Source organism: Zingiber officinale, chromosome 7A (genome assembly GCF_018446385.1).
Source record: "Zingiber officinale cultivar Zhangliang chromosome 7A, Zo_v1.1, whole genome shotgun sequence".
Classification (NCBI taxonomy): Eukaryota; Viridiplantae; Streptophyta; class Magnoliopsida; order Zingiberales; family Zingiberaceae; genus Zingiber; species Zingiber officinale.
Genome location: NC_055998.1, coordinates 68355061 through 68485745, shown reverse-complemented (window position 1 = coordinate 68485745; position 130685 = coordinate 68355061). Strand labels below are relative to the sequence as shown.

The 130685-nt window shown below is 42.8% G+C and overlaps 6 protein-coding genes and 1 non-coding gene across 11 annotated transcripts; 4 read left to right on the top strand and 3 right to left on the bottom strand.

Annotated features, from left to right (window-relative positions):
• Positions 1–18160: 18160 nt before the first annotated feature.
• Positions 18161–18266, bottom strand: LOC122003190. The gene has a single exon (XR_006117852.1). It is a non-coding gene; the product is annotated as a small nucleolar RNA R71 (small nucleolar RNA).
• An 8005-nt stretch (positions 18267–26271) lies between these two features.
• On the bottom strand, positions 26272–27947 carry LOC121999416. Its single transcript, XM_042554102.1, has 4 exons — positions 27495–27947; positions 27048–27242; positions 26694–26939; positions 26272–26637 (listed from the first exon to the last, which is right to left on the bottom strand). The coding sequence occupies exons 1-4, from the start codon at positions 27945–27947 to the stop codon at positions 26272–26274; spliced, it is 1260 nt and encodes a 419-aa protein (XP_042410036.1).
• Positions 27948–29853: 1906 nt separating this feature from the next.
• LOC121999415 lies at positions 29854–30669 on the bottom strand. Its single transcript, XM_042554101.1, has one exon. It carries the CDS (start codon positions 30667–30669, stop codon positions 29854–29856), a length of 816 nt encoding a protein of 271 aa, XP_042410035.1.
• Positions 30670–33622: 2953 nt separating this feature from the next.
• Positions 33623–34606, top strand: LOC121999414 (vesicle-associated membrane protein 727-like). The gene is made up of 4 exons (XM_042554100.1): positions 33623–33812; positions 33887–34082; positions 34278–34398; positions 34577–34606. Exons 1-4 carry the CDS (start codon positions 33623–33625, stop codon positions 34604–34606), a joined length of 537 nt encoding a protein of 178 aa, XP_042410034.1.
• Positions 34607–76934: 42328 nt separating this feature from the next.
• LOC122001480 (calcium-transporting ATPase 10, plasma membrane-type-like) lies at positions 76935–101042 on the top strand. Of its 4 annotated transcripts, XM_042556244.1 has the most exons (9): positions 76935–77117; positions 77214–77410; positions 84331–84498; positions 97052–97106; positions 97218–99166; positions 99260–99418; positions 99833–100004; positions 100099–100397; positions 100540–101040. In XM_042556244.1, the coding sequence occupies exons 5-9, from the start codon at positions 97334–97336 to the stop codon at positions 100786–100788; spliced, it is 2712 nt and encodes a 903-aa protein (XP_042412178.1). In that variant the 5' UTR covers positions 76935–77117; positions 77214–77410; positions 84331–84498; positions 97052–97106; positions 97218–97333; the 3' UTR covers positions 100789–101040. The 4 variants fall into 4 exon arrangements, with proteins under 4 accessions (XP_042412178.1, XP_042412176.1, XP_042412175.1 ...); XM_042556242.1 differs by lacking the exon at positions 84331–84498 and having other exon boundaries at positions 76935–77410; positions 100540–101041; XM_042556241.1 differs by lacking the exons at positions 76935–77117; positions 77214–77410; positions 84331–84498 and adding an exon at positions 84570–85509 and having other exon boundaries at positions 100540–101042.
• Positions 101043–115169: 14127 nt separating this feature from the next.
• LOC121999413 lies at positions 115170–115973 on the top strand. The gene has a single exon (XM_042554099.1). The coding sequence runs from the start codon at positions 115170–115172 to the stop codon at positions 115971–115973; it is 804 nt and encodes a 267-aa protein (XP_042410033.1).
• Positions 115974–123907: 7934 nt separating this feature from the next.
• LOC122001479 (protein NSP-INTERACTING KINASE 1-like) lies at positions 123908–127518 on the top strand. Of its 2 annotated transcripts, none has more exons than XM_042556239.1 (11): positions 123908–124178; positions 124289–124421; positions 124569–124640; positions 124716–124859; positions 124969–125040; positions 125133–125192; positions 125289–125386; positions 125469–125618; positions 125705–126046; positions 126308–126687; positions 126909–127518. In XM_042556239.1, exons 1-11 carry the CDS (start codon positions 124097–124099, stop codon positions 127224–127226), a joined length of 1851 nt encoding a protein of 616 aa, XP_042412173.1. In that variant the 5' UTR covers positions 123908–124096; the 3' UTR covers positions 127227–127518. The 2 variants fall into 2 exon arrangements, with proteins under 2 accessions (XP_042412173.1, XP_042412174.1); XM_042556240.1 differs by having other exon boundaries at positions 123909–124183.
• Positions 127519–130685: the final 3167 nt, after the last annotated feature.

Genomic DNA, 130685 nt, shown 5'->3' with positions numbered 1-130685 from the left:
AGCATAAATACTTTTCTTTATTCGGAGATCTGCTCTTGTGTATTTTCTGTTTACAAGAGTCGAATTTGGAGAAGAAATGATGTTCATGGTCGATATAAGCAACAACCAAAGGAAAATGACATTGGCCATGTGAGCCACACGACTATGCTAAAGGAGCAGGGAGGAAAATGATCTTGGCCGTGTGGAGCAGGCAGGCCGTGTAGCTTCACCAGAGAAGGAGAATGACACAGCTGTGTAGATCGACACGACCGTGTCACCTCAGCAAGCATGCCAAAATAGGGCCGTGTAGAACTACACATCCCAAGTAACATCTCTACACAGCCGTGTAGCATTTCTAGAGAAGAGGCAAGGCCAGGCCGTGTGTGCCACATGATCGTGCAAGAGATCCAGAGGCCGAGATTGGCACGACCGTGTGAACCACACGACCGTGTGAGCAAACTAGAGAAAGAATAGTACACGGCCGTGTGAAGGCCACCCGGCCGTGTGACCTTGGCCGAGAGCAAAATAGCCGGGGCTGTGTGTGCAACACGACCGTGGCACGGGCCGTGTGGTGCCCGTGCCCTGCCCTATATAAAGAGCTTCTTCCTCTTTCAAGAGGAGGAAGGCTCTCCCTTTTGGGGAGATCAAGTTTGGGGTCATTCTTCACCTTCTCCAGCCTTGATCTAATATTCCTAAGCTATTTCCATCTCCGATTCAACTCCAGAAGCTAGGGATTGGTTCTGAAGATCACTCATCGTCGCTAGATAAGCATTATATTCTCTTTTCTTGAGTTGGATTGAAATGCTTGTGATCTCTTTATCTTCGGATCTCTATCTTTATATTATGGAGTAGATTCATTATTCTAGGACTAAGGGAGTATTTGTGGTGTGGTTTGATGTAAGAATCTCATGGATATACCAATTTCCTATCTCAATGATGTTGTTATTGTTGGAACCCCAAGGTTGTTTTGGTGTGATCAACAAGTTAAGTTAGGTCCTGTGTGTTTTTAACCTTGTATCTAAGTGTGCAGGAGCTTAGGAGCACAGGTAGTCGAGCGGAAGACGCTGCTAGCGAGAAGGATGACACGCGGTGCGTCCGAGGGACGAGGCGCTGCGGAAGAATACACTGGTTGATGAGAAGGAAGCGTGCGGTGGTTCCGAGGGACGAGAAGCCGGAGCGGAAGACTGCTCGAGGAGCAAGAGACGCAGCTAGCGAGAAGGTCGACACGAGGTGCGACCGAGGGACGAAGACTGCGGATGAGTATGCTGGCGGACGAGAAGGAAGCACGTGGCGATTCCAAGGGACAAGAAGCCTAAGCAGAAGCCTGCTCGAGAAGACCGGAAGTTGGGTTCGGGTGAGCCCTATTTCGGATGGCAGAGATCACCCAAGCAAGCGGAAGACTCGGTCTGAGGCGAACGGAGCCGGAGCAGAAGACCTGGGTTGAAAAAGTCAACGGGGTTGACTTTCCCAGCCGGGGCGCCCGGACCAGTCCGGGGCACCCGGAACAGTCTGGGGCACCCAGACCAGTCCGGGACGCCCGGACCTGAACTTTGACCAGGATCACATCAATCGTGATCTGAACATTGGGGGATAAAGTTTTATCCCCCCCATGGCTCCCCGACCAAGGCTATAAATACTGCCTTGGTCCAGAAGCTTTTAATCATTCCAAGCAATTCACTTTCAACACTTGTACACTCAATTTCTTGATTAGCTTCTCTGTTTTGCGCTTCAACGTTGTACAAGACTTCTCCGCCTAAAGGAGTATTTAGTGCTACATTCTCCTTGGATTAACAACCTCCCCGGTTGTAACCAAGTAAATCCCGGCGTGTCTCGTCTTTTCTGTTTAAGTTATAATTTATGCAAGTGTTCTGTTAAAAGATCGAGAAGGGTTATGGTTGTGTTTTTGTTTGCAGGCTATTCAACCCCCCCCTTCTTCTAGCCGACCCAGTGGTCCAACAAGTGGTATCAGAGCCAAGGCGCTTCAGGAGGACTAACCTCCAATCGAAGCAAAGATGATAGCCGGACCGAGCATCTACCCGTCGAAGTTCGAAGGGGATTTCGCTACCTGGAAAAAGCGAATGCAGGTATTTTTTACAATAGATTTTGAGTTAATTCTAATAATGGAATTTGGTTTTGTAGCTCCAGAGGGCAAATAAAAATATCAATGGATGAAAAAGGAGCAGGCCGACTATGTGGCGAACGACAAAGCAGAGTACCATCTGCTAAGCGTTCTTCCGCCACAAGAAGTCAACCGGATCGGGAACTACGACTCGACAAAGGAACTTTGGGAGAAGTTCCTTGAGCTGCATGAAGGAACGCCCAAAGACAAGCTCGCTAGACGGGATCTACTTCGTAATCAGCTCACCAGCCTGCGACTTGGGGAAGACGAGACAGTTGCGCATCGGCACTCAAGAATTAAAGAAATCATCACCGGACTAACAAATCTCGGAGAAAAGGTAAGTAACAGAGATTCGCTAAGGTATGCATTAAATTTTTTTTCGAGAAATTCAAAATGGGCATCACTAGTAGATGCCGTGTATATTTCAAAAGATTTAGAAAAAATTACATTAGAAGAATTATTCTCGACATTTGAAGCGCATGAATCAAGATGTGCAGGTTTGAAGGAGCCCAAACACAACGTCACCCTCAAAGCATCGAGAGATGAAGCCGAGTCAGAGTCTTCTCTCGATGACAAGGAAATGATAATGATGGTAAGACGGTTTAAAAAACTTTGTAAGTCTAGAACCTCTAACCATCCGCAGGGTAAAAAGAAAAGGATGATCCGCTGCTACCACTGCGATGAACAAGGGCACATCAAGGACAACTGCCCCAAGCTAAAGAACAAGGACAAGGATAAAGGTAAGAAGCCTATCCAAAAGCGCAAGGTCCTAAAGGCGACGTGGGACGATACGTCGTCCGAATCAGAAGTCGAGGCGTTCTCCGGGCTCGCATTAATGGCGAGTCATCAAGACGACGACTGCCATTCAAGCTCTTCTAAAATAAGCATCGAGAGCATCGATGAAGGGGGAGTTACGTCAGAAGAAAGCAGCAGTTCAGGGGGAGACACGAATAACAAGATCGACAAGATAAGTTAAGTACGATTTCTTCCTCCCGATAAACTCTTTAAATTCGTTAAATTGTTAACAAAATATTGCTGCAAATTAGAAAAAGAAAATAAAAATTTAAAAGTAACACTAGCTAAATCTTGCTCTCTAGAAGATTTAGACAAATCAAAATTAGAAAATGAAAAATTGAAATATGAAAATGTAATCTAAAAATTCAAGTAGAAAACTTGAAAAACCGTGCATACTCATCTAATACAAATTTTAGAAGATTTAAGAATTTAAATTGATATTTTAGATATCACCAGGCACAGGAATATTTCAAAAAGGTATGCCCCTAAGAAATTTTTAGTTAATCCAGTTGGCTGGAACTTATATTGGGTTTCAAAGTCTTGCCTGACTTGAACTTGAATTAATTAGATTTAAAGCTTTCAGTGAGAAAATTAGACATTAAAATTTCTTTATGAGGCTTTGTCTAAGGAAGTGATTGTTGCTCCAATAACTAAGAAGGCCTAGTGCCTCGCTACGACCTCGAAGCCAAAATACTGAAATAAAATATTTAATTAACTTTCTGATAAAGCATTAAGGTGGAAATTTTAATAATGCTTTAAAAAGTCTTTTAAACATTTTTTTTTAATTTTTTTTTACTTAGAATTTTTTTTGCATAAAATTTTTACTTAAAAGTTAAAAGTTTTTCTTAAATTAGAAATGTCTGCTTAAAATCTTTACTTAGAAAAATTTTCAAAAATATTTTTGCAAAATTTCCTAAGTCAGGATTTTTTTAAATTCTCTTACTTAAAGATTTACTTAGAAATTTTTTTTATACTTAGAGTTTTTCCTTAGAAAATTTTCTTACCTAAAGTCTTACTTAGAAATTGTTTAATTTAGAATATTTTTTGCTGAAAATTATTGCAAATTCTCTAACTTAGAATTTATTCAACTTAGAATTTTTGTTAAGAAAGTTAGAAATTTTTTTTAACCCTTAGATTTTTTTCGGAACCCCATTTTTTTATGTGATCAAAGGGGGAGAAGGAAAAGTATAAGTCTAGGGGGAGGTAGACCAAAATTTAAATTTTCTATCTTTTTACACTTTATTACAAAAATTAGTTAGTTTATTTTTTATGTCTATTTACCCTAGCTTAACTTGGGTTGCTCACATTAAAAAGGGGAGATTGTTGGAACCCCAAGGTTGTTTTGGTGTGATCAACAAGTTAAGTTAGGTCCTGTGTGTTTTTAACCTTGTGTCTAAGTGTGCAGGAGCTTAGGAGCACAGGTAGTCGAGCGGAAGACACAGCTAGTGATAAGGATGGTAGGCGGTGCGTCCGAGGGACGAGGCGCTGCGGAAGAATACACCGGCGGACGAGAAGGAAGCGTACAGTGGTTCCGAGGGACGAGAAGCCGGAGCGGAAGACTGCTCGAGGAGCAAGAGATGCAGCTAGCGAGAAGGTCGGCACAGGGTGCGACCGAGGGATGAAGACTGTAGATGAGTACGCTGGCGAACGAGAAGGAAGCACGCGGCGATTCCGAGGGACAAGAAGCCCGAGCGGAAGTCTGCTCGAGAAGACCAGAAGTTGGGTTCAGGTGAACCCTATTCCGGATGGCAGAGATCATCCAAGCAAGAGGAAGACTCGGTCTGAGGCGAATGGAGCCGGAGTAGAAGACCCGGGCTGAAAAAGTCAACGAGGTTGACTTTTCTAGCCGGGGCGCCCGGAACTGTCCGGGGCGCTCGGAACAGTCTGGGGCGCCCGGAATGCTTTTGAGCGCCCGGACCTGAACTTTGACCAGGATCGCATCAATCACGATTTGAACGTTGGGGGATAAAGTTTTATCCCCCCGGGAGCCCGGAATCCCTTCGGGGCGCCTCGACCAAAGCTATAAATACAACTTTGGTCCAGAAGCTTTTAATCATTCCAAGCAATTCACTTCCAACACTTGTATGCTCAATTTCTAGATTAGCTTCTTTGTTTTGCGCTTCAACGTTGTACGAGGCTTCTCCCCCTAAAGGAGTATTTAGTGCTACATTCTCCTTGGATTAACAACCTCCCCGGTTGTAACCAAGTAAATCCCGGCATGCCTCATCTTTTCTGTTTTTCTGTTAAAGTTATAATTTATGCAAGTGTTCTGTTAAAACATCGAGAAGGGTTGTGGTTGTGTTTTTTTTGCAGGGTATTCAACCCCCCTTCTAGCCAACCCAGCGGTCCAACAGTTATGTTTTTTATTTATTTGATCTTGTGTGGATTGTTGTGTTTAGATTTAATTACCATGCTCGATTGGATGTTTGTGATACTTATGGATCTTGTAGAGGAATCCTCTAGATCGTATGTGTTGGTGCAGTAGGGCCGGCAAGAGAGGAGGGGTGACTTGCCTGTAAATGAAAATACCCTCCTCAAAAACTTTCAATTCAAAAATAATAGCAACAATAAAATAAGACAGAATAATAGAAAAGAAAGAAGACTCAGCGTTTTGACTTGGTTACAACCAAGAAGGTTATTAATCCAAGGCGGTTGAAAAAGCGCACTACAAAAGTCTCCTTCTCTGAAGACGGAGAAGCATTTTACACACTAGAAGCTCAAACAGTTGCTAGGAAATTGATACAGAATTGAATGATTACTTTCCTAGCTCCAGGGGCCTTTATATAGCTCCTGGAAACTCTATCTCGAGTCTTGAGAGCGCCTCCAAAGGGGTTGAGGGCACCTCCAAGGGGTTTGACCGGATAAAACTCTATCTGATTACAAACGACCACTTTGGCCAGGTTGAAGGCGCCTTCAATGGCCTTGAAGGTGCCTCAGACATGGTTGAAGGCGCCTTCAAGGCAATGAAGGCGCCTCCAAGCTTGCAGTCAGCGTAGGCGCCTTCAGCAATTCGTTGAAGGCACCTCCAACTAGCGTTTCCAGCTCCTTTTGACTTGTTTTCTTCTTCTGAGGCTCCGAATGCATGGGTGATTGCGGCTAACCGAAATAGGGCTCACCCGAACCTAATTTTCGGCTTTCTCCTCGAGCAGGCTTCCAACTCGACTTCTTGTCCCTCAAACGCCGCACACGTTCTTCTCGTCCATAGGTGTACTCTTCTTCAGCTCTCTCGTCCTTCGGACGCACCGAGCCCGTCGGCCGCCTTCCCGTGTCATCCTTCTCGCTAGTTGCGTCTTTCGCTCGACTTCCTACGCTCCTAAGCTCCTGCACACTTAAATACAGGGATCAAATAACAAACAGGACATAACCTAACTTGGTTGATCACATCAAAATAACTACGGGGGTCCAACAATCTCCTCCTTTTTGATGTGCATCAACCCAAGTTCAAGTTAGGGGAAATAATAGACAAGTATTAATTTAAAGAAATTACTAAACTAACATTTTAAGTAAAAATGTTGCAATAAAAGAATTTGCAACATTAAGATTTTTAATTTTTAACTCTCCCTAAACTTGTTCCTCTCTCTCCCCCTTGGATTACAGCAAAAAAAAATAGGGTCATAATTTTCAAGTTGAAGGTTCAAGTTTTTTAAAAATTTAAAAAAAAAAATAAAAAAAAAATTTTTAAAAAAATTTAAAATTAAAATAACTTAGAAATTTTTTTAACTTAGGCAATTTTTAAACAAATTTAACTCTTTTGAAAAATTTTCTAAGAGAAACTTAGGTAAGATAATTTTCTGAAAAAAATTAAACAAAAATTTCTAATTTCAGAAGAAATTTTAACTTAGGCAAAAAAAAATTATTTTAGAATTTTTTTTAAGTAAAAATTTTATGCATGAAACATTTGTGAAGTTTTTTTTAACAAAATGTTTGAAAAAACTTTTTAAAGCATTATTTAATTTTAATTTTAATGCTTTATCAGAAAGTTAATTAAATATTTTATTTCAATATTTTGGCTTCTAGGTCGTGGCGAGGCACTAGGCCTTCTTGGTTATTGGAGCAACAACCACTTCCTTAGACAAAGCCTCATAAAGAAATTTTAACGTTTAATTTTCTCGCTGAAAGCTTTAATTAAAAAAAATAATCTAGAGAAGATTTTGGAACCCAGTAAAGATTCCTTCCTATTGGATTAATCAAGAACTTAGAGGGTGCATAACTTTTGAGAACTTTCCTAAGTTGTCCTTTATGTTTTCTAATGTACCAATTTAATTTTTCATATTACTTGAGTTTTGATTTTGGAAATTTATTTAAGCATGCATAATCATTTTTTAATTTTTCAATTTCATTTTTCAATTTCTCATTCTCTAATTTTAACTTATTGTACATTTCTAGTGGGCATGCTTTTGCTAAGTTTAACTTCAACTCATTCTCATTATTCTCCTTTTCTAATTTAACTAAGTCTTTAGTGAGAACTTTTATGAATTGAAAGGACTGCTTGGGAGTCAGATTACGTACCTCACTTACCTCTATATCTGATGCTCCCCCTTCATCATAGCTTTCTTCTTCTGATGATCCTTCCCCTTCATCTATGCTCATCTCTGAGCTAGTTCTTCAAAAAGATGGTTGGCCATCAGTGCTAATCCCGAGAATGCTTCGACTTCTGATTCCGAGGATGACGATTCATCCCATGTAGCCTTCAGACTCTTGCGCTTCGAGGACGTCGGCCTTTGAGACTTCTCTTTATCCCTTTTCTTTAGTTTCGATCAGTCGTCCTTAATGTGCCTTTTTTCGTTGCAGTTGTAGCATCGGACCATCCTTTTGTTACGTTGCTGTTTCCTTGACTGCAATCTAAATTTATTAGTTTTAATAAATTTATTTAACTTCCTTACCAATAACACCGCTTCAATTTCATTGATCGACGCTTCAGAGTCGGGATCATCCTTTTTGGCTTGTAGGACAATATTGAGATTTGGCTTCTCTACTTGTTTATGCTCTGCAATTCGAGACTCGTGAAGTTCGAATGTAGAAAACAGATTTTCTAAAGTACTTATCTCAAAGTCCTTAGAGATGTAGTATGCATCTACTAAGGACGCACATTCTGGACACCTGAGAAGGACTAGAGACTATATGCTGGTATACCAAGCAGATGATTTCCTCCCTGTGGGTTACACAGATTCTAACTTCCAATCATATAGGACAATAGTAAGTCTACATCAGGCTATGTGTTTACTTTAGGAGGTGGAGCCATTGCATGGAGGAGTGTTAAGCAGAAATGCATTTCAGACTCAACCATGGAAGCTGAGTATGTGGCAGCCTCCGAGGCAGCCAAAGAAGCTGTATGACTCAGGAACTTCTTGATGGACTTAGATGTGATTCCCGGTTTGCCCCAAATCATCATAATTTATTGTGATAATAGTGGTGCAGTAGCAAACTCGAAGGAACCACGAGCCCATAAGGGGAGTAAACACATTGAGCGCAAGTACCACCTGATACGAGACATCGTAAAGTGAGGAGAAGTCGTTGTCGCCAAGATTGCATCAGCAGATAACCTGACAGATCCTTTCACTAAGGCCTTAAAGGCAAGAGCTTTTGATGGACATGTTGAGGGGTTGAGAATCATATGTATGGCAGGGTATATGACAACATAGTCTTTTAGTATAAGTGGGAGATTGTTGGAATGTATACTAAAAGCCTAGCTTTTTGTATAAATATTTATTTAGAAATAAGAATCACATTGGTCAAATGTCTACATTTATTATAAGTGTAGTTTTCCATTTAATTTATATTGTAGATAACATGGTGTGAGGAGACACACAGAAGTTCATGTTATCAATTCCTTATAAATTATAAACTGTTGCTCACAACCAAGATGGAATGGGACAAATCATTGGAGTGGTTGTAGTGTAATTAGGTATTAGTTTATCTTGACTAATAAATTATACTAGTACACTATGAGTGTATTGAGCAGGACCATTTGAGGTAGTTCCTTTTTATACTGACTATATAAAAGAACAATACCTCTGTTATTATGGAAGTGTGTACTCTTAATCATGATATAATAAAAAGCACATATACTTAATATTTATTTCTTTAATTTATCAAATGGTGCGATTTAGCTCATTAAATCAATAGGCCCGATAAGTTGGGAAATGATATTATTTATATGGTGTGTTATTGATTATAGAATGAAACTATGTTCTTCATAAGGATTGTCATGTAAACCCTGCAGGTGGACTTAGTCCGACATGATGATAAGGTTGAGTGGTATTACTCTTGGAGCTAGATATTAATTAAGTGAGTTGTCAGTAACTCATTTAATTAATGGACATTCGATATCTTAAACACAGAGAGACTACCACACTCATGATAAGAAGGAGCTCAAAATGTAATTTGGGATTGATGTGGTAGTTCAATCATAACTCTTTAGTGGAATGAGTTATTATTGATCAACTCGAGTTGGGTGTTCGGGGCGAACACGGGAAGCTCAAGTACATCGGGAGACCAAAACCAATTCCTCCTCTCGGTCCCTGTCGTAACCTTTTATTTATAAAGTCTTATATACACCCAAACCCAACTTCTTACCCACCTTAAGGTGGCCGGCCAAGCCAAGCTTGGAGCCCAAGCTAGGGTCGACCAAACCAAGGATAGATGGGTTCAAGTGGTAGCCGACCCTAGCTTGGAGCCCAAGCTTAGGTGGCCGACCACAATAAATTAAAAGGGGATTTTAATTTTTTAAAATCTTTCTTTATGTGGAATCCATGATTTTAAAAGAGAGTTTAAAATTTAAATCTTTCTTCTTATAACTTTCTACAAAAGATTAAAAGAAAGATTTGATATCTTTCCTTATTTGTAGTTGAAAAGGAAGATTTTAATTTTAGAGAAAACTTTCCTTTTTTGTAACCATCCACATGTTTTAAAAGAGAGATTTTAATTTATAAAAGTTTCCTTTTATAACCAACCATGAAGGGAATTAAAAAAGAGAAAATTTTATTTTAAAAATTTCCGGAAACAAATAAGGAAGTTTTAATTTTGTGTTTAAAACTTTCCTTATTTGGAGGACATGTAGGGGCCGGCGATAAGATGGATTAAGAGGAAATTTTAATTAAATTTTCCTTATTAGCCATCGACAAAGAAAATAAGGAAGTTTTAATTATGTTCAAAACTTTCCTTATTTGCCATGACAAAGGATCATAAAAGAGAGGGAGGGGTTGCCCCTTGAATAAGACATCTATTATTTCTCTCTTCTAATTCCTTGGTGGTCGGCCCTCTCCTCTCTTCTTTCTCTCTTCTCCTTTTGTTGAGGCCAGCGACACTTGGAGGTCTTGTTTCATCTTGGTGGACGGTTGTTTGTGGAGAAGAAGAAGAGAAAGAAAGCCTCCCTTGAAGAATAGTTGGTGGCCGAAACTTGCAAGGAGAAGAAGGAGGCTTGAGTGGATTCTCATCTTGGTAGATCGTCGCCCACACGATGTTCAAGATAAGAAGAGGAATATGACAGAAGATCAAGAGGTCTCTAGCTAGAAAGAAAGGTATAACTAGTTGTCTTGTTCCGCATCATACTAGTTTTCTTTATACGGATTTGAATTACCAAACACAAGAGACTAACGATTCTAGGCAATCGAATTTATGTTTCGATTTTGTGTTTCTTTTATTTTCAATCTTGTGATTCGATTGTTCTTAATGGTTAAACCTAGGGTTACTATAAGGAGATTAAATATTAAATTTCATTGAAAGGCTTTGACTAGAAAGTGGTGGATGATTCCATACCCAAGAAGGCCTAGTGTCTCACCATGTTTAACCTGGAAGTCGATTTTTGAAATAAATATTTAATCAACTTTGTAACATGGGTGGATTTGGATTAATAATGTTAAGCATCATTTGTGATCCAAGTCAAAACCTCTAAGAACAGATAAGTTGAATTTGGAATCAATAATGTTAAGTTTTGTTTGTGATTCCAAATTTAATTTCTAAAGAACACACTAGGTTGTTAGGAAAGGTTCGGGACTTGTACAAATTTTTTGTACAAGGGAACCAATACGATATTCCGAGTAGCAACCAACAATTGGTATCAGAGCTAGGATTTTCCTCTGTGTGTTTGGTATTTCAGTTTAATTATGCACATGTTATACATATTTTAGGCAGGATAATAGTAGGATGTGCAAATAGACTAACTCTATGGTTGCAGGCATCCTAGATCCAACTATTATGACCCTAATGTGATTGTGTGTGATTGGACCCTTGGATATGTCGAGGGCATTTTATGTGTGTACATGATTGTATGTATTAAATACAACAGAAGCTGTATTAGTTTTAAGATTTTACATTTTTGTTTCGATCTAGATTACATGTACATTCCCTTGTGGAATATAGGATCGATAAATGTAAAATTCTATTTTTTTCACGGATCGTATTCTTGCGAAGCGTGGTACTCTTTGAGGACTAGAGGCACAGCGGGAAAAGAAGCAAGATAGATGCGACAACTAGATCCGATTGTGGTGGCAAAAGATGGCAGCAGCTAGGGTTGACAACACACGGAGGACAGTGATGGAAGAGGCCATAATAGTTGAAAAATTATTTTTCCAGATTTATTGCTTTTTATTGGCTGTGATGTGTGTGTGCATGTGATGTGTGCTTCAATGATAAAATCCTCATCTTAAATAACTAAGTGGGAGAGAGATTTTAAATAAATTCCACGGTCTCCATTACTGGTTTGTAAGTGATGCAAACAAACTTGCGTGTTGGCTCTGAGTGGCTTCCTCCACAACGGATGAGTTTGTTTGCAGATCACTAGATCAAACTTCCTAAATGGATGATTATAGGAAATTATTTAGGAGCGTGTGATCTTTTCCAACTGAAAGGACACAATCCTATTTAATGGACTAAGTATTAAGTAATGGTACACACTTAGACACATTTAATAGTATCCTCCCCAACGGAGTCATTGCTATTATTTGTGTGACCAAAGGAAAACCAACTATTAATTTTATTTGTCATAAAGTTAGGATGACAAGATAATAAAATTAATGGGTATAGCCTCCTCTTACAAATGTTTGAATTTGTATACGTCCACACTAACGTGGCATGCAAAATTCATGGTGTTTTGAGGTGTTGGTAAATTTAAATAATATTGTTTGAGGAATCAATATTATTCTAAATTTAGAGTCTTGACCAAAAAACTTATTTTGTGATTTTTAGGATGACTTTTAACCCACTGGCTATTATTCTGAAATAGAACAAACTTACTGGTCCCAATTACATGGATTGGAAAAGAAACCCGGACATTGTCCTAACTGCTGAAGGCTATAAGTTTGTACTGTTAGAGGACTGCTCTAATGTGCCTAATAGTGATTCTAGTGAAGAGGATATTGAGTATCATAAGAAATGGGTAAAGGCAGATGAGATGGCGCGGTGTTACATTATGGCTTCAATGTCAAATGTGTTGCAACATCAGCATTAGGACTTGCCAACTGCCTATGACATGATGAACAATCTCAAGGAACTCTTCGAACACTAGAATCAGACTGCTAGGCGAGAGGCTATGAGAAATTTAATGACAGCCACCATGTCTGAGGGGATACCCGTAAGGGATCATATCCTAAAGATGATGACTTACTTGAACGAGATACAAATCCTTGGAGCTGAAATCGATGGGAAAACCCAAGTCGATATTAATCTCCAAATGCTACCCAAATGTTTTCAGCAGTTCCGCCTAAACTACAATATGAATAAAAGGATTTATTCATTGGCGGAACTACTGGTAAAACTTCAGGCAACAGAAGAGCTATTTCGTCATAATTCTCAAATTCACTTTGCTAAAAATGTTTCTACTTCTAAGTCGAAAGGTTAGAAGAAGAAAAAGAAACAAGCTAGCTTGACAAAGAAAGTGAATCGATCTCTATGTACTAGACTAAAAGCAGGAGTGAAGAAGCTGAAGGGCAAGTGCTTCATTTGCAAGCAGTCAGGACATTGGAAGGCGAACTGCCCTGGTAGGAGAGAGAACAATAAAGGTATATCTTATTCTCTAATAGTTGAAACATGTTTAGCGGTGTTATCTATCAACATTTGGTGTGTAGATACAGGAGCCACTGATCATGTCTGCAATACATTGCAAGGGTTCTAGGAAACCCGACGACTATATGAGGGAGAGATAACCGTTTACATGGGCAATACTACAAAAGTGGCGGCTGTTGCAGTGGGAGACGTCTACTTATCATTCGATAGGAATACAACTTTGATTTTGAGAAATTATTTTTATGTAACAAGTTTTAGAAAAAAATTTAATTTTAGTTTCTAAACTGTTTTTGGATGAATATACTGTTACTTTTGATGACAAAGTGGTTGTCAAGAAAAATAGGATAATTATCTGTTCTGGTATATTAGTTGGCAAATTGTATACTCTAAATCCAATAACTCACACAAAGCAATAAATGGAAATTAATAACACATCCTCTAATTCTAATAAGAGAAAGGAACCTTCAAATATGAACCAAACATATCTTTGACATCTAAGACTTGGTCATATTAACTTGAGTAGGATTCAAAGGCTAATAGCCGATGGACTCTTAGGTTCATTAGTGTTGGAAAACTTTCCAACTTGCGAATCTTGCTTGGAAGGAAAAATGACCAAGAGGCCTTTTAAAGCCAAGGGGTATAGAGCCAAAGATGTGTTAGAACTAGTTCATTCTGATTTGTGTGGTCCTATGTCTATCCAGGTAAGAGGTGGTTTCGAATATTTTGTCTCTTTTATAGACGACTATTCGAGATATGGGTACATTTACTTGATGTGCCGCAAGTCTGAATGCTTTGATAAGTTCAAAAAGTACAAGGCTGTTGTGGAGAAACGTCATAGTAAAAGTATCAAGATACTACGGTCTAACCGTGGTGGCGAATACCTCTTTGGAGAGTTTATGAATTACTTACCAGAGGCCAGGATTCAATCCCAATTGTCTGCACCTGGTACACCCCAACAGAATGGTGTGGCAGAACGAAGGAATAGGACTCTTATGGAAATGGTTATATCGATGATGAGTTATTCAGAATTACCAAATTCGTTTTGGGGATTTGCTCTGGAAATAGCAGTGTACATTCTGAATATGATACTTTCTAAATCAGTACCCTTTACTCCCATGGAATTATGGAATGGGCATAAGCCTAGTCTAAAACATATTCGGATTTAGGGTAGTCTAACACATGTGCTGAAGGGAGACACTGACAAGTTGGAATCACGTACTGAAGTTTGCCTGTTTGTAAGATATCCTAAAGAAACGAATGGTGGTTTGTTTTATAATCCTAAAAAATCAGAAGATCATTGTTAGCACCAGTGCTCAATTTTTAGAGGAAGATTATGTAATGAACCATAAGCCCACGAGTGAAATTGTTCTAGAAGAAATTAGAGAGGACACGTCTAGTCTAGTACCAACAGTACAAGATGAAATATCACAAGAAACTGCAACACGTATCACAAATGATGCACAGTTACATATAGTACCTCATCATAGTGGGAGGGTTGTGAGACAACCTGACATATTCATGTTTTTGGAAGAGTCTTCGGACTTGATCCCTGGTGAACATGAACCTGATCCCCGGACATATGATGAAGCACTCCAAGATAAAGATGCAGTATCTTGGCAAAGAGCGAGGAATTCTGAAATAGAATCTATGTATTCTAATAAGGTCTGGGAGCTTGTAGAACCACCAAATGGTGTAAAAATCGTTGGATGTAAGTGGATCTACAAAAGGAAAAGAGGGACAGATAGGAAGGTGGAAACCTTCAAAGCAAGGCTTGTTGCGAAGAGGTACACTCAGAAAGAGGGAATCGATTATGAGGAAACTTTTTCACCGATAGCCATGCTTAAGTCTATCCGGATACTCTTATCTATTGCCGCTCATATGGATTATGAGGTTTGATAAATGAATGTTAAGACAGCTTTCCTTAATGGAAGTCTTGAAGAAAACATCCATATGAAGCAACCAGAGGGGTTTATTGCAAAGGGCAAAGTGCATCTAGTGTGCAAGCTCAATCGGTCGATTTATGGACTAAAGCAAGCTTCAAGATCTTGGAACATCCGATTTAATGAAGTAATCCAATCATATGGATTTATTCAGTGTTCGGATGAGTCTTGTGTATACAAGAAGTGTGATGGAAACGTGGTGATATTTCTTGTACTATACGTAGAAGACATTTTGTTAGTTGGAAACAATATCAAAGTGTTGTCGGAAGTAAGGGTATGGTTGTCCAAGCAATTCGATATGAAGGACTTGGGAGAATGCACACATATTCTCGGGATCAAAGTAATAAGAGATCGCAAGAAAAGAATGTTGTGCTTATCCCAAGCTTCATATATCGATACAATCCTAGCTCGTTTTAGCATGCAAGACTACAAGAAAGGTTTTCTACCTTTTAGGCATGGAGTATTTTTATCTAAAGAGATGTCTCCGAAGACATCAAAAGAGATAGAAGAGATGAAGGCAGTTCCTTATGCTTCAGCTGTAGGAAGCTTAATGTATGCTATGTTGTGCACGAGACCAGATATCTATTTTGCCGTCGGCATGGTTAGGAGATATCAAAGTAATCCAGGGCAGGGACATTGGACTACCGTAAAACATATATTAAAGTACCTGAGAATGACTAGAGGCTATATGCTGGTATACCAAGCAGATGATTTGCTCCCTGTGGATTACACGGATTCTGACTTCCAATTAGATATGACAATAGTAAGTCTACATCAGGCTATGTGTTTACTTTAGGAGGTAGAGCTATTGCATAGAGGAGTGTTAAGCAGAAATGCGTTTCAGACTTAACCATGGAAGTTGAGTATGTGGCAGCCTCCGAGGCAGTCAAAGAAGCTGTATGGCTCAGGAACTTCTTGATGGACTTAGATGTGATTCCTGGTTTGCCCAAAATCATCACAATTTATTGTGATAATAGTGGTGCAGTAGCAAACTTGAAGGAACCACGAGCCTATAAGGTGAGTAAACACATTGAGCGCAGTACCACCTGATATGAGACATCGTAAAGTGAGGAGAAGTCGTTGTCGCCAAGATTGCATCAGCAAATAACCTGGCAGATCCTTTCACTAAGGCCCTAAAGGTAAGAGCTTTTGATGGGCATGTTGAGGGGTTGGGAATCATATGTATGGCAGGGTATATGACAACATAGTATTTTAGTATAAGTGGGAGATTGTTGGAATGTATACTAAAAGCCTAGCTTTTTGTATAAACATTTATTTAGAAATAAGAATCACATTGGTCAAATGTCTACATTTATGATAAGTGTAGTTGTCCATTTAATTTATATTGTAGATAACATGGTGTGAGGAGACACAGAGAAGTTCATGTTATCAGTTCCTTATAAATTATAAACAGTTGCTCACAACCAAGATGGAATGGGACAAACCATTGGAGTGGTTGTAGTGTAATTAGGTATTAGTTTATCTTGACTAATAAATTATACTAGTACACTATGAGTGTATTGAGCAGGACCATTTGAGGTAATATCTTTTTATACTGACTATATAAAAGAACAATACCTCTGTTATTATGGAAGTGTGTACTCTTAATCATGATATAATAACAAGCACATATACTTAATATTTATTGCTTTAATTTATCAAAGGGTGTGATTTAGCTCGTTAAATCAATAGGCCCGATAAGTTGAGAAATGATATTATTTATATGGTGTGTTGTTGATTATAGAATGAAACTGTGTCCTAGTAATGTAGGTTGATGATGTCCCCTTGAGGAGCTCATAAGGATTGTCATGTAAACCCTACAGGTGGACTTAGTCCGACATGACGATAAGGTTGAGTGGTACTACTCTTGGAGCTAGATATTAATTGAGTTGTCAGTAACTCATTTAATTAATAGACATTCGATATCTTAAACACAAGGAGACTAACACACTCATGATAAGAAGGAACTCAAAATGTAATTTGGGATTGATGCGGTAGTTCAATAATAACTCTTTTTATACTAACAAGCTTCCCTACTAACTGACATCTAGGGGATCACCTTGAAAGGTGAAGCTAGTCTCTACAAGGAGGTGGAATAGTTGAGCGCATTTATCCCCTATGCCTTTATGTGGATTGAATGGTGATGTGTTTCTATGTCGTATGACCAAGGGGCGTTGGTGATAGGTTGTCCCACTAACGGACTTCATAGGAATCATGACTATTAAATTACTAGAGGTATAGATAAAAGTTCCTTGCCAGTTAACTTCTGTAAAAGAAAATCGGCAACTTCCTGCAAGTACATGGTAATTGAGGATAAGAATTGGTAGATCACCTTATATTGATAAATATCACAATGAAACTGAACTCCTAGAACTCTCATAAAACCCAAGTTCTTACATTTGCTTTTCTTTTTCTATTTCTAGTTGCTACTTAATACATTCATATCCTTTGTCGATTGTTTAGGTAATTCATTGTGAGACATCTCTAGTGCTTATAGTCAGTTCCTGTAGATTCGATATCTTTTTATTACTGACGACGAAACCATACATTTGCGGTTGTGTAATAAGTTTTTGGCGCCGTTGCCGGGGACTGTGTCTATAACATTAGAGATAATCATTTGAGTTAGACTAGACCTTTCTTTTCTTTTGGATTACATAGTTGTAACTAGTGTTGGAAATTCTATTTGATCAATCTTATCTTTTATTTCTGATTAATTTTCCTGCAATTTGACTTGTTGCAATTCAAATTCTGCATTTCATATTTTCAACATTTCAGTTTAGTTTGTTTTTCATGTAAAAGAAATTCTAAAAAAAGTTTGAGATCTTGTTCTTGTATGCGTAGATCTAACTTTGCAAGAAATCTATTACCTCTTGATCCAAAGATTGATAGAACTTTTCATAGAAGGAAAATTTTGCAAAGAAATCAAGAAGAACAAGAACGCTTTAATATGGCAAACAAACCATTGAAAGATTATGCATCACCCTATGCTAGAGGGCTTCGTTCTAGTATCACAAGACCATCTATTGAGGGCAATAATTTTGAGATCAAGTCTGCAATAATTACTATGGTACAACAAAATCAGTTTGGAGGCGGACCACACAAAGATCTTAATTAACATCTTGAAATTTTCTATGAAATCTGCAGCACCATGAAGATGAACGATGTTCTATCCGAAGCAATGAGATTATTACTATTTAGGTTTTCTTTAAGAGATACAACAAAACAATGGTTGAATTCTTTACCAACTAACAACATAACCACTTGGGAGCAATATGAGCAACAATTATATTCCTTAATAAATTCTATCCTCCAAGTAAGACCGCTCGTATGAGAAATCTAATTACAAGCTTCAGACAGTCAGACTCAGAATCTTTATTTGAAGCATGAGATAGATACAACAATATGCTAAGACAATGCCCACATCATGATTTAGAAAAATGGCTAGTTCTACATACTTTTTATAATGGCATCAACTATCATACTAAGGTGTCGCTAGATTCTGCAGCTGGAGGGGCACTTTTGAATAAAAGTTTAGATGAGGTCGAGGACATTAATGAGAGTGTAGCATAAAATCATCATCAATGGACAACCGAAAGAAGTGGAAGCTATTCCTATCCAAACCCAGTTAAAGCATCAGGAAAATTTGATGTAGATGCAATTACTTTGATGTCTTCGAAATTAGATGCTCTTACTAAAAAACTGGAAGGTATGAGAACAAATTCTACATCGGTCAATGCTATAGTATGTGTTTGTGAAACTTGTGGAAGCTCAGATCATTCTCAAGACTCATATCCTTTAGGAGCTCTTTATGCACAAATCAATCAATTAAAACAATGTGATGCTATCATGAGTTACAATCAGAAACAGAATAATCTATACTCCAACACATACAACCCTAGTTGGAAGAATCATCCAAATTTCTCTTATAGAATAATCAAGAACAAGGACCATCCACGGGGGTTAGACCGAGCTATCAGCCTGGACATCAAGGCTATCAACAAAAATCTTCTCAAAGCTACCAATTTTCTAAATTGGAGAAAATGATTGAAGAAGTTATGTCCAATCAAAATAAAATGAAACAAGAGATCAAGCTACTTACTCAGAGAATGGATAATGTAGAGAAGCTCTAAAAAATACAAGATAGCCAAATTTCCTAGATAGTTTCATCACCTTCAAGAGCATTAGGACAATTTCCAGGTTAAACTTGATGTCAACCCAATGGAACACTGCAACATAATTGAACTTAGGAGCGGATGGACCTTGGGAGATCCTCAAGTGACTGCTCCAAAAGGGATGGAAATTCAAGAAGAGCTCTCTCCTCTAACACTTGAACAAATTTAGATTCAAGATGAAGAGGAGAGTACCAAGAAGGTTGAAGAGACTCTTCCACTTTACCCTCAAAGCCAAGTAATCCCTTTTCCTCAACGATTGGTCATGATGAAAAAAGATGAAGAGTTCGGCAGATTTCTGGATAAAGTTAAAGATATTTGTGTTGAGGTACCTCTGATTGATGCAATTTAACAAATGTCGAAGTTTGCCAAATTTTTGAAAGATATTATGCCCAACAAAAGGAAAAAGGAGACATTGAGATCGTAGCTCTTACTGAAGACTGTAGCACTTTAGTTGAGAAGAATACTTCCCCGAAGCTCCAAGACCAGGAAGCTTTTATATACCTTGCACAATAGGAGCTGAATTTATAAAAAAGGCTTTTTGTGATTTGGGGGCAAGTGTTAGCCTCATTCCATACTCAGTTTGTAATAAGCTAGGGTTAAAAAATTTTAAATTTACTACCATGACATTGCAATTAGCTGATCATTCTTGCAGGTACCCTATGAGTATTGTGGAAGATGTGCCGGTAGAGGTTGGTGGAAGCGTTGTTCCCACAGATTTTGTGGTACTTGACATGGAAGAAGACCCAAAAATTCCAATCATATTGGGAAGACCCTTCCTTACAACAACTGGAGCAATAATTCATGTGAAAAACCATAAACTTTCATTGGTAATCGGTAAGGAAAGGTTAGAATATGATCTATCTAATTCTTCTAACCATGTCTCTTCTTTTTTAGTGAGTGTTTACAGCAGGGCAGATGCCCACAGATTTGAGGATTGGAACTTCCATCATCATTGGAGGCCACCGGACGAAGAACATGATCCGACAAGCACTGTGAGAAGGTCTCCCATTAAAAAATAAAAAATACATCTGCCCTTCAAGGGCAAGAATGAGGGAAGAAGGAGCACACTCAACCCTAGGAGAGAAATCTGTATCTCCTTGGGTATAGCCGTGAAAATAGAAACGGGGTCGAGCTAATGACCTTAAACAAGCGCTTCTTGGGAGGCAACCCAAGGGTTTTTCTTTTTAGATTCAATTTGAGTTTGCTTTTTCATTAGTAGTGTTTTTAATCCGTTGTTGTTTTTGTCTTTAGGTTGAACACAACTTCCATGAACTGTCCATGATTATTTCATGGGCATGGAGGCATTAGAGAAGTCAGAAAGGAGGAAGTGTAGCATTTTTTGGTCCTAATAGAGTCCGACCGTGTACTATACATGGCCATGTAGCACTTATAGAGAGGGAAGAGCAACTGGTCGTGTGACTCACACTACCCGTGTGAGTTCACCCGAGAAGAATAAGGTCAAGGCCATGCTATTTCGCACGGTTGTGTAAAAATTCCAGAGGAGAAGAAGGAGTTGGCCGTATGTGCTACACGGGCATGCGAGGCCAACAGAGAAGGAAAAGAATACGACCATGTGACAGACACGGCCGTGTGAACAAAGCCGAGAAGGAGCATGTAGTGCCCGTGCCATTTGGCACGACCGTGTAGATCTAGCCGTGGGGAGGACAGCTTAGGCCGTGTAGATCTACACGACCGTGTGGAGCACTTTTGCCTGACCGTGTCTATAAGACATGGCTAAGCCAAGGTCGTGTCGGCCACACCCCCCAAGCCAATTCTTCTCTCCAACTCTTCCTCTTCTTCAACCATCCTTCTTAACTTCTCAGATCGAGATCTCTCAACCATTCTTCTCCATAAACTACATTCAGATCTAGATCTAAACAGAAATTCTTTTCTCGTATCCTCAAGATCTACAACTTCCTTCCCTAAGATCCTATTTTTCAAGACCTGATCCTGTCCGGGCGCTGAGTCGACAGACGCTGGGGACGTAGCGTTCTTGTTGACGATGTATGAACCTCCGACTGGTGTGAGCCTCCGGTGAGAACCTGGAAACACAAAATCGAGCCAAGAAGGGGTTCCCGGCGATGACCCTCCGACGCTCAAGTCAGCTTCGGCGAGAAGAGATCGAGGCAGAATAACGAGCGTGAAGACTAGCTACAGTAGATGAGAATGCATACCTCTGTCGAAGCCTCGGGTCTTTATATAGGATCCCTGGGAGGCGCGTGCACACTTCTCGAGATGTGCACACTTCCCAAGACATATCTCAAAATGGATGTGTCAGAAAAGTACGTCCGGCGCCATACCGCAACCGTCCGAGCATATCTCTACCCTGACAGTGGAAACTTCCACCGTACGATTCTCTGTCCGGTCGGTCGCCGACCATGCTGTTTGTCGGCGTCACATGTCTCGAGAAGGATATCACCAGCTGTCCCCTTCGTCTTCTTCTGCACCTTTTGTCTGTTACTATTTTGAATGGGAGAGATGCTTGGACTCACTGCCGTCCAAGAAGGGACATGTACTGGACTGAAAGGAAGAGACGCTCAGCCCGTCGGTCACCCGATAGTTCGGTAGACATCACGGCTGAGCCGAGCGGGTCGTCCGCTCGACTGAGGGCGACTGGCGCGGTCTTCTGAACAAAAAGAGTCCTGCTTGGCTTGTGAGCGTCGGAAGTTTGGCATAACGGCCGAGCTGTCAAAGCGCCGGGTCGGGCGTTATCCACGCCGATCACTCATATAGGTTAACTTTGACTATGACCGCCATAGGGCCGTTGACCATCATCCGGGCAGGCCCCCCTTTCTTACCACCGGATCACGTGCCTCCCCCTTAAGTCTAGTAGAAGGAGGCTGTAGGTCCGACTGACTGGACTAGTATGCCAACACAAGGCCGACCGGTTAGGGATGTCAAGCGACCATAACATTACCTCATACCGCCGAATGGAAGTGTGTCTGCTATCACTTGGCAGAATTTTTACTGATTGGTCTGCCTATCTGAAGATGGTCAGCGATGACCTGCCTCAGTTCTCCTCGGAATGCTCGCAAATCCCGTCCATCAGGGCAAAGCATGCGGCCACGCCTTCGTAATGGCGTTCATTAAATGCCCTCCTATGATTGACAACCACGTGCAGCGCCGTTGTCATCGCACGCACGAGGTGACATGCTCGATGTGACCTTTGGCGGTTTGAATTCAACGATGTGATTTGCGCCTTGGGGCCTGCGACCTAGATTGAACAGCTCCGCTCGGCCGAACCTCTCTTTTATAAAGTCATAGCGTTGTTCCTGTTTCATTTATCAGTCTTCGCGTTTTGGTGCTCCATCTACTCGGTGCTCATTGCTCCGTCGATGATTTGCGCTCAGGGCTCCGTTAATTCACGCTTTCCTTCCCTCCTTCGAGTAAGGCCATTGCTTCTTCTTGTCTTTGCCTCTGTTTCTCTCGCCTTTTTGAGCTTTTGGTGTTTCCCTATCATCTTTTTCATTGACCTCCCTATATTCTCGCTTTCTCCACTGTTCCGGCGATGGCGAGTTCGTCACAACCGTCTGACCCTGCTCCCGGCCTCTGGTATACCACCATGGAAAGCCGGTTTGATGCAAGTGATGTGGTGAGCCTCGTCCGCACCTTCGAACTTCCCCCTGACCATAAATTAATATTAGCTACTTCGTCCGATCGGCCTCATGATCCACCGACCGACACTACTTGTTTCTTCCAAGACCAGTTTGTGGCTGGTCTGCGTTTTCCCTTACATCCGTTCGTAATTGAAGTATGTAACTATTTTCGTCTCCCGCTCGGCCAACTCGTTCTAAACTCGTTTAGATTGTTGTGCGACGTAGTTGTCTTATTTAGGCTGCACGACATCCCTTTAGTTCCCAAGATTTTCCATTACTTCTACTATCCCAAACAGTCCGAGTGGGGTACTTTCCTTTTCCAGTCCCAGATTGGCCTTGTCTTCTTCGACAAAATGCACACCTCTAATAAACACTGGAAAGAATACTTTTTCTTTCTGCGCTTGCCCGAGTTGCCGCCCTTCCGAACCAAGTGGCAGACCGCCGTACCCTCTCCGCCAGAGCTCGGTAAATACAAGAGCCAGCTGGCCTACCTTCATGCAGCCAACATGCCGACCGACCAAAAGTTCAACATCCACAAACTGCTCTGCGAGGGCGTATTATATATGTTTGGGCTGAGTCCGATCCGCTCGAAACTTTCGAGCAGCATCGGTAAGAGCTTTCGCGATCCTTTTTTCCTTTTGGTCTAACTGATTTGTTTTCCCTTTTTGCAGCTGACATCATGATGCGTGCTCGCGCTACCGAGCGGATGAGGTTGAGGGCCGCCGAGATTAAAGCGGCAGCTGTTAAGGAGATGGCCAACCTTGGCATTGCGCCGGTCGGCTCACACGAAGGTGAGAGTGGCGAGGCACCTACTGCTATCGGTGGATCAGCCATTCGGGTCTCTGCCACAGAAGCGGTGGGCGATGCTACTTCGTCCGCTAGACACCCCTCTACTCAAGATGAGGACGTGGAGCACTCGACCGAGGATGTTCCTTTGGTGATCTGCAAACGCCGCCGGACGGAGATACCTGCCCGTTCGGCAACACCTACGGAGCAGGTGTCTGAGCAGGTTGGCGCTCCTTTCGTAGGGGTTGACTTGGCTCCGGCTTCTATCAAAGCAATTTCCTCAGATCGAACTCTTTCACAGCTCGATCTGCCGATGGATCCAATCGAAGCGCAACCAGTCAGTTCTCTGCCACCGGCCCGTCGACGTATACGGTGCTTTGGCATCACTTCCGCTCCGACCGGTCAGTCTTCCAGTCCTTCAGGTTTAGCTCAGTCTGCTCCGAGCGGCCGCCGAGTAGTTAAGGTCATCCTGCACCTACCAACAGAAGAGTTCCTTCTAGCAGCCGACTGACCGACAATTCCATAGCACCAGATCACCATTCGTGGGCTGCTTGCCAAAATATGGGAGGATGCAAGGGCCCGTGTTACCCTGATGATCCCCGGTCAGCTCGGAGACAGCCATCTGCAGCAAGCCACCGATGTATGCCTCCCCCACCTCCCTTCACATTATTATTTTTGCTTGGATTTTAACGTTATTTTATCCAAGTGCAGAGTTGGGTGGAGAGCATCACAGTCAGCAACCGCTTGGCGCTGCTGGAGGAAGAGTTGAAGAAACTTAAGATTGCCGGGGGAGACTCGATCCATGGACCTTCACCTGCTGAGTTGAAGGCCGAGCTGGTCGATACAAAGAGGCTCCTGGAAGATGAGCAGCATAAATCCTCTGGACTGGAAACCATGGTGGCTCGACTCGAAGCCAAGGTTAAGGCACATGACCAGGAGATCAAGCTGGCGACTGCAGGGAAGAACAAGGCCATTACTGATCTGGACGCAAAAAATGTTGAGGCCCAGGCGTTGGAACGTGTCCAGGAATTAGCCGACATGTTGTCCGCTGAACGGAAAAACCGATCGGTGGAAAAGACTGAATTCCAAGGAGAACTGAAGAATCTCCTAGACGCTCTCGAAGCTTCTCGAGCCGCCCTCAAGGAGTATCAAGACGACGAATCAAGTCGCTTTGTTGTGATGAGGCAAGCTTATGTCCGCTCGGATGATTTTGCCTAGAAGGTCTATGACCGACTCGTTATCGCCTTTGAGGAGGCCATTAATTCTACGACTGCTTATCTGAAGGGTAAGGGTCACCTTTCTGAAGCGACGGCTATCCCGCCTAAGGACCTGGTCGGGCTGCTCGATGCCATCCCTGAGCCAATCTTTGATTATCTGGAGTGAGGAGGGCTAATCCTTTTGTAAGCCGTGGATGTATGTTGGCTGCCCGGCAGGAACTTTTTTAATGAAATTAGTTTTCTGTGTTTACTCCTGTCATTGGTTGATTGCTTAGGTCCGAGCGGAATACTTGACCTTAACTTCTGATAAGTCCTAGGATAGCGACTCCTAGATATGAAACCGCCATTCGACCACTAACCAGCGATTCAGAGATTCTCTCGATCGGATATTCATGCTTGCCGAACCGACCCTTAGGTTGTCATTCGACTCTAGAATTTTATCATTGTCGCCCGATGGTCTTCTGGCCGAGGGGTTTATAGTCGCCGGTTCGACTCTAGAGTTTAATGTCGCCGCTCGACGGTCTTCCGAGAGGGATATTTATGGTCGCCGCTTTGACCCTAGAGTTTAACGTCGCCGCTCGTCGGTCTTCAGGCCGGGGGATTTATAATCGCCGATTCGACTCTAGAGTTTAACGTCGCTGCTCGACGGTCTTCCGAGTGGGATATTTATGGTCGCCGCTTCGACCCTAGAGTTTAACATCGCCGCTCAACAGTCTTTAGGCCGGGGGGTTTATAGTCGCCGGTTCGACTCTAGAGTTTAACGTCGCTGCTCAACGGTCTTCCGAGCGGGATATTTATGGTCGCCGCTTCGACCCTAGAGTTTAACATCGTCGCTCGACGGTCTTCCGAGCGGGATATTTATGGTCGCCGCTTCGACCCTAGAATTTAACATCGCCGCTCGACGGTCTTCAGGCCGGGGGTTTATAGTCACCGGTTCGACTCTAGAGTTTAACGTCACCGCTCGAAGGTCTTCATGGGGCCTAACCGTTCGGTGTATTCTTTTCTTTTTGATATCATTCCTGTATTCAAAGGGAGCCGAGGAATGGAAAGTACATATAACGAATTACATGGGCACACTTTTCATCCAACTCGATACGGCTGGAGATGTTTAGCGCTCCATGGTCGTTCTAGCTATCGTCCATCTCCATCCTCGACGTAATAGGCGCCCGATCGGAGCTTCTCGATGGCCTTGAAGGGCCCAACCCAGGGTGCCTCCAGCTTGCTCACATCTCCGACCGGCTTCACCTTCTTCCATACAAAGTCACCGACTTGGAATGCCCTGGGAATCACTCATCTGTTGTAATTCTGCTTCATTCTTTGCCGGTATGCCATTAGCCGGACGACTGCCTTGGCTCGTGCCTCGTCTACCATGTCCAACTCCAGCTGCCTCCGCTCGGCGTTACTCGCGTCGTACTATTGTACCTGATCGAATTCTACTCCGACCTCCACGGGAACGACATCCTCCCCTCCGTACACCAAGTGGAAAGGCGTGACCCCCGTTCCCTACTTAGGGGTAGTGCAAATCGTCCATAACACGCCCGGGAGCTCATCTACCCAGCTGCCACTGATATGGTTGAGCCGAACTCGAACAATCTGAAGGATCTCCCGATTAGCGACCTCAGCCTGCCCGTTGCTTTGCGGATAAGCCACAGAGGTGAAGTGTTGCTAAATGCCATACCCCTCGCACCATTCTCTAAGCTGCTGTCCGATGAATTGCCTCCCATTGTCGGACATGAGCCATCGTGGAATGCCGAACTGGCATATTATGTGCTGCCAGATGAACTTCTTGACCATCTGCTCAGTTATTTTCGCGAGCGGCTTGGCTTCCACCCACTTTGAGAAATAGTCTACCACTACTAGTAAAAACTTCCGTTGTCCGATCGCCATTGGAAATGATCCTACAATGTCCATGCCCCATTGATCGAAAGGGCAGGACACTGTGGATGTCTTTAACTCCTCTGTGGGACGATGTGAGAAATTATGGTATTTCTGGCAAGATAAGCACATGGCGACTGTCCGAGTGGCGTCCTCCTGTAAAGTTGGTCAAAAGTAGCCGGCCAAAAGAATCTTTCTCACTAACGAGCGACCGCTTGGATGCCTGCCGCATGAGCCTTGGTATACCTCTTGCAGAATATAGTCCACATCCTCCGGACCAACACATTTGAGCAGAGGCCTGGAGAACGCTTTTTTGTAGAGCTGGTCGCCAATGAGGACGAACCGACCAGCTCTCCTCCTGACTTAAGAAATTCTGCTATAGCCGTCCGCCAGTCATTTGGGAATGTGAGCCCCTCCATCCGGTCGATGTGGACGACCAGAGATACCAGCTCGATTGACTGTTGGATGACAATTGGTGATATCGAGCTGGCTAGCTTAGCCAACTTATCTGCAGCCTGATTCTCCGCTCGGGGGATCTTCTAGATGAGCACCTCTCGAAAACTGACCTTCAATTTTTCGAAGGCTCCCGCATAAAGCTTGAGCCTGACGTTGCTTATCTCGAATGCTCCCGAGAGTTGCTGAGCAGCCAACTGTGAATCTGAATGAATAAAGACCTTGCTGGCTACCACATGCCGAGCGGCTTGCAGGCCCGCTATCAACGCCTCATACTTTGCTTCATTATTTGTCACTCGATAATCCAGCTGTATGGACAAATGCATCCGTTCCTCGTGGGGGGAGATTAACAACACACCGATCTCACTTCCTTGCCAAGTGGATGATCCGTCCACGTACACCCTCTAGGTGGCTTTGAGCTCGAGATCTGGTACCTCAGTGACAAAATCTGCTAACGACTGCGCCTTGATGGCCGTCCGGGGATGATACCGTATGTCGAATTTGCTAAGTTATGTGGTCCATTTGATTTGCCGACCGGACGCCTCTAGATTGAGAAGGACCCTCCCCAGGGGACTGTTCGTCATCACAACGATCGGGTGCGCCAGAAAATAAGGGCGGAGCCTACGAGCTGCGAGTACCAGCGCAAAGGCTAACTTCTTGAGACCAGTGTAGCGGGACTCAGCATCCTTTAGTATGTGGCTTAAGAAGTACACAAGCTGTTCTTCACCGTTCGACCTCACAAGAGCCGACCCGACGACATATTCAGTCGAGGACAAGTAAACCCTAAGGGCTTCCCCGACGACCGACTTGGCTAACACAGGTAAGGAATTGAGGTATACTTTGAGCTCTTCAAAGGCTTTGTCGCACTCTGCGTCCCATTGGAACTTAGTGGCTCGGCGTAGAATCTTAAAAAAGGGCAAGCTCTGGTCGGTGGTCTTCAAGATGAATCTGGACAGCGCGATTATTCGTCCCGTAAGGCGTTGAGCTTCCTTCAGATTTCTGGGAGGCGACATGTCTTGCAGTGCTTTCACTTTACTAGGATTTGCCTCTATGCCCCGCTCGGTCACGATGTATCCCAGGAAGCGCCCACTTTTTGCTCCGAACAGACACTTCTGGGAATTTAACTCGACCCCATATGTCCTCAGTGTCCCGAAGGTTTCCTCTATATCTGCACAAAGGTTGACCACTCGGATTGATTTAATAAGTATGTCATCAACGTATACCTCCAGGTTTCGCCTGATCTGCTTCTGGAACACTTTGTTCATGAGCCGTTGGTATGTAGCACCTGTGTTCTTCAATCCGAACGGCATCACGTTGTAGCAGTAAGTGTCGTCCACAGTTATAAAGCTTACTTTCTCCTGATCGTCACGGGCGAGCGACACTTGATGGTACCCCTGATATGCATCCAGCATGCATATCAGCTCGCACCCAGCCATTGAATCCACCATTTGATCAATCTGGGGTAAAGGGTAAAAATCCTTTGGGTATGCCTCTTTCAGATCCTGGAAGTCGATGCAGACTCTCCACTTGTTACCCGGCTTGGAGACCAGCACTACATTCGTGAGCCAGCTCGGGAATTGCACTTCCCATATATGGCCGGCTTCCAGAAGCTTCTCGACTTCTGCTCGGATGATGACATTCTGCTCTGCGCTGAAGTCCCTCTTCTTATGCTTTACGGGTCGAGCGTCCGGTCGGACATGAAGCTCATGCTGTGCGACGCTCGGCGAGATGCCTGGTAGCTCGTGTGTTGACTACGCGAAGACGTCATTGTTGCGCTGTAGGCACCTGATCAGCTCCTCCTTCGGGCCGGCTTCCAGGTCGGATGCAACGAAGGTGGTGGCCTCCAGTCGACCATCCCAGATCTGCACTTCTTCTTTTTCTTCATAAACTAAGGTGGGAGGCCTTTCAGTTATAGCATTTACCTCGATCCGAGGGGCCTTTCGAGCGGACCTCGACTCGACTCGGACCATTTCCACATAACAGCACCGCGCTGCCAACTGATCGCCTCTGACCTCTCCCACTTGGCCCTCGACAGGAAACTTGATCTTCTGATAGAATATTGAGATGACAACCCGGAATTCACTGAGGGCTGGTCGGCCCAAAATGACGTTGTACGTCGAGAGCGCACCCACTACGATGAAGTTAGTGGTCCGCGTTCTTCTGAGCAGCTCTTCACCGAGCGAAATGGCCAATTTCATCTGGCCGACCGACTGAACCTCGTTACCAGTGAATCCGAACAGGGGCATTGTCATAGGCAGCAGCTCAACCTTGTCGATCTGAAGCTGGTCGAACGTCCTCTTGAAGATGATGTTGACCGAGCTCCCTGTGTCAATAAAGATGCGATGAATAGTATAATTTACTATTACCGCTCGGATAATGAGGGTGTCGTCGTGAGGCATTTCAACTCCCTCGAGGTCGCCAGGGCCGAACCTGATCTCGGGCCCGTTCGCCTTCTCTTGGCTGCATCCTACAGCATGGATCTCCAACCATCGGGTGTACCACTTGCGGGCTCGGTTGGAGTCTTCGCTGGTTAGCCCTCTAGCGATGATGTTGATTTTCCCCCCAAGCGATGTTGCTTCTATTTTCTTCCTCCCGTGTAGACGGTCTAGCTCGCTCTTGGGAGGCTCGGGGGTTGTTTCTTGGTTGGTACGGATGTCGCTGCTCAGGTGACTGTCTGGTTGTTCACCGTCCGACGTTTTAATGATTATGATGTCGGTCAGGCGAAGGCAATCAGCGGTGATAGTTCCTTGGCATAGTGACCGGGGCGAGACTCCGACAGTCGCGGGTGCTGTGGGTTGCCGACTGATGAAGTGAACAAAACATGGGAGTCCATACCTTTCCTCTCGGCTTAGTTCGTTCGGCCTCCACGTGTTGGACAGCGTGCGACCTTGATTCCTGATGCGGCCTCATCCCCTCGACTCAGGGTGCTCTGGGTGGTTGATGAATGGCTTGAGGCCTCCGCTCGGCCGGTGCTGCTAACTCTGCCGGTGTTTCCTTTTTACGGGCCGCTTGCGCCTCCTCCACGTTGATGTATTCGCTCGCCTTTTTCAACATATGGTCATAAACACGTGGTGGCTTCCTGATGAGCGAGTGAAAGAAGTCGCCATCCATCAACCCCTGGGTGAAGGCGTGCATCATGGTCTCAGATGAGATTACATGAATGTCCAGAGCGGCCTGGTTGAATCGCTGGATGTAAGCTCGGAGAGTCTCTCTGGCCCCCTGCTTTATGGAGAACAGATTGACGCTGGTTTTTTGGTAGCGCCTGCTACTCGCAAAGTGGTGGAGGAAAACCGTTCGGAAATCCTTGAAACTCCGAATCGATTCGTCCGGCAGCCTCCGGAACCAACGTTGTGAGAAGCCGGACAGGGTGGTGAGGAAGACCCTACATTTTACTCCGTCGGTGTATTGATGATGAGTAGCGGCGTTGTCGAACTTACCAAGGTGGTCGTCTGAGTCGGTTGTACCATTGTACTCTTCGATCGCTAGTGGGGCGTAATGCTTCGGGAGCGGGTCTTGTAGAATCGCCTCAGAGAACTGGCGATTGATCCGCTCGGGGGATGACTCGGTTCGAGACGCCTTTCCTTTCCTAGCCTCCCGCACTGGCGCTTCATCGGATGATCCCTGGTTGGCTTGGGCCAACTCGGACGGAGTCTGGAACAGGGCCCGATGGAAGGGAATAGGGGCAGTGGGTGCCTCTCCTAGCGTGCCGGTCTGCCCTCTATTCTGTGCCCACATAGAAAATTGCTCTGGTCGATCTTCTAGTGCCGCTTGGCCCCCTGATGCTGAGGTGACCTGCTGTGCCAACCGCTCGGCGTGAGCCTTTTGTTGCTACTCCACTATCTTCGCTGCTCGCGCCTGGATGAGCACATCGAGCTCTTCTTGGGAGAGCATCAAGGTATGTTGACATCTAGCTTCTTCCATCGCCTCAGCTCCGGATTCAGGTGCGTTCCCACAGACGGCGTCAATTTGATCCTGTCCGGGCGCTGAGTCGACAGACGCTGGGGATGTAGCGCTCTTGTTGACGGCGTATGAACCTCCGACTGGTGTGAGCCTCTGGTGAGAACCAGCAAATACAAACCGAGCTGGGAAGGGGTTCCCAGCGGCGACCCTCCGACACTCAAGTCAGCTCCGGCGAGAAGAGATCGAGGCAGAATAACGAGCACTACAAGAAAAATCCTCATAGACATCGGTGGAACAACAACAGTTTTAAGCAAAAACCGATGTCTTTGAGTATTTTACATCGAGTTTTCCAAAAACCGATGTCTATGAGCGCAGATTTCCGCTCATAGACATCGGGTTTTTAGGCGATGTCTATGAGCGCCTTTTTTCCGTTAATAGACATCGATTTTAACTGCGATTTTTAAAATCCGATGTCTATGAACCAAAATTCTGACGGACTTTCTTAGCGCACTTTTTTTTGGGCTTCTCCTCGCCCACCATAAATCGAAACCCTAATTCTTAGGCGCCGATCCCGCTCCTCAGGCGCTTTCTTTTGCCTCCCGCTCCTCAGGCGCCGATCCCAGCTCCCCCCGCCAACTGCACTCCTCCCCAGCCCCCGGTGCCGTACTCGAGCGCCAGGCGCTCTTTCTCTGCAAACTCCGGATCTGCTCTGTGCTCTTCGACTTCTCTAACACGCTCAAGTCAGCCCGCGAGAAGGAGGTGAAGCGGCAGATGCTGTCGGAGCTCGTCGACTTCGTGCAATCCAGCTCTGGCCGGCTCAATGAGAAGGTACAGGAAGAGCTCGTCCGACTGTGTCTTCATAAGATTGACTCGGTGTGATGTGTATGGCCAGGTAATGTATCATCATAAGATTTGAATCTACTACTTTTTCTTTTCTGTAGCCAAGGGATTTTTTGTTTCCCCCCTTTCTTTGTGATTGGGAAACAGGAGAAGAACTACAGTGAAAGGGTGATGCTGATATACGATGGCCTACATTATGATGCATTAGCTATATGTCAATTTTGTGGTTGTCTCAGAAAAAGACTGTCACTTTCCACATTTCAGCATAATAGCTAACCTAACTTGCTTTGTTGTAATTCAATATATGTTTCTTGCAGATGTCTCCATATGATGGGGCGCCTGAAGAGTTTGATCAAACTTTTTTTTTGTTAGAAGTGACCGTTCCATTGGACCTGTGGAGAACTTTGCACTTAATCTGGTTAAAGATGCCCAAAAGTAAGTGTTTCTGTAAAGAGATCATCTTCTTCTCTTCAGCTGCAACAAAATTGGCCTTAGATGAGCATATCAAAATCACTGTGCTTCTGTTGTAATATTATAGCTACTTGAGGTTGATACTCAATTTGCATCATTTAGGCAAGCATAAATAAATTCATTTGAAGCTACAATAACCTAAACAATATGTACTGAAAGCCACAAGATGCACAATTTTGTTAGCATTCTCAAAGCTTGCTATAGCGATCAAAATACTAATGTTTTATTTTAGTTTCTTTTGTTTAAGAGAGGAATAGATTTAAACTCAAGGCTTTGACGACTTCTATGGCTCAGATGGACTAGGCTAGTTGACACCTTTAAACTTTTCACTGTATATTTGATAGATTTTCTTATATAGTTCAGAAGTTATCCATTGTAATCTCTTTCCTTCTGATTTGGGTACCCGACTATGTCTTCGATCTGTTGTATGTGCGAAGCTCATGAGTAATGTAGCACATTAGGAATATTACATCACATCTGCTTGTTCCATGCATAGCTTTGTCTTCTTTCTTCTTTCTCCTTGCGAGTTAGTATTTCTTGACCCTCTTTCTTCCCTAGACCTCTTCAATAGACCTCTTTCTTCCCACGAGGTTCAGATTGCCGCAGGTCCTTGGGAGTGTTTGGCGAGCTAACTTACAATCACTGCATGAAGGAGTGCTGCAACGATGAGAGATGATGATCCAAAGAAAAGCAAGGTTTTTTTTTGCAAGATAAAAAAAAAAATATATATTTCTCTTCTTTAGTTCTGTTTTCTTCATCTCTAAGATGGTTGATTTGGGCATGCTTTGTTCCCTCAGTTTCTTGGGAGCAGCTGTCTTGGTCCAAGGCCTTTGTTAAAAAATGGTTCAACATCAAGAGCAAAGGTCAGGATAACCATGTCGATGAGATTGCTAGCAAAGGTGTGCCTGATCTCTTTTTCTTATTCAATTCCAATTTATTTTAATTTTAATATAGTTAGAATATTTTTTCTAGATTGATTGTTTTTGTTGGTCGTCGTATTCTATTGTTGTTATGTGTTTGGTGCTTTATGATTTGTTTGTTTATGATTGTGAACTTGTTTTAATTGATTAAGGGTACAATTGTTATATATAAGTATTGATATTAGTAATTCTTAATTTAATATTCTCCTCTATTGTAATATTATTTTAATGGTGATTGTCTAAGCCTTTGGCTAGGTGTTGGGTTGTACTTCCTTGGAATTTTTGCCCTGGAAGACTGTTTTGGGCGATTTTAGCAAAATTATTATTATTAATGTATTTTCTTCATTCCTATTTCTGCTGTGATGTTGCCATCTTCAGTTGATTTCCATTGACAGTGCGCAGATCTGTATGCCGCGAGTTCTTGAGAATTCACAATTGCTGCTCCCTAATTATTGGTTTTATTACTTGTGAAAGTTGAGATCTTGTCTTTTGTTTCTCATCTACAGGTGCGAAGATGGATTTTTTTTGCCGATTAATTGGATATTTTTTCAAGAAACATGAGCCAGCCACCGTTAATTTATAGTTTTGTGGCTAAAGGGAGTGTTGTGCTTGCTGAATACACTCCCTTTTCGGGGAATTTCAGCACTATTGCTGTCCAATGCTTACAGAATTTGCCTCAAAATAATAAGAAATTCACCTTCTCATCTGATTGCCGCACATTCAACTTCCTGGTTGACAAAGAATTTGGTACAGTAAATGAAATTTTACTTCTGCACCGTGTTGGATATTTTTTTTCATATACCTGCTTTTCTTTTGTGTAGTGTTTCTCGTGGTAGCTGATGAAGCAGCTGGAAGAAGTGTTCCATTTGTGTTTCTAGAACGTGTCAAGGATGATTTCATGCACCGCTATGGACAAAGTATCAGTGGTAACAACTCCCATCCTCTCATTGATGAGGAAGATGCTGATATGTTTGGGGACAAATTTAGCACTACTTACAGTCATGATAGGGAATTTGGGTATGTACACATTGTTGCACTTAAGCTTCCAGTTTATCAATTTCTTTGCCCTTGGTATAACATGAGATGATCTTCACAGGGTTGATTGGAATTTTTAGTTAAAAACATTTGCAACTAGAAATAGTGGGATTTTACAGTTTGTTAGTTTAGTTGTAGTTGTTTGGTCATACTTTAACATGTGACTGCTTTTTACAGTCCAAGGCTGAAGGAGCATATGGATTATTGTATAAGTCATCCAAAGGAAATGAGCAAACTTTCAAAGCTGAAAGCTCATATAACTGAGGTTAAAGGAATAATGATGGACAATATAGAAAAGGTATGTTGTTGCTGGCCCCGTTACTAACAACTTAGCAAGTTGTAATAGCACTCTGTAAACATGAGTTTACTGCTTTAAAATGTGGTGGTTTTATGGATTTAATGCTGAGTATTTGAGCATTACCATATGATGTGACTGATGCCAACATATGTTGCTTAATCATTTTCTGTTCTTTCAGGTGTCTTATTATACAGTAATTCCATGTTGAGCAAACAAAGATCTTGATTTTTTCGATCGCATGATTATGACATGTAGTTTGAATTATTGTACTCATCATATCTGGGAGAATATTGAACACACATGATAACTATATGAATATGAACAAGCTAGATAGTGGATATTATTAGATTGCATAGTTGGGCGGTAAGCCTTCTTTCTTGTGGGTCAATATCTGATTCTGGACATGGGCGGTAAGCCTTCTTTCTTGTTGAAAATAATTATTATCAGGTTCAGATGATATCAAATTAAGGAAAATAGTAAAAAATTAAATTGTGGACACATGCCAAGTAATAAACACTAATCAGGTTGGACAATAGTAAGGAATCAAATTATTAATTCATGTCAAAGTGCATGTGTACCTAGCTGATCTTTATGGACATAATTGTGGCACGGGTGGTGGCTATGCTCTTCAATATGTTTAGTGTGTTCATAAACACTAGACTATTTATAATACAGATCATTATTTGATTGTCACTTGTCCACATCATCTTAGAGTTGTGTATGATTGCTCTATGCATCATCTTGTTTTTTTTTTCATGTTACCAAGTTGTCGCTTAGGAAAGTACCCATTATATATAGCTTTCACTCTAACTAAGTGACAATTGATCTCTATATGATTTTTCCTCTTGTAGAAAAGAGATGGAGATTGTTTATGGTAACTCTCTTGACATTATATAGCTTTGTTGGTCCTCTAGGAGCACATCTGAATTCGATCACTTTCTGCTTAACCTAGAGAAGCTTACATGCAGTATGTATTAATAGTGTTCTTTACCTTTGCATTCAATCTGACTATAGTATCTCTTTTTTCTCGTTTATCAAATTAGATTGCTTCCCAAAAGGATGCAAGGGTTAGATTTGAACCTGCTATTCATAGATCTATCACTATATGATGTGGTTGAGATAATTGATGAATGTTTATCTTTTTAAGCATTCCAATTAGTCATCTTGTTACCTGGTGCTCTTATTGCATTTTGAACTATGATTTTTGGTCTTGGTTTACTAATATATTATTTATGTATTTTTACAGTTTACAAATCTCAAGTACTCCAGAGTTGAAATTGATGAAGTGCGGTTCGAGTGGGCTGAATGCATGCTAGATTACATTTGAGTAGGAAAGGTATTTGATTTTTGAAAACTTTGGATGATGCATGCATTTGCATGGAATGTAAATTGCGTATATTGTCCCATGTCATTTTCTTTCTGATGGTGATATTCTAGGACTTCTGCAGCATGTATAATTCTTCTGTTTTTGTTCTTTGCTGTAGTTAAGTAGACCAAATGATACTTTTGTTTGACAGATTAGAACAGTGGATGTTTTAACTCAGAAAACTAGGCATTTGAAGGTGAAAAGCGGTGAGATTAGGGAAATGAAAGGCGCAAGAAGAATGGAGTAGTATAACAAGTTGAACAGATTCTGATTCTCATAATTTAATGTAGCCTCAGCTTGATTTTTGATTCACGATGTTCTACCTTGATGTGTTGTTAAAAGAATGTTCTACCTTGATTCTGATATCTATTAGCTTTTGATGTAAAAAGAATGTTTGTGTATTTTATGGATACTGTTGTAAGAAGAATATTTATGTAATTTGTGAATATTTGTGTATTTTATGGATATTGTTGAATGAAAAATATTTGTGTAATTTGTGAATATTTGTGTATTTTTTTTGTTACTGTCGATTTTTCACTGTTTCGGAAATCAAATTTGTGCTGTTAAAAAATACTGATATTACATCAGTTTTCCACCGCTGCAAAATCGGTGTCATTAAATAATATTACATCGGTCGTGGACCGCTGCCAAAACTGGTGTTATTAACATATAATATTACATCGATTTTACACCGTTGATGAAACGGTGTCGTTAAGTGATACTACACCGGTTAATAACTGATTCAAACACCGGTGTCGTTAAGTGATACTACAACAGTTTTAACCCGATGTCTAAAATGGCAGACCTTTTACATCGCCTTCGTAGACATCGGTCGAAAATGTAATAGACACCGGTGGAAAACCGATGTCTATGAGGGTTTTTGTTGTAGTGGAGCGTGAAGACTAGCTACAGTAGATGAGAATGCATACCTCCGTCGAAGCCTGGGGTCTTTATATAGGACACCTGGGAGGCGCGTGTACGCTTCTCGAGACGTGTGCGCTTCCCAAGACATACCTCAAAATGGATGTGTTAGAAAAGTACATATGGCGCCATACCGCAATCGTTCGAGCATATCTCTACCCTGACAGTGGAAACTTCCATCGTACAATTCTCTGTCCGGCCCGGCCGCCGACCATGCTGTTTGTCGGCAACACATGTCTCGAGAAGGATATCACCAGCTGTCCCCCTTCGTCTTCTTATGCACCTTTTGTCTGTTACTAGTCTGAACGGGAGAGATGCTTGGACTTACTGTCGTTCGGGAAGGGACATGTACTGGACTGAAAAGAAGAGACGCTCGACCCGTCAATCACCCGGTAGTTCGGTGGACATCACGGCTGAGCCGAGCGGGTCATCCGCTCGGTTGAGGGCGACTGGCGCGGTCTTCTGAACAAAAGGAGTCCTGCTTGGCTTGTGAGCGTCGGAAGCTCGGCATAACGACTGAGCTGTCAAAGCGCCGGCTCGGGAGCTATCCGCGCCGATCGCTCAGATAGGTTAACTTTGACTACGACCGCCACAGGGCCGTTGACCACCATCCGGGCGGGCCCCCCTTTCTTACCACCGGATCAAGACCCATTCTCTCAAAATCTCACTTCTCCAAATAAACAACACTTTTCCCCTTGGAACTCGACATCATGTCCAACCTTTTGAAGAAACTTCGAAAAGGAGGTGGTGTTTCAAGCCGAGAAAAGGATCCACCAAAGGAAAAGGGCAAAGAGAAAGTCGTAAAGGGGAAGGGCAAAAGGAGGGCACGCGACGAAGGTAACGATAATGAATTCAATATTATTTTTAGAAATGAGAATCATAAATCTAGGTTTGATATTCTTGTCACAAGGAAGGTTGTATGTACACGATACATGGACCCTATTATTTTAAACATTTTAGGAATTAGAGATAATGTAGATTGGATGATTAGTTCTCTAGATTGGGACGATATTATGTACACACATCTTTCTACATACCCACGAATTATACTTGAATTCTTAAGCTCATTAGATGTCCACTATTCAAATGAAGATGATTATTGATATGGGTTATAAGGAGTGGATCCCGTGTAATAATGTGAAAGGGAATATAAGGAGAAGAGGGAAGAAATAAGGAAACCTCGAAAAGATGAATGCACTAAGTAGGCAAATCTCGATTAGAAATGTAGGACCGATCGGGATAAAACTAACGGAGCACACGATATAAGTAGGTATATTCGGTAGACAAAGCTCGGCTGAGCATATAGTACCGGACGAACCCAAAGGAGTGAAGTATTAGCAAGTGCACCTATGCCCAGCAAGAGAGCCTTGACCAAGCATGAAATACCGACTGAGAATATAAGTCCGGTCAAGAGTATACGCCCAACTAAACTAAAACAGACAAAGGATTAGCGCGTTCAAATACACTCGGAGGTAGGGGGTCGACCGAGCATAAAGTACCGACCAAGTTAAAATAACAGAGGGTCAATTAACCTAGAAACGCTTAGCAAGCAAAGCCCCGCTGAGCTTAAAGACGTACATCCCTAAGCAATCTCTGTAGTCGGTCAAGCAAAGACCGATGACATGTCATAAGACCCAACATGACTCAATAGGTGAAGCCTGAGTGAGCATCAACACAATATAAGCATATTACATCCGGTAATAGAATCCTTGTTGAGCATGCACATGACTCGTTCGGCAATGAAATCTCAAGCGATCGAGCAGGCACACAAATCAAGGTTGTCGGAAGGGACTCGACTTGGAAGCATCCGGTCGGACATAGGTACAATACGCTTGATAGTAGAAGCCCGGTCGAGCATACACATAACTCGTTCAGTAATGTAATCTCGAGCGATCGAGAAGACATATGAACCAAGGTTGTCAGAAGGGACTCTGCTTGGAAGTATCCGGTCAGGCATAAACACAATACGCCCGGTAATATAATCCCGGGCGGGCATATCAACATGCACCTCTATAAGACTATAAGTATAAGATCTATCTGGCAAAATCTGGCCTGGCATAGAGACACTCACATTTGTTAAAACTCATAAGCATAGCCAGTAAGGAGTATTATAATTAAGTATACGTAATGTATGAGAATAATATATGATCATATGATAATTCGGTTAATTTAGCGGGAAATAGCTTCTAGAAATTTCTGTAAGTACGCTAGACGACAAAAAAGGTAAATCTGGGGTACAAAAAAGATTCCTTAAACTATTATTGTAGGTACTTACGCCATTTTATAACAAACTCTAACAAATTGGGGTCCACCTCATAGTCGCAGAGGTTATATGAGGTGGTATAAAAAGGGGAATTCTCTCCTTTGGCAAGGTATGCACAACACCACCACTGAAGCCCTAGTCCCATTTCAGTTGACTGTACTTCTTCTTCTCTTCCCACTTAGAGCAGAGGGGACTAACTTGAGCATCGGAGGGCTTAGCCAGGGATTCCCACCCCGGTCTTAGGTCACTAACACTTTGTTGGTTGGTTCCATAGTGCGCAGGAGGCGACATTATCCGCCGGAACGTTGAGTTGTGGTTTTCTTCGTCACCGTGCTCTGATTCGCCGGAGTCTTCCCTGGATCTTCTTCGGGGTTCTCAGATCTAGCTTCAACCTGCTACTCTCATCGCTGAAAGGTATTTTTGACTGGATTTCTTCGGGATCTTCTTTGGTTTTCTCAGAACCATTATTATTCACCTTCCTCGGTGTTATCGCCGAAAGAGTCATCGCCTGTCGTTCCCAGCTCTTCAACAATTATTTTGGTTTGTCTACTGGCGGTTCTCGCAGGTTTGACCCTAGATTTAATTGGAATAGTTTTTAGAATTCAATCATCGGATTGGATCAACCTTATGAGCCTTCTAGAGCTACAACTTCCCATATGTAAAATCCCATCTTTAGATACTTACACCGAGTTATGAGTAAAATTATTCTTGGTAGAGGGGAAAGCGATGGAGTCATTAGGAAATTGAAACTTTATGCTCTATGGGCTATGTTACATAAGGTTGACTTTGATTCTAGTTTCCATTTTTTGTAGAACCTAGTGAGAGTCGGGAAAGCATCCTCGGGATCGATTGTTTTTGGTGGATTGATTACCCAAATAGCTATAAATTTGGGTTGTGATATAGATGAGTTAGAAATCATTCATGGCAATGACATGATCGATATTGATGCATGTCTTTCTATGAAAATGATTTGTCGGGATGAGAATGGTTTTGCTTTTCCTAAGAAGGATGGGTTTCTACTACCACTCCCTTATCCCGAGTGAACCTCTGTTCGCAATCCCACTAATTGGGTAATCACTGATTTAGATCTTGAGAATGCCCCCCTCCTTGTCTGAAGACACCGAGCTCCACCTTGAGCCCTCGTCATCTGAACAACCACAGCCATCCAGACATCCGGAACCTGCTAGACACTCTTTTGCCTATGGTACGGGTAACTTCAGATTTGATTTTTCTAATTTTCGCGCCTCTAGACTCACTTCACAAGAAGCAAGAGGCACAATGAGTGATGTTGGAGGGCCGTTTCAGCTTGTTTGATAATCAGTATAGAGAAGTGCAAGATAATTTTTAGTTCACGAGTAACTTTCAGGGTCAAGTGGCTGAATTTGTCCAGGATTATGATATGAATCAAACTAGAATGCGAGAGTTCATAGGGGGAATGAACGTTACGCGTCAACAAGTTGACGCCCTCTACGAATATCATAGGATCCTGAGTGAGACTCCTAGTTTTCCTAGTTTCCCTGTGAGTTGACCACGTAGACCTCTATTTTCCCACCATCCTCTACCACCTCCACCATATTGATTTCATTGGGACGATGAAGAGTTTAAGTCTGGGGGGGGGGGGGGGGGGGGGGGGTTTGCAACATGAAAATTTTTGCATTTTGTTTTGTAAATTTCTGCATTTTGTTTTATTTTTCTTGCATTCAGTTTTGCTTATGTCTTGCATTTTTCTTTACTTTGCTTGCTATATTTGTTTTTTTATTGTCACTTGACTGTCTTTTGAAGCATTTTGGCATACTGAGAACATCATTTCTCAGTTCTGCTAACTTGTCTAAGAGCGAAATTATTTGTATGTTTATATCTTGATTCATGATGTTTTGGATATAATGCTAGTATGTTTAGTGTTCTCTTTTCTCTATCTTAAGTAGCATGATATGAGCTAAGTATTGTATGGAGACAAATTTGAGTTTTGCCTTGACCTTAAGGATCTTACTTTCACTTTACTTGAACTTGAATAGTTGATATTATTGAAATAGTCATGATTCATCCTATTTGTTTAGTACTTAGTTCCTATAGTGATTTCTCAAATTACATTTTGGTTACTGGATGATCCTCGAATCATGTAAGCTTATTTAGAAAAATTGAAATATCCCAACATCTGTACTTATGTGTATTTATGTTTAAGTGTTGCACCTTACAATCACTTAAAAAAATAATAAAAAAAAATTAAAAAAAATATGATGAATAAGGGATATAAAAAATAGTTGTCGTGAGTGAAAACTAGCAAGTTGTCCCTTTGAGACCGAGTTAGGTTACTAGGAAAATGACTGCTATGCTTCTCTTGATATCAAGTACGCCTTTGCGACCTTGGGTGGATTAAGAAATATGAACCAAGTGTGTGACAGGTAAGTGTCTATCACCGGGAACATTAGGAACTCGATTGGATGACGACTTGACTAGGACAAAGATTGAAACTTGAAGAGTTTGGGTCACTTATTGCACTATGCACAAGAAACTTATGCTTAGGCCATACTTGAGTTGTTTCCACGATTATGCTCATCAATGAAACTTTTAGCTAGGGTTAAGAAAGTGCACTAGGGATTATGATGCATTATAGAGCACATGAGTTTAGATTGTGCCATTTTGCTTGAGGACAAGCAAAAGTTTAAGTCTGGGGGTGTGATGTGCATAGATTATATACACCTGTTTAGCATGTTTTGGCACACATCCACATATTTTATGCATGCTTGATCTATGCACTTTCATACTCTTTGTCTTACTTTCAGCATACATACTTTTCTTTGTTCGGAGATCTGCTATTGTGTATTTTCTGTTTACAAGAGTCAAATTTGGAGAAGAAATGATGTTCGTGGTCGATCTAGGCAACAAGCAAAGGAAGACGACACTGGTCATGTGAGCCACACGACCATGCTAAAGGAGCAGGGAGGAAAATGACCTTGGCCGTGTGGAGTAGGCAGGTCGTGTATCTTCACCAGAGAAGGAGAATGAAATGGCCGTGTAGATCGACACGGCCGTGTCACCTCAGCAAGCATGACCAAAATAGGGCCGTGTAGATCTACATGGCCTAAGCAACATCTCTACATGGCTGTGTAGCATTTCCAGAGAAGAGGCAAGGCCAGGTCGTGTGTGCCACATGACCGTGCAAGGGATCCAGAGGTTGAGATTGGCACGACCGTGTGAGCCACACGACCGTGTGAGCAAGCCAGAGAAAGAACAGTACACGACCGTGTGAAGGCTACCCGGCCGTGTGACCTTGGCCGAGAGCAAAACAGCCGGGGCCGTGTGTGCCACACGACCGTGGCATGGGTCATGTGGTGCTCGTGCCCTGCCCTATATAAAGAGCTTCTTCCTCTTTCAAGAGGAGGATGACTCTCCCTTTTGGGGAGATCAAGTTTGGGGTCATTCTTCACCTTCTCCAGCCTTGATCCAGCATTCCTAAGCTATTTCCATCTCCGATTCAACTCCAGAAGCTAGGGATTGGTTCTGAAGATCACTCATCATCGCTAGATAAGCATTTCTATTCTCTTCTCTTGATTTGGATTGAAATGTTTGTGATCTCTTTGTCTTCAGATCTCTATCTTTATATTATGGAGTAGATTCATTGTTCTAGGACTAAGGGAGTATTTGTGGTGTGGTTTGATGTAAGAATCTCATGGATATGCCAATTTCCTATCTCAATGATGTTGTTATATTTTGTATCTATTTGATCTTGTGTGGATTGTTGTGTTTAGATTTAATTACCATGCTCGATTGGATGTTTGTGATACTTGTGGATCTTGTAGAGGGATCCTCTAGATCGTATGATCGAGGGACGCTAGTGACAAGCTGCCCCGCTACTTGACATCTAGGGGATCACCTTGAAAGGTGAAGCTAGTCTCTACAAGGAGGTGGAATAGTTAAGTGCATTTATCCCCTATGCATTTATGTGGATTGAATGGTGATGTGTTTCTATGTCGTATGACCGAGGGGCATTGGTGATAGGTTGGTCTGCTAACAGACTTCATAGGGATCATGACTATTAAATTACTAGAGGTATAGATAAAAGTTCCTTGTTGGTTGACTTTTGCAGGAGAAAACCGACAACTTCCTGCAAATGCCTGACAATTGAGGATAAGAATTGGTAGATCACCTTACATTGATAAATATTACAATGAAATTGAACTCCTAGAACTCTCATAAAACCCAAGTTCTTACATTTTCTTTTCTATTTCTATTTCTAGTTGCTACTTAATACATTCATATCCTTTGTCAATTGTTTAGGTAATTCGTTGTGAGACATCTCTAGTGCTTATAACTAGTCCCTGTGGATTCGATATCTTTTTATTACTGACGATAAAATCATACACTTGTGGTTGTGTAACAGTCCCCGAGCTACAACCCAAGTACATTAATGCCTGGCTATATCCTTGGGGCTAGTGATACTAGGCCGCCAGGCATGAACATTATCATCTTTTACTCAAGGTGTCAATCGTCATGTAGTAGTTATTGCACAAATACAATAGCTGCTATACGTTGAGAGCTAGGACTTGTACATTGTAGCATAAATCCTAATAAAAAATATTGCGCGCTATGAGAATCCTACAAAATATTGGGATCGAGACAAAGTTTATTGCCAATTAGCAATCATCAATCCTGAACTTACCATTAAAGTCCAAGATTTAAGATATACAAATTGGGAAACTATACCTATTAAACAACTATTACACTTAGGGGCTATTCAAAGATCGACTTCTAGATTTAGAAGCCCAACCTTTATAGTTAACAAAGGCATAGAATAAAAATGTGATTAATCCAGAATAGTTTTTAATTATAAAAGACTAAATGATAATTGTCATGAAGATGGTAAAAAAAGACTAGATAAAGACCAACTTTTAAAAAAAAAAAATCCAAAACTCAAAATATTACTCTAAGTTTGACATGAAATCAGGATTTTAGCAAGTAACAATACATCTTGATTCCATTGAATGGACAACCTTTTCCTGTCTTGAAGGACATTTTAAGTGGCCGATCATGCCCTTTGACCTTAAAGTCACCCCCAAATCTTTTAACAAAAAATGGATAACATTTTTAGAGATGTTTCTATGTTCACTGTCTATAGTGATAATATTTTAGTATTCTCCAAAACCAAAGAAGAACATAGAAGAACATTATGCTCACCTACATATTATTTTTAACCTTTTTGAAAAATATGGACTTATTATTTCACGTAAAAAAAATGCAATTAGCAACTACACATATAGATATTCTAAGTGTTGAAATTGGCCAAGGAAAAATAGCACTCCAACCTTATATTTCTACAAAAATCCTCGCTTTTCCTGATAAAATGGAAGATACAAAAACACTACATGCTTTCTAAGGGCTCCTGAATTATGCACACCCTTATTTAAAAGACATTGGCAAGATAAGTGACCCATTATATAATAAGACATCTTTAACAAGTCGAAAATACTATAATCAACAAGATATAACATTAATACAACAAATCAAGAGTTTAGTCAAAACAATTCCTATGTTAACATTACCTCTTGATTCCGACTATTTAGTTATTGAAACTGATGGCTGTGAAACTGGTTGGGGTGGAATCTTATTTAGGAAAACTTCTGTTGGTGCAGTTTGCACTAACAGTCTAACTTAGGTTTTGATGAATGACAAGTAAGTTAAGTTAGATTTTGTTGTGATCTAACTACTTGATTAAGTGTGCAGGAGAAGTTCAAATAGGTCAACGGGTTGATCGGATATCTAGCAGAAAGTCCAGCTAGGTCAACGGGCCGATCGGATAGCTAGTACAAAGTCCAGATAGGTTGACGGACTGACCAAATATCTGGCAAGAAGTCCATCTAAGTCAACGGCCGACCAGATAGCTAACATGAAGTCTAGATAAGTCGACGGGCTGACCGGATATCTGACAAGTTGGTAAGTTAAGGTAAGTCACTCGAGGAGAGTGACCTTGTTAGGACGCACCCCGGTTAAGGGATAGTAGGCGTCGGTTCAATTTAGGTCCATTTGAGATCCCTAAACTGAGACCTTGACTAGTTCCTGGTCTTGAGAGGACAGGAACTAATTACTACTCTTTATTATTAATTATTATTGTCCTAATACTTGTGTTGCAGGTTATTTGGACTAACATTATTTTGCAGGACAATGGAGAAAATTTGCCTTCGGATGAACAATGTCTGAAGACATCTTCAAGTAGTGAAGGCACCTTCGTACTGTTTATAGAAGCCATGGAAGGCGCCTTCCGCAGGATAAATTTTAGATACTGTCTCGGATAAGTGCCGGGCTGCTCGGGATCAAATTTACATGTTGAAGGCGCCTTCAACAGCTATGGAAGGCGCCTTCCAAACCCTATTTAAGGCAGTCTCGAGAAGGTTTTGAAATAACACTGATATACGAGCTACTACGCATCCGTTTGAGCTTCCGACTGCTCCAGGCTTCTGCTACGACTCTGTTGCAAAGCTACTACACCTGATAACTATTCCAAGGATTTCCGATCGTGGCCAGTAGTCCGACAATGACACACTAATGCTCCCATTTAGATCCTTAAGTGTCGGTAACAAATTTTGTTTGTGTATTTAATTTATGCAAAAGGACAAGTGCAATGTGTTGCACTTGTTCTAATATTTTTGTACTCGATTCCCTTTTTCGGAGGTATCGAAAGAGGTTTTAGTGGATTACTCATCGGTAGGTCCACGGGACCTAGGTCTTCGAGTAGGAGTTGCCAAAGGCTCCGAATCAAGTAAATCGACTGTGTTTTTTTTTGTGGTTTTTGTTTTCGATTTCTTATCTACTTTCCACTGCGTTCGCACTCGTAATTTAAAAATGAGAAAAAAAGTTTTTGAAAATCATGTGATTCACTCCCCTTTCACATGCGTATCGATCCAACAAGTGGTATCAGAGCCAGGTTCTGCTCTGAATTAGTGAAACCACTAATCAAGCCGGGGAAAAAAGTTTTTAATTTTTTTTGTTCTATCTGAATTGGTAAAACTTTACCTATTCAGATAATTTTTTTTTCTCATTTGGTTTTAACTTGAAGTTGATACAATTCTTCTATTTTTTTTTATATATATCTTAAACACTGCTAATCTAAGACAAAGTTTTGGGACCTCCTTTCTCTTTTTCTCTTTGTGTGCAAGATTCATGGTTTAAAATGAGGAATACAGCACCGCCTGTCTTCCCCTCTTCAACGATGATGACTTTCCGTACTGGAAGAAGTAGATGAAAGTATACCTGAAGATCGACTTCGACCAGTGGTTCTGCATCACTAGAGGCTACAAGGCTCCCGTCGACAACGCCAGAATTCCAATGGACCCTGAACATTGGAATCCGAAAATGAAAAAGAAGGCTCATATCGACTTCAAGGCTCTCAACACAATCTAGTGCGGGCTAATGAAGGAAGAACTGAACCGCGTCAGACCACACGAAAATGTGAAGGAGTTGTGTTATAAACTCATCGAATTGCATGAGGGAACCAACGATGCAAAGGTAACAAAAAGAGACCTTTATTTGAATAAATTATTTAACATAAAAATGTAGGAAGGAGAATCTACGAGTCAACTACATGCAAGGATAAAAGATATCCTAAACGGGCTTCATACAATTGACCATTAAATGGAGAACCGAGACTTAATAAGGTAAGCTTTAAACGCGTTTCCTCGAAATACATTGTGGGCATCCATCATGGATACCTATAATATTTTGAGGAACTTGTCTAAATTAAAATTAGAAGAATTATTTTGTGAATTAGAGCTACACGAATAGACTAACACCAAAATCGAGAAAGGTACTGCTCTTATTGTAGGAACCTCAAAAGAGAAGACCAGAACCAAACCAGAATCAGAAGTTGAGACTGACCAAGACTCAGATGATGAAGAACACTTGGTGAACTTGATAAGAAAAATGTTCACAAGGAAAAGAAGAATTTCTCAAAAAGGGACCTGCAGAAGATCAACTCAACATCAAATAACAACAAAATGAACGTCACATGTTTAGGGTGCAACAAAAAGGGACATTACTAGAATGACTACCCGAATCTGAAGAAAAAGAAGGCCCTCAAAGTGACGTGGGATGAATCGTCCAAAGATGAATCAGATGACGGAGAACTGAAGCACACCAACTACCTCGCACTGATAGCTTAAGAATCAAAATCAGAGAACGAATCGGAAGATGAGTCCGAACCCGAATCAAGCCACAAGTTCGCACTCATTTTCAAAGGTTTCGATGAGGGGTATACTTTACTTTAAGCAAAAGATTTTTTTTAATTATTATATGTTTAAATAAGAAATTAACTAACTCTGAAAATTACATAAACGAACTAACAAAAGAAAATAACAAACTTAATGAACAATTAAAACCAAGTTCAACAACTGAACCAATAATTCATGCTGAAATCCCAACTCAAGTTGTAAAATTTGAGTAGGATAATTTCAGACTGAAAAATGAAATAATTAAACTAAAAGAATTACTACAAAAATTTATAACTAGATCCAAGTACCTTGACATGATACTTGAGTCACAAAAAGCTGTGTACAATAAGTTCAAACTTGGATACAAGCCCAGTTCAACCAAGAAATCCTTTATATCCTTAGTTAATCAAAATAAGACCCAAACTAAAGCTTGGGTGCTAAAAGCGTGTCTAACCACGTGAGTAGGAATTAACCAATATTATGTACCTAAAAAATGAAATCCATTATATAAAATCAAATCCAACTAAAACCTTAAATCCAAACCAAAATAAATGTTCAAAACTAAATTCTAAACTTAAAAACAAAACAAAATCAAACCTGAATCCAAAAGATAAAATAAAAATCAAACAAATCAAATTACCATCAAATCCACTATAATTATAAAAGTAATCGACATAAACATAAAACTTAAAAATCAAACTTAACAATTCAGGAGGAGGCTTCAAATTAGTTGGCACCTCCAAAATAATAACTTACCAGCTGGGTAATTAGGATTATCTAAAATAGGGATAACAGTTTAACTTGACAAATGTACTGGTGAAGTTTTGGATGGTAGTAGATTAGGGAAACTCTATCTATGCATGTTTAGGAAGATATGACTTTGACCTGGGCATTTGGCTTAGTGAAACTAACAGAAGCTACCCCTTACGAATCATAATTAGTTAGACCAAGGTTTTGTACTAAATTCAATGAATGAGACTATTTGAAAAATCTCAAAGGTATGGTTACTCTAATGATATCCAGGTGACTCACCATAACTCAGAAGTTTATCCAAAGAATTAATGTCTGTTTATTGAACCCAAAACTAAACCTAAATCTAACACAAAGTTAAACCAAACTATGAATTCAAACTTACCTCATCTCACAAAATTACAGGATTCTCTGATTGAAAACGTAGATCAAGTGAGATGACTAAAGACCTAAAATAAAAAATTAAACTTAAACTAAAATTAAACCTAAAATAAAAAATTAAACTTAAACTAAAATTAATCCTAAAATAAAAAAAAATTAACTTAAACCTAAAATTAAAAATTAAACTTAAAATTAAAAATTAAAAATTAAACTTAAAAATTAAAATTAAAATTAAAATTAAAATTAAAACTTAAAACTTAAAACTTAAAACTTAAAGTTAAACTTAACTTATTCAACCTAATCGAATTTCAAATCAAGCTTAATCTAAATTAGTTTTAACTCCTACCTGTTGTAGGAAACCAAGTGAATATTAAATAGTGATTATTCCAAACACATGTCTGGGGATCACACCAAATTCACTGAATTAACATACAAAAGCTTAGGAACAATTATTTTTAGAAACAATGACAAACTCAAGGTAATTGGGATAGGTAATATTGAACTCAAAACTAATTTTATTGTTAAGAAAGTATTACTTGTTGAAAATCTCAAATATAATCTTCTTAGCATTAGTCAATTATGTGATTCTGGATATAAGTTAAGTTCCTATCATCTGAATGCTTAATTGAGCACATAGATGCCCCTACAATAAAACTAAAAGGGTTTAGAAAGGATAATATCTATGCAATTAACCTAACTGCTTCCTCACTTAAGAGTCACTTGACACAAAAAGAAGAAACCTGGTTATGACATAGAAGAATGTCGCACACAAACTTTAGAAATCTAAGTAAATTAAATAGATTAGTTAGAGGCTTACTAAAGTTACCCAAATTAGACTCAACAATTTGTAATGTCTGTCAACAAGGAAAACAAATAAAGTCAGCTCACAAATCAACTAATCAACTTCAAACAAATTCTATACTAGAATTATTGCACTTAGACCTATTTGACTCCCATGAAATTAAATCAATAAATAAGAGTCTTTACTGCCTAGTAATAATAGATGATTACTCTAGATTCACCTGGGTAAAATTCTTAAAAAATAAGGATGAAACATTTAAAGTCTTTAGTAATTTTTGCAAACAAATTGAAAATGAAAAAGATAGAAAAATTAAAAAGAATCAGAAGTGATACCTGAGGTGAATTTAGAAATCACAACTTTAATCAATTCTACCTTGAAAATGAGTATCATCACGAATTTTCATGTCCTAAAACACCCCAACAAAATGGAATAGTAGAAAGAAAGAACAGAATTCTACTTGAAGCCTCTAGAACAATGCTAAATGAGTATAAACTACCAAAATATTTTTGGGCAGAAGTTGTTAGCACAACCTGATATGTACAAAACAAAACTACAATAAATAAAACTTATAATAAAACCTCATTTGAACTCTATTATAATAAACAACCTAATATTAAATATTTGAAAGTATTTGGATGTCCAGCCTATATACTAAACACAAAAGAATACTTAGAAAAATTTACCTTAAAAGTAGAAAATAAAATCTTTGTAGGCTACTCATTAAACAATAGAGGTTACAGAGTATATAACAAAGTCACACTAAGAATTGAAGAAACCTCAAATGTAAAATTTGAAGAGACCAACCAAAACTTAGAACAAACGCAGATTCAAACAATTGATTTTTCTTGAGATAACAGTAGTCAAGGGGAAGCCAGTGAAAACCTAAGGCACAAATACGAAAAAGAAGATCAACCTTAAGTAAATGAACCTACTGGAACTGTAAGAGTTAACCCAAACCATCTAATTGGCCAAACTCAAACCTAAGAGTTCAGACTAGATCATCCTTTAGAAATTTAAGTCAAATATCTTTGATCTAAAAAATTGAACCCCAAATGATAGAAGAATCCTTACTTGACCCAGACTGGATCATAACCATGTAGGAAGAACTAGCACAATTTGAAAGAAACAAAGTCTGTGACTTAGTACCACTACCTAACAATAAAAAGGTAATAGAAACAAAATGGGTATTCAAAAATAAACTAAGTGAAAATGGAGACATTATTAGAAACAAGGATAGACTAGCGGCTAAAGGGTTTATTCAAGTAGAAGGACTTGACTATGATGAAACATATGCCCCAATAGCTAGACTTGAGTCTATTAGAATGCTACTTAGCTATGCATCCCATAAATGATTTAAGCTTTATCAAATGGATGTTAAATGCACCTTTTTAAATGGGCTAATAATCGGTAGGTCTGCGGAACCTGGGTCTTGAAGTAGGAGTCGCCGAAGACTCTAAACCAAGTAAATCAACTGTGTTTTCTTGTGGTCTTTATTTTTGATTTTTTTTATCTACTTTCCGTTGCGTTCGCACTTGCGATATTAAAAATGAGAAAATAAGTTTTTGAAAATCATGTGATTCAACCCCCCCCCCCCCCCTCTTCACGTGTATATCGATCCAACAACTTCTAAATATGACCTTAAAAAATTTGAAACCTTATGTCAATATGCCTCTGGAAAATACCAAGAAAAAGATCATTTAACATCATTAGATTATGAAATCTTAGCTGTAATTTATTATTTAGAGAATTTTAGATAATTTATCTGTAACAAACAAGAAATTACTATCCGCACGGATTGTGAAGCTATAGTCAAGTATGATTGATCCGGTGGTAGAACCCCCACCTGGCCACGGGTCCCCGTGGCTGAGAGGCAAGGGCGAGAAGGCGGATTTGGAAGAAAGGACATCGATAGTAAAAAGCACCTGTAAGGACCGATTCCGACTTCAATGAAAGCGAATTACATAATGAGGACCTTGAAGGTGAAGGAATTAAGGTCCAGTTCTTACGATCGATGTCCTAGCCGGGCGGTGGGTAGGAAGGAACACCTCGTCACGTCGAGTCATCACGCTTACTTCGTCATACTCTGAGTGCAGTAGCAGGGTGTCTGTTGTCCATCGAAGACATTGTAGCATGGTGGAGTCGAGCTCTCGTCGACATACAGGTATGGGTTGCCGTCACCTCCGGTGAATTAGTTCTCTCCTCGCTCACATAAATGGGGCCTCTTACTATGGGATACGCTGAAGAAATCTTCGAGCCACCCTTTTACCTTTGTTTGCTTGCCGACTTGGCGTCGCCGTAGGTCGCCAGAACTTTCCCCAGACCGCTGTCTTGGCGTGACGGAGCCCTCATCGACTAAGCGCGCCCGTGCCAGCGTCCCCTTGGCGGACGGACAGATAGGCGCCCGCGGGAACGCCACGCATCCGATCGGAAACAATGGGCCGATGGGCGACAACAACACATGGTGGCGCTTTCAACGAAACTCGGCGCTCGTGGAGACAAGGGCCCTAGCTCGTAGAGCTAAAGCGCGACATCCGGCGGTTGGAAGCGGCAACATGTCGACATGGTGGCGGCGGAAGCCCACTGCGCCGTTTCATCGCCAGACCTGTTCGCACCCAAGTCGTACCAACTCACGGAGATAGGGGATCTTCTTGGATGAAATGCTAGATGAGATGACGAAGAAGGAAAGCGAGCGCCTCGGCGGATCAATCCCAATTTTAGAGGCTATTCTCGAGACCCCTTGCCCAAGCTACATGCCTCGACGATCGGTAGTATAATGGGACAACCCGGGATGATCCTAGGTAAGTTTGATGTCTGGACCCCTCCATCAATACGGATGGAGTAAGTAAGTGCTGTTTTCTCACCACTCTCTCGGATCGGCTCAGCGGTGGTCGAAGACGGATCATCAAGCCCAAGGACTTAGAATGACCTTCTCACTTGCCGGACGTATAAAAAATGGCGTGGGCACATTCATCAAGCATGAGGCGGCCGAGGACATCGCAATGATTCACGGAGTAGCGATGGACATTCCAAGCGGACCTCGGAAACCATGATGAGCATTCACAAGGCCTAGTGGATGGAGATTTCTTCCGATCGCTCATCCGAAAGCCGCCCGGGATTATGATCACATGCTACATGCTACATCAGGCGTGCAAGAAGCCACGGTGGCCGAAAAAGAAACTAGGCGGCTTCGGCTTCGCTCGAAACAACCTACAGCTCAATGTGCCCGGAGGAGTGGCCAAAGAAAAGCGATCCTAAGATCATCACCCCGTACAAGAGGTATCCGCTCTCAGGGCCAAAAAAGAAGAATATGGACCTATTACGCTCCTTCCGCTACCGGATCGATACGCACAACAGGATTGTCAAGTCTTCCTTAGGCTTCCCAGGAATGCCGACGAGCGATCTCCTTCCATCGGAGACAAAGGACAAGCCGACCCGGACCCGCACCGAGGCGGTGCCAACGCCGTCGGCGCGATCTCTCAGGCGGGGAGAATCGCCCCGCGTCAGAGAACGGTCACGACAGACTCGGGAAGAGGAAAATAGAGCAATACTTCCGGTGCGAGATCAACGTGGTTGGTGAGCTGAGCCGGACTCCAGCCGAGAGAAAAGCGGCGTCCAAGCGGCTCTAGATCCATGATCGATTCGAAGGCGAGCGCAAGTGGACCGAAATCACTGCGGCCTGGGGACTTAGAAGGAGTTGAAGTACCCCACGACGGCCTTTCTGCTCATTAAAGCGGTAATAGTAAATTACACTATTTACCGCATATTTGTTGACACAGGAGTTCGGTCAACATCATATTCAAGAAGGCGTTTGATCACCGAAATTGATCGAGCCATTGATGACAACCCGCTCACGGGTTTACTGTATATGAAGTTTGGCCTGACAGATCCGGCTTGCTACCTCTGGGAGAGGAGCTCGGAGGACCAGACAATAAACTTCGTGGTGGTCGACTCTCCCTCGTCCTACAGCGTCATTTTGGGACGCTCGGCGAATTTTGAGCAGTCGTCTCAACCTTCCACCAGAGATCAAGTTCCCGTGGAGGATAAAGTGGGAGATGCCGGGAGATCGGATAGCAGCCCGGCGATGCTACATTGAGATGGTCGGCGAGAATCAACTCCGCTGAGAAGGCGCGAATCGAGGTAAATGCCATCAGAGAAGACCACCTTAATTTATGAAGAAAAGAGGAAGTGCAGATTCATCCGAGCCCGATCAAGGCCCACGACTTTGTGCCTCGATGCGGAGGAGAAGCGAAGGAGGAGGATCCATGCCTCCGCGAAATCATGATGTCTTCGATGGTCGACACATGAGTTGCCCGGAATTTCGAGCATAGCGCAAGATGAGTTGCATGTTCGCGGACAGCCAGCAGAGAAAAGGATTTCAAGAGGGAATGCCATCATCCGGACGGAGTAGAAACTTGAGGTAGGCCATATACAGGTGCAATTCCGTGGTGGCTCAACGTAGTATTAGTCACTAAGCCGGGCGGCAAGTGGAGAGTCTGCATTGATTTTCGGGACTTGAACAAAGCATGCCCCAAGGACTTTTATCCTCTGCTCCGGATAGATCAGCTGGTGGACTCTACGGCCGGCTGTGAATTAATTTGTATGCTCGACGCCTACCAAGGCTATCATCAAGTGCCGCTCGCCCGTGAAGATCAAGAAAAAGTCAGCTTCGTGACGGCCGACGACACCTATTGCTATAATGTGATGCCGTTCGGATTGAAGAATGCCGGGGCCACCTACCAACGCTTGATGAACAAAGTATTCAGAGAGCAGATCGGGCGGAACCTAGAAGTTTATGTGGAAGACATTCTAATTAAGTCCGTCCGGGCGGCCGACCTCTTCAAGGATATGGAAGAAACCTTCCGAACGCTGCGCAGGTATGGAGTCAAGATGAATCCTCACAAGTGCCTGTTCGGAGCGAAAGGAGGACGTTTCTTGGGATACATAGTAACCGAGCGGGGCATCGAAGCCAATCCCAGCAAGGTGAAAGCTCTACAAGATATGCCACCGCCAAGAAATACAAGGGAAGTGCAGCGGTTGACCGGTCGGATAACCGCTCTGTCCAGATTCATCTCCAAAACCGCCGACCGGAGCCTCCCTTTCTTCAAAATTTTGCGCAAGGCCACTAAGTTTCAATGGGATGAAGAATGCGATCGGGCGTTCGAAGACTTGAAGATGTATCTGAACTCTCTCCCGGTATTAGCCAAACCGATGGCGGGTGAGCCACTTTATATGTATTTGTCTTCAGGAGCATCGATCGCTCGGCTTTAGGTCGAGCGGAGAAGAGCTATATTTTCTTAGTCACATTTTTAAGACGATAACTCTCGAATCTCACTGGAGCCGAAGCTAGCATTCGCTCCTCCTCATGCGTATACTTCCTACACACAATCGTTGTCAAACCAATAGCAGCTATCTTGCCAGAATCCGGACGGCTCATCAAATGGACCCAGTAGGAGCTGAATTTGACATCAATATCATCCCCGCCATATCAGCTCAATCCTTGGCGTTTTTGACCTGAGGTGCAGTAGAGGAATATATGGAGATATAATATATAGATGGATCATCCACTGCTCGAGCCGGGATCGGATATATTCGCTCTCCTCGGGAAGAAAGATGCACTTATCCGTCGGTGGATTACAAAGCTACCAACTATGATGATGAGGCAGCCCTCATGGGCTGCAGCTGATGTGGGGCCGGTCGGCCGGGTAATCCTCTCCTTCGTTTCATAATTCGCTCAGCCTCAGCCTTCCGGAAATCTGAAGCTCTACGAGCCTTTGAGAAGCTCAAAACGATTTTAAAGTTGTTGTCCATAAGATACCAGTAGAATCAAGCAAGTAGAATCGGAGCGTCAATGAGCCGCATGATCACCATTCAAAGATTGAAAAATCTTGTGGTAGTGCACGCACGTCATCGATGGAGGGCCTCATACATTCCCGGACGACACCATCATAGAATTCCCGCTGCATACCATCCAATGCGTAGAGCCCGAGGCAAGAAGGAGAGTCTCGCGATCATCATTACAAAGCCTTCGCTGCTTGTTGAAATCGTAGCTCAGGAGGACTCGGTTTACATCCTCAGGAAGTGCATCAAGGATCATGGGGGCATTGGCGGCGCTTGCCAAGAAGATCCTCTGGCCCGGGTATTTTGGCCAACTTTGCAAGCGTGACAGTATCTACATGCCTTCGTGCGGAAATATCACAACGTCTCCCACCGACCGGCCGAAGAAATGAAGGCATCCACCATTTCATGCCCGTTCGATCAATGGGGAATGGATATTGTCGGTCTATTTCCGATGGCGACCGGGCAGAGGAAATTTTTGCTAGTGGCGGTCGACTATTTTTCCAAGTGGGTGGAAGCCGAACCGCTGGCGAAGATCACCGAGCAGATGATCAAAAAATTCATCTGGCAACACATCATCTGTCGGTTCGGCATCCCTCGCCGATTGGTTTCCGACAATGGGCGGCAATTCACTGGCAAGGTGCTAGAGAACTGGTGCAAAAGTTACAGCATCGAGCAACATTTCACGTCCGTGGCCTATCCCCAGAGCAATGGTCAAGCCGAAGTAGCCAATCGGGAAATTCTTCGTATTCTGCGCGCTCGGCTCGACCATTTAGGAGGGAGTTGGTCGGATGAAGTGCCGGGCGTCTTGTGGGCCATCCGAACGACGCCGAAGGAAGGGACGGGCGCCACACCGTTCCATTTGGTGTATGGCGGCGAGGCAGTCATTCCGGTTGAAGTCGGCGTTGAGTCCGTCCGGATCCAGAGCTATGATGATGGGAACGCCGAGCGGAGGAACATGGAGCTGGATTTGGTCGAAGAGGAGCGAGCTAGGGCGTCCGTGCGACTGATGGCATACCGGCAGCGGATGAAGCAGAACTACAACCGCCGAGTAATCCCCAGATCATTCCAGGTCGGCGATCTCCTGAAGAAAGTCAAGCCTGTCGGCGACGTCGGCAAGCTTGAAGCTCCCTGGGCGGGTCCCTTCAAGGTTATTGAAAAACTTCGCTCGGGCGCTTACTACTTGGAGGATGAGGACGGGCGGCAGCTGGATCGACCGTGGAGTGCAAATCATCTCCAGCCCTATCGAGCTGGATGAAAGGTGCACGATTGTAATTTATTCTGGTGTATATGCTAGTCGCCTATGTACTTGTAATACAGGAAGCAAAAAGATGAAAGCGCATTGAGCATTCCCTGCCAAACGGCTTACTGCGTGAAAACCCCGAGCCAATCAGCCGGGAGGTTTATATCCGAGCTAGGAGCTCGAGAACGAAGGCCCCCGAGCCGATCGGCCGGGAGGGTTATATATTTAAACTCGTAAGCGAATGACCCGTGCTGTTCGGCCGGGCATAAATATTGTTCGAGCGCGGGATATGATACGAAGGCCAAGGTCGCTCGGCCTGGTAAGGAGTTAGCCTTGAAAGGCCGACGAGCCCCGTCGTTAAAGATCGAGAGCCGCGCCGACCGGCTATAAATATCCGCGCCGTCGAGCTCCGACGTTAAATATCGAGAGACGAGCCGGCGTCTATAAACGTCCGAGCGGAAGGCCGACGAGCCCCGTCGTTAAAGATCGAGAGCCGCGCCGACCGGCTATAAATATCCGCGTCGTCGAGCCTCCAGCGTTAAAATCGAGACGAGCCGCGTCTATAAACGTCCGGCGGAAGGCCGACGAGTCCGGCCGTAAAGATCGAGCGCCGGCCGGCTATAAATATCCAGCTGAGCTCGACGTTAAAATCGAGACGTATAAACGTCCGAGCGGAAGGCCGACGAGTCCCGTCGTTAAAGATCGAGAGCCGCGCCGACCGGCTATAAATATCCGCGCCGTCGAGCTCCGACGTTAAATATCGAGAGACGAGCCGGCGTCTATAAACGTCCGAGCGGCTCGCATGCGAAAATCCAGCGAAAACCTCTTTGAGGTGAGGCGCGAAGCAAAAGATGGTTAATCGGAATGGAAAAGACAAACAAGCGACGTCTGCGCGCTGAGCGGCTGCTCAGTCGCATGATGAAAGACATTAAAGACAGATCATGTCTGGCATGGCGGATTCCGAGCGGAAGAGTTTTAAGGAACACAGTCGTGATGGGGAATAGTTTCTTGCTAAAATAAAAAGTGAAAGGAACAGAAGATTATTTATTATGCAAGCCAAAAAAGTCATTACAGAGATAAGCCGGGCCGAACGGCGGGAATATAAAAAAGTTTATAAAAACGCGCTTCACACATCAAAATCAAAAAGAGCGTCGGGGATGGTGTCCATCACGCTCGCTAGATCCTCGGAGGGGATGGTCAGCTTGGCAGGCAGGTGACCTTTGGTCTTCAGATAGCCCACCGCCGCCTTGATCGCCTCCTCGAACGTAAGGGATATCTTGTCGGTGAACTTCTCTCCGAAGTCTTCCGAGTGGAGGAACGCCTTCCTCACTTCTGCCGAGCGGGCCAACTCCCCCTCTTTGTATTCCTTGAGCGTGGCGTGAGCGGCGTCACTGGCGGCTTGGAGCTCTTTCAAGTCTCCATCGAATCTTTGGAGATCCGCCGAGCGGCTCTCCTTCTCGGTGGTCAGCAAGGCGTCCAAGTCTTTGATGCGTTGCTCTAGCCCCCTGATCTCCACCTTCATCCGGTCCATATCATCGATGGCCTGGAGCTTCTTGTTTTTTCAACTCGTCCTCCGTTCAGCCAATCGATCGCTAATAGCGATCTGCTCCACCCAGTTCTGCCAGCAAATGTGCGTAGGTTAAAAACATAATTCGAATATGCCAACCAAGAAAAGGAGAACATACCCCGGTGGCCTGTTGTAGGTTGCTGTCACCGAGCTGCCCGGGAGTCATCTTGGCTATTCGACGCCGAGCATCTATCCAAGCTTGTGCAAGAGGGCCCGTCAGAGTAATCTGCTGCTCGGGGATCACTGGCCGATCAGCAGCAGCCATGTACGCCTCTGAGGGGAGGCGCAGAACGGTCTTTATTAAATTCGAGCCGCTCGGCTCGCTCTGGGAAGCACCGGCCTTGCCGGTGGACGAGGAAGGAAGCTCGCCCAAACGCCTAATACGGCGCAAAGTTCTTGAAGGGCTGGAGGGCGGCACCTCCAAGCTGGCCCTCGGAGGGGTGTGGAATCCGGGCGTCGACGTTTCCGAGTGCGTAGCGGCATATCATCGGCCGAGCGGTCCTCCACCACAGCTTCGGTAGGAGGTTCTATGCCGCCCCCGGCCTCATCAGGAGGAGCGGGGACGTCTGAAGCTTCAGGGACAGTTGGTGTCCCAGCACCTTCTTCGCGGCCGGATCAACCGGATTAATGCCCCGTTCGGCGGCCTCCTTGCTCGTCACCGCCTCAATCTGAGCGGCCTTCAATTTGAGCCTCTCGGTAGCTTTGGCGCGCCACATGACTTCAGCTACAGAAGCAGAAAATAAATCAGTTAGAACATAATAAAGGGGGAGATAAGGGAACTTACTCATGCTACAGGGCAGATCGGCTGGGGTAGAAGACAAGCCGAATATATGCATTACTCCCGGAAGGAGCATCTTGTCAATATGATAGCGCTGACCGACTAGTCGTTTGGCTGCATAGAGATAGTCCGCGTCGCCTCTAAACTTGCCGAGCTCCGGTTGCGCGGGCATGGCCGTCTGCCACTTGGTGCGGAAAGTTGGCCGCTCTGGGAAACGTATATAGAAAAAATGCTCCTTCCAATGTTTGTTGGAGCTCGGCATATGATCAAAAAGGACGAAGCCTATCCTAGATTGGAAAACAAAGGTACCCCACTCGGCTTGCTTGGGATAGTAGAAGTAGTGGAAAATTTTTGGGGTTAAGGGGATGCCGTTCAGTTTGAACAAAACTATCACTCCGCTCAGCAGCCTAATAGAGTTAGGAACCACTTGGCCGAGCGGAATGCGAAAATAGTTGCAAATTTCTAAGAAAAACTTAGGGGGTGGAAAACGCAGTCCGGCCAGGAATTGGTCTCGGAAGAAAAGAACAGTGCCGGACGGCGGTTCATTAGGCCGATCGGCCGGCGTGGCTAGCACTATTTGATGGTCGGTCGGCAGGTCGTAAGTCCGAACGAGACGCAATGCGTCTTCCTCGTCAAAACGGCTCTCCATGGTCGTATACCACAGACCCGGAGCGCCGCCGGCCGACTGCGAGGTGCTGGTCATGATCAAAAGACAAGAATGCGGGATAAAAAAGGAGAGTAAGAAAAAGGGTCTTACAAGCGAGGGAGATGGTCAGAATAAGCCGTGTGGTCGCCGGAAAGCCTAAGCACAAGGTGGCCGGCGAAAGAAGGAGCAGCAGGGTGTCTGGAAATGAGGAGGATGAAATGCGGCGAGGAACATGGGTCGGGAGCTTTATATGGACGGCCGCCATTATTGTCCACCGTCCGATCCAGGTCACGGATACCCAGATCATCATCCAGCCGTTCATTTCGAACGGCGGTTGTCCCATTGGAAGTGACGCCACCGCCATACGCTGACAAGCGCACGATCGCCACGTGTCAACTGCTTACTGGCCGCATTTAATGAGCTCCCCTTATCGTGTGCAGTGCACGTGATAAATAGTGGGGGGGGGGGAGCATGGGACATGGATTCCGAGAGAAGCACAAGGCACGGGCAAGACACTGCCGAACCTTATGCTGGCCGAGCGGACTAAGGCAAGGGTCATTGCTCGGTCAGATCGGCGGACTTCGCCTCTTTCGACTAGACTCGAGGGGAGGCAAGTGATCCGGTGGTAAGAATCCGAACCCCATAAGGAGGGTCAGGCCCAGATGGCTGGAGAAGGACGAGAGCCGGATTTGGAAGAAAGGGACATCGATAGTAAAAGCGGTAAGGATCGATTCCGACGCCAATGGACCGAGTGGAGGCGCCCGTACCGACGAGGAATTAAGGCCGTCCGACGCGTTCCTTTGCCCGGACGGACGGATGTCCTAACGCGGGCGGTGGGTAAGGAAGGAACACCCTCGATCAAGTCGCATGGCTATGTCATACTCCTAGTCCGTACGGGGTGTCTTGTTGTCCCATCGAAACATGCTCGGCGATGGTGTCAGCTCTCGACAACCGCATACCGAAGTATGGGTTGCTGACACGTCTACACCTCGGTGAACGTGCATTAGTTCTCTCCTCGCTCTATAAATAGAGCCTCTTACTTCGCCGCAGGTACGTGCAAGAAACATCTCTGGAGCCACCCTTTTACACTGTTTGCTTGCCTGACTTGAGCGTCGGAGGGTCGCCGCCGGGAACCTTTCCCGGCCCGACTTCTGTGCAGGTTCGCCGGAGCTTCGCGTGACCCGACGGAGGCCTACGTCATCGACTAGAAGCGCGCCGCGTGCCCAGCGTCCCTTGGTTCGGCGATTCGGACAGGATCAATGATCAACAAACAAAAGGATTATGAAAAGGGTTATGCACAAAAAGATGACTTAAATTCACAGACACTCTTATTAATAAAGGTTTACGAATTCAATGGGAACATATAAAAGGGGTTAATTACTCCTTAGCTAATACATTATCCCATTTATTATACTAACTCTTATATTTTGATATGACTATGGATCGCCCAAGAAAAGTACATACATTTGCTACCAAAACTATGCGCTTTGGTAACCAAGACTTACAACAATTCACACAATATAAAGTCCAGTTTCACTTCCTTTCTAGAGACAAATTAAACCATATTCAAAACTGCCTTATTGACAACACTTGGAATATTCCTACAATTCCTGCAGTTCTAGCTACAAAATTGCAGTAATTAATGTTTTGACCAATTACTTCCTTACTATAATACAAAAGCCAGTAGGCAAGAAATTTTATTGCTATGTTGTTTTCTCCGGCCACATGTGGAAGTATATTCTACTTAGGAAGAGACTAACTTAGCCATTCAAGACTTGGAACATCCTTATTTTAAAGGATACTACTCACTTGAAGAAGCTTTAATGCTGCAAGGACCTAGTTTGGTCCTAATTTCTTGATTAGCACGTTACTAAAGATAGTTTCACAACCTGTCACAAGTCCCAAAACAAGTCTCAAAATTTATGCTCAAATACTTGGTCCTAAAGAAGCCCCTACTTTACCTACATCTTCCTCTAGCCTTTCTGGCCAACTTCCTCACATGCCAAATTACTTAACGTTGACCCAATTAAAAGAAAGGACAACAACAACGGCAACCTAACAAGCTTTTGAAGCTAGACTCTTGGGTTTCCCCAATACTATCCCAAATGATGTTACTTCTTATGTGAGAAGTTTAACAGAGAAGTCAACCTTACAAACTTTTATGGAAATATGTGAGACGCTGAAAGCTTTCCACAAAAACCTGCCTGGAGGAATAACTATTGTCTATGAAGCCGAATTTAGTCCAAAACTAAAATGTCAAAAACTTGGCCCAACTTGTGTGGACTCCTCAAAGGATGGAAGCCAATGCCAACTCCTATATTTCTTTTGCAAGGCCAATCTGGACTTTGAAGCTTATTTTACAATGTGTTATAAGGGTAGACAGATCAATCTATTCACTTTACTTGACTATAGTCTTCTCTATAAGCTCTGGTTATATGATCCAGATTCAGTCAAAGAATCCCCTCATAAATTAGGGGTTATTATTTCTCTAGCTCTAGAAGAAGAAACTTTTGTTGTCTATATATTTAACAATTCTTCTCTTGGAGACTTGATCTAAAAATTGAGCTAGCCAGACACTTGGTAAAACTAGACATTAATGAAGTAGGTAGCTACCAAGTAGAACTTGAAGATTATCCTTCTGATCCTAACATAGATTGGGAAGCTCCACCAACATTTACTGATAAGTTAAAACATTGGTGAGCCTTTGTACAAAGCACAAATTGGGCTTGAGATAGAATTGAAGATCCCGAAAACTATATCCTAGTTGGCGAGTCATATACAGAAAAAATTTATTGGCCCAAAGATATGAGAACCCAATTCTTTCCCTTTTCATTTATGACACAGCATACAACCCTCTTCCATCATTACTAAATGATGACCAAATGTCTAAGTAACAAACGCTTAGCAAGCTCAACCCTTTTCGATAGAGTATACAAAGCAGCACTCTATTATACTAGGATAACAACTCAAGCTACCAACTCTTAAGCTCCTTTCCTGGATTCAATAGGGGAAGACAACTTAGAGAATATGATGGAACCCTAACCACACTCAAGCAAGCAATCAAGAAATGGTCATTTCTACAACATCAGACACTTTACTCAATCACTACTCCACTACCTATAGTACTTATAGTACCTATACTACCTAGAGAGCCACCACCCACTCATAAAAACGTCATCCATGACGTTTATTTTCTTCACCTGTCATATACTCCTCTCATTTCTCCTCTCCTTTTTCCAGGACCCTCTTTTTTAATCACCCATCTGTAATATAAATCTCTTCTCTTTCTAGCCTCTTTTCTTATCTCTCCAGCAAGCATGCCTTCTTCAAGAAGCAATCTCCTTTCCTTCTCTTACAAGCAACCTCCTCTTCTTCCTAAAAATAGCATTCCAAACCTTCAAGGCAAAGCATCCCCTGTTCGCATCCAAATACAAGTGGTCTTATTCTTAGTGCAAACAGCTTCTGTGTACATATTTCTCCTGTAAGTTTCCCCTTATGTAATCTCTTTCTATAAGCATATCCATACGTAAACCTCTGTGCTAGACGTGTATGATATTTTATCTATTTTCATTATGCTTGTTTAGTATTTTAGTTCCATGTAAATTTCTATGATGAATAAAAATAACTTTGTTCATATGTTGAACTAAAAAAATTTCTCTGACTTGGTCAGGAGGGTTCTACCTTACTTCTCCCACTCCTTGTGCTTCCCTCTTCCTTAGTCCTTTTATAATTAACCAATGGGTGAATATTAATTGTGTCAGGAATAACAGAGATATTGGTCGCATAAGTCCTATGCAGGCTAAGTAAGAAAGGTTTCATACCTAAAAATCTTACAACATATCCTGGGCAATGGTGCAACGATAAGGTCCTGCATAGGTGAGGTTTCCTAGAAGAAAATAGAGTGAGCTATAGGGAAGATAAATAAGATCTCTATCCCCTGACCTAGTCTCTTTCTACTATCTTAAACCAACTTCTTTTTAAACCCTAAAAATCTTTTAAAAAATCTAAAATTAAATTTGGTATATAAAAAAAATCTAAAAAAATTGGTATATATATATACAAATGTGCTATGGCAAAATACCCTCTGTAATTTATCTATCGGTATCTAGCCAGAGAGTTGGTCAATGGCGGAGCCAAAAATTAAACTCTATCCGGGTTAAAAAAGAACCTAGGCTAATAGGGGGCTGATGGTAGAATTTAACCTCGAGTTGATAAGGAAAATTGAATTAAAAAATTAGGGATGATAAAATAAATAATTAAAATAAAATAAAATGGTATTTGGTAGGGTCCTCGAGCTACAACCCGGGTACATCAATGCTTGGCTCCACCCTTGAGGCCGATAAAACTAGGCTGTAAGGGGTGAAGTTATCACCTTTTGCTCAATATATCAATCAACATGTAGTAGTTACTACACAAGTAGCTGCTACACGTTGTAGTAGCTAGTAGCTACTGTACAGTAGCTGATATACGTTGTAGCAGCTATTCGGTAGCTGCTACAATGTGTAGCAGCTAGGGCTTGTATGTTGTAATATAAACCCTAATAAAAAATATTGTACAGAAAGAAAAACAGATACTAGAGGAAGGGCCAATTGAGAATGGAGGGGTGGGAGTGGTAGCATCAGCTTTGTTTGTGGCGGCAGTTTGGGGAGTTTTCAGCCCCTTCGAGAAGAAGCTTGTGGCACCTTTGATTAACTTACTGTCGACGAGCAGAAGGGGACTTGGGCAGCACCGCCCCCCCCCCCGGATCAGTGGTGGAACCCCTAATATTATGGGGTTCTATCGATGGAGACAGAGGATACCGCCCCTTGTTCCGTGTAAAAATCGCTCATCCATACTTGAATTCCTGGATCCGCCACTGGACTTGGCAATTGTGGCGAGGGGTTTAAAGCGAGCGCATCTAAGTGAGGGAACGACTAAGAGGGAAAACAGATTTGGGAAAGTGTTTTGAAGGTTTTGAGCGGAGGGCGGGTGGAGAGAGAGATTAACTAAAAAAGCTTACGATAGAGGGGGAAAACATATTCGGGGAAGTGTTTTGAAGGTTTCTAGTCCATTCGAGAAGAAGCTTGTAGCTGTATTTTGTGCTTAGCTTGCAATGTCTTTGCTTTGCTTGCGATGGATGAGCCGAAAGAGGCATTGCTAATGTAGGATCGGTTGTGCTAGATGGAATAGCGCTCGTAGATTTTCCCATTTTTCGGAAAACACTCGATTAGAATAAACACAGTGGAATTAAGGAGATGAAAAATAAAGTAATACTAACAAAGCCAAGTTTTACTTGGTTCGAATTCTGTGATGACTCCTAATCCAAGGCCCGCATGTGAGAGTGCTTTCGTTGGGCAATCACTAATCCATTGAATTGTTGCAAAAGTAATTACAATTTAAATACATAGTAACTTTAAAAACTAAGCGATACTGATGATTTAGAAGAATAAATCTTGAGCGTAGTTGTCGTCAAAGTAGAGTTTAGGCATCATAGATGATCCTGTCCGAACGCTGAATCGATGGACGCTGGGCACGTGGCGCTCTTCCAACTAATGATGTGGATCTTTGATCAGCCGTACGGATCTCCAGTGAACCTGCAAAGAAGTCGAGCCGGGAAGGGGTTCCCCGCGATGACCCTCCGACGCTCAAGTCAGGCAAGAGGAAAATGATAGTGGCTTCAAAGATGTGAGATCGCGTACCTCCATCGAAGTCTGAGGACTCTTATATAGAGCTGTGGGGAGGCGTATAAACACCTACCGAGGCGTACACGTGCCCTCTACCATACCTTAGTATGAGCTTGTCAGAGGAACATGCCTGACACCATACTGCTATAGTCCGAGCACCTCTTTGATGAGACGGTAGAACCTTCTATCATGAGATTCTGCGTATGGCTTGGCCGTTGAACATGCCTGTTGTCAGAAGATGTCTCCTAATGTCCCCTTGTCCTTGTCTCCTTTTTCCCCGAGCCGAGCGTCCCTCCGCTTGGCAGGCATCGATCTGACCGGACGTAGGTATCGGTCCGACCGGGTGCTCGGCTGAGACTGTTCCTTCACAGTATTAATGTTTTACGCCTCGGCCGAGCGGGCAACCCGCTCGGCCCGGCGACCTTGTTCACCATGAGCGTCGGAAACCCGACTCCCTGTCGGGTGTTTTTGATTCCGCTCGAACCCGTTCGGTCGGTCGACCCCCCTTCTCCGATCGGCCGAGCCTCATGCTGACCTTTTGCCTTTTGACCTCTACGTGGCGTTGACTCCCCTCCAGAGGGGGTCCCCCGACCTTACTGCCAGATTACTTGTCTCCCCTTCAAGTCTAGTTGAAGGAGGCGCATAGTCCGACTGACTGGACGCCCGTAGTGCCGAGCGGCGCATTTAAGAAACCATCCTCCGCTCGGCTCGTGTGAGGGTAGCTACGGCCTCAGTCAACGCCACCCTCCCTTGTATCTCCTCGGAATTCGTGCCAATCTCCATCATTAAGGCCGAGCATGCACTTTTTAAATGCACTCTAGTGGCCGAATGCCACGTGGCGCTGCTGCCGTCATCGTATGACGGTGGCGTGGTGTCCGACGAGACATCGACGGTTTAAAATGAATGGCTCGATGCGTGCTTCGGTCCCCGTGACCTGCATCCGACGGTGGAGGTCGCTCGGGCTCAACCCTATAAAGCCTTCGCCTTCTTCCTTCGCCGCATTTCTGCTCTCGCGTGCCCAGAAGCTTCCTTTGGTGTTTTAGTGCTCCAGGGGCTTCGGTTCTCCTCTTTCCGGCGATTCCGTGTTCCTCGTCGATCTTCATTCTTCTCTGTAAGGTTCTTCTTCTTTTCTATCTTTGATTCTTGTGTTCTCTTTGCGTTTCTTTCCCGAGTTTTGGTCCTCTGGGCATTGTTTCGTTTGTTATCCTCTTCCTTCTATCACCTGCATTTCTTCTCGCCTTTTGTGATTTCATCCGTTCGGACAATGGCCAGTTCCTCTCAGTCTCAAGACCAATCCCTCGGCCCGTGGTATACTACCATGGAGTCGCGCTTCGATCGGCGCGACGCCGATATTCTGATGAACAATTTCGACATCCCCTCTGATTTTGAAATTATCTTACCCTCCCCCTCCGCTCGGCCACACAAACCGCCGCGCGGAGCTTTCTGTGTTTTCCGCGACCAGTTCATAGCCTGTCTGCACTTTCCAATCCATCCCTTCATCGTAGAAGTTTGTAATTTTTTCGGCATTCCGCTCGGAAGCCTAGTCCCTAACACTTTCCACCTTCTATGCGGCGTTGTCGTCTTGTTCAAAATCCACAACATTCCCCTCTGACCGGAGGTCTTCTATTATTTTTATTATCCTAAACAGTCCGAGCTGGGCACTTACATGTTCCAGGCTCGGCCCGATTTAGTTTTCTTCAATAAACTGCCCTCTTCCAATAAACATTGGAAAGAGTTCTACTTCTATCTTCGTCTTCCCGAACGGGCCGCTTTTCGAACCCAGTGGCAGGTCGGACCGCCAATCTCCCCTGAGCTGAAGAGGTTCAAGACCCGACCGGACTACCTTCACGCTGCCAACATGCTAGCCGGTCTGAAGTTTGACATCAATAAGTTCTTGCCTGAAGGGGTGATGTACATATTTGGCCTGAGTCTGATCAGGACCCCCCTCCCGAGCGGCTTCGGTAAGAATTTTACTTGTGCATTCGCTTTGATTGCTAACTGATTTTCTCCTTTTTCCTTTGCAGCGGACATTGTCATGGAGTCCGTGATGGCCGGTATTTTGAAGAGGAAAGCGGCGGCACTCGAGGCCGCAGCTGCCAAAGAGATGGAGCAACTGGGCATCACCCCGGTCGGCTCCAACGAAGGAGAGAGCGGCACGAATGCGGGGGAGTCGGCCGCTCATGTTCTCTCCCGGAGCCGGCTGTTGGCATAACTTCCAGCCGAGGGCCTTCTGCCCGGGAGGAAGGCTTCGCTCAGTAGGAAGAGCGTCCTCTTCGATAAAAGAGGCGCCGAGCGGAGACACCCCTTCGATCGGCGACTTCTGCGGTCCAGCCATCCGAACGGACCACCGCCGATTCACGCGGCAAAGCCCCAGCGGTGGAGGCGATCTCATCCGATCGGACTCCGTCCCACCTGGACGCGCCCGTGGACCCACTCGAGGTCATGCCTGTCAGTGTCCTTCCGCCTTCTCCCCGCCAAGTCCAACGCTCGGCCATTTTGTCCCAGATGTCTGCTCCGGCCTCTGATCCTTCTCCAGCTTCTGCCCAGACGACTCCCGGTCGGCACCGTACTATCAGGGTCTCACTACATCTCCCCACCGAAGAATTGATGCCTGAGTCCGCTCGGCCTACCGCGCCCGAGCACATGATCACAATGAAGGGGCATCTAGCCAAAATGTGGGCCGACGCTAGGGCACGCGTCGCTATGATTCCACTCAGCAATCTGGCCAACAGTCATATGCAGCAGGCCATTGGGGTAAGCGTGTTTTCTCAAGTCCTTTACGCATTCTTTCCGATCGGCTACTAACAATCTTGCTTATGTCAGAGATGGATGGAGGAGATCACGGTCTCCAATCGTCTGGCTATGGTGGACGAGGAGCTAAAGAGGCTGAAGGCTTCGGGCGGCCCGCTCGGCTCTCAAGGCCCCTCATACGCCAAGCTGCAGAAAGAGCTCAAAAAGACCCAAGATCTGTTAGCGGCTGAGCAAAAAAAGACGGTCGATCAGACCCATACTCTAGCCGAACTCGAGTGACAGGTCAAATCACGGGACCGCAAAATAAGCCTGGCAACCGAGCGGAAGAACACGGTTATCGTCGATCTGGAGAAGAAGAATGTCGAGGCTCGAGGCCTGGAGCAACGGGTTAAGGAGCTGATGGAGCAGCTAGACGGTGAGAAGGCGAGCCGCTCGGCTGAGGTAACTAAACAAAAAGATGAACTGAAGACGTTGCAGGAGTCTCTCGAAGCTTGCCAAGTCGCCTTCAAGGAATATCAAGAGGCGGAACCTGGCCGAGTTGCAACCCTGAGGCTGAATTACATCCGCTCGACTGAATTTTCTGAAAAAGTGTGCGAGCGGATGTATAATGCCTTTGAGCTTGCCATCACCGCTACAACGGACTACCTGAAGTCCAAGGCTCAACTTCCCGACTCCACAACCATCCCGGCCGAAGACTATGTGGCGCTTCGCTCCTCCATCCCGAATACCATTTATGAATTTCTCGAGTAGTGCTCCTTGTAACCCTTTCGATCGGCCATAAGGGCCTAAATTGTAATGAAGCTACGCCATATTTTTAGCAACTTAATCTTTTTCTTCTTCTTTTTTCTTTTCAATGCTTGTCTCTTCTGATCGGCTTGCAAATTACTACCGTTCGCGTCTCCCCCTTGTTTCTTCTTCGTTAATCGTTTCACGAAGTACCTTTGGTTGCTTGGCTGATCGTCCAAACGACTTATAAGCCGACCTCTTTATTGCCTTCGTCCGGCCGGAGGGTTTATAGTCGCCGGTGCGACTCTCGATATTTAACGTCGGAGCTCGACGGTCTTCCGACCGGAGGGTTTATAGTCGCCGGTGCGACTCTCGATATTTAACGTCGGAGCTCGACGGTCTTCCGCCCGGAGGGTTTATAGTCGCCGGTGCAACTCTCGATATTTAACGTCGGAGCTCGACGGTCTTCCGTCCGGAGGGTTTATAGTCGCCGGTGCGACTCTCGATATTTAACGTCGGAGCTCGACGGTCTTCCGCCCAGAGGGTTTATAGTCGCCGGTGTGACTCTCAATATTTAACGTCGGAGCTCGATGGTCTTCCTTCCGTAGGGTTATAGTCGCCGGTGCGACTCTCGATATTTAACGTCGGAGCTCGACGGTCTTCCACCCGGAGGGTTTATAGTCGCCGGTGCGACTCTCGATATTTAACGTCGGAGCTCGACGGTCTTCCGCCCGGAGGGTTTATAGTCGCCAGTGCGACTCTCGATATTTAACGTCGGAGCTCAACGGTCTTCCGCCCGGAGGGTTTATAGTCGCCAGTGCGACTCTCGATATTTAACATCAGAGCTCGACGGTCATCCGATTCGGCTGACGATGCCCTATACTTGCGCTAATTTTCTGATTTTTTACTCCTGCGTTTCAAGTATACAGCCGAACGGAAAAGATATAGCATACATTAAATTGGCGCACCTTTCACCCCGCTCGGTAAGGCTGGAGGTGGTTCGCGCTCCATGATCGATCCAGTTGTCGTCCGTCTTCATCCTCTAGATAATAGGCACCCGAGCGGAGCTTTTCGATGACTTTGAAGGGGCCCGCCCAAGGAGCCTCCAATTTGCCAACGTCCCCGACCGGCTTTACTTTCTTCCACACTAGGTCGCCGACCTGGAATGCTCTAGGGATCATGCGCTGGTTGTAGTTTTGCTTCATTCTCTGCCGGTACGCCATCAGCCGGACAGACGCCTTGGCTCGCTCTTCGTCGATCAAGTCCAACTCCATCTCCCTCCGCTCGAGATTGTCATCATCATAGTTCTGGATCCGGACGGACTCTACGCCAACTTCAACTGGGATAACTACTTCGCCGCCATACACTAAATGGAACGGCGTGACGCCCGTTCCCTCCTTTGGAGTCGTGCGGATAGCCCATAGGACGCTCGACAGCTCGTCCACCCAACTTCCTCCCATATGGTCGAGCCGAGCCCGAATAATGCGAAGAATCTCCCGATTGGCTACTTCGGCTTGACCATTGCTCTGGGGATACGCCACAGAAGTAAAGTGTTGTTCGATGCCATAACTTTTGCACCATTCTTCGAGCTGCTTCCCGACGAACTGTCGTCCGTTATCAGGTATGAGCCGGCGAGGAATGCCGAACCAACAGATTATATGCTGCCAGATAAACCTTTTGACCATCTGCTCGGTGATCTTGGCCAGTGGCTCGACCTCCACCCATTTGGAAAAGTAGTCGACCGCCACCAGAAGAAACTTCCGCTGACCGGTAGCCATAGGGAACGGACCCACGATATCCATTCCCCACTGATCGAATGGACATGACACAGTAGATGCTTTCATCTCCTCCGTCGGTCGGTGGGAGATGTTGTGGTACTTCTGGCAGGAGAGGCACGTCGCGACGGTCCGAGCGGCGTCTGCTTGCAGGGTTGGCCAGAAGTACCCGGCCAGCAGGATCTTCCTAGTCAGCGATCGTCCGCCCGGATGTCCTCCGCACGATCCTTGGTGCACTTCATGGAGGATGTACTCCGCGTCCTCCGAGCTCACACACTTCAAAAGTGGGCGGGAGAAAGCCTTCTTGTAGAGTTGGTCTCTAACGAGTGTGAACCGACCGGCTCTCCTCCTCAATAGCTGGGCTTCCTCCCGATCGGACAGTGTCGCACCCGAGCGCAGAAACTCTATGATGGTTGCCCTCCAATCGCTCGAGAATGCGAGGCCCTCCATCCGGTCAATGTGCGCCACCAAGGATACTTGCTCAATTGGCTGCTGGATGATGACTGGTGATATTGAACTTGCGAGCTTGGCTAACTCATCTGCCGCCTGGTTCTCCGCTCGGGGTATCTTCTGGATAATGACTTCTCTGAAGTGGGCTTTGAGCTTTTCGAAGGCCTCAGCGTAGACCTTGAGCCGAGCGTTGTTAATCTCAAAAGTGCCCGAGAGCTGCTGAGCGGCCAGTTGGGAGTCTGAATGGAGTGTCACCCGACCAACGCCTACATGCCGAGCTGCCTGCAAGCCGGCTATGAGGGCCTCATACTCCGCTTCATTATTTGTGACTTTGTAGTCCAGCCGGGACGGATAAGTGCATCCGTTCTTCTTGGGGGGAGAGTAACAGCACACCAATTTCGCTCCCGAGCCGAGTGGACGATCCATCCACAAATATTTTCCACATAGCTTCGGGCTCGGGCTTTTGTACTTCGGTAACAAAATCTGCTAAGGACTGCGCCTTTATCCCTGAACGGGGTTGATACTGAATGTCAAATTCACTCAACTCCGTTGTCCATTTGATGAGCCGTCCGGACGCTTCTGGGTTCAGCGGCACTCTTCCCAATGAGCTATTTGTCCGGACGATGATTGTATGTGCTAGGAAATAATTAAGGACGAAGTCTCCGAACGGCGAGGACCAAAGCAAAAGCCAACTTCTTGAGCCCAGTGTAGCGAGATTCAACATCTTTTAGAATATGGCTCAAGAAGTACACGGGTTGTTCTTCTCCGCTCGTCCTCACTAATGCCGAGCCTACTGCCTGCTCGGTTGAAGATAAATAAATACAGAGCGGCTCACCTACAGCCGGCTTGGCTAGCACGGGTAAAGAGTTCAGGTATGTCTTCAGCTCTTCAAACGCCCGATCGCATTCCTCGTTCCAATGGAACTTAGTAGCTTTACGTAGGGTCTTGAAAAAAGGGAGACTCCGGTCTGCGGTCTTGGAGATGAATCTTGACAATGCCGTTATCCGCCCGGTCAGGAGTTGTACTTCTCTTAGATTTCTTGGGGGCGGCATATCTTGCAACGCTTTTACCTTGCTGGGATTTGCCTCTATACCCCGTTCGGTCACTATATAGCCCAAGAAACGCCCTCCTCTGGCTCCGAACAGACATTTCTGAGGGTTCAGCTTGACTCCATACTTCCTCAGCGTTCGGAAGGTCTCCTCCATGTCCGTAAAAAGATCAGCCGCTCGGACAGACTTGATGAGAATATCATCCACGTATACTTCTAAATTGCGTCCGATCTGCTCCTTGAATACCTTGTTCATTAAGCGCTGGTAGGTTGCTCCCGCGTTCTTCAGTCCGAATGACATTACATTGTAACAGTAAGTGTCGTCGGCTGTGACGAAGCTGACCTTCTCTTGATCTTCTCGGGCGAGCGGCACTTGATGCATATCAGCTCGCACCCGGCTGTGGAGTCCACCAGTTGATCAATCCGGGACAGAGGGTAGAAATCCTTTGGGCATGCTTTGTTGAGATCCCAAAAATCGATGCAAACCCTCCACTTGTTGCCCGGCTTGGAGACTAGCACTACATTTGCGAGCCAGCTCGGAAACTGGACCTCCCTTATATGGCTGGCCTCCAAGAGCTTCTCGACCTCCACTCAGATGATGGCGTTTTGTTCGGCGCTAAAGTCCCTCTTCCTTTGCTTCACCGGCCGAGCGTCCGGTCGGACGTGAAGCTCATGCTGTGCGATACTTGGCGAAATTCCCGGCAGCTCATGCGTCGACCAAACGAAGACATCGCAGTTTCTCTGGAGACATTTGTTCACCTCTTTTTTCTGGCTTGCCTCCAGATCGGCCGTAATGAATGTGGTGGCCTCCGATTGGGTGGGGTGGATCTGAACCTCCTCTTTTTCTTCATAAACCAAAGAGGGTGGTTTTTCGGTTATGGCGTTCACCTCGATCCGTGGCATCTTCCGAGCGGAATTAGCTTCGGCTCCATTTCGATGTAGCATCGCCGAGCCGCCAACTGGTCTCCTCGCACTTCTCCTACTTTATCTTCAACGGGGAACTTAATTTTCTGGTAGAAGGTGGAGACGGCCGCTCGGAACTCACTGAGCGCTGGTCGGCCCAGGATAACATTGTATGCTGAGGGAGAGTCGACCACGACGAAGTTGGCAGTCCGCGTCCTTCTGAGCGGCTCTTCTCCCAACGAAATAGCCAGTCGGACCTGTCCGACCGGCAGAACTTCATTGCCCGTAAACCCGTAGAGGGGGGTTGTCATGGGCAGCAACTCAGCTCGATCAATTTGCAGTTGGTCGAAAGCCTTTTTAAATATAATGTTGACTGAGCTGCCTGTATCGATAAAAATACGGTGAATAGTATAGTTAGCTATTACCGCTTTGATGAGGAGGGCATCGTCATGTGGCACTTCAACTCCCTCAAGGTCCTTGGGTCCGAAATTGATTTCGGGCCCGCTCGCCCATTCTTGACTGCAGCCGACCGCATGGATTTGGAACTGCCTGACACTCGCCTTCCTTGCTCTGTTGGAGTCACCTCCGGTCGATCCGCCAGCGATGATGTTGATTTCGCCCCGGGACGTGTTGCTTCTATTTTCTTCCTCCCGGGCGGACGACCTAGGCCGCTCCTTGGATACCCGGGGATTATCCGCGTGCCCCTGAGGATGATACCGCTCGGGAGACTTTCTGGATATCCTCCGATCGGAATCATGGTGTCGTTGTTGCCTGTCGGATGATGGCGATCGACGACGATCATTTCGGGGAGCGGGGTGGGCGATCAGGGGAAGGCTTCGGCAATCTCGTGTGTTATGCGTGTCAGTCCGGTGGAACGAGCAAAACATGGGGGTCCATACCTTCTTTTTTGGTTTGGGCCGCTCGGCGGCTACCTCTTGGACGGCGTGGGACCTTGCGTGGTGAGGGCGGACTGCTTCGGCTCGCGGTCCTCTGGGCGGCTGGTGGCCAGTGAGCGGCTTCCGCTCGGCAGGAGCTAGTCGCTCAGTTGGAGTTTCTTTCCTTCGGACCGCCTGGGCTTCCTCCACATTAATGTATTCATTGGCCCGGTGTAACATATGATCATAGTCTCGGAGCGGCTTTCGAATAAGTGAATGGAAGAAGTCACCGTCCACGAGGCCTTGCGTGAACGCATTCATCATTGTTTCTGAGGTGGCCATTGGAATATCCATGGTCACTCGGTTGAATCGTTGGATGTAAGCTCTGAGCGGCTCCCTGGGCTCTTGCTTGATAGCAAATACACTGACACTGGTCTTCTGGTAATGCCGACTGCTCACAAAATGATGGAGAAAAGTAACGCGGAATTCTTTAAAGCTGGTGATGGATCCGTCCGGCAGCCTCCGGAACCATCGTTGCGCCGATCCCGAGAGGGTGGTAAGGAACATCCGGCATTTCACACCATCTGTGTATTGATGTAGTGTAGCTGTGTTGTCGAACTTACCCAGATGGTCGTCCGGGTCGGTAGTTCCGTTGTATTCCCCGATCGCCGGGGGCACATAATGCTTTGGCAGAGGGTCCCGCAGGATGACCTCTGAAAACTGTCGGTTGATCCGCTCGGGGGAGGCGTCCGTTCGGGGAGCCTTGCCTTTTCTGTTGTCTCGCATGGGCGCCTCGTCGGATGAAATGGAACCGTGGCAGCCAGTGCTTTCGCTCGGCCTCCTGACGCTGACATCGCTTGTTGCTCCAGCCGCTCAGCTTGCGCCTTCTGTTTCTGTTGCTCCACAAGCTTAGCTGCTCTTGCCTCGATCAGAGCGTCGAGCTCCTCCTGGGAGAGCATCACGGTGTGCTGTCGTCCAGCTTCGTCCATCTCTTCCGCTCGGATGCAAGTGCGTTCCCACAGACAGCGCCAATTTGATCATGTCCGAACGCTGAATCGATGGACGCTGGGCACGTGGCGCTCTTCCAACTGATGATGTGGATCTTTGACCGGCCGTACGGATCTCCGGCGAACCTGCAAAGAAGTCGAGCCGGGAAGGGGTTCCTGGCGACGACCCTCCGACGCTCAAGTCAGGCAAGAGGAAAATGATAGTGGCTTCAAAGATGCGAGATCGCGTACCTCCGTCGAAGTCTGAGGGCTCTTATATAGAGCTGTGGGGAGGCGTATACACACCTACCGAGGCGTACACGTGTCCTCTACCATACCTTAGTATGGGCTTGTCAGAGGAACATGCCTGACACCATACTGGTACAGTCCGAGCACCTCTCTGATGGGACGGTAGAACCTTCTGTCGTGAGATTCTGCGTATGGCTTGGCCGTTGAACATGCCTGTTGTCAGAAGATGTCTCCTAATGTCCCCTTGTTCTTGTCTCCTTTTTCCCCGAGCCGAGCGTCCCTCCGCTCGGCAGACATCGATCTGACCGGACATAGGTATCGGTCCGACCGGGTGCTTGACTGAAACTGTTCCTTCACAGTATTGATGCTTTACGCCTCGGCCGAGCGGGCAACCCGCTCGGCCCGGCGACCTTGTTCACCATGAGCGTCGGAAACCCGACTCCCTGTCGAGTGTTTTTGATTCTGCTCGGACCCGTTCGGTCGGTCGACCCCCCTTCTCCGATCGGCCGAGCCTCATGCTGACCTTTTGCCTTTTGACCTCTACGTGGCGTTGACTCCCCTCCAAAGGGGGTCCCCCGACCTTACTGCCGGATCAATAGAGTTGTTCGTTAAGCAACACATAGGAGAGAAACTTATTCAAATTGATCAATTGAAGCTGCTGGTCGAACCCTCCTTTTATAGCCCCATCCGGGCGCCTGGATCCCCTCCCGGGCGCTTGGAGTGTGCTGATATGACGACCTCTTTTCGAAACTTCATCCTGTAAGTTTATCTATGTCCGGGCACCTAGACCGCTGACGTGGGTCGGCCCGTCATCGTGCTTCAACGTAGAGTGAAGATGAGATTTGGCCTATCCGGGCGCCTGGAGCAACTCCGGGTGCTTAGACCATCCGGGTGCCTCGCTAGGCACCCACTCGGGGCGCTTCCTCATTGCGGTTTACCCGGGTGCCTAGAGCAACTCCTGTCACCTGGACGTCCAAGCGCCCGGACAAGCTCCAGGTGCCTAGAGCCCAATTTTCCAGTTGCCAACTTTCTGCATCACAAGGTTAGCACAAGTACAAATAATATGTAAAGTAATGTAATTTTTGACAGTATTTGGATTGTCCGATCTTGACTTTGAGTTTCACTGAAACTCTAGGTCGGACTGACGCCTACTATTCCCTCTTCGGGGAACATGTCCTCATCTACGCCTCTCAAGAGAGTTTATCCTTTGCCAAACCGGTTTTCCAGACTGTTTGGACTTTTTGCTCAGAATCCGAGACCTCAGAACTTTCCGTTAGACATCCTATCCCCTACCCATCCAGTCTTCCACCTAGTGTCCGCAACCCTTAGGACTTTCACCTAGTGTCCTTGACTCTAGGATTTTGCCCGACATCCTCGACCTGCCAAGTCTTTGCCCAATCTCACAGACCAGGACTTCGTTGCCTAACCATAATTAGAACTTTCCACCCGTCTAATGTCTACTAGGACTTCTTTGCCTAGTCTCAAGTAGGACTTTCATCTTGTCTAAGATCACTTATGACTTTTCTGCACACTTAGTTCAACTTATTAGAATAACAATATAACTTAACTTTGAACTTTTGCCAATATCAAAAATATAAATTTGATTGGCTGATGCTTCCAGTAACAACAACTGACCGGAGCGAGAGCAACGAAAGATGACGATGAAGGAAGAGCAAGAGCAAGAGCAAGAGCAAGAGCAAGAGACATTTAAATTTAGAAAAGTTGAGAGAAGATTTTAAAAATATGATCAAAGGGAAGAGCGAATAATTGTAATTTAATAATATAAAAAAAATCGGACGGGCAAGGCCTATATATAAAGTGAGACCAATTATATTTTATGATTTAACTTTATTTCATTTATGAAAAAAATTATATGTCATTTCAGTTGAATAAATATAAATGATTGCATAAATCCAGTCAATGTATTTTAACACCTATATTCTATTTGTTTTATGTCGCCAACCTACTCTTCCAATATTGTGTTCATGACTATTTTAATTTAGAAAATAATTTTCAACTCTAAATTTGACATTGAAAAGGAATAAGGGAAACTTTGACCAATTGAATTGTAGAAGAAATCATAAAAAAAAAGCATCCGATTCCATACTTATCAACACTGTAAATCCAAATCGAATAAATTGTAAAGAAAAAGAAAAAGCAAAGGAAAAAAAAAGTTCTCTCTTTGTCATGTTCGCCAAAGTCACAAAAAAGAAGTATCCAATTCCATACTTGATGGACAGTCCAATCCAAATCGATTAAATTATAAAGGAAAAACAAAGGAAAAAAAAAAGAGTCTTCTTTCTTTGACATGTTTGTCACTTTAAAGGATGACGATGTCCAATCAAGTTTCAGCACGTCAGCGAATAATTCTTTGTCTTCGAACTCACCTTTCCTGACGGCGCCTTCATTTCTCCCTCCCTCTCCGGTCTCCTCGCCTCTTCTTCCCTGTTTCTTCCCGTTAATCTCGATTGATTATTCCTCTTCCCGATTACTTACTGTCAGATCAGATCTCTCTTTTGTCAAACTATGAAGCGTCCAGAGTCGGAAAGATTTCGTTTTGTTGTCTGCTGATTTATTTATCTCGTTTGGTCGGGGAGTATAATTTACTTTTGTGTGGGTGTTGGTTTTGGGTTTAGTTTCGGATAATTAGGAGGAAATGGAAAGCTACCTTAACGACAACTTCGGGGATGTGAAGGCGAAGAACTCGTCGGAGGAGGCTCTAAGGCGATGGCGGAAGCTCTGCAGCGTCGTCAAGAACCCCAAGCGTCGGTTTCGCTTTACTGCAAACCTGTCAAAGCGCTCCGAGGTCGAGGCCATGAAGAAAACCAACCAGGTCAGTGCTTTTTTCACCATCTTTAGCTCGTGGTTTTCATCTGATTCGCTCTTCTTTTTTTCTGAGTGCTTTGCTACTGAGATGTAATTACTAATTAGGCTGTAGAGTTACGTTTATGGAGAACAAAGGATTCCTTTGTTTTGTTATGTAAAATAAGGTGATTTCTGTGGTAAAAAAAATTATGCTAAATAGAATAAACAAACAGGAAATGCGAAGCACATTTTGGATCGTGAGTAGTAATTTGTTTGTTGATTCTGCATGGTTTTGCCATGCATGGTGAAACTGGGTTATCAGCATATTAACCTAGCTATGACGTGTCTACTTGGACGGAAATAGAAAGATAATAAAAGGGGAAAGCTCTCTTAATTTCTCCCATGTATTTGCAAGGAAGAAGAAGAAGAAGAAGAAGAAAGGAGGAATTTAAATGTAAATCCCTCTTTATAAAATTTTATTTCTGACTAAATTACACTGAAAAAAAGAGGAAACAAAAAGTTTAGTTTCTAATAAATAAAACACAAATGATATTACTTTTGTTTCCTGTTCTTGCTTGAGATCGCCGTGAACCATCGGTGAGCTGTCCCTGAGTTGACGAAGTCTTCACGTGCCGAGAAGAGGACCAACCGTCAAGGGCGTCCAAGGGGTTTGTGAGAAGGAGAGGGTTAGAATGGAGGCCAAAGTAGGCTCAACCACTCCGACCCTTAAGTCAGGTTTCTGGCGAGGAAAAGTGGAGAAGAAGAAGAACAATAGAAGTTGTGGATGACTTTCGTGCGCGTGCCTTTGCCCGCAAGAGCAAGCCTCCTTTTATATATTACTCGGTCGTGGGGAATGGTGTCCACACTCTCCATGCCCTGATAGATAGGACACCATGTGTGGGCATGGGGATGCCCCATCACCACGCTCTGAGGGTCATGTAATCCCATGTTCGATTCTATAAATGAATGTGCTGAATCATGTTATCCCACACTGTGTTGACCATGCTGTTCCACGTGGAATGCTAGCTCACATACTGTCTCATCAGCTGGGGTAATTGGGTCGTAGGGTTAGACATATTAAGTCAGAGGTGTCAGATCGGCAGGTCCAAGACAGTTGTGTTGAGTGATTGAGTTGCAGAAACCGACATTCGTCGAGAAGACTCTTAGAGGGAGTCGACCTTTGTTGGGAAGACTACTCGGAGGGGTCGACTATTGTAAGGAAGACTCCTCGAGAGAATTGACATTTGTAGGGAAGACTTTTTGAGGGAGTTGGCCTTGATTGGGAAGACTCCTCACGAGAGGTCAATGACTCGATTGGTTGAGTCAATGTGTCCTGTTGAGTCCATGTTGACCAAAGTAAGAACCCAGCATGTGAACTTTTATTTACCTCCGCATCACAAACATCCTCCTCAAGTCTAGTTGAAGGAGGCATGAGTCTGATTCAGTGGACTGTTGGTGCTGAAGATCGGAGAAGTCTTCCACTGTTAATGTAAATATGATTTTGTTAGAAATGAGATGGGAATATTAGACCTACGCATGGCGACTCTGCTCAGGACAGAGAATAAGAAATGTCAATGACCATTTGAATAGGGGAATGAATGTTTGATCCTTGATTATGTTCGAGTTGGGAGAGAATAATAAGTTGATTTGCTACTATGTCTGAGTCGGGAGAGAATAGTAGGCTCAATCTCACGATTCCTGAATACCCGTGGAGTCCGAGAGAATATTCAATCCGTGACTATGTCAGAGTAGCTCAATCCGCGACTATGTCTTAGTCGGAAGAGATTGAACCCTGAAAAGGGCAATTGTTAATGGACGCTACTAGTTCGAGACTAGGGGGCATATGCTCGATCCGCGACTATGTTTGAGTCAGGAGATAATAAGTCGATCCGCGACTATGTCCGAGTTGAGAGAGAATAGTAGACTCAATTTGACGATTCTTAAATACCCGTGGAGTTGGAGAGAGAATAACTTGATCTGCGACCATATCCGAGTTGAGAGAGAATAGTAGGTTCAATCTCATGACTCTTGAATAACCGTGGAGTCAGAGAGAGAATAGCTCGATCTGTGACTATGTTCAAGTCGGGAGAAAATAGTAGGCTCAATCTCACGACTCCTCAATACCCGTGGAGTCGGAGAGAGAATAGCTCAATCCGTGACTATATCCTAGTTGGGATAAGATTGGAAGACTAGAAGAATATAGAGACTCGATCCGCAACTATGTCCTAGTTAGGACAATTACTTGGTTTGCAATCAGGGGATTGCTAATTCAAGGAAGTTAAAGTTCACTAAATAATCTCTTTCAGGTGGAGCAACCTCTTACGGCAGTTGATCACTCAATTACAGAACAAGACTGAAAGAAATCAATTACAAGTGTTGTTCTGACCTTCTGGGACCAGGGCTGCATTTAGAGCTTTAGTTGGGGCGCCCGGAACGGTTTCAGGCGCCTGAATGAGGATAAAATTTTATCAGCGTCGCAACGGCTCGTGACAAGTTACGATCCGATAAATTTTTCGGTCCAAGCACTTGGACCAGTTTCGGGTGTCCGGACTGGGTTAAACTGGCTTCGTGAAGCCACTCAGCAGAGGCTCCCCCGGCTGTCCCGGGGATCCGGGATTCGCTAAGGTACGCGCTTAATGCATTTCCTAGGACTATTGAATGGACATCATTAGTAGATGGTTATTATATATTTAAGGATCTAGAATTAAGTACTTTAAAAGAATTATTTCCATCATTTGAAATCCATAAAGAGTGAAAATCAATCTTAGCTATATCTTGTCGTTTAGAAGATCTTGACAAAATAAAAATAGAAAATGAAAAATTGAAAACAAAAATAGAATATTTGAAGGAACGTGCATGCTCATATGTTCAAAATATTAGAAGATATAATGGTTTAAATTGACATTTTAAATACTATAAGGGTCAAATTAGGAAAATATCACAGAAATATATTCCTAAGAAATTTTTGATTAATCTTGTAGGAAGGAATTTATTTTGGGTTCTAAAATTATATTTAGATTAATTTTTTTGGACTTTCAGAGAGAAAATTAAATATTTACTTTTATTAAAATGCTTTGTCTAGAAGTGGTTGTTATTCTAATATCCAAGAAGGTCTTGTGCCTCGCTACAGCCTGGAAGTCAATTATTGAAATAATTATTTAATTGACTAACTGTTAAGCATGTAGTTGTTATAAAAATGCCTTCAATTGATTGTCAAAAATTTTATTAGAAGTTAATTTTTCAGAGAAAGATAACTTTATAACTTATCTATAAAATTTTTTTTAGAAAAGACTTTATTTCTGCTTAAAAAATCATTTCAACTTCATATGAAATTTTTTTTTCAGCCTTATATATGTTAAATTTTTTTATATAAATCCAGATTTTTCGAAACTTAAACTTTAATATTTTTCTGGAATTTTCCCATAGACTTTTATTTTTTTTTTTACTTTTTTTAAATAGCATTTTTAAAGTACCCCATTTTTAATGTGATCAAAAGGGGGAGTTGTGAAGATTAAATCTAGGGGGAGGGTAGCACAATTTTATTTTTGTACTTGCTAATTTACTTGCAAATTTTATAACTATTATTTTTTAGGTTTATCCTAACTTAACTTAGGTTTGCTCACATCAAAAAGGGGGAGATTGTTAGTACCCCAAGATAGTTTTGATGTGATCAACCAAGTCAGGTTAAGTCCTGTTAGTATTTAACCCCTGTGTCTAAGTGTGCAGAAACTTAAGAGCACAGGAAGTGAAGCGAAAGACGCAGCTAGTGAGAAGGACGACACGAGAGAGAGCCAATGGGCTCGGTGCGTCCGAGGTACGAGGTGCTACAGAAGAGTATGTGGGCAGACAAGAAGGAGGCGCGCGGCGTTCTCCGAGAGACGAAAAGCCGGAGAAAGTTTGCTCGAGAAGGTCGGACGTTAAGTTCGGGTGAGCCCTATTCCGGATGGCCGAAATCACCCAAGCAAGCAGAACCGGAGCGGAAGATCCGAACCAATGCGAGCGGAATCGGAGTAGAAGACCGGGACCAACAAGTCAACACTAGGTTGACTTTTTGATCCTTGCGCCTGGACCTAGTTCGGGCGCTCGGACCTAGTCTGGGCGCTCGGACCACCTGGGACAACCTGAGTGTCGAGTGGCTTCGTGGAGCGGGTTTAACCCGGTCTGAGTGCTTAGAACTGGTCTAGGCGCCCGATCGAAAAATCTATCGGATCGCAACGTGTCGCGAGCCCTTCCAGGTGCCCCAACTAGTGCTATAAATGTAACCCTAGTCCCAGAAGGTCAGAATAACACTTGTAATTGATTTCTTTTCAGTCTTGTTTTGTAATTAAGTGCTTCAACTGCTGTAAGAGGCTTCTTCGCCTGAAGGAGATTGTTTAGTGAACTTTAACTTCCTTGGATTAGCAATCCCCTGATTACAAACCAAATAATTCTTTGAGCCTCTTCTTTTTTCAGTTTCTTAATTTTTTTATGCAAGTATTAGATTAATAAAGCTATAAAGTTTGAGAAGAGATTTTTGTTTGTTTTTATTGTGCATGCTATTCACGACCCTCTAGTCGGTCGTCAAGGGGTCCTATAGATTGGACCTTGAAAATAGAAATTGCTGATTGAGTTGGTCCAAGATCAGAAGAATATAGAGGCTTGATCCGTGACTATGTCCAAATCGGGGGAGATTGGACCTGAAAAGGACAATTGCTGATGGAGTTGGTCTGAGACTAGGGGAATATATGAGCTCGATTTGCGACTATGTCCTAGTCGAGAGAGATTGGACCATAAAATGAGCAATTGCTGATGGAGTTAGTCCGACACCAGGGGAATATATGAGCTCGATCCGCGACTATGTCTAAGTCGAGAGAGATTGAACCTGAAAAGAGCAATTGCTGATAGAGTTAGTCCAAGACCAAGGGAATGTATGAGCTCAATCCGTGACTATGTACAGTTGGTAGAGATTGGACCTGAAAAGGACAATTGCCGATGAACTTCACTGGTCCAAGACCAGGGGGATATAATTTCGTGGAGACACGAGGGTCCGAGGGAGATGACCTTTTTTCTTGTTAAAAAAGAAGACTCCTCGGTCAACCCCTATACCCTTGTAGGGAAGACTTCTCGGGGGAGTCAACTTTGGTTGGGAAGACTCCTTTGGGAAGTCAGCCTTGGTTGGAAAGACTCCTCAGTCGACCTTGGTTGGGAAGTCTCCTCAGTCGGCCCTTGTAGGGAAGACTTCTTAGTCGGCCTTTGTAGGGAAGACTTCTCGATCGACCTTTGTAGGGAAGACTCCTCCTTTCGGTATCCATCACATCACCCATGAAATCATATGCTGATATCATAGCGTACTCCTTGAATGTTGAAGCTAGCCGCATTTTGAGAAGAAATTCCTTTGGGGCTTCTTGCTCGATGTTGACAAGAACATACAACGCTTTCCACTAACCCTCTTTCATTGGCAGGGTTGCATTTCTCGACAGTGTTCCCACATATGACACCAATTTGTTCCTACTTGAGGAAGACAGGTGAACTGTCGCTTGAGTTGACGAAGTCTTCGTGCTCCGAGAAGAGGACCAACAATCAAGGAAGTCTGAGGGGCTTGTGAGAAAGAGAGAAAGAGAAGGAGAGGGTTAGAATGGAGGTCGGGGGTGCCTTGGCCCAGCCACTCGAATGCTCAAGTCAAGTTTTCGTCGAGGAAAAGTGGACATGAAGAAGAACAATAGAAGTTGTGGATGGTTTTCGTGCGAATACCTTTGCCCACAAGAGCGAGCCTTCTTTTATATATTACCCGGTCGTGGGGAATGGTGCCCATACTCTCCATGTCTTGATCGATGGGATGTCACTTGTGGGCATGGGGATGTCTTATCACCATGCTCTGAGAGTTATGTCATCCCACATTCGGTACTGTAAATGATTGTGTTGGATCATGTTATCCCACGCTATGCCAACCATGTTGTTCCACGTGCAATGCTAGCCCGTGTATTGTCTCACGTGCTATTGACTAGGTAAGGTAATTGGGTCGGAGGGTTTGACAGGTTAAGTCAGAGGTGTAAGTATCCCATGTTAGTTTTGATATAATCAACCGAGTTAAGTTATGTTCTGTGTTGTTTTGATGTCTTATGTCTAAGTGTGCAGGAACTTAGGAACACAAGAAGTCGAGCAGAAGACGCAGTGAGCGAGAAAAATGACACAGGAAGCGAGTCGACAACTTGATACATCCGAAGAATGAAAAGTTATGGAAGAGTACACCGATGGGCAAAAAGGATACGCGCTAGAGTGTTCGATAGACAAGAAGCTGGAAGGAAGCCTGCTCGGAGAGAAGGTTGAAGTTGGGTTCGGTGAGCTCAACTCCGGATGACCGGAGCATCAACCACGCGGAATTGAGTTCGGACAAGTCAACTCCGATGTTGACTTTGGATCTGCCAACTGCCGGGATGGAGGCGCCTCCTAGGAGTTGGGGACACCCTTGCACCTCATGGAGGAGGCACCCTGTTGGAGCATGGAGGCACCCTCGCGCCTCCCTTGGAAGTGCCCTAGATCAACCAAGGTGCCTCTCAACAACCAGAGTTGTTGGTTGATCGTTGGAGTTCGGATAAAGTTTTACCTATGCTAGAGGTGCCTCTAGCTGATCCGAGGCGCCTCTAGGCCAAGTCAGCACAATGGTAACATCTTCTAGGAGGCTATAAAAAGTCCCTTGGAGCTAAGAATTAGATATCAACTCTTGTATTCATTTCCTAGCTAATTTCTTGAGTTGTCAACGTTTGTAAAAGGCTACTCCACCTTTAACGAAGGAGTTTCTTAGTGAGCTTTTAAGTACCTTGGATTAACAACCACCTATGTTGTAACCAAGTAACTCTTTGAGTCTTCTTGCCTTTTTTTTGTTATTTCTTTTATGTTAGTTATTTGTTTTTGCTAATATTGTGTCTTTGCTTAGTTTAAATAGCAAAATATTTTTTAACTTATTTTTAGGGCTATTCACCCCCTTTAGCCGACACTACCTGGACCTACAAGTGGTATCAGAGCCAGACCGCTTTAGAAGGACTAACCGCTTGCTAAAGTAAGGAGACGATGGTCAAACTAAGCATCTACTTGCTAAAGTTTGAGAGGAAGTTTGCACTTTGGAAGCACCGGATGTAGGTATTTTTCAAAATCAATTTCGACATTTTTTAATAATCAAATATGGTTTTGTAGTACTTAAAGATTAACATGGAGAAGAAAAGGAAGAGCATTTGTGGAACAAGAAGGAGCAGAATGACTTCGTGGCAAATGGGAGAGTTGAAATCTACCCGAGCATGCTTCCACCCCAAGAAGCCAACCAGATCAGCTCCTACGACTCCGCTAAAGAGCTCTGGGAGAAGTTCCTAGAATTCCATGAAGAAATCTTGGAGGTTAAACTCGCAACACGGGACATGCTCTGGAACCAACTTAGCAACCTCCAAATGGAAAAGGAAGAATCAATTGCTCATCTACACGCAAGAATTAAGGAACTAATCACCGAACTCACAAACCTAGGAGAAATGGTAACAAGTCAGGATTCTTTAAGGTATGCGTTAAATGCTTTTCTGATAACTCCCGATGGACATCTAGAGTGGACTCATTCTATATATCCAAGGACCTCGAGGTAGGTACGTTAGAGAATTTATTTTCAACTTTTGAACTTCACGAGTCTCGATGTGTAGGTCTTAGAAACATAGAAAAGTCAAATGACAATATTGCCCTAAAAGCTAAGAAGATCGAGCTAGAGTCTGAATTATCACTCGACGAAAACGAAGAAGCCTACATGGTAAGAAAATTTAGTAAATTTCTTAAAACTAATAATTTTGATAAGAAACAAGTAACGAAACTACTCCGAAGTAAGGACAAGAAGGTTCGTTGCTATAACTACCAAGAAGAAGGACACATCAAAGACAACTGCCCAAAGTTGAAAAAAAAGAAAGAAAAAGACAAAGGGCCAAGATGGACGAAACACAAAAATCTAAAAGCCACGTGGGGCGAGTTGTATCAGAGTTCGAGATTGAGACCTACGCCGGACTTGCACTTATGACAAGTCATCAAGAAGCTGAAGATGAAGCAAGCTCATCCGACATGAGCCTCAAGAGCAACGTTGAAGGGGGAGCTACTAACTACGACTCCGACACGGTAAGTGAGGTACATAACCTTAAATCCGACCAATTATATGAAATTGTACAAATGTTAAGTAGATCTCTTTGCAAAACTTGAACCAAGTATTTAAAATTGAAAAACGACTATGCATGTGTGTTAGAAAATTTTAACAAAGTTAAAATTGAAAATGTAAAATTAAAAGAGGAATATAAACGTTGAAAGTAAAGAATTCTGCATGCTCAAGTTCTAATATTTTTTGAACCTCAAATTTTAGGAATTATAATAATGGTCTTAATTGGTATTTAAGAAACCATAAGGGACAAATTACAAAATTACTAGAAACAATGCTCCTAGAAAATAATTGATAAATCTAGTAGGTAGGAACTTATTTTGGGTTCCAAAATCCATCTTGACATGTTAGATTTTTTTTAAGTTTGTTAGAAATTTGAATTATGTTGATTTATTAACATTTTTAGCAAAATTAATTATTTCGTAGACTGTCTTTTTATTTTCTGTCTAATTTTTTTCTATGAAAAATAAAAATATTATCTATCAACAGAAAAAATTTTCAAAATTTTTTAACCATTATATTATTTTTATAAATATTTTAAAATAATCAGTTTTTTAAAATTAAAATTATTTTGAAATTGTTTTTTGAAACGTTTAAATTTTATGTGATAATACCTTTTGTTTTCGGTTGACAGAAATTAATTCGAAATTTTTTGATTGTTATATTAATTTTTATGAACTTCTTACCGAAAATTATATTTTTATAATTAAAAATTCTCATTTTTTTAAAATTTAATTTTTCTATAGACAAACATTATATTTTAAATACTCAAAAAAATTGGCATGATTTTTCGAAGTCTCAAAATATTTTTAACATTAAATTTCAAAAATATGCATTTCTGTCTCAAAATATTTGTTTTGATAATAAAAGAAAATAGTTTGTTCATGAAAATTTTTATAGCGATCCAAAAGCTTATCTTTGACCCTAGCAAAAAAATTTCAATGTTTTTCAAGAAACTTAAAATAATTTTTAAATTATTTTTGAAAAATCTGAGATTTAATTCTTAAAAATTAATTTATTTGCGAATTAATTTTGGTAAAAATCCATAATTTTGGAGTGTTTGTGTACGCCCCCTAGAAATATTTTTAGATTTTTTTTAACTCTGCTTATGTTTTCCTTATTTTTTTTGCTATGATCAAAGGGGGAGAAGATATTAATTTTAGGAGGAGGTTTTATTTTAAATTGTCATATATTTTTTTTCAATTTAATTAAATTTGTTTAAATGCCATATTTCAATTTAATTGTATTTTATTGGTTTGTTTAACCCTAATCTTAACTCGAGTTAATGCACATCAAAAAGGGGAGATTGTAAGTACCCCAGATTAGTTTTGATTAACTGAGTTATGCTAGGTTCTGTGTTATTTTGATGTCCTGTGTGTAAGTTTGCAGGAACTTAGAAACACAAGAAGTCGAGCGGAAGACGCGACAAGCAAGAAAGATGGCATGGGAAGCGAGTCGACGACTTGGTACATCTGAGGGATGAAAAGCTACGGAAGAGTACACCGGCGGACGAGAAGGACGTGCGCCTGAGCGTTCAAGGGATGAGAAGTCGGAAGGAATCCTGCTTGAGGAGAAGGTCGGAGTTGTGTTCGGGTGAGCTCAACTCCGGATGACCAAAGCATTACCTACGTGGAGTTGGGTTCAGACAAGTGAACTCCGAAGTTGACTTTGGATCTACAGTTGCCGAGATGGAGGCACCTCCAAGGAGCTAGAGGCGTCCTCGCACCTCATGGAGGAGACGCCCTGCTAGAGTATGGAGGCGTGTCTCCAAGGAGTTGGAGGCGCCCTCACGCCTTATGGAGGAGGCGCCCTGCTGGAGCATGGAGGCACCCTCGTGCCTCCCTTGGAGGTGCCCTGGATCAATCGAGGTGTCTCCCAATGACCAGAGTCGTTGGTTGACAGTTAGAGTTCGGATAAAGTTTTATCCACACTGGAGGCACCTCCAGCTGATTTGAGGCGCCTCCAGGCCATGTCAGCACAACGGTGTCATCTTCCAGTAGGCTATAAAAAGTCCCTTGGAGCTAAAAATTAGATATCAACTCTTGTATTCATTTTCTAGCTAATTTCTTGAGCTATCAATGTTTGTAAGAGGTTACTTCGCCTTCAATGAAGGAATTTTTTTAGTAAGTTTTTTATTGTCTTAGATTAACAACCATCTAAGTTGTGACTAAGTAACTCTTTGAGCATTCTTACCTTTTTATGGTTATTTCTTTTATGTTAGTTATTTGTTTTTACTAATATTGTGTCCTTGCTTAGTGCAAATAGCAAGATATTTTTCTAACTTATTTTCAAAGTTATTCACACCTTCTAGGGGACACTACTTGGACCTACCGGAGGTGTTAGATCGGTGGGTCTGAGACGGTTACGCTGAGTGATTGAGTTGAAGAAACCGACATTCGTCGAGAAGACTCCTTGGGGAGTCTGCCTTTGTAGGGAAGACTACTCGAGGGAGTCGGCATTTGTTGGGAAGACTACTCAGAGGAGTCGGCCTTTGTAGGGAAGACTCCTCGGAGGAGTCGGTCTTTGTTGGGAATGTTGGTGCAACCTTAGGTCAAGGTTGACCTGGTTGGCCCGACTCGAGGTGACTTGACTCAAGTTGTATTTTGATGTTTGACTTGGGAAGATTGTCGGTGCAACCTTAGGTCAAGGTTGACCTAGTTGAGTTGCATGTCGATGTTTGATGAGAAGAGAGTTGTATTCTTGATGTTTGACAAGAATAGGTGTTTGGGAGATTGTAGGTGCAACCTTAGGTCAAGGTTGACCTGGTTGACCCCTTAGGTCAAGGTTGACCTGGTTGACCCCTTAGGTCAAGGTTGACCTGGTTGACCTGATTCGCGAAAAGTCCAAGTATGGAGACTTGGCACTGGAAAAGTCCAAGTACGGAGACTTGGTACGGGGAAAAGTCCAAGCAGGTAGCTTGGCACGCGGAAAGTCCAAGTATGGAGACTTGGCACGGGGAAAGTCCTAACTGGGATGTTAGGCAGTGTGGAAAGTCCTGGTGAGTGAAGCCAGGCAGTGGGAAAGTCCTAACTGGGATGTTAGGCAGTTGGAAAGTCCTGGTGAGTGAAGCGAGGCGGTGAGAAGTCCTAACTGGGATGTTAGGCGGTGTGGAAAGTCCGTGAGTGAAGCGTGCAAGGAAAGTCTAGCTGGGATGTTAGGCGGTTGGAAAGTCACGTGAGTGAAGCCGAATGAGAAAGTCCTAAGCGGGATGTTAGGCGGTGTGGTGGAAAGTCCCGTGAGTGAAGCCAGGCGGTGGGAAAGTCCTAGCTGGGATGTTGGCGGTTGGAAAGTCAGTGAAGCCGAGCGGTGAGAAAGTCCTAAGCGGGATGTTAGGCGGTGAAAGTCCCGTGAGTGAAGCGGGCAGGAAAATCCAGATGGATCAGGATGATCGGACATCGGTGTTGAGAAGGTCAAGTAGGTCAAGGGAGTGACCGGATACTTGACACGAAGAGAAAAGTCCAAGTGGGTCAAAGGTTGACCGGACACTTGGTGAGGAGTCTTAGCAGGTCAAGGGAGTGACCGGATGCTAAGCATGATGTACCAACAGTCAAGGTTGACCGGATGTTGGTTTGGGAGACTTGGGATTTGGTTTGGGCAAAACCAAGCTCGGATCGTCTGCGAGATCGATCCGGTGACGATCGTTGTGTCCGATCGGTGCGGTGACCAATCGGATAACAAGCGAAAGGTGGGCTTCTGATCGGTGCGGGGGACCGATCGGAAGTGAACTGATCGGTCCGGGACCGATCAGGAGTGGGATCGGTCCGGACCGATCAATTCCAGAGTTGGGCAACTCTGTGAAGCCTTCCGATCGGTGCAGGGGACCGATCGACAGCCCGATCGGTCCCCACGACCGATCGGGCAAATCGATCGACGTCCCCATCGATCGAACCGTTGCCCCAGCAGCCGGCCAGTTTCTTCACCGTCTTCGCGTATAAAGGGGTCGAGGCTGCTACGCAAGTAATTCTTCTTTCTTCTAGAACTTACGTTCTTCCGTCTGTGAAGCTTCGCTTCAACCGAGCTTTGATTGAGCTCGCCTCGAAGCTTCACGTGAGCTTCCAGTCGTCGACCAGTTGCTGCGTTTGGGTTGTGAAGTTGCTGCACCTCCAGTCGACAAGAAAGCAAGCAATTGGTAGAGTGCTATTGTATTCATATTGTATTGCTTTTCTTACTGTTCTTGTACTCTTTGTTTGCTGTTGCAAACGTTTGTGGCGAGGTTTCTCCACCCACAAGGAATATATTGTATTAGCCGGTTCTCCGGGGGCTCATCCACCGACGGATTGACTGGACTCGTCCACCTTACGGACACGCCGAGGAGTAGGAGCCCTAATCTCCGAACCTCGTTACATCCTTGTGTTAAGGTTTGGTTTTCTTCTCTTTCGTTTCTTTGTATTTTCCGCTGCGCTAACACGTTTTGTAGAAAGAAACGACGATTTGGGGTCGGCTATTCACACCCCCTCTCTAACCTCCGTACGAAGGATCCCAACAAGTGGTATCAGAGCGAGGCCGCTCTTCGACGGATCAACACCCGGGGGAGCACGGGCTAGAGATGGATCTCTATGGAGAAGATGTCACGATTCAACCCTTCTACGAGTCTCACGACAACTTCACATATTGGAAGGTAAGGATGATGTATTTTCTTAGGACTAATATGTTAAATTGGTTCTGTGTACAAGAAGGGTTTTCCCCTCCGATGGATGAGGAAGGAAAACTTATCAAGAAGAAGGAGTGGACGAAAGAGCAAATCCGACAATCCGAAATCAATGATGAGGTAACGAAAATCATTGAATTTTCTTTACCTAATGATATTTTGTGTAAGATAGGAGGATACAATAATGCCAAGGAGTTGTGGAACAACTTGGCCAAACTCCATGAGGAGAGCCCCACTTCAAGCCATGAAGAGGAGCCTAGTGAGCCAAGTAGCTCACATCGTGGAGGTGAGGAATTAGAAGTTGAGGGCTACTCAACATCTAAAGAAGAAGAGGAGGTGAGTTCTTCTCCAAGATCGAAGAAGAAAAAGCTTCTACCTCCGGGAGGGATGAAGAAGAGAGCATCTATCCATCCTCAAACCTAGGTAACTCAAGCATTTTAATTTCTAGCAAATTACACATAATGTGCTTTGAGTGTAGGGAATTTGGGCACTACAAGAGTAAGTGTCCAAAGAAGGTTAGAAAGACCCCACCGGCGCCAAAGGTCAAGAAAGCCGAAGTCCCGACATGCAAGAGCAAGAAGCACGTGGTGTGCTTCCAATGCAAGCAACGGGGACACTATAGGAGTCAATGTCCAAGGGGGAGGCAACCTCACAAGGACAAGAGGCCAAACACGTGTAAAGGGGGAGCTAAGGCAAACCCTAAGGTAACATTTAAAGCTCATTCTTGCAATTCTAGTAGGATGCATGCTAGTAGTCTTATTGTCATTGTCAATAATGATAAGCATGTTAACACTAGAAATCGATACATGTGCTTAGGAGCCAAGCATGTTAGCCTAGATAAGAACAATTCTAGAAATGCTAACCCTAGAATTAACTCATCTAAGGCTAAGGAAAATCTAGATAGAAATCCCAAATCATCTAGACACATGCCTAGGAATGCCTCAAAGAACAATGACAAATTAAAACTTGAGGTATTAGAGAAGGAGAATCAAGTCTTGAGGTCAAGACTTGATACTTTGGAAAAGGCTCTTAAGAACTTGGAGAAGTCATCTCTAGGGTTTAAGGGTCAAAAACCAATGTCCAAGGACAAGAAAGGTTTGGGTCACAAACCTAAGTCCCAAGTGGTCAAGCCCACTTATCATAATGTTCCATTCGATTATGGAACAAAATCTAGGGCTAGGAAGACCATCACCAAGGTCACAAGGGGAGTCACCCCTAGAGTTGATCTTGATGAGTCCCAAATGACCAAGGCTTTAAAGCCTAAGAGGGTCATTAGGAGGGTTGCTAGGGAAGTTATCCCTAGTGAATATTTAGTGAACCCAATGAGCTCTAATAGGTATTGGGTTCCTAGGAGCATCTTCTCTACCCCATAGATGGGTTAGAGAGTGTCAACTCCGATTAGAAGGGTAGTTAACCCAACTTTGAGGAAATTGACACTCAAGGAGCATTTTCAAGGTTTTGAGAACTTTTGAAAATGAAATGGAATTATCATTTACTCCTTTGAAGAGTTAAATGTGCCTAAAGATTGGAAATTTCATTTTTAATCTCAATTGGCACAATTTGGGAAAATCTAGAGAACTCTCGAAAAAAATGAAACATGCCAAGTTTTGAGGATAAATTTGATCTTTAAGTGGCATGAATTAATCTAGAGTTCAAGAAGTGTCAAAATTAGGATTTTGGCATTTTGGGGCAATCTAGGATTAAATTTGAAGTTAGCCAAGTGGTTAAGGATACTTAGATAGGTAATCTAGGTATATTTATTTATGCTAAATCTTGCCATGATTGTTTGCCCTCACATGTCATGACATCATGTTTAGTTTTATTATCATTTGAAATGTCATGATAATGCTTAGGCTAGTTTTTATGTCATGTTTATTTAAGTTTCAAACTTTATGTCATGACATCATGACTTTGGCACATGTTTTCATTTATGATACCATTTTATGTCATGTCATCATCTCTTGCATTAATAATCAATTGAATTGATTTAAGGATGAAAAACACATTTTGATATTGAGATCAAATTTGTGTTTAGAAAATACATGAGACCTTAGTCTAAGATACCTAAACCCATATCTCACATTAAAATTGCCATGGATGTGTTTGATACACTTTAGATGTGTGTGAGATATTAGGATCATGAATTAGGATCAAGGTGCATAGTTCTTGTACCTAGATGAGCCTAATTCAAGAAATGGAGGATCATAGGGAAAGCTTGTGTACAAGTCATGTACATTTAGTCCTAAGATTATGGTCCTAAATTAAAAGGTTTAAAATCATTTTGAAATTGATTTGGAAAACCTTGATGAAGACATCTTAGTGATTGCATTCATCATTGAACATTGTGATACAAAGTTGAGTTAAACTTGAATTATTTCAAAGTTTTTGAACTTTGTATCAAGATTTGAAAATGGAAGTTATTTTCATCGAAAATTATTTTTCCATGATAGTGTATGTTATGAGGAATGTATCCTTAAAATTTTACAATTTTTGAAATTTTCTGTGATTTTCTAGAGGTTTCTGAATTTCGGGAGAAGAAATCTGATATCAGACTTGTGGACCGATCAAGAGGTTGCCTGATCGGTCCAGGGGATGCTGGATCGGTCACTGTGACCGATCCAGGAATCCCTGATCGGTCTGGTGACCGATCAGGGCGTGCCAAATGCTGATTTTTCGACTGTTTTGTCTGAAATTTCAGCTGGGAGTTGGTGTTTTGGATTTCTAAAGGTTTGAAACTCTTCAAGACATTGTTGGTGCAATGGTCAAGGGGGAGTTGACCTTTAGGGGGAGTTTTTACCTAATTGTCAAGGGGAGTTGACTCTTAGGGGGAGTTTTTACTCCTTAAGACTTTTGAGGATTAGTGATATGGGATTATCACTAAGTTGATTGTTGAGTTTAGTATCAAGGGGGAAATTAAGAGTTTCAATGAAAGGTATGGGACTTTCATTAGGAAGAAACTCTTGACCTTGATACTCTCCTTATTCTTTTTGATGTGTGTCAAAAAGGGGGAGAATTATTGGAGAACCCAAGTTAGGTTATCGGGTTAACCTAAGGGGAGAATGTCCAGAGAATGTTCAAGGAAAGAACATTGGACATTGGAAGATGGTTGGAAAACCTAAGTTAGGTTATCGGGTTAACCTAAGTTAGGTTATCGGGTTAACCTAACTTGATTATGGGTTTTGTCAAACATCAAAAAGGGGGAGATTGTTGGTGCAACCTTAGGTCAAGGTTGACCTGGTTGACCCGACTCGAGGTGACTTGACTCGAGTTGTATTTTGATGTTTGACTTGGGAAGATTGTCGGTGCAACCTTAGGTCAAGGTTGACCTAGTTGAGTTGCATGTCGATGTTTGACGAGAAGAGAGTTGTATTCTTGATGTTTGACAAGAATAGGTGTTTGGGAGATTGTAGGTGCAACCTTAGGTCAAGGTTGACCTGGTTGACCCCTTAGGTCAAGGTTGACCTGGTTGACCTGATTCGCGAAAAGTCCAAGTATGGAGACTTGGCACTGGAAAAGTCCAAGTACGGAGACTTGGTACGGGGAAAAGTCCAAGCAGGTAGCTTGGCACGTGGAAAGTCCAAGTATGGAGACTTGGCAGGGAAAAGTCCTGGGATGTTAGGCGGTGTGAAAGTCCCGTGAGTGAAGCGAGGCGGTGGGAAAGTCCTAACTGGATGTTAGGCGGTTGGAAAGTCTGGTGAGTGAAGCAGGCGGTGAGAAAGTCCTAACTGGGATGTTAGGCGGTGTGGAAAGTCCCAGTGAGTGAAGCAGGTGGGAAAATCCTAAGCTGGGATGTTAGGCGGTTGGAAAGTCCCGGTGAGTGAAGCGGGGCAGTGAGAAAGTCCTAACCGGGATGTTAGGCGGTGTGGAAAGTCCCGGTGAGTGAAGCCGGGCAAGGGAAAATCCGGATGGATCGAGGATGATCGGACATCCGGTGTTGAGAAGGTCAAGTAGAGGTCAAGGGAGTGACCGGATACTTGACACGAAGAGAAAAGTCCAAGTGGGTCAAAGGTTGACCGGACACTTGGTGAGGAGTCTTAGCAGGTCAAGGTGACCGGATGCTAGCATGATGTACCAACAGTCAAGGTTGACCGGATGTTGGTTTGGGAGACTTGGATTGGTTTGGGCAAAACCAAGTGCCTGGATCGATCTGCAGACCGATCCGGTGATACCGTTGTGTATCGATCGGTGCGGTGACCAATCGGATAACAAGCAGAAGGTCAGAGCTTCTTGATCGGTGCAGGGACCGATCGGCGTAAGCTGATCGGTCCCGAGGCCGATCGAGGATACAATGGGATCGGTCCGGGACCGATCAGATTCCACCAGAGAGTTGGGCAACTCTCTGTGAAGGGGACCGATCAGCACATGGCCTGATCGGTCCCCACGACCGATCGAGGCAAGGCCCGATCGGGGCCGGTCGGTCACATCTAACCGTTGCGTAGCAGCTAGTTTCTTCGCTTCTTCGCGGTATAAAGGGTCCGCTGCTGAACTTCTTCTTTCTTCTAGAACTTGTTCTTACCAAGCTTCGCTTTGAGCTTTGATTGAGCTCGCCTCTGAAGCTTCGCATGAGCTTCCGACCAATTGCTGCGTTTGGGTTGTGAAGTTGCTGCTTCACCTCCAATCGACAAGAAAGCAAGCAATTGGTAGAGTGCTATTGTATTCATATTGTATTGCTTTTCTTACTGTTCTTGTACTCTTTGTTTGCTGTTGCAAACGTTTGTGGCGAGGTTTCTCCACCCACAAGGAGTATATTGTATTAGCCGGTTCTCCGGGGGCTCATCCACCGACGGATTGATTGGACTCGTCCACCTTACGGACACGCCGAGGAGTAGGAGCCCTAATCTCCGAACCTCGTTACATCCTTGTGTTAAGGTTTGGTTTTCTTCTCTTTCGTTTCTTTGTATTTTCCGCTGCGCTAACACGTTTTGTAGAAAGAAACGACGATTTGGGGTCGGCTATTCATACCCCCCTTTCTAGCCTCCGTACGAAGGATCCCAACAGGGAAGACTCCACGGGGGAGTCGGTGTTTGTAAATAAGACTTCTCAGGGGGATCTGCCTTTTTTAGGAAGACTCCTTGAGGGAGTTGGCCTTAGTTGGGAAGACTCCTCGGGAGACGCCAATGACTAGTTGACACGTCTTGTGAAGTCTATGTTGACCAAGGTAAGGATCCGCCATGTGAACCCTTATTTTCCTCCGCATCATTTCCATTTAAGTAAATATCTAAAAAAAGTCTATTTAAATTTAACTTGGTTGTATCTACTGAAAACTATCAGGAATCTATAATACGTCATACTTGCTGCTCCATGCTAGAATTTAGTAATGATCTGTGGAAAAATATTTACTCTGAGGCCACCATTTTAGTCATGAAGCTTATGTAAAACAGTTGTTTCACATAGTTAGTGGTCAAATTAATTGACTAACCATTTATCCCTAAAGACTGAGTTATTAAGAAAGGAATCTATTATATAAATATGTTCTTAATACTCTCCCTTTATAGTTGAATGGATATACTTTATTTGATTGGCCAAAACCCAACACGAGTCCATGGGATACTTTTTTTCTTTGTTTATTTTTGTTTGTCACAAGTAGGATTTGTTAGGACCAAAAGGGTTTTAGATATCTCTATAATGACATGATATTATCCATTTTGGGCCTAAGCCTCATGGTTTTGTTTTTGACTCTACCCAAAAGGCCTCATATCAATGGAGATATCTTTCCCTTATAAATCCATGATCTTTTCCATGCGTTTTCAATGTGAGATTTTATTTGCAACCTTGTAACCCAACAATCTCCCCTCAAACGAATGACCACAGGCTTCCCACGTTGATCCTCGACCCACCAGGTCTTCTCACCCCTCGGTCCACCCGACCTACTAGGACTTCCTTGCCTAGCCGCAACTAGGACTTCTTGCCTGGTGTCTGGTCCTCTTGATTCGGACACGGGAGCCCCCACTTTCTTTGTTCAAGGTCAATATTTTACTCACATGCCTCAATTAGAGCATAACTCTTGTGCACAGTCGGCGGTTAGACCTTCTAGCAGTCCGAGCTCTGATACTAATTGTTAGGACTAAAAGAGATTTAGATATCTCCACAATGGTATGATATTGTCTACTTTGGGCCTAAACCCTCATGGTTTTGTTTTTAGGCTCTACACAAAGGTATCATATCAATGGAGATATCTTTCCCTTATAAATTCATGGTCTTTCCTATGTGTTTTCAATGTGGGATTTTGTTTGCAACCTTGCAACCCAACAAGATTTGAGTCCATATTAAAGTTAAGGCTTACCACTTGGTCCAAAAGTTTGAGCTGTTAGGGGGAAAACAATTTATGTAAATATATTTGAACCTTACTCTATTATATTAGTAGTTTGAAAGAATGAAAAGCTCATGCCATGGTGAATGACTAGAGGAATAACCTTTCCCTTTTGAGATTCATTCCTTTTGTTCATTGATAGCCCATGATTGTGTATCATGTATATGTTTCTAGTGAAATTTATGTGGATTTTTTTGAAAAAAAACAAATAAGGTTTAGGATCTACTTAATACGTTTAGTTAGGATAAGTTAACTTTCTAAACTTGGTTTCTTTATTACTTGATGAGTACATCTGAATGTGTGAAAATCTTCATTTCTTCTTGTGTTTTCTCCTTAGTAATTGCTCATTTTCTTGACATCACGATCTTCCCATTGCTGTTTAATTATCCTCCCCATGACTAAATCTGAACTGTTTTTAAATAAGTTCTCATTTTGTATGTCATTTCAGCATCCTAGTACTTGCTGAACAGCCTCCACTCACTATTTTGCTACACGTCACTGCATGTGGCTTGTCTAAAATCATTCATCAGCCTTTAAATTGATTTGTTGTGTTTGACAGGAGAAATTGCGCATTGCTGTTTTGGTTTCAAAAGCTGCACTTCAATTTATACAGGGTATCTTTAAACTCTGATAGTCCATCCCACATTTACCTTATGATGCCAGTTGGTTGATGGAGTGATATTTTGTATTTATTAAGACTTAAGTAATTCCAAACTACATATCAGGAATCACAATACGTAGTGGATATGTTGTACCTGAAGAAGTCAAAGCAGCTGGCTTTCAGATTTGTGCCAATGAGTTAGGATCTATTGTCGAAAGTCATGATGTCAAGAAGTTGAAGATGCATGGCGGCGTTGATGGAATTGCCAATAAGCTCAGCACATCCCTGAGCAATGGACTTACTACTGCTAATGAAAGGTTAAAGAGGAGGCAAGAGATTTACGGTATAAATAAGTTCACTGAAAGCATGGTTCAAAGTTTTTGGGTATTTGTATGGGAGGCACTTCAAGACACTACATTGATAATTCTTGCCGTGTGTGCGTTTGTTTCTCTAATTGTGGGGATCACAATGGAAGGATGGCCAAAGGGTGCCCATGATGGTCTTGGAATTGTTGCAAGCATCCTGTTAGTTGTGTTTGTAACTGCTACTAGTGATTACAGGCAGTCACTACAGTTCAAGGATTTGGATAAGGAGAAAAAGAAGATTTCTATACAAGTAACACGGGATGGTTTCAGACAGAAAATTTCGATTTATGATCTTGTTCCTGGTGATATTGTACATTTATCTATCGGAGATCAAGTACCTTCTGATGGGCTCTTTATATCTGGTTATTCTTTGCTGATTAATGAATCAAGTCTTACAGGTGAGAGTGAACCTGTGTGCATTAATGCTGAGTATCCTTTTCTTCTATCGGGAACTAAAGTCCAAGATGGATCTTGTAAAATGCTAGTAACTGCTGTTGGCATGAGAACCCAATGGGGTAAGCTTCTTGCCACCCTTAGCGAAGGAGGAGATGATGAAACTCCTTTACAAGTCAAACTGAATGGAGTTGCAAATATCATTGGCCAAATAGGGTTGTTTTTCGCAATTATCACATTTGCTGTGCTAGCTCAAAGACTTGTTAGTCGAAAGTATAGTGAAGGCCTGCTATTGAGATGGTCAGGTGATGACGCACTGCAGATGTTGGAGTTTTTGGCAATTGCAGTCACTATTATAGTGGTGGCTGTTCCAGAAGGGCTCCCTTTAGCTGTGACTCTGACCCTTGCTTTTGCAATGAAGAAGATGATGAATGACAAGGCACTAGTCCGCCACCTTGCCGCTTGTGAGACTATGGGCTCAGCGACTACAATTTGCAGTGACAAAACTGGAACATTAACGACGAACCGCATGACTGTCGTAAAAGTCTGCATCTGCAAGAATGTTGTGGAATTAATTTCTGATAAAGATGTTAATTTGAGCTCATATATACCAGATGATGTGCGAAAAACTCTTCTCCAATCCATTTTCAGTAACACAGCTGGTGAGATTGTGACTGACCAAGGTGGAAAACTAGAGATCTTGGGGACACCTACAGAGACTGCATTGCTGCAATTTGGTCTATCACTAGGTGGAGATTTTCAAGTGTTACGGCAGGAAAGTGATATCGTCAAAGTAGAGCCATTTAATTCCACAAAGAAGAGAATGGGGGTGGTTCTCCAACTTCCTGGGGCATGTTACCGTGCACACTGCAAAGGTGCTTCTGAAATCATTTTGGCTGCTTGCACTAGCTATTTAGATTCTGCAGGTAATGTGTTGCCACTCGATGAAGCTGCAATGGATCATCATAAGCGCACCATTGATAGCTTTGCTAGTGAAGCCCTGCGGACTTTGTGCCTTGCCTACAAGGAACTTGGTGGTGACTTCTCTGCTAAGGAGCAAATTCCATTTGAAGGATACACATGTATTGGAATTGTAGGAATTAAGGATCCTGTTCGTCCGGGTGTCAAGGAGTCAGTTGCAACCTGTAGGACTGCAGGAATTACTGTGAGAATGGTCACTGGTGACAACATAAATACAGCTAAAGCGATTGCCAGGGAATGTGGTATCCTCACAGATGATGGTATGGTTATAGAAGGTCCGAAATTCCGAGAGAAGAGTTTGGAGGAAATGAACAAATTGATTCCAAAAATTCAGGTAGCTTTCTTTGTACTAATACATTTACTAAATACTGGTCAATATTCCAATACAATTGCATTAATTGAGATTAAAATGCTAATCTTGCCCTAGGTAATGGCCAGATCTTCACCATTGGATAAGCATACCTTAGTTAAGCATCTTCGGAACATGTTCAATGAAGTCGTTGCTGTGACCGGTGATGGCACGAACGATGCTCCTGCACTTCATGAGGCAGATATTGGACTTGCAATGGGCATTTCAGGAACTGAGGTAATTTTTCAATCCCTTTAATCTAGAAATGTCCATCTAAAGCACCATGATGCCCAAAGAGAGTTATTAATAATCAGCCCACACTAGTCATTTTCTTGTAATCTTTACTGGTTTCAAACCCATAGTTTAACACTTAGTTTTAAGCAATTTAGTTTTCTCTCTCTCTCAAGTTTAACTTGTCACTCATTTTTAATATTTTGCCAGTGAGCTAACTTGGAAAATCTTTACTGGTTTTAAACCCATACTTCAACACTTAGTCTTAAGCATTTAATTCTCTTTCTCCCTCAAATTAACATGTCAGTCGATCTCATCATTTTGCCAATGAACTAAATTGGATACAAATTCTTTATTCTAGGACATTGAAGCAAAGAGCCAATTCTATCTCATAATTTCTTGTCATGTTACTCAATCCAGGTAGCTAAAGAAAGTGCCGATGTCATAATTCTCGATGACAATTTCTCGACAATTGTGACGGTGGCAAAGTGGGGGCGTTCTATATATGTCAACATTCAAAAGTTTGTGCAATTTCAACTCACCGTTAATGTGGTTGCTCTCATTGTTAATTTCTCATCGGCTTGTTGGTCAGGTTGTGCATATTCAACAATTTGCAGTAGCCATAATAATTTTATTTAGTTAGTTTTTCGTTGTTCTCTTACTTTCTAAACATGGTTTTGCTTCAGGAAATGTGCCCCTCACAGCTGTTCAACTTCTTTGGGTGAACATGATTATGGATACTTTAGGAGCATTAGCATTAGCAACTGAACCACCAAACGACGAATTAATGCAGAGAGCACCAGTCGGGAGGAGTGGTAGATTCATCAGCAGTACAATGTGGAGGAATATCTTCGGACAATCCATGTACCAATTCATGGCAATATGGTATCTCCAGACGCAAGGAAAAGCGATTTTTGGCCTTGATGGCTCTACTTCTGATCTCACAGTCAATACGATTACATTCAACTCCTTTGTTTTCTGCCAGGTAAATTTCTATTTTTCAAACACCATGTTTGTAACCAGTATAGTTGAAGGTTTTGCCAAGTAACATTAGAGTATAATGCTAAACAAACTCTTTTTTAAGTTTCTGATAAGATGCATGAGTCCCTACTTATTGCATGGTGCAGGTGTTCAATGAGATCAGCTCGCGAGAAATGGAGAAGATTAATGTGTTCAAGGGCATCTTGCAAAACTACGTCCTTTTAGGTGTTCTTATGACCACCGTCGTCTTTCAGTTCATCATCATTCAGTTTCTTGGTGACTTTGCAAACACAACACCACTGACATTGAAACAATGGTTTGCTACGATTTTCATTGGTTTCTTGGGGATGCCCATTGCTGCCCTCCTCAAGCTGTTTCCGACGAGGTCCATTTAAAGATCATGCGCAACAGAAGAACTGAATTCCGTGTTCTTTCATTCTTTTCGGGCTGCTAGTTGAACGCTGAAATGTTGAAAAGTGAAGAAATCTATGACACTAATTTATTGATCACTCTTAGAAAAAAAATTAATTATTATTGATGTGTTTCTATAATTAGAGATTGAGAGATAGAGACAGAGAATATTGATTAGTTATGAAGTTAGTGGGTTAGTACATGTTTCATAATTAAAGTTATAGTATATTAGTATGTCATTTTATCAAGCTTTTACATTATTTGATACTCTCTAGATTAGTGATCCCATTTTAAATTGATTGATTCAAGCTACATGGTTCGATTTTAGCTTTGCAAATCCAACCTACTTAAACTTTTTGGTCTTACTAATTAACTCCCCACGAGCCTTTTGAAATTCCTTACATGCCATCTTTGTTCCTCTGTACAATTAAGTATCCAAGTTGTCCTGTCTACAATTCAAAATCTAGACTTTTATTAATCTCTAAGAGCGTTTCCCACAGTGAAAACTCTCAGAGAGGTTTTTTTGCCATAATTTCTATAATGTCATGTTAACGCCACGTTAAAAAAAATCTCATTTATTTTTCTAATGTGAAAAAAATACCTCCTAACAATTTCTATTTTTTTCTTAATAAAATACCATTTAAAATATATAGTTGATATAAAATTATTTTATTTTATTTTAAAAAAAAATCATAAAGAGTGGCTCTTGGGCCGCTCCCAAAGTTTATGGAAGGGAGATCAGGTCTCTTGGTCCATAAAAAAATGGACCAAGAGATGAACCACTTGTAATTACGGTCAGATTGTGGTTGTGATTCAGTCACAATTAGTTGTGATCCCTCCATGGATATATCATCCCCACTAGATTATAGTTTGGGTCTGAGCGAGTGATCGAAGGTCGTCCGGAGGCCATTGGAAGTGGACAAGTGTCCAGATTGCTAGACGCTGAACGAGGGCAGCCTTCGACTACTCGACCTGACCCAAACTATAACCTGATGAGGACGGTAAACTAAGGGAGAAATTATAATCAATTATGGTCAAATTGTAACCACGATCTGATTATAATTATGAGTGATCCATTCTTGATCCATTTTTTCATAGACCAAGAAACCTACTCTCTATGGAAGGAGCTCTCTTATTAATTGCCACACCATCACAATGAGAGTTTAAAGAGCTCCTATTGTGGATGCTCAAATCCTTCGCATTGTCACCATATTTAATTCCATTTTAAATAAATAAATAAATTAATTAATTAGAGTAGTTTGTCAATTTTATTTCCATATATCATCTGTATTTGTTAATATTGCACTTGGTTAAATAAAAAATATTTGTTAAATTAGAAGTGTTAATACAATTAAAATCACTCTTAATAAATTAATTTGATTTTGATGGTTAGTTTGTGTATACATATGTGTGTAGTCCTATTTTGCATAAGTTGAATAAAATGAGAAAATCAAATGTTTTATTATGAGCAAACTAAATAAAATGAGCCCGAGCCAATTGAATTAGAGTTCGGATTCTTTGTCCCTAAAATTTTTTGTCCTCGTATCCCTTTGTCGATCGGATGGATCAGATTACATCTCAAGGATACCTTGCATATCACGAGGATACTGCACACATCTTAAGGATGTTATGATGTTTTGAGATGTAATCTGGTCCATCCGATCGATAGGGGACACAGGGATAGAAAAATTTGAGGACAGAAGATCCGTACTGATTGAATTGGCCTATTGGATGATTAAAATGAAATAATACAAGAGAGTGTATAAATTTGGACCAAAAATAACTAAATTTCAAACAAATAAGATGTTAGAATTAGATTAATTGAAGCCATATGAATTAACTAGTGATAGGGGTGTAATTGAGCTGAGCCAAATCGAAGTCTTGGATGTTTGAGTTTGATTCGTTTATAATCGAGCCGAGCTCGAGCTTTATTTAACGAATATATTCATGGCTCACGAGCTTATTCGAGCTTTTATTGAGCCTAAACGAGCTTAATAAATATAAATATAAATTTAAATATTCATTAAAAACTAAATTATATATTTTAAAAAAAATTATAATATTCTAGTTAAAATTTATAATTTTATTCTAATAAATAATTTTAATATATTTATCTATGTTTTTAATAAGTAGAGTTTAAAATCTATAAATTCAATATCAAAACTATTATTTTTTATTTAAAAGTTGATTTATGAGCTTACCGAACATATTCACGAGCTAACGAGCCGAATATTATGAAACTTAAGCTTGGTTTGTTTATCTTAACGAGCCTTATTAAACGAGCTCAAACGAGCTTTTATCGAATCGAACTTCGAATAGCTCACAAACGATTTGACTCATTTACATCCCTAACTAATGATGTAGTCCGAGCAAACCTGATTAGGTCACCGTCAATTATCTAGGCCTTCGACATTGGCCAATGCCCGTCTTAACAATAGGCTCATCAAACCCCAACCTCCTTGGCAATCGGACTGCACCAGTATTTTTATAATTAATTATCTCGAATAATAAGTTGGAGTAATTAATGATACAAAATATACTAATGGATCGATCAAATACGAGTCGGCCTTGGGTGAGAAGGTGGGGTTGGCCTACCAGGCCCCACTTTTGGCAGATCCTTATTTTATCATTTTTTTTATAGTAAATGGTAACAAAACATGTTTATTAAAAAAATAAATTAAAAAAGTAGATTTTCTTTATTTTTATATTTTTTTAAGAAAATGTTACCAACCTCATCTATTTTTTGGAATTAGGGAATGATTCATTATGTAATTACAGTCGGATGGTATGTGTGATTCCATCATAATTGATTATGATTTCTCTTTAGGTTTATCTTCACATTTAGATTATAATTTGGATTGGGATGACTGCCAGAGATCATCCGAAAGTCACTCTCACTTGGCGCCTAGCAACCCGATCACTCACCCACCGTTGGTGGCATTAGGAAAAAAAATAAATTAAAAAAAATCTAAATATAAATTTTAAAATATTATAGATTTCTTTATATAAAAGTGTTTAATATTTCTATCTCCCTAAATATAAAGGGATTTTTTTGTTAGCTAGAGCTCTAGAGTCAATCATTTGATAATTGTATTTTGGACTTGTTGTATCATATTCTATCTATATAAATAAAGACATTTGGTTTTTAGTTATTATACTTACTTGTATTGGTGCCAAATAAACTAAGTATAATAACGTCCTTGAGTAGAAGGTTCTCACCTATATCAATCGGTTAGTTGAATCGATAGTGAGATGATATAGGGAAGACTACTCTTAATCATTTCTAGTCGAGTATTAACATTCAGGGACAATGTTAATGCAATAAGACTAGCATGTAGGTCAACTCGATGACTTGATCTCACAAGTCATGGATATAGAGATATCAAGTTGAGACATGGATATGCATTGGAGAATGTATACTGAATGATCCGCCATGAGAAAGTATTATGGATCGTTATATGAGTGTCATATACTTTCTCATGTGGCTATTAGTATGACTACTAGTCCTTAGACCTGAAGTCACCATGGTTCCCTACATAAGGAGTTATGTACTTTGGTTTCGTCAAACGTCGCCCGTAACTGGGTGGACTATAAAGGCGATTACTGGGTATGTAACAAATTATGCGGAGGGATGTGAGTGATGTAGATGGGATCTATCCCTCCTATATGACGGGAGAGACATCGGTATTCTTGATAGAGTGAGACCACGAAGTGTATGGCCATGCCCAAATGAGTCAACATGAGATGTTGAGCTCATTTGATCGAGTGAGTCTACTTGGAGTTCAAGATTTAGATTGATTAGAGGATGACACGGTCTGTGCCTCACATTGATCAATCTAGATGTCTAGGATAGAAGGACACTTGTTATATATTGTGAGGAGTCACAATTAGTAGTCACAAGGTGATGTTGGATCTCAACATTCTTGTAACTTGGGTAGTAATGATGTGTTGCTAGATACCGCTCATTACTTATGTTCCTAAATAAGTTTAGGACATTGTCAACGTTACAAGAACCTATAGGGTCACACACTAAGGACAATTAGATGGAGATTAGGTTCATATGATGAACCATGAGGATTAGATTCATTTGATGAATCAAATTGGATTAAGAGTAATCCTAATTGGGCTAACTTGAGTTGGACTCAAGTTGATTCATGTGTTCAATGAGTCTAATTTAGATTATGACTCATTGAATCAATTTAATTAAATGAATTAGATTCATTATATTAAATTGGCTTGAATTAAATGGTTGGATTAGATCAACCATGAGAGAGATTAAGTCAAGTTTGACTTGACTTGTGAGGAAAAGGAAGAGTCAAGTTTGACTTGACTTTATGCCACATCATTTGTGACTTGGCATTAAGTGGTCAATGATGATGTGCCACATCATCAAGGCACATGTGTGTGCCACCTCATGGAGGTTACATATTCCCTCTTTGATGGCCACTTAATGCATTAATGAGGGGAGTTACACAAATGATGGTGGCCGGCCACTTGATGGCATGATGAGGAGTTTTTCATTTGGTGAGTAATTCACATTCACTCCTTTCTTCTTTCTTGAGTTATTCTTGCTCTCTCCCTCTCCTCTTCTTGCCGTGACCTATCAAGGTGCTAGCACACCTTTGTTTAGGTCTTCTCCACCTAAGTTGTCCGTGTGGATACTTCTAGAGGACCGTACGCTTGACGGTCTAGAGATCCGGCATTTTGGACGAGCGGGATACGCGAAATGCACGCTTCAAAGGTATAAAAATATTTTCTTCCTTTGTAGATCTACTGTAGATTGAAGCTTTAAACTCGTACTCGTATTTTCGAAAGTTTTTCTTTGCACGAGATCCAGTGGCATGGGTGATTCGGGGTTTCCGCGACGCGAAAAAGCGGTTTTCGCAGCCCGAAAAACCCAACAATGGTATCAGAGCCACGTGCGAAGCGAGTACTAGTTTCAATTAGTATTTTTGTGAAAAATATGCATACTGTAACATTCTGTGAATTTCCTAATTTTTATGATTTTATGGGTATTTTTCTCATAGAAGCGAAGCATAAGTGTTTCAGCACTTGTAGGCTTCGACTACCGAGAAGAATTTTCCAAAACGGTAATGTTTTGACCCAAAATCTTTTGGGACAGCGGGCTAAGGCGCTCTTGGATCGCTTAGGAGCAACTCGCGATGGTTAGATCGCAGTTAAGGGTACTGCCCCTAACCCCGCAAGGGGATTTGCTCCGCGATTGCGCCTGAAATCACTAATCGGGACCGCCGGGAAAATTTTACTCATAAAATCTGTAAAATTATGAAAAATTACAGAAAAATTATGAAAAATATATAATTTTGAATTATATATTATTTTTGTGATAGTCATGGCCCAAAGACCCAATTCAATTGGACAATTGTGTTGTAATTCATAATACGGCCTGCGTGTCGTTATGTGATGTGCGTGCTGTATTTATCTTATTTTTATTTATTTTATTTTTCGCGACCTACGCGTCGTGCCTTCCTTTTATTCTGGTTGTAAATTAGATTTAGACTCGAATGTAACTCGAGTTTCAAAATTGTAATGTAATTTTGAAACGGTGGAAGGTCCACACAAGACGGAGTTACGAGGAGGGCGCGAGCAACACAAGGTGGTCAAAGGAAGAAGCTTGAGAAGCTGTTGACCTTAGGTTGACCATCCGATCTTCTCATTGGCTTGAGAAGATCGTAGTAGGGCTATGACACAATCACAAAATAATTTAATTAATTGCTTATATGTATGTGATGCATGTTTAATTAAGTAGTTAATTAGTGTCTAACGATTAGATAAGATCTAAATCGTACACATGATGCACCCCACGATTAGATTAGATCTAAATCAAGTATTTGATACGCATCATCATTTAGATTAGATCTAAATCACGTCAACTATAATGCCTACCGTGCCGTGATACCTACTACTACCTCGATTGCATGTAGTTGTTGAATCTGCCAAAGCAGAGCAACACATACTATCTTGGTAGGGTACGCAGGGACAATCTTGGTCCCGCCTATCAACGCATGGGTGAGTACAACTCAATTAGATTGAGTATTCCTAGTTAACTCAGTTAGATCGAGTATAACTATAGGCATTCTTCCAACGGTTGGAAAGTTAGGTCAAAATCACATATATATTAACTCTCGGGCGTATTAGCCAAAGCTAACTCGAGTTTTAATATAAATGCGGATTTTTGATTCTATAAACAAGAGTTGCATAGAGATGTAATTGGTAATCGTTACCTACCGATCATACTAAGTCTTGGGCATATTAGCCAAAGTTAACTCAAGGGTTAGTATGATGTGGATCTTGTCCCACATGAATTATAGAATTCAGTGGGAACATCATTTAGTTAAAGGCCTAATTAAATGATTAAGAATATGATATTTATTTCTGCTTTTATTTCTGTTGTAGATTACCATGACGTCGAATACCAACACCTTCTCCCTGCGATCTGTTCTCGAGAAGGACAAGCTCAACGGAGCAAACTTCCTGGACTGGTACAGAAACCTGAGAATAGTTCTCATCCAAAAACGTAAACTGTACGTTCTGGAGCAGCCCATTCCGGAGGCTCCTCCTGCCACTGCCCCGCGAGCTGACCGAGATGATTTCAAAAACCATCAAGATGATGCATTAGATGTGTCTTGTCTAATGCTCGCGACCATGAACTCTGAGCTTCAGAAGCAACACGAGTTAATGGGCGCTTACGATATGGTTGAACATCTTCGTCAGCTGTATCAAGGACAAGCGAGGCATGAGAGATTTGAGATCTCAAGGGCAATGTTTCAGTGCAAGATGTCAGACGAGGCTCCCGTAGGCCCATATGTACTCAAAATGATTGGGTACATAGAGAACCTACAAAGGTTGGGGTTCCCTCTTGGCCAAGAGCTGGCTACTAACCGATCTTGCAATCCTTGCCGGATAGCTACAGTCAATTCGTTCTAAACTACAATATGAATGAGATTGACAAGCCACTGCCCGAGCTGCTTAGCATGTTAAGAACTGCTGAGCTAAACCTTAAGAAGGCTAAGCCCAACACTGTTCTGATGGTTCAGAAACATAAGGGCAAGGGCAAGCCCAAAGGCAAGGGAAAGACCCAAGCCAAGGGCAAAGGCAAGGCACTGAAGCCTAAAGGAGGGGTCGCCAAGGATGCTACCTACTTCCACTGCATTCAGACCGGGCACTGGAAGAGGAACTGCAAGGTATACTTGGAGGATCTTAAGAAGAAGCGAAGTGAGACTTCCACTTCAGGTATATATGTTATAGAAGTCAATCTATCTATTTCTACATCATGGGTATTAGATACTGGATGTGCTTCTCACATTTGTACTAATGTGCAGGCGCTGAGAAATAGCAGGGCATTGACAAAGGGCGAGGTGGACCTACGAGTAGGCAATGGAGCACGGGTTACTGCTGTTGCTGTAGGGACTTACTTTCTATCTCTGCCCTCTGGGCTTGTACTAGAGTTAGTCGATTGTTGTTATGTGCCTACATTAACTAAGAACATTATATCAGTTTCTCGTTTGGACAAGAAAGGTTTCTCGTTTACTATAAAGAACAAATGTTGTTCCATCTATTTAAACGATATGTTTTATTGTAGTGCACCTCTGATAAACGGACTCTATATTCTAGACCTTGAGAGCCCTATCTATAACGTAAATACCAAGAGGTTCAAGTCAAATTACATGAACCAAACCTACCTCTGGCACTGTCGCTTAGGTCATATAAATGACAAGAGCTTATCCCAGCTCCATAAGGATGGTTTGTTGGACTCATTTGATTTTGAATCATATGAGATATGCGAGTCATGCCTACGAGGCAAGATGACCAAGACTCTCTTTAGTGGGCACAGCGAGAGAGCAACTGATTTGTTAGGACTCATACATAGTGATGTATGTGGCCCTTTCAATGTTGCTGCTAGAGGCGGTTATAGATACTTCATCACATTTACTGATGATTTCAGTAGATATGGTTATGTGTACTTGATGACACATAAGTCTGAATCCTTTGAAAAGTTCAAAGAATTCAAGAATGAAGTACAGAACCAGCTTGGCAAGAGTATTAAGATACTTCGATCAGATCGAGGTGGAGAATACCTTAGCCATGAGTTTTGTGACTACCTAGCTGAGTGTGGGATTCTATCCCAACTCACTCCTCCTGGAACACCACAGTGGAATGGTGTATCCGAAAGGAGGAATCGTACCCTATTAGATATGGTGCGATCTATGATGAGTCACACAGATCTTCCGACATACCTTTGGGGCTATGCTCTAGACACGGCAGCTTTTATACTCAACCGAGTTCCATCAAAGGTCGTGATAAAGACACCATATAGGATATGGACTGGGAGAGATGCCCAGGTGTCTTTCATGAAAATTTGGGGTTGTGAGGCTTACGTTAGACGTCAAGTTTCAAACAAATTAGGACACAAATCCGACAAGTGCTACTTTATTGGATATCCCAAGGAAACTAAGGGATATTACTTCTACATTCCCAGTCAGCACAAGGTAGTTGTGGCAAAGACTGGGGTCTTTCTAGAAAGGGACTTTGTTTCTAGAAAGACTAGTGGGAGCCCGTTCGATCTTGAAGAAGTTCAAGATGCGAACAATAGCACTGATGCCTCGATGGAAATTGAACTGGAACCACAAAGTGTTGTGGATGATGTTGTTCCACAAGGAGTTGAGGAACAACAACCGGTTCAAGTGGACATACCTCTTCGCAGGTCTGATAGAGTACGTCGTCAGCCTGAGAGATACTCATTTCTCTTGTCTGACCATGATGACATTATGCTCATAGAGGATGAGTCCACCACCTATCAAGAAGCTGTGATGAGACCAGATTCCGAGAAATGGCTAGAGGCCATGAGATCCAAAATGAAATCAATGTACACCAACCAAGTATGGACTTTGGTTGATCCACCTGAAGGGGTAAAACCCATTGGGTGTAAGTGGGTCTTTAAGAGAAAGATAGACATGGATGGACTTATCTATAAGAAGGTTTCAAGCAGATTCATGGTATTGACTATGATGAAACCTTTTCTCCAGTAGCGATGTTTAAGTCCATTCGGATCATGCTTGCTATTGCAGCCTACCATGACTATGAGATATGGTAGATGGATGTCAAAACCGCGTTTCTGAATGGAAACCTGCTCGAGGATGTGTACATGACACAACCTGAGGGTTTTGTAGATCCACAGCATACTAGCATAGTATGCAAGCTGCATAGGTCCATTTATGGACTAAAGCAAGATTCTCGGAGCTGGAATCTTCGATTCGATGATGCAATCAAACAGTTTGGTTTCATCAAGAATAAAGATGAGCCTTGTGTCTACAAGAAGATTGTAGGGGACATAGTTGTCTTCCTCATATTGTATGTGGATGACATACTACGCATTGGGAAGGACATCCCTATGCTTCAGTCTGTCAAGACTTGGCTAGGGAGTTGCTTTTCAATGAAGGACTTAGGTGAGGCATCCTGCATTCTAGGGATACAGATCTATAGAGATAAATCTAAGAGATTGCTTGGCCTAAGTCAGAGTACATACATTGACAAGGTACTCATTCGGTTTGCTATGCAGAACTCCAAGAAGGGATTTCTGCCGATGTCACATGGCGTGAGTCTTTCGAAAACTCAAGGTCCCTCTTCTAGAGAGGAGAGAGACCGCATGGATCAGATCCCTTATGCCTCAGCCATAGGATCGATCATGTACGTCATGCTATGTATTCGACCTGATGTCTCATATGCTTTGAGCATGACGAGTAGATACCAGTCAGATCCAGGTGAAAGTCACTGGATAGCGGTCAAGAATATTCTTAAGTACTTAAGAAAGACTAAAGAATATTTCTTGAAATATGGAGGCGATGATCACCTATGCGTAAAGGGTTACTGATGATGCTAGCTTCAGCACCGAGATGACTATAGATCACGATCGGGGTTCATATTTTGCATTAATGGTGGTCTTTGTGAGTGGAAGAGTTCAAGCGAGGACACGATGGTCGATTGTATGCAGAGGTCGAGTATATTCTGCATCGAGGCGTGAAGGAGACATTTGGATCCATGAGTTTATCAAACTTGGGGTGGTTCCTAGCATTGCTGACCCCATTGAGCTCTATTGTGACAACAATGGAGCTATAGCACAGGCGAAGGAACCTCGCTCACACCAGCGGACCAAACACATACTACGACGCTTCCATCTCATTCGAGAGATCATCGAGAGAGGAGATGTGAAGATTTGCATAGTACCTACAGAGGCTAACATCGCAGATCCCTTGACCAAGGCTTTGGCACAGAGGAAGCATGATGGTCACACTAGGTCATTTGGGCTTAGAGCCTACACTGATTGGCACTAGTGCTAGTGGAAGATTGTTAGCTAGAGCCCTATAGTCAATCATTTGATGATTATATTTTGGACTTGTTGTATCATATTCTATCTATATAAATAAAGACATTTGGTTTTTAGTTATTATACTTACTTGTATTGGTGCCAAATAAACTAAGTATAATAACGTCCTTGAGTAGAAGGTTCTCACCTATATCAATCGGTTAGTTGAACCGATAGTGAGATGATATAGGGAATACTACTCTTAATCATTCCTAGTCGAGTATTAACATTTAGGGACAATGTTAATGCAATAAGACTAGCATGTAGGTCAACTCGATGACTTGATCTCACAAGTCATGGATATAGAGATATCAAGTTGACACATGGGTATGCATTGGAGAATGTATACTGAATGACCCGCCATGAGAAAGTATCATGGATCGTTATATGAGTGTCATATACTTTCTCATGTGGCTATTAGTATGACTACTAGTCCTTAGACCTGAAGTCACCATGGTTCCCTACATAATGAGTTATGTACTTTAGTTTCGTCAAAGGTCACCCGTAACTGGGTGGACTATAAAGGTAATTACTGGGTATGTAACAAATTATGCGGAGGGATGTGAGTGATGTAGATGGGATCTATCCCTCCTATATGACGGGAGAGACATCGGTATTCTTGATAGAGTGAGACCACGAAGTGCATGGCCATGCCCAAATGAGTCAACATGAGATGTTGAGCTCATTTGATCGAGTGAGTCTACTTAGAGTTCAAGATTTAGATTGATTAGAGGATGACACGGTCTGTGCCTCACATTGATCAATTTAGATGTCTAGGATAGAAGGACACTTGTCATATATTGTGAGAAGTCATAATTAGTAGTCACAAGGTGATGTTGGATCTCAACATTCTTGTAACTTGGGTAGTAATGATGTGTTGCTAGATACCACTCATTACTTATGTTCCTAAATGAGTTTAGGACATTGCCAACGTTACAAGAACCTATAGGGTCACACACTAAGGACAATTAGATGGAGATTAGGTTCATATGATGAACCATGAGAATTAGATTCATTTGATGAATTAAATTGGATTAAGAGTAATCCTAATTGGGCTAACTTGAGTTGGACTCAAGTTGATTCATGTGTTCAATGAGTCTAATTTAGATTATGACTCATTGAATCAATTTAATTAAATAAATTAGATTCATTATATTAAATTGGCTTGAATTAAATGGTTGGATTAGATCAACCATGAGAGATATTAAGTCAAGTTTGACTTGACTTGTGAGGAAGAGGAAGAGTCAAGTTTGACTTGACTTTATGCCACATCATTTGTGACTTGGCATTAAGTGGCCAATGATGATGTGCCACATCATCAAGGCACATGTGTGTGCCACCTCATGGAGGTTACATATTCCCTATTTGATGGCCACTTAATGCATTTGTAAGGCTCCCTAAGCCTAGTTGGGGAGGCTATTAAATAAAGTAACCGAATGAGGTTTCATGGGCATAAACGGGAGGTTTAAATTAATGAATTTTCGTGAAAATAAAAGGGATAGAGGCGAGGACAGAAGATGAATTGATACAATAGGGTTAGAAGGATCAAAATGATAAGATTAAGAGGAATTAAATAGGGGTTAAGTAACTCAACTTATCTACGTTAACATCAACTAAGGGAAACAAATGTAGAAATTAAATGGTTATACTTACCTAAATTGACACTCATTAGGGAAACAAATAAGGGTATATTGGCCACTCTCATCTAAGTTAATAACCTAAGCTAGTGCCAACTTAATAACCCTAGGTATAAAGAGTCCTAATCTTCACATCAACCGGTACCCTACAGTGCAATCACCGTCTCCTCACGCGCCGTCAACCTCGACGGAGCTACTGCTTCGGTGGTGGAAGCTGGGGGCGACGCTGGATTTGGAAGCCGACCGCCACCGTGAGGAGCAGATGGGACATGGGAAACGAGGGCAGGGAAGCGCAAGAGCAGGCAAGTACATTTAGGGTGATAATTTGAGATCTGTAGGGTAGAGAGGAGAGGAAACCTAAGGAAGGTGAGCAATGGCATAGATTTTGACTGGTTAATTCTTTCTACGGATGTTCTGATTGGTTTTCTTCGGAGATGCCGCGATTTGTTTCTCTTGTTGTTGCGTCCGTTTGTTTTCTTTCCCTACCGTGGGTTCACATGTCTTTTGGTATTCTTCGCCGGAGCAATTTGCTATTTGAGGTACTTGATTGCCAGGGGATTGTTCTGTGCATGATTTATGCCGTGTTACTTGACTGTGAATGATTTGAGCATCGATTTATTTCTTCTGGTTGTTGATGTTGTGAGCTTCTTGTAGGGTAGGTGTTTGATTAAATGCCGGATTGGGATGTCAATGGTGGAATGATTGGGTTTCTTTCCGGTTTTCGTGGTGATCTGGATTTGGAATTGTTTCATCCTGAGGTGGTCAGATTTATATCTCGGTGATGATTTGGTCTTGAGATTTTTGAATGCGAATTTTGACAGTGAGAGCTGTAGGGTTTTTCCGTGTTCAACCTGTGTGAATTGGTGGAATTCCTAGTTGTTTCTTACTGACCTTTGCAGTTGAATGTGTGTATCCGTGAGAGTGGAAGTGGATTGTTTTGGTTACTTTGGGACTGATCAAGTTCTGGATTTAGACTGTTGTCATTTAATTGGTTAGCTTTGTTGAACTTGGGATGGTAGGAAATTGTTCTGTGAGCGTGGAGATCAGGCTTTCCAAAACAGATTTGAAGATTGATATTTTAGTTCCAATGTTCTTCTATTGTTTGCGGTTTTGGGATTTTGACCGAAACTTTGATGTTCTACCTTTTATCACTTGGAATGGGAATTTGAAGTGGATTCTTCTAGTTTTGATAACTACCATAGGTGCTGAATACTTTGCCTTTAGTACTTAGATATGTGTTGCAAACTTTTAGTTGTTACTAATGTATTCTGTTACCTAGTTACATATGAGTTAGGTATCTGTTCAATTCTTATTCTTGAGTTATGTTTAATTTGAATGTGATATGGTATGTCTACTGACTGATGGAAATTGTGGATTGATATGCTTAAGGATTATATAAGAATGCCATGTTATTGGATGAAAAGAATGTGTTATTGATATAAGAATAGAGAGAATAGGTTATAAATCTTATGTGGCTAACTGGATGTATATGAGCATATGTGGTAGCAGTACGGGGTGGGTGACCCGGGATGAGCTCCGGGGAGGGCCCATCCAAACTTGACTGATATGGTTAGCTTCGGCTATATGACTGGATGCATGTTCTCTACGAGGTACCTCTAGGTTCATGGGACTGTTGACTGGCTCTAATTGTGGTTACCGGATATGTGACATATTCATCTTATTTAGCTATGTAGGAACTTTATTTACCACATTTTCCTTCACTGACATGCAATATTTTAGGTATGTTTCTATTGTTTAGCCTCCTAACTTTACTACATTATGGATGTCATGCTTTATCACATGAGATATTACTTGCTGGGTTGTAGACTCATGATGCCTACATTTCAGGTGAGGATGTGTCTCCGGGCACAATGGAGGGTCTACAGACGGAGTAGGCGAGAAGGCGAGATGGACGCATGACGTTGTCTGGATATTAGGAGTGTTGAGCCTATGTTCCCCATGGGAAGGGTTTTGCCTTGGTGATGTCAAGAGTGTTGAGTCTCTTTGCTAAACTTTGTGAGGAATGATGACTTTTACATTTGATGAAATAATATTATTTTGGAATTGGTATCACGTTATAAGTGTATGCTAGTTTGCGCTTCGTGAATGGTGTAAAAAAAAAAAAAAATTGGGTACAGGATGTTTCAGTTGGTATCAGAGCACACACTCCTAAGGGACATCATGCGCTAGCCATCTCGTCAGGAACTCGACTACTTTAGCCAACAGTTTGTAAGATCTACATTATTTTAATTCTGTATTTAATGCGATAACTTAGTCATACTATGATTGTTATACTGATATGTAATTATGGTATATGAATGAGATTAAATCGAAAATTGTACAGGATATGGCTGGTAGAAGGAACAACAATAACGGAGAGTTGGGCGGTCAGAACAACCAGTTTCTAGAAGGACTTACTGCACTTCTACATGAGCAGAACCGCATTCATGGGGAACAAATTCAACAAATATTGCAGGCTAGGGAGCAAGGAAGCACCCCCAGACGTTCAACACCTAGTACGCAACCGGTCTACAAGCAGTTTCGGGAGCTTGGACCGACGGAGTTTAAAGGCACCACAGACCCAATCGCTGCAGAGGGATGGATTCGGTCTCTGGAAACGATATTTGATTTCATGCAGCTCACAGATGCGGATAAGGTCAGGTGTGCGATATTCATGCTCCGGGATGATGCTCGGGTATGGTGGGAGGTGGCGCGGCTGACTGTAGATTTGACTACTTTGACTTGGGCTGATTTTAAGGAGATATTCTATGGGAAGTATTTCACAGTTGACAACCGGACACGACTGGCACGGGAATTCTTGGAGCTTCGTCAGGGAGATATGACGGTGGCAGAGTATGTCAGGAGGTTCGAGAAAGGACGCTATTTCGTACTTATGATTACCAGCCGACCAGTCGAAGAATTGAAGCACTTCACCGAAGGGTTGAGGCCGGCTATTCGCCATGACGTCAGGCTGAGTCGAGTCACCACATTCAGAGAGGCAGTTGACCAAGCACTGATGTCCGAAAGAGACAGAAATGACATGGTCAAGGAAGCTCAGAACAAGAGATTGAGTTATCAGGGACGGGATCAGCAGGAGCCGGGAAAGAAGAGGTCAGTTCCGGGTCAGAATCCAGAAGACACAAGCAGCTGAGGGTACTGGTGCCAGGGCTGAAAACAAGGTTCGCTGTTCCAAGTGCGAGAAGATTCACGCTGGGCAGTGTTTGACGGGTACAGATGCCTGCTATATGTGTAAGAAGTCAGGACACTTCGCTAGAGAATGTCCATTGCTCAAGGAGCCAACCAAGGGGAGAGTATTTGCGATGACTCAAGAGCAGGTGGACCTGGACACAGCTATTATCACAGGTATGATTTATATCGCCAATATTCCGGCCCGTGTATTAATAGATTCCGGAGCTACACATTCTTTTATATCTGAGGCTTACCTCACAAAACTGGGCATTATACATGAACGAATGGTTGCGGAATATAGTGTTTCATTACCGTCAGGGGAGGAATTGCATAGCAACAGAATGGTAAAGAACTGTCAAATGATGATGCAAGATCATATGGTGGGCGCGAGGTTCATTGTGTTGGAAATAACAGAGTTTGATGTGATCCTTGGCATGGACTGGCTGGTTCAGCACGATGCAGTCATCAATTGTAAACAGCGGACGGTTAAGTTGAAGCTACCAAATGAAAAATTCCTCATTTTTCAAGCAGCTTCACAGATAGCGGTACCCCACATGATTTCCATGTGCAAAGCTCGACGAATGCTAAGCAAAGGATGTGAGGGGCTCTTAGTTCACATCTCGGTTACGTCGGGGGCACAACGACCAAGTTTGGAGGAAGTGGAAATAGCCCGAGACTTCTCAGAGGTGTTTCCAGAGGATGTTACAGGTCTACCCCCGACTCGGGAGGTGGAATTCGGAATAGAACTAGTACCGGGGACTATGCCGGTGTCAAAAGCACCCTACCGGTTGGCGCCTACCGAAATGAAAGAGTTGAAGGGGCAGTTGCAAGAATTGCTGGACAAGGGTTTTATACGACCAAGCGTGTCACCATGGGGAGCCCCGGTGTTATTCGTACGCAAGAAAGATGGGACCATGCGACTGTGCATTGATTACCGGGAGTTGAATCGAGTGACAATCAAGAACAAATACCCATTGCCCAGGATTGATGATCTGTTTGACCAGTTACAAGGAGCAACAGTGTTTTCAAAAATTGATTTGCGGTCAGGGTATCATCAGATGAAGGTGAAGGAGGAAGATGTGCACAAAATAGCATTCAGAACCAGATACGGGCATTACGAGTTCCTGGTTATGCCATTCGGACTCACAAATGCCCCAGCGGCATTTTATGGACTTGATGAATCGAGTATTTCACTCCTACTTGGACCAGTTTGTTATTGTCTTCATTGACGATATATTAATTTACTCTCGAAATTGCCAAGAACATTGTCTGCACTTAACCACGGTGCTGCAGACGTTGAAGGAACATCGGTTGTATGCCAAATTTAGCAAGTGTGACTTTTGGCTGAATCAGATTCCATTTCTAGGGCACATTGTCTCAGGGAATGGGATAGAAGTGGATCCGGCCAAAGTTGAGGTAATCCGGAGTTGGGATACGCCAAAGAATGCTTCTGAGATACGGAGTATCTTGGGGTTGGCAGGGTATTATCGAAGGTTCATCCAGAATTTTTCCCAGATTGCCTTGCCGCTGACCTCGCTGACTAAGAAGGGGGTAAGATATGAATGGACAGATCGGTGCAAGAAAAGCTTTGAGGAGTTGAAAGGAAGATTGACGACGTCACCAGTGCTTACGATCCCGGATGGTTCTGGACGGTTTGTGGTGTCCACTGACGCCTTCAAAACTGGATTGGGAGCTGTGCTAATGCAGAACGGGAAGGTTATTGCGTATGCCTCACGTCAGTTGAAGGTACACGAGCAAAACTATCCCACCCATGATTTGGAGCTGGCGGCGGTTATATTTGCTTTAAAGATCTGGAGGCACTACCTTTACGGGGAATGATGTGAGATCTACACAGATCACAAAAGTTTGAAATATTTCTTCACACAGAAGGAATTAAATATGAGACAGAGACGGTGGCTAGAGTTAGTGAAGGATTACGACTGTAACATCAACTATCATCCGGGTAAGGCTAACGTGGTAGCTGATGCTTTGAGCCGCAAATCCGCTACGTTGTCGCAACTGACCAGCCAACAACAGTTGATATCGGAATTTCAACGATTGAATTTGGAGGTAGTAGCGCCAAGGGAGCAGCTTAAATTGTCAGCATTGGTCGTAAAGTCAAATTTACTAGATCAGATCCGAGAAGGTCAGAGGGTGGATCAACAGTTAACAGAATGGAAGCGGAAAGATGAAGAAAAAGGGCAAGCTATTTACTCTACCGTGGGTGGAGTCGTGCGATACAAGGATCGCATCTGGGTACCTAAGATGGGTACACTTCGAGAGGATCTCATGAATGAAGCGCATAACACCCCATATTCCACACAACCTGGGAGCACAAAAATGTACAGTGATATGAAGTTATTGTATTGGTGGCCAGGTATGAAAAAGGACATAGTCAAGGTAGTGCACGAATGCCTCACATGTCAACAAGTAAAGACTGAGCATCAGAGACCAGCAGGATTGCTGGAGCCACTTCCGATCCCTGTCTGGAAGTGGGAAGAAGTTACCATGGATTTCGTGGTGGGTCTACCAACCACTCCTAAGGGATCAAACGCTGTATGGGTTATTGTGGACCGATTGACCAAGTCGGCACATTTCCTACCGGTGAAGACCACCTTCACGATGACGCAGTATGAAGAGCTATACATAAGAGAAGTGGTGCGGCTACATGGGATTCCAGTTCAAATTGTGTCAGACAGAGATCCAAAATTTACCTCGGGATTCTGGGAAAGTCTACATAGGGGAATGGGTACCAGGCTGACATTTAGTACCGCCTTCCATCCCCAGACGGATGGTCAGTCTGAGCGGGTGATTCAAATTTTGGAGGACTTGCTACGAGCATGTATGATGGATTTCAAGGGAAATTGGGAGTCAAAGCTTCCTCTGATAGAATTCACTTATAATAATAGTTATCAGGCAACCATAGGTATGGCGGCTCCATATAAGGCGTTGTATGGAAGGAAGTGCAGAACGCCGTTATATTGGGATGAGGTCGGTGAGAGGACAGTTCTGGGCCCAGATATAGTGACCCAAACAGTGGAGCTAGTGGAGAAGATTCGGAATAGAATGCAAGCAGCGCAAAGTCGTCAAAAGAATTATGCTGATCAGCGACGAAGAGATTTGAAATTTTCAGTTGGAGATCATGTATTTCTTAAAGTGTCACCAATGAAAGGGGTACTGAGGTTCAGAAAGAAAGGGAAGCTCAGTCCAAGGTATATTGGGCCATTTGAGATTCTGGACAGGATTGGAACACGAGCTTATAGGGTTGCTCTACCACCCAATCTGTCCGGGGTACACAATGTGTTCCATGTATCTATGCTCAGACGATACATATCTAACCCCTCTCATGTGATCGGACATGAGTCCATGCAGTGGACCTCAGATCTGACCTACGAGGAGCGCCCGAAACAGATTATTGAGCGTCAAGTACGGAAATTGAGGAACAAGGAGATCAAGATGGTGAAGATTTTATGGGGAAACCAGCAGATGGAGGAGGCCACTTGGGAAACAGAACGAGATATGCGCGACCGCTATTCAGATTTATTTGGTAAGTCAATTTCGGGAACGAAATTCTTATAAGGAGGGGAGAATTGTAAGGCTCCCTAAGCCTAGTTGGGGAGGCTATTAAATAAAGTAACCGAATGAGGTTTCATGGGCATAAACGGGAGGTTTAAATTAATGAATTTTCGTGAAAATAAAAGGGATAGAGGCGAGGACAGAAGATGAATTGATACAATAGGGTTAGAAGGATCAAAATGATAAGATTAAGAGGAATTAAATAGGGGTTAAATAACTCAACTTATCTACGTTAACATCAACTAAGGGAAACAAATGTAGAAATTAAATGGTTATACTTACCTAAATTGACACTCATTAGGGAAACAAATAAGGGTATATTGGCCACTCTCATCTAAGTTAATAACCTAAGTAAGTGCCAACTTAATATCCCTAGGTATAAAGAGTCCTAATCTTCACATCAACCGGTACCCTACAGTGCAATCACCGTCTCCTCACGCGCCGTCAACCTCGACGGAGCTACTGCTTCGGTGGTGGAAGCTGGGGGCGACGCTGGATTTGGAAGTCGACCGCCACCGTGAGGAGCAGATGGGACATGGGAAACGAGGACGCGCAGTGGAAGTCACGGGGGTCTCGGGGAGAACGGGGAAGCGCAAGAGCAGGCAAGTACATTTTAGGGTGATAATTTGAGATCTGTAAGGTAGTGAGAAGAGGGAAACCTAAGGAAGGTGAGCAATGGCATAGATTTTGACTGGTTAATTCTTTCTACGGATGTTCTGATTGGTTTTCTTCGGAGTTGCCGCGATTTGTTTCTCTTGTTGTTGCGTCCGTTTGTTTTCTTTCCCTACCGTGGGTTCACATGTCTTTTGGTATTCTTCGCCGGAGCAATTTGTTATTTGAGGTACTTGATTGCCAGGGGATTGTTCTGTGCATGATTTATGCCGTGTTACTTGACTGTGAATGATTTGAGCATCGATTTCTTTCTTCCGGTTGTTGATGTTGTGAGCTTCTTGTAGGGTAGGTGTTTGATTAAATGCCGGATTGGGATGTCAATGGTGGAATGATTGGGTTTCTTTCCGGTTTTCGTGGTGCTCTGGATTTGGAATCGTTTCATCCTGAGGTGGTCAGATGTATATCTCGGTGATGATTTGGTCTTGAGATTTTTGAATGCGAATTTTGACAGTGAGAGCTGTAGGGTTTTTCCGTGTTCAACCTGTGTGAATTGGTGGAATTCCTAGTTGTTTCTTACTGACCTTTGCAGTTGAATGTGTGTATCCGTGAGAGTGGAAGTGGATTGTTTTGGTTACTTTGGGACTGATCAAGTTCTGGATTTAGACTGTTGTCATTTAATTGGTTAGCTTTGTTGAACTTGGGATGGTAGGAAATTGTTCTGTGAGCGTGGAGATCAGGCTTTCCAAAACAGATTTGAAGATTGATATTTTAGTTCCAATGTTCTTCATGTTTTGGGATTTTGACCGAAACTTTGATGTTCTATTTTTTATCGAATTTGGAATGGGAATTCGAAGTGGATTCTTCTAGTTTTGATAACTACCATAGGTGCTGAATACTTTTCCTTTAGTACTCAGATATGTGTTGCAAACTTTTAGTTGTTACTAATGTATTCTGTTACCTAGTTACATATGAGTTAGGTAACTGTTCAGTTCTTATTATTGAGTTATGTTTAATTTCAATGTATATAGTATGTCTACTGAATGATTGCAATGATGTGGATTGATCTGCTTAAGGAATAAATGAAGAAGGTTTATAGGAATGAATATGAAAGAATGTGTTATTGATATAAGAATGAGTAGAATAGGTTATAAATCTTATGTGGCTAATTGGATGTATATGAGCATATGTGGTAGCGATACGGGGTGGGTGACCCGGGATGAGCTCCGGGGAGGGCCCATCCAAACTTGACTGATATGGTTAGCTTCGGCTATATGACTGGATGCATGTTCTCTACGAGGTACCTCTAGGTTCATGGGACTGTTGACTGGCTCTAATTGTGGTTACCGGATATGTGACATATTCATCTTATTTAGCTATGTAGGAACTTTATTTACCACATTTTCCTTCACTGACATGCAATATTTTAGGTATGTTTCTATTGTTTAGCCTCCTAACTTTACTACATTATGGATGTCATGCTTTATCACATGAGATATTACTTGCTGGGTTGTAGACTCATGATGCCTACATTTCAGGTGAGGATGTGTCTCCGGGCACAATGGAGGGTCTACAGACGGAGTAGGCGAGAAGGCGAGATGGACGCATGACGTTGTCTGGATATTAGGAGTGTTGAGCCTATGTTCCCCATGGGAAGGGTTTTGCCTTGGTGATGTCAAGAGTGTTGAGTCTCTTTGCTAAACTTTGTGAGGAATGATGACTTTTACATTTGATGAAATAATATTCTTTTGGAATTGGTATCACGTTATAAGTGTATGCTAGTTTGCGCTTCGTGAATGGTGTAAAAAAAAAAAAAATTGGGTACAGGATGTTTCAGCATTAATGAGGGGAGTTACACAAATGATGGTGGTCGGCCACTTGATGGCATGATGAGGAGTTTTTCATTTGGTGAGTAATTCACATTCACTCCTTTATTCTTTCTTGAGTTATTCTTGCTCTCTCCCTCTCCTCTTCTTGCCGTGACCTATCAAGGTGCTAGCACACCTTTGTTTATGTCTTCTAGAGATCCGGCATTTTGGACGAGCGGGATACGCGAAAGGCACGCTTCAAAGGTATAAAAATGTTTTCTTCCATTGTAGATCTACTATAGATTGAAGCTTTAAACTCGTACTCGTATTTTCGAAAGTTTTTCTTTGCACGAGATCCAGTGGCATGGGTGATTCGGGGTTTCCGCGACGCGAAAAAGCGGTTTTCGCGGCCCGAAAAACTCAACATTTTTTTCACCGGGCCTTTGAATCTAAGGCCAGCCCTATCTCAAACAATAACAATAATAATATTGTTATTGATATTTTGAGCGATAATTTGACAAAGATTACGTATCGTTCAAAGAAGAATTCAATATTTTAGATCGAGCGACGCAAAAGTTAGTGTGAGATCGATTCAAGAGAGCAGTTTTATAAGCAAAATATTTTTTTAGAAAAAACTTATATATATATATATATATATATATATATATATATATATATATATATATATATATATATGACTGTGCGCGTGCAGGATATCACTTGAATTTAGTTTTTTTTAATTTTTGAATTAAAAAAATAATTAAAATTTTATTTAAAAATTTTATTTTTAGGGTTCAGGCTTTGGGTTATAGTATCAAAGTTATTTTTTTTTAGATTTTACCTCTTGGATTCATGCTTTGAGTTATAGTATCAAAGCTATTTAGGGTTCAGACTTTGGGTTATAGTATCAAAGTTATTTTTTTTTTAGATTTTACCTTTAGGGTTCAGACTTTGGGTTATAGTATCAAAGCTATTTTTTTTTTTTTAGATTTTACCTTAGGGTTCAGATTTTCCAATTAGGTTATAGTGTTTTGTTTAAAAAATAAAATAAAATAAAATTAATTTAAGTATTTATTGAGTATTGAAATATGTTGAGAGGATATATTAATGTATTAAAAATTTATATAAGGAAATGTTAATTTTTTTAATTAAAAATATTTTTTAAAAAAATATAAAAATCTATTGAATTGATCTCGCGACTCGCACAGTCTGTACGCGTCGCGCATGAGATCAAAATATATATATATATATATATATATATATATATATATATATATATATATATATATATATATATATCACTTTTGAAAATAAGTTTCCACCATTAAAATAACTGAAAATTAAAAAAGAGATTTATTTGATTCAACATTCATATAAATCCAAGCTCACATGTCCCTTCTATCATCAGCTCCCTGAAAGAAAGGCATGGTCCCTTGCAGCAGGCATCTGCAAACGCTAAGCATGCAACAGCAGTCCTCGAGGAGAAATTGAAGTTCAAGTGGGTACTATGGCCTAACCCATGGAATGAAAAATAATAATAGTAAACTGAAACGTGATTGTGATTAATAATAATAATTAAAAGGTTCGATTCTTGGTTTATAGGGACACATGTAATACAATTTATTTTTCTTTTATATATATTCTATTCTATGTAATTGCTCTAGGGAACTTGATCCTTTCTCTTTCTCTTTCAGTGTTTCAACCATTCGTCCATTCCTTGAAAACCACGCAAAAAACATCCCGCACCGCACCGCACCAGACCGCACGGACTCATCCCGAGACCTAAGGCATATGCGATTCCTTAATGTTTGTTTCATCAAATTGCCCCTAACACACCTCCCGAGCAAGTCGTTCGTCTGGCCCGCCACCAAATTATTTTCCTTGGTCTCATTGATACAACAATTCACCATATCATATCACACTGCATGTCTCTGCTTTGCCTGCTTCACAACACACTTCATCCTCGAGTTCCTCTCCTTTTTTAGGCTTCTTTTTCAAGTTCTCGTTCCTTCCATCGATCGATCGATCAGCAACAAAGTGGAAGTAACTCAATGAATGATTTCTCATCTGACTAGCTCCATCGATACCTCAGATGGAAGTAATTTGCTTGATTTGCTTCTTGTTCTGGAGTACCGCAACCGCCACACTCTCCTCCGAAGGTGTGAACTTTGAAGGTTAGGTACCAAATGATCCATCACCTAGCTCTTTGTTATTCCTAGCTAGTTCGAGATGCTCACATCATATGATTTACTTTGTTCCTTCTCTTAATCATATACACGATCAGTCCTAGCATTGATGGGTGTAAAATCTTCTCTTTTGGACCCTCGTGGTGTCCTTGTGAATTGGGACCCGGACTCTGTTGATCCTTGCAGCTGGACAATGGTCACCTGCTCACCCGAGAACCTGGTCATTGGCTTGTAAGTCTTTCCAGATTTGATCCCGTCTATATTAATTCACCATAACAACTGTTTGCATCCGATCCAAGAGGCCGGAATTATATGTAATTAATTTCGAGACTATAAACAGAGTCTAACTTTGATCTGTTAACCTTTCCTTTGTCGTAGAGCAACTCCAAGCCAGAACCTGTCTGGTACACTCGATCCGAGCATAGGGAACTTGACGAATCTTGAAATTTTGTGAGTTGAAAGAGCCGGCGTGCTGTGCTCTCTCTTTCTCTCTAATATGAATTAGAATTTGGGTTCTTCGTGTAGGTTCCTCCAGAACAATAACATAACAGGACCCTTACCAACGGAAATTGGGAGCCTCTCCAAGCTGCAAACCATTGATTTGTCCAACAACCACTTCTCCGGCGAAATTCCTGCCTCGCTCGGCAATCTGATTGATCTTCAATACATGTGAATCTGATTGATCCGAATTCAATACATGTATGTCTTACTGACCAACTGATGGGTTTTACATTTTTTTTTTTTTTTTGTTGTTGTTGTCTTGGTTGAGAATTAACAGGAGAATCAACAACAATAGCCTTTCGGGATCATTCCCTTCGTCATTGGCTGATCTTCCACAGCTTGCCTTTATGTAACTTTCTTGGCCTTCTCATACTGCGTTCATTTTCTTGATCATTTATTTATGAGCTTTAGAGGTCAATGCGTTTTCTAAATATGCTTCAGAGACTTGTCTTACAATGATCTGAGCGGCCCTATGCCTCAACTTTCCGCGAGGACATTCAAGTAATTAGCACTACTTTTATATTTTCTCCTGGAACTTTTTTTCTTTTCTTTTCTTTTTGAAAAGAGAGATTTTTATATTTGGAACAAATTTTGCAGCATCGTTGGAAATCCTTTAATGTGCTCGTCAGCTGCAGAACAAAAATGCTATGGAGTGATGCCAATGGCACTATCATTCAATAGAACCAACTCACAGAGTATATTTCTTCTGATACAGCAATTTTGTTCCTTCAAGGATCTCAGACTGTAGTTCTTTTCTTTTTTTTTCCCCCAAATAAGGTGCTCCAATGCCAGTAAAGCCTAAAAGTCACAAGTTCATTCTTGGATTTGGAACCGCCTTTGGGAGTATCTGCTTAGTCAGTCTTGTCCTGGGACTCTTTCTCTGGTGGAGAGGAAGACACAGTGAACAAACATTCTCTGATGTCAATGGTAAGTGTGTAAAGGGCATTCATTTTCTCTTCAGAAGAAAAACCATTCTTCTCTCCAAGTAACTTGAAACCGATATGCATTTACAGACCACAACCATGAACAAGCATGCCTTGGTAATCTGAGAATGTTCCAATTCAGGGAGCTTCAGACTGCAACAAATAACTTCAGCAGCAAAAACTTGCTTGGACATGGTGGGTTCGGAAACGTCTACAAAGGGAAGCTCCAGGATGGAACTTTAGTGGCTGTCAAGAGACTAAAGGATGGAAATGCTGCGGGAGGTGAGATACAATTCAAAACTGAAGTTGAGATGATAAGCTTGGCCGTGCATCGCAACCTACTTCGGCTACAAGGATTTTGCATGACTGCTACAGAGCGGCTTCTCGTGTATCCATACATGTCGAATGGAAGTGTCGCTTCACGACTCAAAGGTAAACCAAACCCACCATGTAAATTCTCCAACGCTGTTAGATCGAAACTAACAGGATCCATGAAGATATTCATAGCACAATATGGGTTGGACTTGTAGGTTCGTGATTATAGAGAATTCATTTTATAAACTGATTCTTTGTTGGTTTATACACTACTTGCTGTTTTGCACATTCAAACAATCCAGATCATTGTATCAGGAGCTTTTAGTTATGTTCTACAATGCATATAACTAACATTTCAAGCTCTTCATCAATATTCAGCAAAACCAACAATAGACTGGAAAACAAGAAAAAACATAGCTTTGGGAGCTGCAAGAGGCCTTCTTTATCTGCATGAGCAATGTGATCCCAAGATCATTCACAGAGATGTAAAAGCTGCCAACATATTGCTTGATGACCTCTGCAAGGCCGTCGTAGGAGATTTCGGCTTAGCAAAGTTGTTAGACCATAGGGATTCACATGTAACTACTGCCGTGAGAGGAACTGTTGGGCACATAGCTCCAGAGTATCTCTCTACAGGCCAATCTTCGGAGAAAACAGATGTATTTGGATTTGGAATTCTCCTTATTGAACTGATCAGCGGCTTGAGGGCGGTAGAATTTGGCAAGGCAGTAAACCAGAAAGGTGCCATGCTTGACTGGGTAAGCATCCTTTTAGCCATCACATGTTATTTTATTGTGGTATCACATTTCATTTCAATAAAGCATAAATTTAATATTTGAGAAAAGATGTTCCATGGTTATAAGGCACAAGTGAAGAAGGTTCACCGTCCACTATAATTTTTTGAAAAAGAAAAGAAAAGAAAAAAAGGTCTCCCAGAGTTAGGTACATCTGAATGGTTACTTGTAACTTTCCCTACCAGGTTAGAAAGATTCATCAAGAAAGGAATCTTGGCTTGTTGGTGGACGAGGACCTGAACAACAACTATGATAGGGTTGAGCTAGATGGGATGGTCCGAGTGGCACTATTGTGCACCCAGTACCTTCCGGTACAAAGGCCAAAGATGTCAGATGTGGTGCGGATGCTCGAAGGTGATGGACTTGCTGAGAGATGGGAAGCTTCACAGAGAATTGAGACTCATAAGTTCAGGATTCCAGAGAATTTATCAGAGCAGTATTCTGACATCACGGATGACTCTTCATTGCTAGTTCAGCCGATTGAGCTTTCAGGACCAAGGTGATAGATGAGATAGCCATTAATCTGAATAAGGATGTTAGAATTGTATGAAGTGGTTTGTACAGATACTAGTAGCTAGGGCTATTATCTACTTTTGGTTAAGTCTTGAGAGTTATTCTGACATCACGGATGACTCTTCATTGCTAGTTCAGCCGATTGAGCTTTCAGGACCAAGGTGATAGATGAGATAGCCATTAATCTGAATAAGGATGTTAGAATTGTATGAAGTGGTTTGTACAGATACTAGTAGCTAGGGCTATTATCTACTTTTGGTTAAGTCTTGAGAGTTTTAAAAATGTTCCTATATTGTGTTAGTTCGATTAAAGATTCTACTTTGCTGTTTTCTGAAGCATTATAGTTTGGAGCTAGCTATCTTTTATAATGTGTTTCACATGTGTAACTGTAGTTGGTTTTAGTAGATATAGTTTGGAGCTGTCTTTTATAATGTGTTTCACATGTGTAACTGTAGTTGGTTTTAGTAGATAAGAAAATCCTGTGCTTTGTATAGGCTGTGAGAAATTTTTACACCTTGAATGCTCCTATAGTAACAAGCAATGGCTCTATATAGCCATGCACTTAGAACAGCAATATTCCAAGTCAATACGTGATGAAGTTGTTGGGACAATTCAAGGCAGCAAACCAAACAAATTATTTAAAGAGATGATCTCCTCTAGGCAATCTTGGCTCACACAGTGTTAAACCACATGCAAGCGTAGGCGCTGTGCCAATCATTCAAATGGCAAACACAATTTGGTACCTGATTCGGAGGTTTCTTTCTACACCTGTGTCCCATAGGTAAGTATTATGTTCGAAGAATATGTATTTTCATAATAATATGATATTTTGCATTTTAAGTCTAAGTTCTCGTAACTTTATTCTTAGATTCTACACAAAAGATTTCATGTCAATGGAGATATCTTACATCCTTTTAAAATCATGAGCTTTCTTAAATCTTTCCAATGTGGGGTTTTGATTGAATCCCAATAATTCTCCTCTCAAATGAAGGATCATCATTACTTTCATGGTCTAGGCCTCTCTGCCAGTATTCAGTCACTTTTGACCTGTTCTAGGTCTCCCCGCGAGCATCCAGTTACCCTGACCTGCTCCAGATTTCTCCATAAGTATTCGGTTATCCTGACCCACTCCGGGACTTCCCTGTGAACATCCAATCATCTTGACCTACTTCAGGCCTTACCCGTAAGTATCCGATCACCCTGACCTGCTTCGGACCTCTCCGTGAGCATTCGGTCACTTGCGAGCATCCAGTCATCCTGACCTGCTCCATACCTCCCCATAAGCATCCATTCATCTTGACTCACTCCGGGCCTTCCCTGTGAACATCTGATCATCCGGACCTGCTTCGAGCCTTACCCACAAGTATCCGGTCACCCTGACCTACTTCGGGCCTCTCCGTGAGCATTCGGTCACCCTGACCTGCTTTAGGTCTCACCACGAGTATCCGGTCACCTTGACCTTCTTCGGACTTTCTACGCGAGCATTCAATCACCTTGACTTGCTCTAAGCCTTTCTCGCGAGGATCCGGTCAACCTGACCTGCTCTTGGTCTCCTCGCGAGCATTTAGTCACCTTGACCTGCTTCAAATCTCCCCGCAAGCATCTGCATCCGGTCACTTTTGAGCTACTTCGGGTCTCCCCCCACAAGCATCCGGTTACCCTGATCTACTCCGGGCCTTACCCGTAAGCATCTGGTCACCCTGACATGTTCCGGATCTCTTCACGAGCATTCAGTCACCCTGACCTGATCCAGACCTCCCGGACTTGCTCCGAGCCTCCCCGTAACTTTGTCTAAGGTCACCCCACATGACATCTGGTCTGAACCATGACTCTGATGTCATTTGTTGTGTCTGAAGGATATTCATATATCTCCACAATGACATAATATTGTCCACTTTGTGCCTAAGCCTCATGACTTTGCTCTTTGGCTTTACCCAAAAGACCTCATACCAATGGAGATATCTTACATCATTCTTTTAAACCCATGATCTTTCTAAATTTTTCTAATGTGAGAATTTGATTTAATTCCAACATCAAGAGTTGTGCTAATTTGTTTGTCAAAGTCAAAACGAATTAAACTTAACCTAAGGAAAAGCTAACTTCGCTCACATGAGATTTAGATATAATCAAACAGGCTCAGTATCCTTGCAATTAAAGGACAAGTCACTAATCATATCTTAGTCTCACTCTCTCTCTTAGTCTTAGACCCGTCTCAATCTTAGTCATAGTCTCAGCAATAGATTCCCTCTTAGCCTCACTCTCTCCCATTCTAAATAAGAGACTCTCTTGCAGTATCAGCGACAACCCCCTACCACAGTATCGACAGCAAGCTCCCTCTTAGTCTTGGCCACAGTCACGACAACAGACTCCTTCTTAGTCTCAGACTCTCTCCTAGTCTTGACGAGAGACTCTTTGTTGGATCAAGTTGCATGTGGGGGGGGGGGGGGGGGGTAAACCCAGGGTTTTGAAAAACTTGTTCTTTTAGATTTTGAAAATAAAGTACGCAGCAGAAAAACACAAAAATTAAAAAAAACAAGTAAGAAGACAGAGACATATACGATCAGTTTTACTTGGTTCGGAGCTTTCGGCGACTCCTACTCCAAGACCTAGGTCTCGCGGACCTATCGATGGATAATCCATTAAAATACCTCTTCCGGAACCGTCAGAAGAGGGAATCGAGTACAAAAGAAAGTCAGAATAAGTGCAACATATTGCACTTGTCTTTTTTTTCAATAATTAAGTATAAAATTTAAAGTTACCAAACACTATTTTCGAAGTCAGTCGTCTCAAGCTCAGTGTTTGGATGGCTTCTTAGTGGTAGACAGACGTAGCAGCGTTGTAGCAGAGTCACAGCAAGAAGTCGGAGCAGTTAGAACCTCAATTGGACCTGTAAAAGCTTGTATATGAGTTGTTGTTTGAAACTTGGTTGAGATGCTCTTATAAAGGCTGTGGAAGGCGCCTTTCATAGGGTTGAAGGTGACTCCAATGTGTAAAACTTAATCCCGAAAAAAGCTATTCTTTATCGTCGAAGAGGTCAGAATTTTATCCTCAGGAAGGCGCCTTCCGTGCACTGAAGGCGCCTTCCATGCACCGAAGGCACCTTCCATGAACAATGCCAAGGCGCCTTCTAATGCTTGAAGGAGCCTCGAGTACTATTCACCCAAGGCTTTTTGTGCTCTTCTTGCCCTGCAAAATATGTTAGTCTAATAAATCAAATAATAACTTGCAAGATAAGTGTTAACACAATAATAATGAGTAATAATAATAATTAGCTCTTGTCCTCCTTGGACTAGGAACTAGTTAATGTCTCAATTTAGGGATCCAAAATGGACCTAAACTGGACTGACGCCTACTGTCTCTCAACTAGAACATCTCCTCACTGAGTCACTTTCCTCCAGTGACTTACCTAACTTACCAACTTGCAGTCTATCGACTAACCTCTTGACTCA

Coding starts and splice junctions, on each gene's coding strand:
- LOC121999416 (XM_042554102.1), bottom strand. CDS start 27,947: ATGTCGCCTCCCAGAAATCTGAAGGAAGCTCAACGCCTTACGGGACGA. Junction 27,243..27,494: donor CGAACAGTCCCCTGGGGAGG/GTCCTTCTCAAT, acceptor TTGTCCATACAG/CTGGATTATCGAGTGACAAA. Junction 26,638..26,693: donor ATGCGGCAGGCATCCAAGCG/GTCGCTCGTTAG, acceptor CCAACTTTACAG/GAGGACGCCACTCGGACAGT.
- LOC121999415 (XM_042554101.1), bottom strand. CDS start 30,669: ATGTGGGCACAGAATAGAGGGCAGACCGGCACGCTAGGAGAGGCACCC.
- LOC121999414 (XM_042554100.1), top strand. CDS start 33,623: ATGAGCCAGCCACCGTTAATTTATAGTTTTGTGGCTAAAGGGAGTGTT. Junction 34,083..34,277: donor AGTCATGATAGGGAATTTGG/GTATGTACACAT, acceptor TGCTTTTTACAG/TCCAAGGCTGAAGGAGCATA. Junction 34,399..34,576: donor TGATGGACAATATAGAAAAG/GTATGTTGTTGC, acceptor CTGTTCTTTCAG/GTGTCTTATTATACAGTAAT.
- LOC122001480 (XM_042556241.1), top strand. CDS start 85,318: ATGGACGAAACACAAAAATCTAAAAGCCACGTGGGGCGAGTTGTATCA. Junction 97,107..97,217: donor TGCACTTCAATTTATACAGG/GTATCTTTAAAC, acceptor ACTACATATCAG/GAATCACAATACGTAGTGGA. Junction 99,167..99,259: donor AATTGATTCCAAAAATTCAG/GTAGCTTTCTTT, acceptor ATCTTGCCCTAG/GTAATGGCCAGATCTTCACC.
- LOC121999413 (XM_042554099.1), top strand. CDS start 115,170: ATGGCTGGTAGAAGGAACAACAATAACGGAGAGTTGGGCGGTCAGAAC.
- LOC122001479 (XM_042556239.1), top strand. CDS start 124,097: ATGGAAGTAATTTGCTTGATTTGCTTCTTGTTCTGGAGTACCGCAACC. Junction 125,193..125,288: donor CTTTCCGCGAGGACATTCAA/GTAATTAGCACT, acceptor CAAATTTTGCAG/CATCGTTGGAAATCCTTTAA. Junction 125,619..125,704: donor AACATTCTCTGATGTCAATG/GTAAGTGTGTAA, acceptor ATGCATTTACAG/ACCACAACCATGAACAAGCA.